This window comes from Phyllostomus hastatus, unplaced genomic scaffold (assembly GCF_019186645.2).
Source record: "Phyllostomus hastatus isolate PE091 unplaced genomic scaffold, TTU_PhHast_1.1 phas_contig_402, whole genome shotgun sequence".
NCBI lineage: Eukaryota > Metazoa > Chordata > Mammalia > Chiroptera > Phyllostomidae > Phyllostomus > Phyllostomus hastatus.
Window position 1 is genome coordinate 10,617,954 of NW_025333873.1, and position 143,803 is coordinate 10,761,756.

The window sequence follows — 143,803 nt, forward strand, 5'->3', positions numbered from 1 at the left end:
TGGAAGCCATGCTAGGCAGCTCATGGAAGCTTTTCGGACCCACAGATTGTCAGTCTCCAGGAGGCCAGGGTGGTGTTAAGTCGTGCATGGGGGACACGGGGGGCTCAGAGACAGGAGGGACTCCACCAAGGTCTCCTGAGGCTGCCTGCACTCCCAGACCTGCCTGCCCTATGCTGCCAACCCCACACACTGCCACAGCGCCACGGCTCCAGGCACCTGGCTAGGCGCATCTTTGTCTGGGGTTAGTAAGTGCTTCACGGTGCTCCCGCGGATCCACTGGAAAAGGAAGCGGGAGAAGCCCAGCCCGCAGGAGGGCCCCCCTACCAGGAGCGCTGACTCACAACCTGTTTGGCACTGCTGCGGCCCTCTCTGGTTTCCTGAATCTCTCTCTTTAATGCAAAAAGCCTCCCTGGCAGATGTTTTGAAACAATGATCATGGCCATGACACTGTAGTCCCCTGCGTTTCCCTTGCAACACAGAATTTTTAAAAAGTGTTTTTGTAGACTTGACTCTTCAGGGTGATTGTATTTGGATGAAGCATTTGTGAAGACTTTTCTAGTGGTCTCATGAGACAACCGCGACGGGGCCCCCGGCCCTCCCCCGCCCCTTGCCAGGGCTGGGAACCTGTTCCGAGTGAGAGCCCAGAGGCTGGGTTCAGAATCCAAAGTAATTGGAGAATGGGGGTATGGGTTCCCACGGTCTGCCTGGGCACATGGGCGCTTATTTGAGGGTGGGTGTGAGTCTAGGAATTGATAGCAGGGTCTTTTCTGTGTTTTTCTTTCTTTCTTTCTTTTTTTTTTTTTTTTTTTTTTGGAGGGGAATAATGGGTGTGGAAGAATCTGAGGTGTAGAAACAGCTAGAGCAGATCCCGACTTCCTCTGGGAGGGCGAAGCCCAGTGACCAAGGCCGAGAGAAGGGCAGGGGTTACGGCGCGTGGACGTGGTCAGCACTCGCTGCTGGGCACCGAGGGGAGCGGCGGAGTGACCACGGGGGTGGAGATCCCCAGAGGCCAGGGCGGGGCGGCCGCTGCGGGCCGGGCTGGGGGCGGGCCGGGGCGGGGCGGGGCGGGGCTCCGGCACCGTCTCGCAGGCTGCAGCGGCCGCGGGAGAGGCGTACACAGCGCGGCGCGGCGGCTGGGGCAGCGGCGGACCGGCGGCCGAGCAGGGCGGCGGCGGCGGCTCCGGTGAGCGCGGGGCGGGCGCGGAGGGGGCGCGGCGGGACGCGGCTGGGGTCTCCAGGGAAGAGGGCTCGAGAGGCGCCCGGTGAATCTTGCCATCCTTCCCCAGCTCCCGGCGCCCCTGCAGCCTTGGGAAAGGGAAGGAGGGAGAGTCCAGCACCCAGTCCTTTAGCCCTTCTCCCGCGATCTCCGTCCAGACGGCCGTCTCTGTGCCCCATTGCCCCTTCTCCCCAAGACGGCCTCCTGATACGTTCCAGATCACCCCCTTTGCCCGTACTCACCGCCCTCCCGCTCCTCACCCCCCAGGTATCATCAGCTCCAAAGCCATTCTTTTAGCAGCCCCCAGCCCTCTGCTTCCCCTTTCCGACCAGGGCAGACCCGGAGTCCCACCAATCCCCGCTGCTCAGAGGCAGCGGTGAGCCCTCCCCGGCGCCTGCACACCTGGGCCCTTCTGCTGCCACCTGCCTGGGAGGCTCGTCGCCAGGCAGCAGGCTGCTGTGCCTAGGACCCAGGCTTCCTTGCCACCCCCTCCCTTCTCCCCTCCCGGTCTGCAGAAAGGGACTGACTTGGTGGATCCTGAGCTCTGGGAACGATTCTACCCACTTCCCAAAAGGCTGGTCCTAGGCCAGCCGTGCTGTTTGGTGGAGACACCTGTCCTGCCTTCCAGCTGGCTGAAGGACCTAGAGGCCTCTGTCAAAAGGGGCCAGCTGGTCCCTGGGTCCCCCTCCAAGCTGCCCTGACTTACTTGCCAGTAGCCCCAGACACCAGGACCAAGAGCTTCGGCATTGAAGACCTCCGAAGCTATTTGCCGGCCCCACCCCAGACCCCCAGCATTTCCTCAGCCGCTGTGCTGGGAGCACAGGGTTCAGCAGACACGAGGCCACAGTTCTGGGCCTGGTCTCCCCTCCCACAGCCTTGTTTTCCCCACCTGCTCCCTGGGGAGCCCTGGGCAGAGTTCCAGGGCTGGTATTTGGGGCCTCAGTCTCCCCTGCAGATCTGGGGCCCTCCTTCCTTTCCCTGTTCGAAACTTCCCCCTTTCGCCGGTCACTGTCACTCCGGTTGGGCCTGGGCCGTCTGCACAGCACTGAGTCCCCAGGGCACAGAGAGCGAGCGGGGCTGGCACCGCGCTGGGTTGGGACCCGAGCTGGACCGGCACGAGGAGGGTGGCTGCCTTGCCAGCCAGGTCAGGCTGGGCATCTGGGCTGGGGTGGGGTGGGCGGAGCTTTCCCTGAGCTCCTAGTGGGGTCCCGGCTGGCTCTGCTGCGAGGAGAGGAGGTAGAGAGCACGGGCTGCTTTTCCTGCATGCTTCCGACTGTCTTGTGTTGCTATGGTGACAGTTTTGCCTCCCTTCCTCCTTCTGACTCTTCTGGGAGCTGGTTTTTATTGGTCTGTTGTCCTGTCTTTTATGGCTTTAATTTCTCCTTTCTACTTGCTCTGAAATAAACAGTCATAAACATGGGCACTGGGCCCAGGCTGGGGGCTGGCAGAACCTCACCTCGCCTTGGCCCTGCGTGTGCTCCTATGAGTGAGGGAAAAATAGGGCAAAGAGGTGGGGACGGAACTGCCCGCACTCCCTCCTGCCCCCAGCTCTGCAGAGGGGGCATCAGCATGGCACCACAGTCCCAGGCACACAGTGGGTCGCACCCTGCCTTGGGGCTGATCATAGATTTCAAGGGTGGTGGAGGAGCTCATGGGTGTTATTTCCTTTCATCTTTGTGACAGCCCTGTGGGGTAGGGGCTCCCCCCACTTTGCAGAGTGAGCTGTTTCCCCCTGAGGTCACACTGATTTCAGCACACAGTGCTCAGTTTCTGCTACATGAGCGGATCCGTGATGGAGCTGGCATCTCTCTGGCTTTCCACCCTGTGGGCAGGCTTCCCGGTCCTGTTCCCAGAGGGACAGCAAAGCCCCCGAAACCCCTGTTGTGGGAGGCTCGTGGAGCAGGGACTCCCAGTTTCTTTGCCCCTCACTGTTGCTGGACTGCCACGGAGACCAGCTGCCAGGGAGCTAGCTGCCTGTCGGATCCCTTGACCCCAAGTTGGGACCCAAGTTGAGAGGAGAGTGAAGCCACTTGTGACTTCCTGTTTTTACTCAGCACTGAGAAGCATTCGGTTTGCTTTCACTAGATGCAACCGGATGAGTCAGGGACACTGAGAGCCGATGGGTCCCTCCCAAGCCAGCCCGCGTCCAGAGTGCACCGGGCCTCAGGGTCACCCCCTGTCCGCTGTCAGTGACACTCTCCAGAAAAGCCGCCCGTTTTCTTCTCTTTTCTGTTTCACTCTCCCCTTTCCCACTGCCTCCCCTTTCTCCCTCACATTGCCTGTGCTCCAGGCTTGTGAATAATAAGCTGAAAAGGCATTAGGGTAACACGAAAAGACCAGAGAAACAGAAGCCCCAAGGTCCAATGTTGGCTGTGAGGAAGTTCCTTCACTCGTCTGGGCCTCGGTGTCAGCCTTTAAAATGGGGTTCACAGCGTCTGTCCTAACGGCCATGTTAGCATGTTCTTGGGGGACGGGCGGAATGGAGCAGCTGACCGCCTGAAGAACCCACAACGTTCTCCCTCTGTCGGGAAGCCTCGCTGTTACAGGGAGGTCCGAGCCACTGCTGAGAGTTTGAGAACTGATGTAGGAATTAATTATTAGCTGTGAAATCTCCGGGTTGGAGGCATTCTTGAGTCGTCTTGTCCAGCCTTGATACGGAATGTGTTTCTTTATGCATGCGCCTTAGATTAATTGAGCACCTACTCTGTACCAAATGTAGTTCGGGGAACTGAGGATTAAAAAAAAATGAATACGGCTCCTGTTCAAAGCAGGCAGTCTGGTGGGGGAGAAGGGCGTGGACAGAGAGCCTTGCAGCTGGTGCATTCAGAGAGGTGGCGTGATGAGGCAAGAGGCAGGGTGACGGGGGCCCCAGAGATGGTGCCTTGACGGAGTCTCCCTTTAAGGTTGGATCGGGCAGCCTGTGCTTTGTGGCGGAAATACAGCAGTCCGGCCCCTGCCCACTTGGCAAGCCCTGGCCTGGCCCTCTCAGCGATGGGCTGATGGCCGCAGAACGCCTCATTCAGCTCTGTGAGCCGGGACCGGAGAGACGGGCAGGGAGCCAGCCCTGCCTTCCTCCCTGAGTTTTGACTCATCCACTCACAGTAGAGCCTCGGGTTCCTATTTCATCGTGGTCAAAAGCCTTCCTTAGGGGCTGCATGGTACTGGAAAGGGTGGATTTTGAGTTCTGACTCTACTACTGTCAGGCCCTAGCTGTGAGATTCTGAAAGAATAACCTCTCTGAGCCTCAGTGCTTGTATCTGTGAAATGGCAATAATGATGCTTGCCTTCTGAGAAGTCAATGCTCTTATGTATTTATAGGGTCTGGCGTGGTGCCCACCTCACAGTAGACGTGCTGTTGTTTAGTTCTATCGATTAGAAAAGAGTTCTCAGTTACGGGGCCTCTGGGTCCTCTTAGAAATGTGGTGGGAAGCTCTTTGGACGAGTTCTGGCATTCGGAGATCCATTTATTATCTGGGAAGGTTAAAAATCCCCCGTGCTCAGGTTCCTCGCACTGCTGGTTAATCTTTGCATTATTTATCTCTTACCAGATAAGCTATGTTCCGCAACACCAGGACACTGTGCAAATCACCAACGCCTTTGTTTTCTCCAAGCGGAACAAATTGGAAATGGCAACAAATGCCCTGAATTTCAGAAACATGTTACTCTCTGTGAGAATGAAATAACTCGATGTAATTTCATGTGTTTATTTTTGCTTTTGTTGCCTTTGCTTTGGTGTCAGATCGAAAAATGCACCACCAAGACGCATGTCAGAGAGCTTATGGCCTGTTTTGTTCTGGAAATTTCGTGGCTTGGGGTGTTCCCAATCAAGTTTTTATTGCAGTTTGAGTTCATTCTTGTGTGTGATATGAGATGGTGGTCCAGTGCCATTCTTTTACATGTGGCTGTCCAGTTTTCCAACACCATTTATTGAAGAGACTGTCCTTACCCCTTTGTATATTTTTGGTTTCTCTATCAAAAAAATGCTTTCGAGTCAGTGCTCCATATTTTTTATTCTGGGCATGTTTAGCTTCCCTTTTTAAAAAAGTGCCCATATATGTGTATTTAAATTGTTTTTAAACCATCAGTTCTGCTTCTCGGCTGGATACGTGTTATTCCCACTTAGGAAGCTGGAGAGGTGAGGTCGCTTGCACCGAGTCCAGCAGTCAGTCAGCAGCAGGGCCAGAATTTAAAACGGGGTCCTGCTCGCTCTTTGTGCCCTTGCCCACAGCCTTGTCATTTCCTTGGCTGGCGTGTCAGCGACCTAAAATAATCGTGTTTGAAGAAAGCGGGCCGATTTTAATGGGGGTGGAACTGGTCAGTGTTGTAGCTCAGGCTCGTCGTAGATATTTAGAGACTTTGCTAAGGTTCTGCTCGCAGCCCAGCCTTCGGGAGGCCTTCTGCAGCTGGCTGAGACTTCTTTTCTAGAAGTGACGGGTCGAAGGCTGGCCTGCCCGAGTTAGGAGGACACATTGGATGATGCTGGAAGTAGCTTTCTTTGCACAAGCGTGGCTCGCTGGCTTGTGGCTGAAATAACGCGAACTGACTGCATGGCTGCACGTGTGAAGGGAAAGCATGACAGGGAGGTCCCAGGGACGCAGGGAGGGAAGCCTTGAGGAAGGCCGGAGAGTGGGGGTGGGTGGCTCCTCAAGTACAAGGGCGATGTGGATGCAGGCAGTTTGACTCCAGTCTGGGAAGGTGGAGGTATTGAAAAGCAATTACAGAATCGCTTATTAACCTTTCTCCGGGAACTTGGAAGCCTGATTGGCCCGGTCTAAGCAGCCCGTGTTGTCCCGGTGACTCCAGGTGCTGGGAGATGGGTGCTGTGTTTGCCAGCAGTGAGCTTACCAGGCCCACCTTGGCAGCGCACACAGATAGATGCGCTTCTCTCTGCAATTATCTCAGGCCTGCATCTGGTGTCTGCTTATTTAATGACTTCCCTTTATAATAAAAGTCCTCGATGGCATGGGTAATTAGATCTTTAAAATGAAACTGGGGAATGCAGTGTCCCCCGAGAGTTCGACTGCAGTTGTACGATGGATCAAGCATAAAAATGAGATCAGTCATTCATTCATCTGACTGATGTGTGCAGGGTGGCTTCTAAACCCTGTGTGGCATGAGACGGGACACCGCAATCAATATGGCGCTGTCCTGCCCGCAGGCAGCTCTCGCTGCACAGGGAGGCAGAGGAGGAAACGGGGATCCAGGTGGAGCTTGGCCGGTGTCATGCAGAGTGCAGCGTGCCAGGGGAAGAGGGGGGATCCTCTCTTACATGGGGGGACATGTAATCGCCCCCACTCTGCGCGGCCCAGCCCATTGTCTTCCCCGTGGGTGTTATCTGTGGAGTGCCTGAACTGCACCTGGCAGGTTGCAGGGAGGGGTGGCCTGGGACAGGAAAGCATGCGGCCTGAATAACGAATGACCCAGGATGGGCTCTGCTCCTTACCGCCCAGGGCGGGGGACGGGGAGAGGAGAAGGGCTCTGTACTTCGGTTTCACTGTGGAGGGTTGGACTTCATAACTTCCAAGGGCCCCTCCACACTGGGCCTATGGTTCTGATCAGCCCTTGGCCTCCTTTCCCCGAGTGACAGGTGAGGAAGCAGAAGCTGGCAGCCTCTGACTGTCAGCCGGGTTGCCGAGACAGGGGTGAGGACGGGGACCGCCAAGTGTGCTTGCAAAGCCTTCTCTCAAAGGGCAGAGAAATCTTGCTTTCCCTCCCAGAAAGGGAACTGCGTTCTTGTCGAGCATCTGATAAATGACTGGAAGTCAAGTTGATGACAAAAGGTGGGGGGGGCAAAAAGGATGCAGGAGCTCAGCAGAGGTGGGGGAGCGAGCCGCTAGCTTCCTGCCACGGTCCAGGCCCTCCGCTGTCACAGTCACTGAGGGCTTGACCTCGCGGATGCCTTGGTTACTGTCATGGGCTCTTGCCGTAAGTTAATGTCCTTAAAAACAATCATCGGGTTTGATGATTTCCAGGTTTTAGAAGAAATTAAAGTGTAGAATCGTTTCAGGATCGGGAGGAAGAATGATAAACACACAACTGTTTCAGCACACTGGTCAAGCGCTCCCTTTCCCGCCGGCAACCAAATGCATCTTCTTCTTGTAGCGACGCATGACATCCTGGGTGCCTGGAGTGAAGAGGCAGCGTGCTGGGTCGGGGGACAGCAGACAGAGAGGCGGAGGCGACTGGGGTCTTACACCCACACTGCCCACAACCAAGCAGCCTGGGCTTTGGCCAGTCATCCTTCTCTGGGTCTTGTGTCCCCCGGGTCATTGCGGGTAGCACTACCTCTGAGCCACGTAGGCATTAGCAGTAGGCATGTGAGACATTTCATAGCTACTTCTAGCAACCTTCTGAAGAGCGTTGGAAATAGACATCATCCCCATTCTGTGGATGAGGAAACTGAAGTCCACAGGTGTTAAGGAACTCTCATACTGTCACCTCATTAGGAAGGGTGCATGGTGGTCGGCATCTGAAACCATGTCTGTGCAGCCCTCAAAACCTGGTCTTTCTCTGCCACCCACACCAGCAATGGAGCTGTGCATGCGTGAGGGGCGTGGACGTAATGAGCATGCATCCTGGGTAAAATTCTCATCTCGAAGAGCTGGATGTTCCTGCACACCTTACAATGGAAAAGAATAATAATAAAACACAGCTGTGTGTTAAGCTCCCCTGTGACTGGTATCTCTGGCTTTGTACAGATGTCCTTCGAGGGCATCCCCCGCTCAGCTCGCGTCACCGGCAGAACTGAGCGGAGCCCCTGGTGTGCGCGGCGTGTGGGCTGGCTGAGCTGAGGAGCCCGCCAATTGGGGTGGGTTGTGTAGAACTTATTTTTCATACCCCTCCCTGGGACAGCTCGGGGTCATAGGACGCATAGGGACGGCGGGTCTCAGCTTACAGAATGGCAGACTCCTATGTCGTCAAAGCTGGATAGACAACTTTAGTCTAATTTCTCTATTTTATAGAAACTGAGGTCAAGAAAAAGATAGATAGATAGATAGATAGATAGATAGATAGATAGATAGATAGATAGATAGATGGACAGGCTGAGAGAAACCAAAATCAAAGGCTTTCCCAAGTCCAGGACAAGAATCCAGCCTTATAAAAGCTGCAGCTGGACTCTAACCCTTTGAAATCCGGAGAGGTGAACTGCGCTGCAGACGTTATGTGAAAATACCCCAGGGCTGCAGGGTGCTCTGAAAGCAAACAGAAAACTGAGCTGACTTGGAATCCTGTCTCCCCCGGGGCAAATTCTTCAGGCTTGTGACCTGAAGTTCATAGTGTTTGGAGCTTGGGAGGATATTGCAAAGAATAAGTTAAACATAGCTCAGCCTTTCTTTTTGCCTAACCTTTGAAGAAAACGTGTTTGAAAAGTGTTTGCCAGCTCCTTTAGCCTCCTCCTTGTTTGTTGTTCCAGGTAGAAAATGGCAGGGAACCTGCCCTTTCTCTGACAAAGAGAATGATGGCAAAGCCCACCGTCCCCACTGTGCTGGACTCACAGCCAGTGTGTGAGCCTTCATTTCAGACTTTGGATGTGCTTGGGTGTGATGGTTATTGGAGTGTAGCAAACATAATGATTCCGGTCCCCGTGCGGCACTGCACTGACTGTATGAATGATCGATCTTTTTCTTACTGTGTGTGTGCGCGCGCGTGCGTGTGTGTGTGTGTGTGTGTGTGTGTGTGTGTGTGTGTTCTGGAGTGTTGAGGTTTCAATTCTGGGCCCGTGAGTCCTTCAGAGTTAAACGGGATCATAAACTATTTTCTGACTTTCCCTCTTTAATAAGTCCAAAATCCAAAATGCTCTGAACATTTAAAGTGTTTTTCATAGCTCATTTGGAGGCAAAAGCTGGCCCGATCCTACACAAAACCATTTACAGGCAAACCTTGGAGACATTGTGGGTTCATTTCCAGAGCATCTTAATAAAACACGTATCGCAATAAAGGGAGTCACACAAAATTTTCAGTTACTGCAGTCTATTAAGTGTGCAATAACCTTATATCTAAAAGAAGTTGTATATATTTCAAAAAACACTTTATTTCTAAAAAAGAGTAACCATCGTCTGGCCTTCAAGTGAATTGTCATCTTCTCCCTGGCGGAGGATCTTGTCATCTCAGTGTTGATTGCTGCCCACTGATGGGGTGGTGGTGGCCGAAAATTGGGGTGGCTGTGGCAATTTCTTTCCTCTTTTTTTATTTTTGGCAATTTTTAAAAATAAGACAATCATGAAATTTGCCTCTTTGATTGCTTCTTTCTTTTACAAACAATTTTTCTGCAGCACGTGATGCTGTAGGATAACATTTTACCATCAGTAGAACTTCCTTCAAAACTGGAACCAATCCTTTCAAGCCACTGCTTTATCAATTAATTTTTTGTGATAGTCTAAACTCTTTGTGATCATTTCAGTAGCCTTCGCAGGATCTTCACCAGGAGTAGATGGCATCCCAAGAAACCACTTTCTTTGTTCATCCATAAGAAGCAATCGCTCGTCCTTTAAAGTTTTATCATGAGATTGCAACTCAGTCACATATCCAGGCTCCATTTCTAACTCCAGTTCTCTTGCTCTTTCTACCACATCTGCAGTTACTGCCTTCACTAAAGCCTGGAATTTCCCAAAGTCATCCAAAGGGTTAGAATCTACTTCCAAACCCCTGTGAATGTTGACATTTTATCTCTCCCCATGAATCATACATACTCTTAATGGCACTAGAATGGTGAATTCTTTATGGAAGGTTTTCAATTTATGTTGCCCAGATCCATCAGAGGAATCACAGTCTATGGAAGCTATAGCCTTACAAAACATATGTCTTAGATAACAAGACTTGAAACCAAAATTACTCTTTGACCCGTGGGCTGCAGAATGGACGTTGTGTTAGCTGGCATAGAAACAACATTAATCTCATTGTACACCTCCATCACAGCTTTGGGGTGACCAGGTGCATTGTTAATGAGCAGTAATGTTTTAAAAGGAAACTGTTTTTCTGAGCAGTAGTTCTCAACAGTGGCTTCAAGTATTTAGTAAACCACGTGGTCAATAGATGTCCTGCACCCCGGGCTTTGATGTTCCACTTATCAAGCACAGGCAGAGTGGGTTTAGTATAACTCTTAAGGGCCCTAACATCAGAAGAGTAAGTGAGCATCGGCTTGCGCATAAAGTCACTAGTTGCACTAGCCTTCAACAAGAGAGTCAGCCTGTTCTTTAAGCTGTGAAGCAGGCATTGATGTCTCCTACCTAGCTAGGAGAGTCTGAGATGACATCTTCTTCCAACATAAGGCCAATTTTTCATCTATATTGAAAATATATTGTTTTGTGCGGCTACCTTCGTTACTTGTCTTAGCTACATCTTCTGAATAACGTGCTGCAGCTTCCACAGCAAGCACGCACTTGCTGCTTCACCTTGCACTCTTCGTGTTATGGACATGGGTTCTTACCTTAAACCTCATGAACCAGCCTCTGCTACTTCCATTTTTTAAAAATTTAAAATATATTTTATTGATTATTCTATTACAGTTGTCCCAATCTTCCCTTTTTGCCCTCCCTCTGCCCAGTACCCCCTTCCCTCCAGCAGCCCCCCCTTAGTTCATGTCCATGGGTCATGCATATAAGTTCTTTGGCTTCTCCATGTCTTATACTATTCTTGACATCTTCCTCTCTATGCTGTACCTACCATATATGCTTCTTAATTCCTGCACCTTTTCCTCCATTCTCCTCATTCCACCTCCCAGCTGATAACCCTCCAAATGATCTCGATATCTATGATTCTGTTCCTGTTCTAGTTGTTTGCTTAGTTTTTGGGGGGTTTTTTAGATGCGGTTGTTGATAGTTGTGAAATTCTTGATCTTTTAATGTTAATAGATTTGCTCTTCACCTTATTCTTAGATAAGTCCTTTTAATGTTTCATATAATAAGGTCTTGGTGACTATGAATTCCTTTTGCTTTACTTTATCTGGGAAGCACTTTATTTGCTCTTCCATTCTAAATGATATCTTTGATGGATAGAGTAATCTAGGTTGTATGTCCTTGGTTTTCATCACTCTGAATATTTCCTGCCAGTCCTTTCTTGCCTGCAAAGTTTCTTTTGAGAAAACAGCTGATAGTTTCATGGGAACTCCTTTATAGGTTAACTCTCCACTATTCTCTTGCTGCTTTTAAGATTTTTTCTTTATCTTTAACCTTTGGTATTTTGATGTGTCTTGGTGTGGTCCTCTTTGGACCCAACTTGTTTAGGACTGTTTGTGCTTCCTTGATTTGTTGTCTTGGGAAGTCTTCTTTCATTACTTTTTCAAGTAAGTTTTCAATTTCTTGCTCTTCCTCTTCTCCTTCTGGCACCCCTGTGATTTGGGTGTTCATATGTTTAAAGTTGTCCCAGAGGTCCCTAAGCCTCTCCTCATTTTCTAAAATTCTTTTTCTTCCTGCTGTTCTGATTGCATGCTTTTTCCTTCCTTGTGTTCCAAATCATTGATTTGATTCTCAGCTTCATCCCCTCCACTGTTGGTTCCCTGTAGATTTTTCTTTATTTCACTTAGTGTAATCTTCATTTCTTCCCTTATGGGTTTGCCGTACTCAGTGAGCTCTTTGAGCATCCTGATCACCAGTGTTTTGAACCCTGTGTCTGATAGGTTGGTTATTTCTGTTTTGTTTAGTTCTTTTTCTGAGGTTCTGTTCTGCTCTTTAATTTGGGCTGCATTTCTTTGTTTCCTCAATTCAGCAGCCTCCCTGCGTTTGTTTCTGTGTATTAGGTAGAGCTGCTTTGGCTCCCTGTAGAAGGCACCAGTAAATTGTGTGCGGTGAAGCCTTAGGTAATTGTGAGGGTGGGGCAACCCACTTCACCACTCTGTGGCTCTGTGTGGTGAGGCGGCTCGGAGAGGGGACGGTGCTGCTCCCTGGCTTCTGGAGGTTTGCCCAGCGCTTGCCCCATTTCTAGTCACTTCACCCACATGCAGCTGATGCCCTTCCAGCTGTTGCCCTGGCGGTGAATCCTAGAGTGGGTGGGTTTGCATTCATCCTAAGTCCATGCGGGCCCTTTAAATGAACTGTCCTGAAAATCCAGCAGTTTCTTCTGCCACCCCAACCCCCACTGGTTTTTACAGCCAGGAGTTATGGGGGTTTATCTTCCAGGTGCTGGAACCCTGGGCTGTGCGATATGGCTTGGGGCTGGGTTCGCTCGCTCCCATGGTATTCCTCTCGATTTTTATCCTCCACACATGGATATGGGACCCCCTGTTCCACCACTGTGGCCTTTCTGCGCCACACTGCATCTCTGTGAGTCTGTCCCTCCTATCCATCTGGATGAATGTGCCTACTTTAAAACCGTGGTTGTCAGACTTCCATACAGCTCGATTTTCTGACAGTTCTGGTTAATACTTGTTTTGAGCAATAGTTGTAATTTTCTCTGTGGTTGTGTGAAGAGGTGGAGCATTTGTACCTACGCCTCCATCTTGACCAGAAGTCTTTATTTTTTTACCCTACAGCACCCTCACCTCTCTGAGCCTTCATAGTATTGAAGAGAGTTAGAATCTTGCTCTGGATTAATCTTAAGAGAGTGTTGTGGCTGGTTTGATCTTCTTTCCAGACCACTAAAACTTTTTCCTTATCAGCAATAAGGCTTTACTTTCTTATCATCCCTGGTATTCACTGAAGTAGCTTTTAATTTCCTTCAAGAATTTTTCGTTTGCATTCTCAACTTGGCTAATTGGTGCACGAGGCCTACCTTTCATCCTATCTTGGCTTTCAACATGCCTCCCTCACTAAGTTTAATCATTTCTAGCTTTTGATTTAAAGTGAGAAATATGCAATTCTTCCTTTTACTTGAATCCTCTGAGGCTATTGTGGGGTTGGTTGTTCATTGGCCTACTTTCAAAATTATTGTGTCTCTGGAAATAGGGAGGCCCAAGTGGAAGGAGAGAGATGGGGGAACAGCTGGTCGGTGGAGCAGTCAGAACACATAAAACATTTATCCATTAAGTTTGCCATCTTATATGGGTGCAGTTTGTTGCACCCCAAAAACAATGACAAAGGCAGCATCAAAGATCACGGGTCGCCATAACAAATACAGCAATAATGAAAAAGTTTAAAATATTACAAGAATTGCCAAAACATGAAAGAGAGACACAAAGTGAGTGAATGCTGTGGGGTCACCACGCACCTTCAAATTTGTAAAGCACGTGACATCTGGGAAGCGCCATGAAGGGAAGTGCAGTAGAAACGGGTAGGTCTCCATGCTTTTTATTCATCCTTCTTGGGATGAAAAGTTTTCATGAGATGAGTGCCCCAGACCGCCGGGGGTGTATGTAACATGCTGTATGTATTACATTCCCTTTCTAAACTGAACATTTCTGACACACATCTGAGCGAACAGTTTTTAAAAAAAGGGTTTGTGGACCTCTTTTTTTAATAAAAATAATAAGGCCACGGGCATGGGGAAGGCATGGGTGGGGCCCCTGACTCTCCTACCTCTGGATACTAGATGGTGTGGTGACCTGCTTTCCCTTAGTGCTGTTCAAACACCGGTTGTCCATCTCATCAGTTTACATGATGGGAAGTGAATTAAATGACCTTGCTTGGCTGCAAAACAACAACAACAACAACAACAAAAGACTTAAAATCCTGGGTTCCTAAATTTCACTGGGACAATGTACTTGTCCTGAAGGAATTTTTAAAAAAATTCCTTAGAACTAAAAATGAGCTGGGAATTTTTGACCTAGTGTGGCTTATGGTCAGGTTTCATCAGTGGCCTGTGGGGGGAAGGTATTCTAGAGGGGAGTTTTTAAGTCTTACTCATCACTTTGGCCCCGTGAGGAGGAAGCAGGCCTGGTAGCATGAGCATGGGGAAGTGAAACGCCCAGTGCGGATCGTGAGAAGGTCCTGCTTCTTATCTCGGGCCTGTTCTTGGCTTGCTGAGTGAGCTTGGGCATGTTGTTTCCCTTCTCTGGGCCCCCAGGAGCGCCAGTTCTAAGTAAATGAATTCTTTCTCTCTCTCTCTCTCTGTCTCTGAGGGTCTAGGAGCCTGTGGCTGGGGGCCCCACAGGACGGAGAAACGTGCTGAGCAGCCAGCCTGCCCGGCCGCATTCTTTAGCTTCTGTCCGGCCTCTCGGCAGACTGGAGGGATGTACCAAGGCTTCCATGCGTTCTGCCTTCTGGACGTTCCTTTCCTTCTCTCGCAACACGGGTCTTCTGATGCCTTAGACTGGTTTGTGCCGGGTTCATTCTGGCCCCAGCACCTCCATGAATGCCCAGCAAGGACTCACTGTGTAACCAAGACTTTCAGTGTGCCCGGCTGGTGATGACCATTGCCAGGGCTCTGCACGATCAGGGCTGTAGGTAAGGTGTGCTGGCATGGTTGAGGGATGTCAGGACGGACAGTGAACGTTCCCTGGGTAGAGCATAGGACCACAGCAAGGTGTCCCGAAGGAAATGGAAAAGGCCCTTCATTCCCTGTGTCTTCATGGGTTAGGTATTGAAATGTAGAACAGCCCTTACCGGTGTGGCTCGGTTGGTTGGAGCATGTTGTTGGAGCGTCATCCTACACACCAAAAGGCTGAGGGTTCGATTCCTGGTCAGAATGCACACCTAGGCTGTGAGTTTGATCCCCAGTTGGAGTGTGTATGGGAGGCAACCAGTCAGTGTTTCTCTCTCATATTAATGTTTCTCTCTTTCTCCCTTCTTCTTTGTCTTAAATCAATAAGCTTATTTAGAAAAGAAAAAGAAATGCAGAACATTTAGGTAAAGGGAAGTAGAGACGCACAGCCTTCTCTCTCTATCTCATTCTCTCTTTCATTCTTTTGTCTTTTGACTTTATGCTTAATGCGTCATCACCTTGACTGCCACCTAGAAAGTGGACCATTTTCTCCAGCATCTAAGGAGGCTTAGAAAGCCAGTGAGCCTGCCTGTCTAAGCACCTACCCTGCCCCTCTAGGAGGCTCTCACGCAGCAGTGACCATGATGGGAACCAGGGGCCTGACCACAGAGAGGGGGTTTCCACAATGGAGAAGTGACCTTGAATTTCAGGATCTTGAAGGCCTTCGGTTCACACAGACCATTGGAGCCTCTCAGGAGTTGCAAATGTGCTCGACACCGGGACACAGTGACGTGAGGACAGCTCTGAGGATGGCTGGTCCTGGGTGTGAGCATGTGTGACTACCTACATGTGCGTGTGTGTCTTGGGGTCCTTCAGATCCCAGCAGGTGCTGCCATGGCCAAGGTCCTGCCAGCCGCCCTGCAGACAGGGCTGTGCCTCAGCCTTGTGCTCGGGAATGGAGCTGATCACTGCGGCGCAGGGCTGAGGGGCCTCTTGTCGTTCAGTGACCACCCAGAAAGGCAATTAATTCCCCAGCAAGGCCATTCTACCCTGTGACTCTTCCCTATTTTCTCCCTCCCACTGAACCACGCGCGTGTCAAAGGCCCCCTCCTTGTGTTCCTTCGCTCTCTTCACACGGGGACCTGCTAGTGAGGTTGTGGGTTGTATAAATTTATCTGCTCAGCCTCAAATTCAGGAAATAATTTGAGTAGCTCATATAAACTAAAATAACTACAGTGCACTTGCTGTTTTGCGGTATGTGCACATGAGTTATTTTTTTCGACCCAGTGACTCATGGGTTACCTACCACTGACACGGTCTCTCATTTTTCAGAGCATGCCCCAATTTTTAATCATCTTAATAGTAGTGAATTATGCTCATTAGCATTGATTTATTCTCTGTTGCTCGTCAGTTTGTACACATTTTTCAACGTACAGACAACCTTGCAAGGTAGATGTATTTATTTTTCTTTTGAAGATAAAGACACTGATGCTGAGTAAGTTTTTTTTAAGATTTTATTTATTTATTTTTAGAGGGGGAAGGGAGGGAGAACGAGAGAGAGAGAGAAACATCAATGTGTGGTTGCTGGGGGCCGTGGCCTGCAACCCAGGCATGTGCCCTGACTGGGAATCGAACCTGCGAAGCTTTGGTTCGCAGCCTGCTCTCAACCCACTGAGCTACGCCAGCCAGGGCTAGGCTGAGTAAGTTTTAATACTTGCTTTAAGACAGAGGAGTGTGAATGGGACCAGATTTCGGTCCAGGCCAGCCTGGCTCACACAGGCCTGCACTTCGCCACACCCCAACCGTTCACACGGCTTCCAGGCCACGGCGGTTTTCTTCTTTGCTTGATTCCTGTTCTGAAAATAAACTATTTTTTCCAGCTCTAAGTCCACTTAAGCCCCAGACAATATAATCATAGCTGGATTTCTCTGCATTATTCCAGGATGGAGTCCCATGGCTCTCCCTCCTACTTGAATGTAAACTTCATGCAAATAGTAGATTTCCATATAACCAACTTTTACCACACAATTCTAAAGTGCCAGACGTTGTTCTAGAAACTTGCAACGTGTCATTTAACGGGAGAAGGTGTTATGGACTTCACTGTACAGGGAGCCAAACTTAGACTGAGTCTCTCAGTCTAAGATGCAATTATTTACCCAAAGGCAGATAGCATGTGAAAGGTTGTGGCTTGCTTTGGGAATTAACAATTCAGAATACAGTTCTGTATGTTGCTGGGCCTTTTGCCTTTGGCCTAGGGCCAGAGCACCCCTTCTCGAACGGCAAGGTCAAGTCCCGCTGACACACACAGCTCTCAGCCTCCTGGTGCCTGGCTTCCTCTGTCTGTCTGCTGCAGCCGTAACTCGGTCTGGCGGTTGTGGAGAGAAGCACAGTTCCTCTTGTCTTTTTCTGTCTTGCATCAGCCTATACCATCCTTGGCTCATTTTAGTTGGCCCAAACTCCTGTTTCAGTTTTATGGCTCATCAGAGACTTACCAATGTTTGTGCATGAGCTTCATGTTACAGAAAAGAAAACATTCATGAGTTTTACCCAAAATGAGACATGAGGTACACATTCTCTTTCCAAAACAGACTTTTTTACCCAGACATATCCTTGAGATTGACTTCTGGTGTTACATTCTCCTGGAAACCTCCCCCAACTCCCCACCACATTTATCCATCCATCCATCTATTCATCCATTATCCATCCATCCGCCATCTAGCCATCCATATATCATCCATCCATTATTTATGCATCTATCCATTCATCATCCATCCATCCATTCATCGTCCATCCATCTACCATCCATCCATCCACCTATCCAAACATCCAACCGTCCATTATTTATTCATCTATCCGTTCATCATTCATCCATACATTCATCATCCATCCAGCCACCATCCACCCATCCATCTATCCAATCATCCATCCATCCATTTGTCATCCATCCATCCATCCATCCATCCATTATTTATCCATCTATCCATCCATCCATTTGTCATCCATCCATCCATCCATCCATCCCTTATCCATTCATCATCTATCCATCCACTTAGTCAACAAATATTTACTGAGCACCCACAGTGAGGCAGGCGCTTTGCCTTTGGGTCACTCACTGCATATTCATCAGTGAACCCAAGAGACTAAACTCCTTGCCCCCATGGGGCTTATTTTCTGTTGGGGAAATATGGATCATAAATGTATATTATGTTAGATGGTGATATGTTTCGTGAAGAAAAATACAGCAGAGTTGAGTTTACACAAAGAGGGGGGAGAGGGGAGTTAGGGAGAAATTTGGTCAGGGAAGGCCGAACTACGAGGTGACAGGCAGTGAGGATCTGGGGGAATGGAGAGGAGGAGCCACGTGCTAGCTCCATGCTCCCAGCAGGGTGTCAGCAGGCACCAGACCCAGCGTGGGGTGTGCTTGGCTGCAGCCGAGTGGATGGTGGACCGTGGCAGGCGGTGAAGTCAGGGACGTAGACACGGGCCAGTCTGTGATTTCAGTGCCCCCTTGCTGTTCCCTCTGACAGAGAACTATCACCGTGTTTTCACAGTCTCCCTTTTCACTGGTGTGCCCCACCCTAGTCTGGGTGCCCCACCCTAGTCTGGGTGCCCCGAAGGGAAGGCGCACTTATCATTAGCTCTCACATCCCTAGCAGTGAGCTCCAGGACAGGAGGAGGAGAGTTCAGCTTTTAGGATAACTTTGCTCCTTTTTTCTTCTTTCTTTTTACGGCCACGAGTTCTAATGAAAGATTATTTGTTATTCTTGTGATAAAAAATGGGAACTTTGAGGGAATATCTCCTCTAAGCTCCCATTAGCCAGTCCCTTCCTGGACAGCCAGCGCAGGAGGGCGCTGCCGGGTGCCGGGAAAGAGCTGGGCGTGCTGGCGGCGGGGAGGACGGTGTTAAGTGGGGTCGGGAGGAGGGGCTCCAGGGGAAACCCTCAGGGTCCACGGGACTGCCGCATCCCAGCTGAGGACTGGTGTTGACCCAAGTGACCTCCGGCTGGAACCAGGAGGCTCTTGAAAAACCCTCTGAAGGTGTCAGGACCCCAGTCAGGGTTTTCCACACCCCACTGTGCTGACTCAGAGGGCTGCTGGGAGGAGCCGGGGACCTGGAAGGCTGTGCCTTTAGAGACTTTTCTGGAGAAAAAAAACAACAAGCATTCTCCCAGGCAGGAAGTCTCTCCTCACAGAGCGAACGCCAGTCTCTGAGATGCTTGGGTTCCTTCTGAGGCAAGGGAAGGACATAGGGAGTGCAGGTGGGCTCGAGGGGCAGACGAGGGGTCCGAGTGGAAGCACTGGGTCACCTGTGACATGCCAGACCAGGTCCGGGGCCTCCCCGGCCTCTCGGTGCCCACCTGCATGTTTGTTCCCAATCCGAATCTTCACGTCCAGGACCGAAAGACCCTTAGAGCAGCTTATCCCCACTTGTAGCATTTGGGCCAAGTATCTCAATAGGATAGGAGCATGGGGCCGGGGTAGTAAGGAGCGGATGCCGAATGAAGGCGTCAGAGAATTTTAACAAGGCCAGGCCGTGGTGGCGTGTGATTTTCGGTCAGAGGGGGGTGCGTGTCCGGGGTGCATGACATGGTTATAACATTCTGGAGTGTTGAGTTGAGGTGAGAAGTAATCATTTTTAGCTGGTACACTGGGTGGTGCGTTTGTTTAAAAAAATAAAAAAAGGAGAAAGAAAAGAGGCTTTGCAATTACTTAGTGCCTGTTTTTGTGAAACTACGTGCGTGCAAACACCGTGCTAGGTGCTTATGAAGACGTCACAGATGAACTTGGCCGTCACTGAGCCTTGCTAGAAGAACAATACTTCAAAGTCCTTTGGGTAAGGACACTTGAATGTCCTGACTTCAAGTGAGTGTGGCGGGTGATTCGAGGTGGGCGGATAAAAATTCACAGTCCCTGATAGTGAGAGCATGGAGCGACACTCTGTACCTGCCAGGGCTCTGTGGAAAGCAGGTCAGGCCGCCTTCCTGGGCCTGCTCTGCTCGCCAGCCCCTTCCCAGGAGATGCGACCTTCTGTCCGGCTGCCCTGCCTCTCAGGGAGATGATGCTGATAACAAGCTTTGAAAACAAGTGAGCCGCTCTATCTGAACTGCAAGGTGTTACTAGCCTGCCAACGAGGGACCTCGGTTAGCAAGGCGGCGCCCCGGGAGAGGTTTGGGTGACGTCTAACGCTTGCCCACAGCTCAGTTGTCACCAGCCTCCCTGCTCCTGATGTGTCTCGGGCTGCCTGCTGGGACTTTCTTCCAGCTTCCAGAAGCACGTTTCCTGATTTCGTATTGGTGTCTGGTTTCTGCAGTTCAGAGCAAGGCTTTCCAATCGTACGCAATGTATGTGTTCCCTAAACACGGTGGGGCCGATTGTTCTTTGTTGATGATCCCATGCGAATGGAAGAAAAAGGCCAGAACTGCTGCTCAGCGTGTGAATACTTCGGGTGTGATGTGAAAAGGGCACCCACGGGTGGGAGGGGGAGGGAGGTGTCAGAAGTCAGCCAGCTTTGGGCAGGGTAAGGCGCCTGCAGTGTGAATGGCCGTGAAAGCGGCAAAGCGAGGTGACAACTCTCCCAGAGCCCCCCAAAACCAGTTGTTGAAAATTGAGCTTTCTGGTGAAGAGATCAGAGGCTCCGAACGCCTTTCATACATGTCAGCAAGCCGGGACAGAGAGCCTGAAATGTGCCTAACTCCATGATTAAGGTGACTCCTTTGCTCCTGGCGAGAGGGGCTTTTCAAAAATAGAAGTGAAAGTGAGAGGGAAAGAAGAGGATAAAGGGAAAAAAGAAAACAGCAATAGAGTTGGCATTTAAAACAATAGGAACAAGACCATTGAATTAGTCACTCGTGTCCCATCCTGTCAGCTGCCGTCCTGAATAACTCCCTCCCGGACTGGGTTTTAAGGTCAGGGCCACTTGATGTTTGAATTTCCTGGTGAAATAACACACCATTCCTGGTGCTGGTTCCAGGCATGTGACAGGCACTCCGGGGCAGTGTGTCCTGGAGATGCCGCGGGGCTCCTCTGCTCGGCTCAGGAAGCCTGGCGACAGCCGGAGAGCAGCCACTGTCCCCGCAACGTCTCAGCCCGGCGGGCGCAGCCTCGCAGCTGCGGGGCGCAGGCAGGCGCGCACGGCCCCATCTGGGCAGCGGAGCTGCAGGTTCTCTCGGTCACTCAGTTCCACCTTCTGATTCTTGATCTCTTGGTTTTTTGGCTCCATCCTCCCTGGTGCCAGGAACTGGCCCAGAGACCAATGAAACCCTTATTATTTGCTAGTGTTTTCATCAGCCTGCAGTTTGCAAGAGCTTTTTTACACTGAAGTTGAGTCAGTCTTGTTTTTAATCACACTTGGCTGTGATAAAGTGTAAGGTTTTCTTCCCATTGCTCTCATCTCTTTGCTGTTTGATTCTGGGCCATCCCTTAACCGCTCTTGGGCCTTGGGGACCTCATCGTAAAATGGATATAATTCCTTCTTTGCTGACCTCAACAAAATACCTGTAAATGAAGTAATTTGTCTGGGAAAATGTTGTGTATTCGCCAGCTTCGCTGCATAAGTAATAATCTCACCCTGACCGGTACAGCTCAGTTCTTTGGGTGTCAGCCTACAAAACAAAAGGTTGCTGTTTTTTTTTTAAAGATTTTATTTATTTATTTTTAGAGAGGGAAGGGAGGGAGAGAAAGAGAGAAACATCAATGTGCAGTTGCTGGGGGCTGTGGCCTGCAACCCAAGCATGTTCCCTGACTGGGAATCGAACCTGTGATGCTTTGGTTCGCAGCCCGTGCTCAATCCACTGAGCTACACCAGCCGAGGCAAGGTTGCTGGTTTTATGTCCCGTCAGGGTACATTCCTTAGTTGCAGGGTCTGTCCCTGGTCGGGGCACATACAAGAGGCCACTGATCAGTGTTTCTCTCCTTCTCTTCCCCCTCTGTCTAATAAGCTCTTTAATTTTAACGAAAGGGAAGGAAAAAATCTCCAGATGTCAGTGGTTGGGAGCACCGAGCACCTTGCTATTGTCCCACATCAGGGGTTGCAGGTGGGCTGCTGTGGCCCCGCCCCACATTTCTTCCTGTTCGGGGACCTGAGCGGGAGGGACAGCTGCCTCTGAGGCTGTGCCGTGCTCGTGACAGAGGAAAGACAGTGAGCAAGGTCGCAGAAACTTGCGATGCTTCTCGAAGCTTCTTCTTTACTCTCCTTGCATTCCATTTGCTGAACAGGGCAGATGGCCAAGTCCTTATCAACTGGGTCCCCTCCTGTGGGCGGGGGTGGCACAGACAAGTCCCATGGCAACCAGAAAAGCTGTATAATCTTTTTACGGTTGAGCAAATTATGCAGCCCAACCCATGGACTGTAAAGCTGTTAACCAAAATGTATTATGTTCTTAATAAAATAATACTGAATGGCGTTGCAGGCATGGAGCTTATATATGGTGTTGATGTTTAAGTCAACTAGCCAATATTCAATTATCCTAGAACATAGCTGCTCCATGCTGGAAGAAATCTTATTTCATTTACCTCCATGTGGTATGGGTTAAAACCAGAGCTGTGGGAAATAGCAGGTTTTCGATGCAATACTAGTTATTCTGAATAACGGCATGAGGTCACAGCTGCTCCAATACCCAATAGTCAAATGTAATGAAAGTTTCTACAGTCTATTGAAAATGGAAAACAATGGCAAAGCATGTATTTAAACTTTGTGCTAAATAAACAGGTCTATCAATTTATTTCTTAAATTTGAACATGATCACATCCCTGAAGCCATTTCCCCGCCTATGTTGGAACCCATTACATCGAAGAACTTCTGTGCAGCCTCACATGACTCAAGGTCTCCAGCACTGCTGGCCATCAGCATCCTTGCAGGGACAGTGACAACAGGGCTCTTTACCATTGTCGTATCTTCCTTTGGGGCTGTCCAGAATGCTCACTCTTTTCCAGATCTTTTGTTCTTGCTTTTGTTCCTACCCTGCCTTGCTGGAAGCAGTGGTAGCCCCTTACATTTAGAGAAACGAAAACTAAGGCATTAAAATGCAAGGGGGCCCCTGGGGAAGGCCATGCAGCGGGTGTGGGCTCCGGCTCCACTCACCAGCTGTGTGACCTCGGGTTAATTACCCCACCTCTCTGTGCCTCATTGTTCACTTCTGCAAAATACAGATAATAAGCATTGCACCTCCCCTCCTCGGGTGCTGTGAGGACTTGCTGGGTGATGCATGTGAAGCGTTTGGAGGCACGTTTGGCGCACAGCGAGTGCTCAGTGCACTCATGATCTGTTTTAGCTATTAGCTCTGACCAGCCTTGGCAGAGAGCAGTGGGCAGAGAGTAGAGCAGCTGCTGGCCCCTCAGGGACCCCACTGCCTGTTGCTGGTCTTTTGAGAAGGGGGAGGGTGGTGGGAGAGGACATGCCCCCGCAGTAGAGGTGGTGGCCACACCCGTCTTGAACAGTCTCAGCACTCCATGCAGAGGCCCGGAAACTCTTCGGGTTCAGCGTCCTGGGCACGGCTGTACCTGAGCCTGGCCAGTCAGGGGACCCAGTGGGCTTCCAGGTTGGGCGTGGCTTCAGGCGTGGTCCAGCCCTGGGCCTGAAACGGCTGTGGTGGTGACCTGGACTGCAGCTTCCCAAAGCCATCCTCACTGGAGCCATGAGGGACACTCACAGTAACGTCGGGGCCTCTGATGATGTCTCACATGATGGCCAGGGCCAGGCAGTGCCAGGCCAGAGCGTCCAAGGTGCGGGGCCTCTGTGTGAAGTGCAGCTCCGGAACCAAGCTCGGAGCCATGGCTGGGGAAGAGGCTCAGGATTCCAGGGGGGCAGTCACAGTGCAAAGGGCCCCCCTCAGTCGGAGGCTCCTTCCTCGGGGGTCCTGGCAGACCGCGGTCATCTCTCTCTCCCCAGACTCTGAGTAGACAGCGTTCCCCAGGACTGATGTGAACTGCAGTATCAACGTGAAATAATACAACGCCACTCTGCCTTTTATTCTGTAATTGCAGTTTTCCTTTTCACTAACACGTTTGAGTAATTTCATCCTGAGCATCCAGACATTTCAAAAGCCATCTCAGCATCTAAGGCTTTTGTCACCAGGATGAACAGGTTTTAGCAAGACAAAACGGCTCATCTAAAATGCTGTGTTTGGGTAATAACAAGGACAACATAGGCCTTATTTACATGTTAATCATTTTCCCCTCTGCCAGCTTAGTAGGGTAAAGCATTTTCTGTACGGCTCCAGAGATGTGTTCAAGGACGCCAGGACACTGGTTTTCAGGTGGGCCCCCACGTACCCCATCTCTCTTACTCGTCCCAGCAGTCCTGGAGACTGCACGTTATTAACACCCATTTGATGGAAGAGGGGATGAAGAGGCCCAGGGACACCGGCCCTGGGCCCCGGTTACAAACAAGAGCCGGTGAAAGGAGGGCCCGGGAACTGAACCGCAGGCATGCCTGACCCAGAGCATGTGTCCCTGGCATTGCATAGGACAGTGGTCAGTGGGCTGATGGTCAGATCGAGCTCTCTGAGGACCGGAGAGGGTGATGATTTGTGTTCGTGGAAACCTTCACAGTGCGGCTCAAAGTGTTTACGGGAGGGGGCACCTAGGGGTCAGGAGAAATGGTCCCCTGCACAGTCCACCTCCCTCCCAACCATGCAGTGGGGTGGAGAGTGGGGAGAGTTTAGGGTGGATCCTGCCTGAGGTGCCTGGTAGGTGAACTCTTCTCTACACCCTGTTGTGAGCTTCTCCCCAGACTGAGCGTCTGCGCTGACCCTTTGTAGCTCTGAGCATGTGCAGTGGCAACAGGGATGTGACGACTGGGCCTGGTTCGTTCGTTCGCTCCTTCCCTTACTCTGTTCACAAATATTTATCGAGCATCTACTATGTTCCTGGTACCGAACAAAACAAAACGCTAGCTTTTGTCTTTTGCACGTGTGCACACGCACAATGCGAGGCAGTGGTGAGTTCTATGAGAAGAAGTAAAGCCGGGTCACGGGGCAGCAAGTGAAGGAGGTTCGCTTCTGTGTGAGTGGCTCAGAGAAAGCAGCCTGCTGAGCAGACACTCAGAGGAGGAGGGGGTGGGCCCTGCCCATGTCTGCAGGAACAGTGTGCATTGCACAGGCAGAAGGAAAAGAAAGCGGGGGACCCGGGGGGAGAGGACTGTGCTGATGCAAACACAGGCAAAGAAGGCCAGGCAGTAGAATGTCTCAGGAGTAAACGAAGCCAGGGCGGGGCAAGGGGCCAGGTGGAGGCCGGACAGACCTGCAAGGCCTTGGGGACTGGGTTTCTAACAGTAGGAAGGGAACATTCACCAAGCACCAAGTATGCTCCAAGCTCTGGGCAGGCTGTACTCTTTTTAATAACTCTGCAGGAGTAGCTGCTACAGGTGTGAAAGCCGAGGTGCAGTCAGGCAGCTCACAGATGACACACCCAGCATTTAGACAAGGTCTTCGATTTTAGAGCATCCCCCAGACCTGCAGCAATTTTAAATATTTGTTAACTTTTCAGTATTTGAATATACTTTTTCATGTTTATTTTTTTGCTTCATATCAACTCTGATGATACAGGAAAGCTCAATTTCCACTCACTGATTTGCATTAATACAGCAATTGGCTATAACACATCTTTTTGGATGGGAGATAGTACCAGGTGTGGTTTCATTGCTTGAGCAAATTGGTACATCCCCAGTTACCTGAGATGTATTAGTGTGGGTTTGCTAGAGAAACAGAACCAATAGGAGAGACATATACATCAAAGAAGTCCAAGATCTGAAAGTCTGCAAGCTAGAGACCCAAGATAGCCAATGGTATAGTTTTAGCCCAAGTTCAAAGGCCTGGGAACCAGGAGAGCCAATGGTTCCAGTTCAAAGACCAATGTGATAGCTCGAAGGCTGTGGGACAAAGGGGGTGCATTTGTTCTATTCGAGCTTCCAGCTGCTCAGATGAAACCCAGTCACACGGGCGAGCTTTACTCAAATGTTAAATCTCACCCAGAAACATCCTCAAAGACACAAACAGAATAATGTTTCACCAAATATTTGGACACCCCATGGCCCAGTGTACGTTGACATGTAAGACTAACCATCACAGAGACCGTCTTTTTAAATATGAATATGATTAAAGGAAGCAGAGAGTTACAGGGAGGAGGCTGGAACAGCAGACGGCGTGCCTTTTTGGTCTTGCAGGGAGACCTGAGCTCACCTGTCAGGACAGTGCCCGGGCCCCTGCCACCCCTTGCATGGGCTGGCTTCTCGAGGTTCCCAAGCCTCTGCTGTTTGCCCGTTCAGACCCTCTTCATTTCAGGCCACGCTCTAGCTCCACTTGGTAGGTTCGCCCAACAGGCAGATGCTCTAAAGAGATCATGTAGACTAGAGGTTTAAAAACTGTTCTGTGTCATGGCCACATGGGAAATACTATTTTTGTTCAGCACACACATAAGAAATGGGTGGAGCTGCTTGTGGCCATGGGTTGTGGCCAGCGGGGCTCTGGCCAACCTGACACCAACAGCTGTCCCCCTAGACTGAGGCATAAAGTAGCACATCTCTGCCACGTAGTTGGAAACATCTGATCTAGACCAAGCCATCTATTTTACAGATGGGAATACCGAGGCTCAGTGAGGGAGAAACTAGAGCTGTCTGGTCCCTATTTGAGACTTTCCTGCACACTCTTTGTTGAACTACATGACCTACCCTCCGTACCATTTGAGCCACTCTGGTGTTCATCAGCCATTTGTCACACATTGTCAGGGGCAGCTGACTCGTGTGTGTGTGTGTGTGTGTGTGTCCGTGTGTTTACACACACATTACTTCTTCCCAACTAGGTTATACATGATCTATGCAGAGTCTTTGCCATGTTCTCTTTCTTTTCTTAAACCTTCCACATTAGCAAGCACAATAGCTTGGACTTTTCTATGTATATAAATGAATAATCATCCATCCCTGTCCTTAAAAAAATAAACTGACATTTTCCTACATCATGCGCCTTCTTCCAGAAGGCCTTCCCTGATGTCCCTGGCTGTAGGTAACCTCTGCTTTGTTTGATCCTCCAGAGCATTTTCTTTATGATCTCTTAGAGCGTTTACTGCTTTCTGCCTTATTACGTTAGAGTCACAGGGGAATGTAGCCCACCTCCCTTCCAGTAATATGACCGCTTGGAAAGCAGAACTGGGTGTTGTTTGCCTCCCAGAGTGGCATTGACTCAACAGGCATTCCATTCAGACCAGGAGGTCCCAGTGCATATCAGATGCTGCACTAGGCCTGCCGTTAAAAAGCTCACTGCACCTTCAGCAGCCACGGGAGGTGGGCATGGCATACACATATGAGCTTCATTTTCTTCTGTGAGGACACTGAGGCTCAAAAAGGGGTGGTGTCTATTCTGGACTCTCTTCGTCGAAGCCAAGACCTCTGACTGCAAATCCCATACCCTTTGTTACCAGCCCAGGATACACCCTTGCTCCCCTGAGCTGATGCTTGTTGGAGAAACATGCAAGCCACGAAGAGAGGAGTTGATTCATTTAGAGGCTAACACATGCTGGACATAACTCAAGTGTGATTTTTGTCAGTGGTTGTGGAAGTGCCCTCGTGTTGGAAAAAATGAGAAGCATGTTGGTTCTCATGGACGTGTCCTGTCCTCTGCCAGCTGTCCCCTGGCGTGTCTGCGAGTTCGTCTGGAATACGACTTGTGGATGGAAGTATGCTTTCACTGTCCCAAGTCCTGCTCCCCTGATTTTGACCACGATAAGGACTGGAATTTATCCTTTTTCATGTTGAAGTCCATCCGTGTCCTTGATAAGTCTTGCATGCATCAGGTAAAGCCAATCAGCTGCTCTCCGATGGGAGGCTTAGTGGTCGTGGCTCTGTGTGCGTGTGTGTATGTGAGCATGTGTGGCAGTGCTGTGAACGCCCTGCTTTATTTTTCTGCTCCACTTTCTTCTTAGTTCCCATCGCAATAATTGACCCCCTTCCACGTGAAAGAGCCCCCAAAGGTGGGGGCAACATGCACAGCGATGCCGAGCGCATCTGCTGTGTGGTTATCTACGTGCGGCCTCTGAGGAAGCGAGTTCTCAAGCCCGGCTCATTCCTGACTCTAATCAGAGCTCACAAGCCCCTAATCATGCTTCTGAGTTGGGTAATGGCCAGTCTCTCCACACGCATCTGCCAAGAAAACACGCCTAGAGGAAGCTTGAGATAGACAGCAGTAGTTAAGACGCAGCACCCGCCTGACACATGCCTCTCGAATAGCTTGGCGAGCTGCAGCTCACTGGGGGACATGGCAGAGAGCGCCTGCAGAGGAAACAGTTATCCAGGGCCAGCTCTCAGTGAGGTCAGTCTTCAAAGGGGCCTGCAGATCCCTTTTCGTGGATGCAGACACTGAGGGTTTCATGACTCCGTCCGTCCACTAACGGGACTTATCTTAGAGGAGAGCCCTTCTATTTTTTTTAAGATTTTATTTATTTATCTCTAGAGAGGGAAGGGAGGGAGAAAGAGAGAGATAGAAACATCGATGTATGGTTGGTGGGGGCCATGGCCTGCAACCCAGGCATGTGCCCTGGCTGGGAATCGAACCTGTGATGCTTTGGTTCGCAGCCCACGCTCAAAGGAGAGCCTTTCTGATTCCAGGCATAGCCTCTGTGTGCCCAGGTGGACCATGCAACTAAGTGGGGTGTTCCCCGGGGCCCCATGCCAGCTTGGGCTCGGATCAGATCCCAGCAACAGAGTATAGAATGCTGAGACCCTGACACAGGGAGTCGAGAGAGGGGTGTGCATTAGCGCCCTTTATCAACCCCAGGCCTGCAGGGGGAACCTGACTTGTCAGCACTAAACCTTATTGAATGTCTGCTGGAATCCAGGCACCACGCTAGCTGGACACTGGGAGCGAAGGGAGGGAATGCATTTTCTGCCTCAAAAACAAGTTTAGTGCTGGGTTGTTTCTCAGATTCTTTTCTTACATCCTGGAACTGGCCTTGGCAGGAGACAGTCAGGAGGTGTTTATTCACTTCTTCACTCACTGAACAAATAATTTTAAAACACTCTGTCTGGGCAGGCACTGAGGGTAGCCAGGGAGCAGGACTGACCTGGCCTGGTCCTGTGCGGGAATCTAGATAGAACTGAGGCTATTATCTTTGTCATATTTTAGGAAAAACGTGTGAAAATGTGAAATACAAATGCCATTGCAGAAGAATGTTTATACACAATTATTTACCAACTTGGATGTGTTTCATTTCCATGTTGATTGTATGTCTTTCTTACAAAAAGATCATCTATTGTAAAGTCCCTCGAAGCTTTCCTAGGCTGATCTGAACAAGTTGAAGCTGCTTCAACTCTCCTTCTTTAGTGGTTTGGTAAAACTCAGGTAGACTTCGGGGATGCTGCTGCACCTTAAGATGTTGGAGAGAGCTGTATCTCCAGACCCTTGCTTCTTGAATTCCTCCTGCCTACACGTGCCTCTCAGCTGCCTTTCCTTGTGGCTAAACACTGTTTAGCTTTTAAACTACAATTCAGAGATCATCAGATAAAGTCATTCATCGAGCATTCAACACATATTTGTTAAATGCCAAATTTGTGCCATGCATAGTTCTAGGCACAAGGGACATGTCAGTGGAAGTAAGTTAGATAATGAATAAATTAATAATAATAATGACTGAGCATAATTCAGGTAAGTGTAACAAAGTGGTATTTGTTGCCTTTTACTATATGAAAAGGTCAAAAGAAAAATGGGGAAAAAAAAATGAAGCAAAGAAAAGGGGATATCTTTTGATCTGTGCTGGATATATTTTAAAGATACAGCCAGAAGAATTCCCTGAAGGGTTGGATGTGGGACGCAAAGTAAAGAGGAGGCTAGGATGACTCAGAGTTTTGTCTTAAGAAACTGGAAAGATGGAATTGCCATTAGCTGAGATGAGAAACACTGTGGATGAAGCAGGGTTGGGAGGGGAGACAAGTTCAATCTGAGGCCACGTCGAGCTTGCGTTAGGCGTCCCAGCGTGGATCTTGAGTACGGCTGTTGGTTATTGCGAGCACAGGCGAGGTCAAAGCTGGACATGTGCATTTGAGATTTATCAACATGTGGATGGTATTTAGAGGCACGGGACTGGGGGAGATCACCCCAGGAGCACGCCCTGACAGAGAGGGGAGAGACTGAAGGCCTGGGTCCTAGGGAGGGCCAATGTTTAGTGTTTGGGGGGAGCCCTGGCTGGCGTAGCTCAGTGGATTGAGCGTGGGCTTCGAATCAGTGTCGCAGGTTCGATTCCCAGTCAGGGCACATGCCTGGGTTGCAGGCCATGACCCCCAGCAACCGCACATTGATGTTTCTCTCTCTCTCTCTTTCTCCCTCCCTTCCCTCTCTAAAAATAAATAAATAAAATCTTTAAAAAAAGTGTTTGGGGGGAAAGAAGGAACCAATCAAGGAGACTAAGCAGGAACAGACAACAACCGGGGTGGAAAATCAGACACTGCGTTTTCCTAGAAGTCAAGCGCGTCAGGAAGATTTTCTAGAAGGGGTGATGACTCAGTGGTGTCAGAAGGGCTGATGGCCTTGTGGAGGTGAAGAGTGAGAACCGACTGTTGGCTGTAGCATCCCGTTCCCTACCCGCAGTGATGTGATCTGTGTGGGTCGCTCCGCCTCCCTTAAAACAGCCGTGTGTTTGTGACCCTGGAGCCATCCTCACGAACTTTGTGTAAGAGACCCTATTTGTATCAGGACCTGTCTCAGATGGATGTGCCAAGGTCCATTACGAACTCCTCTGCCTTTGGGTACTTTGCAATGCAAGGAGTAAAACAAGGTCTATAGAATCCATTATAACCAAAGAAATCAACTGAGATATAATAAAATGCTAAGAGTTCAAAGGACAGGGACATTTTCCCAGGGGGTCAAGTTTGAGTCCACGGCTGAAGTGGCCTTTGAATTTGGTCTTGAAGGATGAAGAGGATATGAAATTAAGGAGATGGAATGGAGCGAAGACTTTTTTTAGATAGAGGGGAACAGAAGAGCAAGGCCAGGCAGGTGGGCCAGTGGGAGAGGCGGCCTTGAGCTGGAGTGGGCTGTGGGACGGAGCCAGAGGATGAGGCTAGCGTTTTGGCGAGGGCCTGATGATGCGGGCCTCTAGGGCTGGGCTTTATTTCTCAGCCAGTGGAAAAATCATGCCTTTTGGGCTGTGGAGTGGCGCAGCGATAGCTGTGCCCCTTCAGGAGGAGCCGTCTGGCTGCGTGTGCAGAACCGTCCTGGACAAAGATAATAAGGCCTAAGCTAGGCCAGCAGCCATGGGAGGAAAGAGGAGGGGCCCTGAGACACCACAGAAGCCGAATCTGCAGGACAGAGCAGTCCAGCGTACAGGCTGCGGGGGCTGAAGCTTCGACCCTGGCGCTGGCCCTGAGCCCTCCCTGAAAACCACATTAGCCTTTCGAAGTGCAGTGGCTTAGGTGGGCGGTCACTGGTCTCCTCCACCCCCATCCTCTCCCACACCAGGAATGTTTAAGCTTCACCTCAGTAATGAACTGAAGCTGCTTATTTTTAGAACTCTCTGATTCACGTGGCTGCTGCGTGTAAGAAACCCAGGAACCCTGAGCGTTTCAGGACTGCCCACCTGCACCGCGCCCACTTTAAAGAGGTAGTGGTGGGGAGGCGGGCAAGGCGAATGCTGGCCAGGGTCCGTTCAGGTCACCTCCGACCTCCAGTCTCTGATCATGGGTTGCATCTGAGCCTGTCAGTTGGCAACGGAGCTGATCAATTGCATACACGCATTTTCAGGCATTGCTGAGAAAAAGCAGTTCTCAAAGCCCAGAGGGGGCACTGCATGGTGCCACCCCGACCAGCAGTGCCATAGGAAAGGCCAAGGAACTCAGATGGTGCCCAGGTGGCCTGGCTGCTCATCCGTGCCCTTTCCCCGAAATGCACCCCCAGGAGCATGGCCTCTGCACCAGAGGATGGAAGCTCCCCCTCTAGCTACCCTCTGATTCTCTCAGCATCAGCTCCGGTAAGCTGAGACGTGGCAGGTAATGGCACAGAGGGGGATCACCAATGATTTTGGTGAGGTTGGAACCCCAGGCTGTGGGGGAAGGGCCTGGCCTGTGGCCAGTCCCAGCATCCAGATTCATGTGGCAGCGCTGGGGGAACAGCCTTTGTGGCAAGGCTGGCTTCCTCCCGAATTTGCCCATAAAAGGATGAAAGTGCTGCTATCTGGTCGGCATTGGGTAGGGTTGCTGATGACAAATTTTTTTAAAAGTGTGGATATTCTTTTCCCCTTTCTGCACGGAGTGTGTGCGCGTGCGTCCCCGTTTTCACACAGTTTGCAGCCTGTATGTGCGAACAGATGGATTCAACCTCATCTTTTATCGAGTGTTACCGCAGATAAAAGTGAAACTGCAGGATCTGCTGCCTCTTCCATTTAAGAGAGAGAAAAAAATAAAATGAAAAGGCTCTTGAAGGGAAGACCTTATGGTAGAAAAGCATGGTCCAAAATGTTGTCTGGCTTCACTCAAAAGGCAAAGACAGAAGACCCATTTAAAAGTGATTTTCGCCCTCCCCCTCCCCAACGTCTCCAAAAATATATGATCTCCGTGTCAAAGTAGGCCAAGCTTTAAGGCTATCATGAATTATATATCAAGAGGCATCATTACCCAGGAGTCTTGAACAAATGCCCCATGGTTTAAATTTTCTAGACATTTCCGCGTCCACCCCCACCCTCGCCCCAGTGGCAGCAACTTCTGTCTTTGCATTCTTCCTGAGATGGAAAAGGAGCATTTTACAAAGCGCAGGAGGAGGCATTATGCTAATAAAGGCAATTGTGCAATGGTTGGACCAGGTCCCTCGGAAAGGAGCTTTCATCCCCCACGCTGGCCTGCACTCCAGGTACTTGGGCAGGCCGACTGCCGGGGAAGCTCTGTCTCGTTCCCATTCTGCAGGAGCCAGACAGCCACAGAGCCAGACTGATGGAGGGAGGAGTCGAGGCCAACCCGGCACTTCTGTGCTCACCGCCATGGCCCAGATCTCGTCACTGCCTCTACACCAGGTGTGCTTTCCCCGCCAATGCATTTGCTAGGATGCAGGGAGGACTGTGTGGAAAGAATTCTTGTAACTGAAAATAGAAACACTACCTCGGTAAATCAGAAAGGTGGGCTTTTGGGGTTTGGTGTTTTGCTGCCTTATAGCTGTTGCATGGGTCAGAAAGTTAGCTCAGAGCACAGGCTCCCAGGGCAAGGCAGGCCCTAGGCGCAGCCCTGGCTGGGGCCCTCTGGGCAGGACACCTGCAGGGGCAGGAAGGGGTCTGAGCTCCGTGCACCCTAATCTCCCTCCCAGTTTATTCTCCTGGGGTGGCTATTTCACAGTGCGGACCTCTCCGTCAGGTGGTCTTGAGAAATCAGGAATAATGCCCCATGTAGGTCTCTCATCTATTGCCCTTGTGGCATGTGGTCCCTGACTAGGGATGGCTCCAGACCAGAGTTCAAGTTTACTGTGGTGCGAAGGCAACACACTTAATAAAGTCCATGAGGTGTTCAACCCTTGATTATAAAACGAGCTTTGTGTTAGATGGCTTTGCCCAACTGTAGGCTAATGTAAGCGTCCCGACCACATTTAAGACAGGCTAGGGTAAGCTACGATACTTAGTAGGTGAGGTATACTAAATGCATTTTCGACTTACTGTATTTTCACGTTACAATGAGTTTATCAGGATGTAACCCCATCGTAAGTCACGGAGAGTCTGTATTTCAGTTGCTGTTGGATGTGTGATTTTTCTGGTAGCGCATGAGCCGTGAGCAAACACTCAGTATCTTCATCTGCGAAGTAGAAGAAACAGGAAGCTGGTGACATGCTGCAGGGTGGTCCTTGGTGGGACTCTTCCTCCTTATTTTTGTCCCTCCGGGTGTACCCCAAACAAGGACTCGACCCACCAGGTAGATTTTGGTGATAGCCCTGCCTGCTGTTCAGGTGTGTGGTGCATTCAGACTCTGAGACGAAGTCGCAGCCCATCCCGTCCACAGACCCAGCCCGGGGCACCGTGCCCAGCGGACACAGTTAAGAAGGGGGTTGGTCTCCCGAGTCTGTGGTGTTTGATCTAGCACTGCAACAGCACACCATGGGGGGGGGGGGGCAGGCGAGTCATGAGGGTTGAAGGAACACAAAATTCAAGAGACTCTGCCATTGGTGGGCTGTGTGATCTCAGGAAATCCACCTAAACACTCTGAGTCTTTGTGTCTGAATCAGTCACATGAGCGGGGGAGGGGGAGTGGGGGGAGAGATGCAGGTTTCATAAGGCTTTTTAACTTTTTATTTATTTATTTTTTAAATGAAAAGCTTTCTTTTTTTTAAAGATTCTATTTATTCATTTTTAGAGAGGGAAGGGAGGGGGGGGAGAGAGAGAGAGAGAGAGAAACATCAATGTGCGGTTGCTGGGGGCCATGGCCTGCAACCCAGGCATGTGCCCTGACTGGGAATCGAATCTGCGATGCTTTGCGTAAAGCTTTTTTAAATAATAAGACATTCTTTTGTAAAACATCTGGTTCATGAAGGATATTCGGAAATATTGGCCATTGTAGACATGAAAAAAGTAAAGCTTGCAATCTAATAAATCGGGAAATCATTAATAAATAACACAGTTATGTTGCCATGACTGCAGGAGTTATCATGTTGTTCCTGTGGATTGTATAACTTTACACAAAAAAGGGAAGAATTTGTTTAAGGCACAAGCATCAGAAACAAAGAGATTCGTTAGCCGTTTCTGATCCCAGGCTCTCCCCGCTGCACTGTGGGCGGATTAAGGCCCCTGTCGCAGGGTCGTGGGGGCTGGAGTGCACGAGAGGCCCAGCCCAGCCAAGGATGGCGCTGGTTCTGACAAAGTGGTTGTTCTGAATCATGTCTCTCTGAACGTCTCTTGCTTCCACCCTGTGTCCCTGTACCCTACCAGGGTTGTAAACCAGCTTGTTCCTGAGCTCCAAGAGAGTCTCGGAGTTGAGCTGTTAAGACAGCTGAGCAAAAACGTTCTCTGGGTGCTCCATCTGCAGTGGCCCGGGAGTCCGCGAGGAGCTCAGAGCAGCCCTGCGGCAGCCGCCTCCTTCCCGGGGCCACGGCCCCTCGCTCAGAAGGCGCAGGGGCTGGCAGAGAGGTGCTCAGGTGGCGTCCAGCTCCGGCATCCTGTGCATCTCATTTATTAGAGCTGAGTGAGCTATCATTCATAGACCAGAAAGGGCAAATCATCTCATTATTCTGCTCCTAGTTCTGGTGCCTGGGAAGCCACTGGGGCCTGCCATGTCTAGAATTAGCTCCGAACCCTTGGGCTTTTAATTAAAGGGCTTTGTGAGTCAGATGGTTTATGGGGCGATTCAGATCTTCAGGGAGACACCGAGGGAGGTCCTCGGTCCCGTCATCGTTGTCTACTCCTTGAGAAATGGGCTGCCGCTCTCCTCGGGAGGCTGCGGGAGGGGGAGCCTTGCAGGAGACTTCTGGGGGAGGCTTGTGGTCCAGCTCCCCCCCTCAGCCCCCCGACTGCAACCTCCAGGGCCAGGCGGTGCATTCCATGTCACCACATGTTTCCTCGTGAGCGTCTGAGCCGTCAGCCCAGTCCGACTCGGATACGGCTCCCCGTGGTGGCCACAGTGCCTGGAGTGATTTCTACCCCGTGCTGTTTCCGTTCCGGGTGGCGTGTGCTCAATGCATTTTCAGTCCCGAGCGGTACGAGGGATGAAAGGGCTGTCTACAGAAGAGGAGGCTGTGTCAGGGGCAGAGCTGCCTGCTGTGTGTTTTTAGCAGCTGCCTCCCCAGAGGAGGGTTTGAAAGCCCCACCTTTCGAGACGTTTCTGCTCGTATTAGAAAGTGACTTAAATAAAATTGCTCTCTGGCCACTGCTGCTATGACTGCCAGGCTGGCGATTATTTGTCTAAGTGGAGGACCCAGGGCTGGAATGTCACACCGTTTTTGTCCCTGTTCCTCACAGAGGAGGTGACATTGCATTTGTCAGTTTCTTCTGCCTGCTGCCATTTGGGGGTGGGGGTGGGGGCACGTGTACCCCCTGGAGTGTGGGCCTGCCGGACAGAGCATGTTATGGTGTCAACTAAACCCATTTGGTTTTCCTACAGACCAGCACTGAGCACCTGGTGTGTGTCCGGCGCCACATTAGGGAAGTGCTCTGGCTTCTTCCTGTTCTGTCACCTGCAGCGAACCTCACAGTGTTCTGCCTTTGACCTCCAGGGTTCCTGAGGACTGACCAGTTTCCTTTCGTTTCCTCCTGGATGCTGATGTGTTCAAGGAACTTGGATCGGCCACTGGGTTTGAATCTCTTTAGGTCAAGGTCTCTCCACCTCATCACCCCTGACATCTTGGGCAGAATAAGGCTTTGCCGTGGGCACTGCCGCCTGCATTGTAGGGTGGTTGCGGTATCTCTGGGCGCCAGCAGCACCCCACGGTTCAGCTGGGACAACCAAAGATGTCTGCAGACTTTGCCAAATACGTCCTCGTGACTGCACATGGACCGTAATGTCCTCCTGTCCCCTGTCTTAGTTTATAAAGGTATGTGTATGGAAAGCAAGGATTTTTGTTCCCCTTTAATAAAGTCGTTGAGGACCAGAAAGAGAAGAAAGTTACCCATCAGACAGTGAGTTGAGGCAGAACTATAGCTGCAGTGTAAACGTCCTGTCTCGCCAACCCGGTGTCCTTCTCATGGACCCATTTAGTGGTGGGCCTGTAAATGTCTCGTAACTGATGCCCTGGGAAAAACAAAAATAAAGCACACTTGATTAGGAGTGTTTGCCAGCTGTGGTGTAAGTGCTCCCACCATTGCTGGTTTCTGCCGGTCGGACCTCACTGAACGTGGAGTTGGGTGGAGCTGCGCGTAATTGGCTCTGCTAAGCCGGTGTCGCTGGGCTCCAGGACACACTGAACCCACGGGTGGCTTTGCTCAGATGTTCATCTTGCTTCCTCTGGACCTTGTCCCTCCACCTGTCCCCCTTCTCTCCTAATCACACACACTTATTTCTGTGAGGTGTGATGGGGAAGCATGAGCCCCATAAGGGTTTTTTGGTTGTCTGGTTGGATAAATACAGAGCTGTTAGAATGGAATATTCTTCCTCCCTTTTTTGTCGCATGAACATTTCTTTGCATAATCTTTCTATCTAAGGGTCGCAGAAGCAGGAGGAGAGTCCTACTGCTGGTCTCAGAGCGGACTCCCTAGGGAGCTCATCCGTAGGATCTCCTGGACCGAATGAACCCCTGGGCAGGAGCTGAGGGTGGTTGCTCAGCACCAGATGTTGAGTGTGCAGCCCCTGGAGGTACCAGGTCGTGAGGGCCAGCGGGCTGTTGGATGCACTAAGCTAGCCGGAGTATGGGAGAAGGGTATTTGGCTGGAGTTTCAGTCCAGATAGGAGCTGTGAATTCCCTAAGCCTCAGTGTCCACACAAGTGAAAAGAGAGATGACAGCCTTCTCCTCACTGTTGATGTAAAGAGCAAATGCACTATCTCATGTCTGAGCTTCAGGGGTCTACTCTTACAGTTGGCTGTTTGGTGGATTGGCTGGTTGTCATAATACTGAAAACTCATCAACCTAAGGACTTAGCTGGTCCTGTGTTTTTGACCATGGCCGTGGTTCTGTACCGTATGCTCCTAGGCGTCTTCTCCATGGTCTAGCACTAGACCTGGGGAGCCTGGGACTGAGGGAAGAACCCTCCTCCAGTTAGCAGGAGGCCTGGTTTCTCATCCTGCCATTGGGGCCACCTCATCACATAACCTCAGGGAGCACTTTGCTGTGCTTGGATGTGGGTAGCCCCAGAGGAGGGCTGGGAGCGTGCTATGGCGTTTGGGTGTGATCCTGGAAGCAGTGGAAAGTACTGGAAGGGTTTCAAGCAGAGGAGACACATCATCAGAGGTGCGCTTTAGAAAGTTCTTTCTGTAGGGCCCAGCGCCAGAGTCCGGGCAGGAGGGAAACAATAAGGAGGTTGGGGCAACAGTCCGGTCAGAAAGTGATGCGGCGACCCATGGGCGCTCAAGGCTGAGCGGTGCGGATGGAAGGTGCTGGGAGTCCAGAGAAGGAGAGGACGTGGTGAGGTGGGGGCCAGCAGTGCCAGAGGACACGGGGAGGAAGCGAGGCTGCCGCTGGCCCCGAGGGGTGACAGAGAGCACGGAGGCGAACGGAGGTGTAAGTGTGTTTGCACATCAGGGCAACTACATCATCCGGGGCTTCAGTGAGAGGTCATAGAAAGGGTGGTTCTTACTTTGTACGGCCTTGAACACCAGGCTTAGGGATACGGGCTTTGTGAGACGGTGGGGCCCTCATGGGGGAAGGGCCTTTTCTGTAGTTGATTTCTGTGGGGAGTTCCTCCCCAGCATTTTCCAGCCCTCAGCTCCCACCTCTGTTTGTCCAATGGTCAAGGGCAGGGTTCTTGGGCCCCCGGGGAGGATGTGGGATGCCTCCCCCCACCCCCCCGACAGCCCTGTGCTGTTGGGGAAGGCAGAATTGCCTTGAGTCTTGAGGACGAATGAGGCCTGAATGCTGATCATGTGACTCCTGATTTGCCTCGCCGCAGGGCCCAGGGCCGGGAGCAGCTGTGCTATTATCTCAGTCAATCTCCAGTGTTTGCCTGCCTGGGCCGGGGTGGCTGTCGTCTGCAGGCCCTGTAGATAAGCCGGCTCCCAGCTGTCGCAGGTACCTTCTCAGTCATTCTCCCCCATGGCAGCTCCGACCCTCTCCCTGCACGGAGAATAATGGAAATGGCCCATGGGCTCCCATGCCTGCTCTGTGAGCATGTGTGTGGTTCTGCCCACAGAGGTGAGGGACGGCTGGCCTCGTTGGCTTTGAGGAAAATGAGATTGGTTCTGTCTGTGAAGTAAAGCAGTTTGCAGGGAAGTGGGACAAGCCAGACATCATTACCTCTGAGTTCCCCATGAGGAAGCTGAGGCTCAGAGCCGTCAAGTGACTCACCCGAGGTTGCACAGCCAAGGACTGGTGGGGTGAAAACTAGAAACCAGCTACCTGTGGACCTCAGTGCGTTCCTGTGGGATCTGGAGGGGGCCCTCTACAGGACGGGCTCCTTTCCGTGGGGTTTCTAGCAGAAGGCCGCCTTGTAGAAAGGCACTCTCTCAGAGGGCAGTGCATACCATCGGTTAAGCTCCTACAGAAACACCCGCTTGCAGGGCCGTTCTAGGCTGTGAGGGCCCCAGGTTCCAAAGCCCACTTCATTGGATGGCAGGGAGTGGCTTGCCCAGTGTTGTGGAGAACTTCAGGGTCTGTGCAGAAACGGGAGCCCAGATCGCCTGCTTCTCAACCCACGGTGTTTTGCCACCTACCAGCATCAGCCACCCAGGAGGTGGCTTTTGTTAGTGGCACTCTAGGCCGGGGGGGGGGGGCGGCCCAGGGAGCTCACAGGTGGTTTGTGGCACTTGGTGATGTTTGCCCTGCAGGACCCGTGTGGTTTTGGGTGCATGCGTGCTGCTAGTGTTTGCAGGTCTCCGCAGCAGCCTCGAGTCCTCAGGAACGTGGGAAGCAAGTGGCTCCAGCCGCACTGGCTCTCGGGTCACCCCAGTGCACTCTGGCCGGGCCACCGGTTCTCAGTTTCTGCCTCCTGGGCGGCACTGGCCTTGACCTTCCATACAGTCATGTACCCTGAGAGTGTGGGTCAGCTTGCCCCACTTGTTTAGGGGTAGTCTGTGTCTGCCGAAGTTCAGAAAGGTTCCACGTACTGCACTGACCGCTTTTAACATTGGGTAACCGTAACAACCCTGAAAAGGAGCTATTGTTTTCATCATAGAGCTGGGGCGGCCAAGGCTCAGAGACGTTCCAGCCTGCCAGCGCTGGGCGCGAGACCCCAGGCTCTTTCCACAGCCCGGTCCTCCCTCTGGTACTTGCAAAAGCACTTCACACACCAGCTCCCTGTAGGGCGTCTCGGGCAGCGCTGGGGCGCACGAAGTCCTGCCCAGCCTGACACCAGCCTCTTTCTCAGCTGTACCCCTGCCGCCTGTCTCCTCCCTCCCTGGCCACACCGAGCTTCTCCCTGTCCTCCGGGAAGCCGAAGTTTACAGAGTCAGTCCTCCACAGTTGTCATTTGTGCAGGGCCCTGGATAAGTAAGACATTCCCCTCCTGTCAAGAAACTTTCCATGGGCGGCAGCGATCAAACATGCACATGAATAGCTATGGTGCTTTAGAAGAGAAAGCTCATTGGGTGTTCAAAGGAGCCGGGGCAGAGCATGCGTTGTTAAGATCTGCATTTGACAGACTTTGCATCTGAAGATCAGAGAGAAGCAACGAGGGACTAGAGGTCACATGGCTCACCCAAGGCCAAGGTTGGGGGAGAGCCCGGTCGCCTGGCCTCATCATGAAGCGTTCGTGCTACATCGAGACATCATCCTGTCTTGTGGTCAGGCGCAGCCTCTGCAGCCCGAGCTGCTTGTTTCTGTCTGTGAAAAAATTTTCAAGTTTATTTTTCAACTACAGTTAACACGTAATATTGTATGAGTTTCAGGTGTACACCGTGGTGATTAGACATTCATGTACATCCCAGAGTGATCCCCCGATGAGCCTACTTACCCAGCTGACGCCTCCCATGGTTATTACAATGTTACTGATGATTCCTTGAGCTGCCCTTTACATCCCCGTGGCTATTATTGTAACTGGCAGTTTGTACGTCTTCATCTCTGTCTTACTGCTGCCGGCCTGGTGGAGACGGGGCAGAGTCAGCTGCTGACGCCCCTGCCTGTTAAGTCATGAAGCCACACTCCTTCGGTTGCAGCCCCGGGAAGAGAGGGGGGACCGTGAAATGCCGCAGGCCATCTGAGAGTTGGTCGTACTGATGTTTGCAGTTGTCCATTGTCAGGAGAGGGGAGGGCCCTGATCTCGTGTGACTTCTAACCAGCCTCCCACTCCCCACCCCGGAGGAGGACCCGATGGGAAATCCTGTCCAAGAGAAGGCCTCGGTCTGGGCAGTTTTGTTCCGTTGAAAAACCAGGTGGCATTTTCTGAATTCATTGGCAGTTTGACCAGTGTCCTCCCACCATTCACATGGGGGCTCTGACCCCAATGGCTGTGCAGGTGGGGCAGAGGTCAGACGAGAGGGTGAACCGCAACCCTGGGAAAGGGAGCAAACGGAGCTTAGGAGTAGAGACCTCCCTCCCACCCTGTGCCAGATACCCCATCTGCAGTGACAGACAGGCCCCTCCTTGGCTGTGCTGCACAGTGGTTGGCGTGAAGGCCGTGAGATGGAACTTGGTTCAGGTGCGCACTTCACTACCAGCTCTGTTATGGATGTGTGTGCTGTTAACGGTGGGCTGGTCGCTCAGCCTCTCTGAGTCACTCTCCAGCGCCTCGTCTGCAAGGTGTGGCTATGGGGCGCCCATGATCGAAAGGAGAGCCGAGAGAGAGGGCTGTGGGCCGAGCCTGCAGCACAGGGCCCTGGGGGACAGTCAGCGCGCAGGGAGGCAGAGGGCTCGTCTTCCGTCCCGCCGCCGTCATGCGCTCCTCGGCACTCCTTGGTCCAGGACTGCCTGAGTGCCTGAGCCAGGCCACTCTGGTCGGTCACCATCAGGTCTCCGGGCTGCTCCCGTGACAGGCTCTCCACCGTGGGTTCCCAGCGGGCTGGAGGGAAGTGTGTCGGTGGGGAGAACTGGGTCCCAGTCCTGGCTTCTCCACCTGCTCGCGGAGTGGCATTAGACAAGTCTCTTCCTTTCTCTAGGACAGCGATATCTCCTGAGAATAACATGAGTAATAGTAACAGCAATAGAAATAGTCATTGTAGTTGTCATTAATGGTAATAGTAGCTGTGGGTTGAATGGTGCCCCCCTAGCCCCACACAAGATGCGTCCGTGCCCTAAACCACAACCACCTGTGTCGTGGCCCAGTTTGGAAAAAGGGTCTAATCTATTTACCAAATGCAATTGCTTGCGGGAGGTCCTACACAAAACGAGAACAGGTCTGGCTGTTTGTGCTCCCGCAGGAGGAGGGCCCAGAGCCTGCCACCAAGCCCTCGGGGCGTCTTGGGTCGCCTCAGTCCTGTGAGCTTCCGTGGAGCCGTTAGACAGACTCTGCACTCACGTCCTGTGATGCCCCGCGATTCGGTGAGCGTGGGGGTGCCCTCTCCAGAGAGGACTAAAGCTGCCGCTTTCTCATTTGCATTTACTTTGCCTGTATTGCTGGATGAGTATGAGTCAGGACTATGTCCTGGTTTCAAAAGAACAGCCGGTTTTTTCTCCTCTTGGGCAGAGATTCTTAAGAAGGCAGATTTTTAGGGAAAAACCGAAGCTGGCTTGAGCTGCTGCCTCTGTCCTCCCCAAGCCGGTGGGGCAAAGGGGGAGATCCCCGGCCAGAGGGCCCAGCTCCACACCCTGCAGGCAGGCTCAGTTCCTGCTGGCAGAGGGAAAAGGCCCGGCCTGCCTCAGCCACGTGCCGTCCCTTGAGGAAATGGAGTCCTGTCGCTGGCCTGCCGAATCTCCAGGGTGTCGGAGCAGCAGCAGCTGCTTCCCGCACAGGTTGTCCCTCCAGCTGCCTTAGGTGGCGCGAGACCAGAGAGCCACCTCGCCCTCATGTCGGGGGGCCTGGCTGGTTATGGAACAGCTACACATTCAGCTTTTGGGTGTCAGGGCACAGGGACCCCAACGGTCCTTTTTAAAATGCATTGCTAAAACAAGTCACCCCCTGCTTCTAACGTCATGGCATGACTGCTTTATACCCAAGCTGCATCAGCCTAGACACCCAGCAGCTTTGCAAGACTTTCCAGTGAGCCCAGTGAGCAAAGAGCGAAGCATTGCAAAGGAATATTTGTGTGGGTTGGAAAGCAGGGGATTGTGCAGGACGGCTCTCGACCAACAAAGAGGCACAAAAATAATGGGCCCATGGGACTGGGGATTATATGAGAATGACCACATGTCCTGTGTTCCTGGGACAGTCCCAATTCATGCCTGTTGTCCCAGTGGCATTAATAGTTCCCTTTTCACTCCCACAAGTATCCAAGTTTAGATGATAAATTACATGGTTACCCTGATTGCACATGACTGTGGACGTGCACTGAGTGTAGCTGCGATGTGGATAATACATTTTAGTAAAACCCTGTACTGTGTGTGGGTTTTTTTTCATTTTATTGAATTTATTGATCAATACGTTACATTGAGGTCTACAATTCTGTCATTCAGGATCTGTATGTTGTATGGTGTGCTCACCACCCCCAGTCAGAACTCCTTCCGCCACCACGTGTTTTGACAGCTCACATGCTGGCTGTGGGTTTGCACCTTTGCAGAGTCCAGGGCAAGGCACGTCACCGTTTCACAGCACGTGTGGTTTACAGGTGGTGATGTCATGGGACAAAATGTCACGGAGACCACGCTTCAGATCGTTTCTCCTAGCTGACTGGCTCTTAGACCTTTGGGAAATTGCTTCGTGTAGCTCAGCTATAAATTAGGAATAACCTAACTGCACAGCCATCACAGAGTTGGTGTAATTGCTAACTAACCTATGTAATGCATCTAGCTTATTTCCTGACATGTAATAGGTTGCCAAAAATGGCATTATCATTATTATTATTATTATTATTATTATTATTACTACTATTACTACTACTACTACTACTATGGCTTTAATCTCTCCATGTCTGAAGTGGGGAGAGATGACCCCTGTCCTGCCCTGCTCCCCAGGTCTGTGTGAGGCTGAAACCAGACCCGAGGGTCCCTGTGGGTATCGCAGTGTTTGAAGTGGGGACTTTGGACAGCATCTTGCTTGCCTGCCAGCGGGTCCTTTCCCTTCTGGGTTCCCAAGACACCCTGAGGACTCTGCCATCTTGGACCCTCTCTCTGTCCCCTCCCCAGCCTAGCCTACCTCCTCCTCCCTCCCACCAAGCCATGCCGTGTAAACGCCAAGACCAGATGTCATTTACTGCTGCTGGCTGCCTTGGAGGGCGGGCAGGCTGCCGACAAAGGGAGGCCGGGGGCCAAACTCCTGGTCCTGCCTGCTCGGCACTTCTCAGTGTTCCCACCTGGAGACTGGCCGCCTCCCTCTGCCTCTTGAGTGAAGGTGTCGTCTGTCCACAGTGTCATCACCGTATTCCTTATTTCTTTCCACTCATTTCCCTTTCTTAAGGCCCAACCATTTTTTCCTTATTCTTTCTAATATAACTGCTTGGAGTATTGCACAGTGGCCCCTTGGGCCTGTGCATCCGCTGCCCTCTCCTGGTACCCATCAGGAGCCCCTAACTCTTATTAGTATTAGTGTTGCAGGATGATTAGGTTATTATTATTAGGCGTGTCTATTTGGGTGGTTGTTCAACTTGCCAGGTGGTTGTCAGCCTTAATGATGCCCTTTGGGAGTTCAGAGACTTTTATAAGAGTCCATAAGCAAGGAAAGTGGACAAAAGACGCTGGGAGTACCTTAGAATCATGGTCTGGAGGAGGCTCACCCTTCTACGGGCCTGGCCCTCTTAGTTTTGAGGCAGGAGAAAGTGGGGTTTTTGCTGGGCCCAGTGGACAGACCAGGTCCCAATCATAGACCCTGAAAGCAGGTTGTCATCTAAAGAACATTTGAGAAGGAGAGCAGTGGGGTGGGATAAGGATAACACCTCCTGAGACGCTGTCGCTGCAACACCTTCCCTGTCTTGTCTCCAGGTCCTTGCGGGGCACACCTGGCCCCCCGGCCACAGCCAAGAGGTGAGAGCCACGGCCCTGGCACAGGATTCTTCTTTGGAGATTTGTTCTCTTCTTTGCCCGCCCCCAAGTGCCTGTGGGAAATGGCCCCTGTGTCGGGCCCCTTTGCTGGGACTGTGCTCAGGGGTGGCGGCGTATGGGCGTGCACCCCGCATCTCCCCCTGCCACCGCTGAGACCAGCTTTCCCAAAATGCAGGGCCAGCCCCACAAACATCAGCTCAGAAATCACTTTCTCATCAGGCCAAGGGCTTCTCAGAGTTGCTGTGTTTTCTCTATCATTTCCTTCCCTCCGCCCTTCGCTTCCTGTTTTTTCTTCCTCTTTCTCCACCCGGAGCCCATCTCGCGGCCCTGTCCCTGTCGTCTGAGAACAGGAACAAGTGTGGCGCGTTGAACATCAGGGCTTCCTGGCTGGCCGGCCCTCTCTGAGCTGCTGGGGGCTGCAGCCAGAGCCGCGGGCTTCTCTGGGGCCCTGAGCCCTGGCCAGGAGCAGGGCAGGAAGCCGTGGCCTTTACAGCCCCGGTCGGAGAGAGAATCTCAGCAGAATAACCCTTCGTGCCCTTGCAACAATTTACAGCTTCCACAGAACGTTCTGTGGCATTTGAACTAAGACACCGCGAAACTCCTAGTGCTTTGGCTGAGTGTATATATAGTCTGGTTTAAGTGGACAAGACCTAGATTCGGCAGTGAGATACGAGTTTATGAACGGTTCTGCACCATATTCTCTTGACGACTCTGCAGGTCACTCTAGCTCTCTGAAGTCTGGTTCCCTAACCCTTTGGAAAAAATGAAGTTAGTGGTATTTAGAGGACAAATTAGGGAAATATCTCTACGAAAGTCACATGGTGTGCTTGGCAGATTTTATTTGCTTAACAAATGCAAGATCCCTCTTTTGGTTTTGGTTTTCTGCACAAAGGACTGGCTCTTCCAATGTACAGGAGCCAGAAAAATCACCTAATTAATGATCCCCACGGGAGGAGAGTCCATGTCTGTTTCTGTGTTTTCCTGAAACACGGGAGGGGAGACAGAGGCGGTGAGAGACAGAGCCGGGGGAGGCTGGCTAAGAGACCTGTCCGCGGGGCACAACCGTGCCTATCTCTGGAAAGCAGAGCCCACCCCCCGCCGTGCTCACAGGGCACGCTGTTCCATAACAATGTTTTTCTCAGGGGAAACAGGGGTAACTGTCCCAACCACATGCCCGGGGTGGACTGTTTTACTAATTCAGCTCCCGGGGGGTAAAACTATAAAAATGACAAAAACAGCAATCTGGAAAAAGTGCCACCTCCCTTTTTTTTGAAAATCTGTTAAAAAAAAAAAACAAAGAAAAGAAAGAGAAAGATTTCCCATTCAGGGTCAGTGACCAGTTGTTTGAGAATTCAGCCAGACCATGTGGCTGCTTTTAAAAAAATTCCAAAGGCCAGAGACACGTTCTCATCTGGATTCCTCTTGCAAGTGTCCAGACCTTAGCAGAGGCTGTTTTCTTCTCTGAGCCTCGATTTCCTCAACGGCCAGACGCAAGCATCAGATAAGGTTATCGCATCGATGTCTTTCAGCCCTGGGAATCTATGCTTCTGGGACTCTCTGCTCTCCTTAAAAAAAAAAAAAAGTATTGTTATTAGAGGAGAACAGGAAATGGCTTCTCGCAGTAACATGACTTGAATTCCCTTTTCACAGATTATCACCCCATTCAGGACCAAAAAAAAAGCCACAGGACTCAAGGGGGCCACAGCCCTGATTTGGGGAGCCAGGCTTGTCTTGGCCGGAAGGCGGCTCAGCTGGTTCACTCCATCGGCCTGGACTGGTGCATCTGAGTCACGAGAGCCATCTCCAGGTAAGAAACAAGGGGCATGGGTGGTGGCAGACCGCACAGTCCGCACCCGCCCTGTTAGGGTCGGGGGCGCATGACAGGCACGCTCAGCGAGTACGTGGAAGTGTTGGGGAGGGCCGTTTCACCAGATTTGTCATCCGACTGGAAACCATGCCTCCTAACGCCACAAACATGTAAAATGGGGAAGAAAAGGACCTAATTCATAACTGGTGTGCACTTCAAGGTAGCTGTAGCTGTCGTTTGGGAGTGATTAAAGGTCCCTGGGTTCCATAATAAGTGCATTCTGAGTGGGAGCTGCCCGAGACTGTCGCGTGTCTGGGCACGAGACAGAGGAGTCGGGAACTACCTGCGGGAGGAGAGCGTGTCAGAGCCGTTTTGGGTTGGGCTTCTTTGTTGTTGTCATGGTCGTTGTTTTCGCAGAATCTGTTTGGGATGAAACACTTGGGGTTTCTTTCTGCCCGTCCGGATTTAGCCAAGCAGCGGGGAGAAGTCTTGCTGGAATCTCTCCCACTGTAACATTTTTAGAGACAAATTGAGTTCCTGGACTTGTCATCCAAGAGCGCTTGCGGGGCACGAACTGCCGGTCAGCATTCCCCTTGCCCTCTTCCCTGGCCGCCGGTGCGCCGGCTCTCTCGTGACCTCCCTCCCGACCTCCCTCCTCTGTCACCTTCCCCCAGTCGGTTCCCGACACTTTCCTTGTTATCAACAAGGCAAGGGTCACATCTACTTGAAATTCTTTTTTTTAAAAAAGATCTTTTTTTAAAGATGTATTTATTTATATTTAGAGGGGGAAGGGAGGGAGAAAGAGAGAGAGAGAAACATCAATGTGCAGTTGCTGGGGGCCGTGGCATGTACCCTGGCTGGGAATCGAACTTGCGATACTTTGGTTTGCAGCCCACGCTCAATCCACTGAGCTACGCCAGCCAGGGCCTGAAATTCTTTATTAACTTGGACCTGATGTAAGCTGACATTCCTTCTTGAAGACTAGAGGTCTACAGAGAGTTTCACTCCTAGACTATGTGGTATTCACACGACTCCTCTCAGCTGGCTTGGGAGCGGGAGTCAGGAGGGACATGCCTATACACCGAGCTGGCCACACACCTCTTACCCTTCCGCAGTTGCTGGTGTCACCTTCTGCCGTCCTCCTTTCTAAAGCCCTTCTTTCTCATTGAGTTTCCTTGAAAACTACAGCCAGAGCTTTTTATGAAGCTGAGCCCAGTATAGAACGTGAGATCAGGTGGTTTCTAAGGTATTTTCCAGTCCTGTGTTCCAAGATCTTTTTATCCCAGATTTGTTCCTCATACCAGGTCCTCATTCACCGGAGAATGGGGTGTACCTCGGGGTCCCCTTCTTTCTCTTCCCAGGGTGGTTCCCTGAGCTGTCACCTCATTCAGAAGGAAGAGATGAGTTTCGGAATTAGACAGACCTGACTTCAAATCTCAGTTCTGCTCTTGATTAGCTGAGTGAGTTTACCTCGATTAGTTTGGATTCCTGATCTTCGGACTCCCCATCTGTAGGATGGGGATGGGACATTCTCATCTGTAGGCTTGTGGCGAGATAATTCGTTAGCGTAGTTTCTTCCTTATATCAGACTTCAATGAATGTTAACTTTTCTCCCTGTCCAGCCTTATGTGGAGCTATTCAAATATAGCTTTTATCCTCTGTTGGGATCCGTTTGAGCCTGGAGCCTAAAATCCAGGGACCAGCCTTGTGTACACGCAACCTAAGTCCCAGCCAGTTACAGGAGAGAGGGGCTGTTAACAGGCTCCTGATTTCAGGGCTTGTCTTCCCCAGCGGCCTACCCTCGCCTCAGCCCTGGCCAGGGTCCCCTTTGCAGCCCAGCCCTCTGGACTGCTTGCTGCATTAGAGCTGGCTTCAGGGCCCACCCTTCCATCCATCCTTGGTTACAGGAGGTGCTCCGTGAAAACTAACTCCATCCCAGGAGCTCTGTTTCCTCCAGATGAGCGGAGTCTCAAGACCCGGGGGAATACTCTGACAGCTGGGATCAATTAATCTGGGGCAAGCGTCCTGGCCTGGCCCTCAGCAAGAGTTAGCTTCAAGTACATGTCCATCCAGGACCATGGCCTTGGTCTTCTTTCTTCCTTGTCTGCTACTCTGTGGGGCATTCATTCATGCAGGCAGCCGTTCATTGCACAGACGTGTATGCGTGGGCCACGCGGCAGGTGTCCTTCTTGGTGTTAGGGGTACAGCACAGCGCAACCCAGTGTCCTGTTCTCATGGAGCTTGCGTCCTAGTCGGATGGAGGGTTGTCGACAGGTAAATGGACATACATACCTTGTATCAGGCAGCACTAAGTGTTGATTAAATATTATGTAAAAAAATAACATATCCAACATAGAGAGCTAGGAAGTTGGGAAAAGAGACATTACTGTCCTATAGGGTATAAGGGAAGGCCTCCCCAGTCTGGCATTATTGGAGCAGGACCCGAACGAAATGAGGGAAGGAGGCATCACAAGGCCCCCTGATAAAGCATCCTAAGTAGAAGTAGGGATGGATGCCCTTGTCTGGGAGGGTTTTAGGTATTCACTCAAAGACCCGTCCTGGGCAGTAGGTACTGAGACTCTGGAAGCGAGTGACACGAGGGCCCGTGGACTGGCGCTCATTCAAGGCTGCCTGGGGACGCTGCATCAATAAATTAGATGGAAGTGAGCAGTTGTCCTAATTTGGTCATTGTGGAACCAATTTGCTAGAGTGGGAATTTTCCACGGGAACCACCCACGGGTCATTTCTACCAATTCTCTTGAAATGTGTTCGCCCAGGCTATTGCCAAGTCTTGGCTTCAGAAGAAAGGAAAGATCCGTTCATTCAGCAAACATCTGAGTGCCCGTTATGTCAGCGCCAGTGCTGGACACCAGGGGTAAATCGTGATTAGATTCGGCCCCTGTCCTCAAGTTGTCTGTGGTGTCCCTGGCAGACGTGCTAGGAACTAGGCAACACACACCTGTCAGTGCTGTGTAAGAGTGGGTGTGGGGGGGCCCAGAACAGGGGCCCCCAACCCACACTAAAGTAAGCTGCCTGGAGACACGCTGTCTCCACCAGGTCCTAGAGATGAAGGGTCATGAACAGCACGGAATGTGGGACAATCTTGGGAGAGGGTGTCGGAGTTTTGAGGCAGAGAAAAGGCATAAACAAAGGGCTGCCCCTTGGAGGAGTGCGTGCTGTGCCATTCACCGTGGCTGTGGACTGCAACGTGAGATGACTCAGAGGCCAAGGGACTCCTTCACAGTGAGAGGCTGGAGCCTTGAATGTCAGCCCAAGAGGGCTGGGTCCGTTCTGAGGACAGCACAGAGCTGGGGTCAGGTCTTTAAGCAGAGATCGATGGCCTGATAAGATTGGAGTTTTATGAAGCAAAGGGTCTAGTTTTATTTGCTCCCCCCACCCGCCCAGTGCTTGAGAACGCTTATGTTACACCCATTTCCTATAACGCTCTAAGACCACAGTTCGCTCGGCCGTAAAGGAGGTGGCTGCAGATGGACTGAACGAGACACCCATCGGGAGTGGAAAAGCTTGTGGGGGAATAAAGGAGCCCACAGTCCCAGGAGCAGACAGTGAGGGAGAGTCTGGGCCTGATCCCAGCGCTCTGGATGCAGAGAAGGAGCATCTCTCCGCCCAGGGAAGGCAGGGAAGGCTTCCAAGAGGGGCCATATGAGCTGGGCATTGAAGGATGAGTACGAGCTGGGGTCTGGGAGAGAGGCGCTCCTGGTACCGAACTGCACTCAGTCAATAAGGGCGAACGCTTGGCTCTCTGTGCTGGTGGAGGGGAGGAAATAGCAGAGCGATCGTCGGGCACAGACAAGGCCTCAGCTCCGCCTTTTCAAAACCCATTAGGAGCCACCCCCTCACCCTCCCACCTTGTTCCCAATGGTGACTGAAAAGAATTAAACGCACTAATCTGAGTTGATCTCTTCCCTGACCCGATGGAGGTGTGAACGAGCAGAACAGGATAAAGGGGAACAGGACAGGAAGTGGAGGGGAGAGGAGGAGGGGTCCGTCCCCATCACCCCAAACTCCGAGTCGGCAGCATGCATTGCGCCAGAGCTCTCTGGTGGCACAAGTCAGCCTCTCCGAGAACCGGGTCTGCTTCTTCCCAGTGAAAACCGAGAGATTTTTAAAAACTGTCTGTCCTTCCACCTTCCTCTTGGAAAAAAATGTATCTTTTATGGGCATGTACATATGTGTGTGCTACGTGTGTGTATATGTACATATATGCACATATGCATGTGTTATATAGAATTTATTTTAACCCAGAGGAGAACCTGGGGCTGACGTCCTCCAGGACGTCACACTTTTTAGCTGCGAGATGAGTGGACGGGTTGGAACTGACCTCACCGACCCACGCACATTCCTAGATGTGCCCAGGTCAGTGCCCTTCGTGGTACTGGTCATTCACGAGCGCACCGGGAGGGACTTCTGGAGCCAGTTACAGGAGAGAGGAGGGAGCTGGTCCAAGGCTCACAGCTACAGGTGGTCAGGAGCCACACCCTTTTCTAATGGTCTCCCCTTGCACAGTACGTGCCACGTTGCCCTCAGATACATATGTGAGGCTTCTGGTAAACCAATGAGAAGCAACTAAGAATCTCCCTTGAACACTGTCCTCGCCTAGAGCTCTAAATTCAGACCTGGGCAGAGCAGTGACATCCTGTTGTGGAATCAGAGACGCATGTGCCCTAAAGTCCTCTCCAGATTCTTCTGGTGCTGGCAAACTCTCAACATGCTTCCAGAGATGGGGAGCTCACTACCTACCAGGGCAGCTACTTCCCATTCCAGGCACTGGTCAGCACCCTTCCCTCTTCACGGATCCATTTTCAAATCTGACCATGTCTCGTCTCTGCTTGGCTTAGACATCTCAACATTCATGGCCTTGAGAGCAGGTGCTTTGCTTTGACTGGAGGCTCTCCACTTCTCCTTTCAGAGACCAGCTGCCCTCCCCAGAGCTGGGGCTTCTGCTCTCTTGTTCTTGGAGGACCTGCTAGCTCTTCCTGGTTTCTTCTCTTCTCCATCTAAGGAAAGGCCTCAACATGAACTTCCTCTCGTCTCCGTCTGTCTAGAACCCTGGCTGTACCCCTAAAGTAAGCATTTCTTTTGAATGCCTTTAGCAGACATAAAGTAAAATTTAAGAAAGAAGAAGAAGAAGAAAAATCAATGAAAGGGAAGAAAGAGAAGAGAAAGAAAGACAAGACAGTGAGTGATGAAGGAAAGAGAAATGCCTGTAGCCTTAGCATTAGGTTGGCTTCTGGTCCACGCTCTGACGCTGGCCCACCATGTGACCTGGGACACCCTCTTCCCTTCTCCATCATCACTGTAAGAGACTTAGACTTAATCGTCCAGGTGCTTCCATTTCCAGACTTGTCCCCAAGGACGGTCTTTGAATCCCACCGAATCCCTAGGTGGTCCAGCAGGACCCTAGTGGGGGACTCGGTGTTGCATCACCACTGCTAGGAAGCACCTTTGGAAGGGGAGAAAAGAGACCCTTCATCTCTTCATGGAAGGGGGGCCTCCATCAGTCCCGAACACAGAACAGCTGATCTGGTTCACAGAGTAAAAGGGGGCTCGGTCTATAACCCACCCCATCCAACCTGTGCCATGAGCCCTGGTGTAGCTGATGGCCTTGGTTCATTCTCTTGAAGCTTTAGTCTCTGGCTTCCTTGCAGCTCTGTCTTTGCCTCTTCTCTAGGTTGGGAAATAGGACAGTCAGTGCGGGGTGTTCGGCCCTGACGTCAGGCCTGCCTTTCTCTGGTTGGGGCTCGTAAGTGACCAGCCTAGGGGTCCCATGGTGGATCCTTCATATGACCTGGAAAGCAGGAAGGACCCCAGGGTCAGGGCCAGGCTGCCAACCAGCGGGGAATTCTGCAGAGTTCTTAATGCGGAGAGCAGACCCAGAAAGTACTTTTTCTGAGGACTTCGGCTCGGCCATCAGTGGCCCCCACAGGACCCCCTTCTTTCTCTTCTCCTGACTCTGCTGCTGGTCAAGGAAAGCCTGGATTGGCAATCTTTTTTCTAAGATTTTATTTATTTATTTTTAGAGAGGGAAGGGAGGGAGAAAGAGAGAGAGAGAGAAACATCAATGTGCGGTTGCTGGGGGCCCTGGCCTGCAACCCAGGCATGTGCCCTGACTGGGAATCGAACCTGCGACACTTTGGTTCGCAGCCCACGCTCAATCCACTGTGCTACAGCAGCCAGGGCTTGGCATGGCAGTCTTGATCATCTTCAGTTGCCATAGCATGGGATACAAGGAGCCTGGAAATGTGATGACAATTGCAGAGGCACGTGTCCCCAGTTTGAAGGAATGCCATACACCAGATACTGTAGCCTAGAGTGGACCTTCGGTAAGATTGATTTAAGTGTTGTCATTGTGACATGCTGTGTTACATAGTCAGGAACACACTTCCTGGGCAGAATCCTCCTCTGCCACCTGCTGTGGGGAGCTCAGTGGCCACCCCACCTCCCGTTCCCCAGTGTCCTTGTCTGAAGTGGGACGGTCACCTGAGCCTGCTGCACAGGCTGCTCTGATCATTCAGTGGGTTAATAATATGTGTGAGCACGCACGTGCTGCCTGGCACGTAGAACGGACGCAGTGCGTCGGAGCCATTCTTACTTTGCCCTAAAGCCTCAGTTGGATTTTCGATTACGAATAAGTTTCTGGGATGTGGTGTGAGTTCAGTCATTTCATGGTTGTTTATTAAACATCGTCTCTGTGTAGAAGGAGTCTTAGACAAAGGTTCAAAGCCAAAGTCAGCAACTCTGATTGACACAGACATGACCAGTGCCCTGCTGCACCACGTGCACAGCCGGAGCATTCCGGGAGCCCAGGGACTTCTCAGTAGAGCAGGGGTGCAGTAAGGAGGGGGTGGGGGCAGAAGATGGGGGTGCGTTGATAGATGATGGTGGAGTGGACTATGGATGACCTAGGGATTGGGGGGCCATTCTGAAATGGGGAGCGGGAGAATGGCCAAGGAGAGAGGACTTGCTTGATAGTGATTTTTTGGTTTGAGTGCAGAGGGTAAGCTCTATTTTAAGCCTTTTGATGTCAAATGCCCGAGGGCACCAGGTGGAGATCCTGCCACTTGGCCCAGCTCTAGAGTCGGGAAGAAGAAGGCTCAGGGCATGGGCGTGGGGCCCCCCACCATCAGGACAGAGCTGCGCCCCTTGGAGTGAGCACAGGCCTGTCTGTGTGCTGCTGAGGGCTTGGCCCGGCCCCGGCCCCCTGAAGGCCCCACAAAGGCTTGCTTGTTCTCCCCTGACATCAGACCTTGCCCTCCGGATTTCTCTGTCCTTCTGGGGAAAGATCTCACACAGGGATAATGCAGTGAAAGGGAAGGAGGCCTGCGTGAAGGCGGGCGCAGGCGTCGCCATGCCAACCAGAGTGGAGGGTAGGAAGGTGGCGCCTGCCATGGGTGCGTGCACACCTGCCAGGCCACACCCGGGACGCCCCCACACCGCTGCTCAGCTTCTGGTGGGAGGGAAATAGACGCCTCCGGTACCGGTTCCGAGAGGTGCTAGCTCTCTGGTCAGTAATGGACAGTGTATTCCCAGGTCAGATTAAGTAGTTGCTGCAGACAGTGGGTTGACTGTGTAAGTAAGCAAGTGTTGTATTTAAACACCTGGATTTTCGGTTTTAGCAAAGACTTAGAGAGAGAGTTTTGCTTTGGAAGTTCTGTAACAGCTTCCTGTTTAGAGTGATCTGTGAGATCGTCTAGTCCAGCTTCTGTCTGATCCTTCCTTCAGGTGAGTAAACGGAGCTAGGGGGGTAGATGGCAGTGCTGAAAATGGAGCGTGAAGAATTTACGGCCATATAATCTCAACCCCGGGACTGGGGCGTGTATGGAAAGCACTTAGCACAGACCTGCCCCTCAGTGGGGGCTCAAATGCTGTTCCTGGTTCCTCGATGAACTTGACTTTGCGCTAATCAATAAATGAGCTCAGTCATAAAACAAAAATGCCTACAAAGCCAGCACAAGGGGGAACTTCTGATTTTCTTCACCCTAAACCAACGAGTTCTCAAACAGTCACCTAGTTGTAGATACAGGATGAACAGGGAACTTGACATTGAAACGTCAAATGTGTAGTCTGGTGTAGTGGTTCTCACACTGACGGCCAAGGTCCTAGGGTAGGAAGTGAAACATGAGCTGGCATCTCTACGGTCTCGTCGGTGTCCTTCCCACACTCCACTGGACACCAAACGAGCTGAGGTCATTTTGTTTAGCTGGGTTCTCCGATGGTATGAACTGAGGGAGTGGCCCCGGACCTCAAGTTTGTGTAACAACTCGCTCTCTTTCAGTGGCATCAAGAAGTAGCCTAAACAGGATTTGATCTGCCTGTGGGGCCTGTGGACCCTACAGTGAGTGCAGGGCCCAAGCTTTCCAATGTGGTCATTTGTGGCCGCAGACGCCAGCCTGGGAACCCAGGCTGCAGGGTCAAGTTGAAATCAGGACAACACATGGTTTAGTCATCAAGAACAGGGCTGGGCTCAAGCATAAATTTGGAGATACACTTGGTGAGTTTGTTTGTTTGGTTCAGTTGTGGTCTGGGTCGATCCATCCAAACAGGGAAGTCCCACCGCGGCTCTGCTGCCTGCTCTGTGTATCATGAGTTTCCTGCAGGAGCGCCCCTGACCGAAGTGTCCCTCTGCCCCCTGTCATCAGCCCCGGGGGCAGCGGTGCAGGTCACCAACAGAGGATCTCCCGCTCTCTTCATTTGCATGTCAGATTAGCTTCCAGGTCCACGATATAATTGTAAGTGCGTGTTTCTTCCAAGTGAGTGATAGAAACTCATCTTGACAAGGTTGGCATAGGATCTTAACGTTAAAAAAAAATCTTTACTCTTTGCAAGCCAAGTCAAATAGATTCAGCCACAAGACAGATGTGTCCCTGGGTAGAAAACGTGATTTAAGAAATGAGCGGAAGGGGCCGGGGAGGACATTGGCTAAGCCACATGACTGGCTCTATTAACTTTTGATTCCCAAATGTCACGGCTCCTTTTCCGGCAAACCGGTAACAGCAATCCTCTTGAAATGACCTTGAGCAGGAGTTGAGTTACCGCATTGGGTGCCGCAGCTGTGGGATTTTTACAAGGTTTACAACTAAGAGGAATAACATTTAGAAAATATTCAGGATGCTGAAATGGATCCCTCTGCTTTGTCCTTTTTACGAACTTCTGTTCTTGTCCTAAGTGCCTGCCCAGACTGGGTCTGGAGTTTTTAATATGAGATGATATCGCCTCTTAGTGGAGAAAGTACTTAACTGCATGCTCTTGAATTGGTGCAAAGGAAAGCTGTTTTAACAGAGTATATATTGCTTTAGTAACTCTCAAAACTAAACTACTTGTCTACTTTTGAGTTATGAGAATTAATTGAGATAGTTTGTGGGAACCACTTAAAAATTACAGGGTTATCTGGTAATGAGGATTTATGGAAAGCAGGGCACTGAGTGAAGTAATCTCTCTTATGTAAAGATTTTCTTTCTTTTTAAGGGAGTGGGAAGGGAGAGAGAAAGAGAAGGACAGAAAAGTCGATGTGCAAGAGAAACATGGATCGGTTGCCTTTCATATACCCCTACCTGGGGACCTGGCCCATAACCCAGGTCTGTGCCCTGACCGGGAATCGAACCGGCAAATGTTTAAGTTCACACACTGACACTCAACCCACTGAGCCACACAAGCCAGGGCACAAAGTAATCTTCTGAGTTTTCAGGATTTCAGGTTCTGGGCTCTCCGGGCCAGCTCTGAAAGGTGTTAGGAGAGGTGGCTGGAGGCTAGCGACAGCATACTCAGGAGTGAGCAGGAGTAAGTTTGCAGCTGTACGTGTGGAAGAAGACATGCAGGTTAGGATGACTACAGCAGCTCTATTAGCTCAGAGGACTGTCACTCACAGCTGCGAACCTGCCTTGGCCCACTTCCGTCACTCCTGTCCATCAGAGCCGTAGGAGGGCAGAGGTCAGCTCTAACTCAGGAGCAAATGCAAGGGTAAGGAGGGGCGAGTAGATGGATAACCTGACGGAGCCGGTGGAAATTTTCCAATTAAACAGAATTGTTGTTAGACTGGCAATTTCTAGAAATTTTGAAAAAGCGTATTACTTTATTCCATTGAAATGCAGCCATTCCCTGGGCCATGTAAACAGACGTCTGAATCCTTAGGGTCTGTGTTAACAACATTGTTCCATCATCTCACGGAATTTTGTACAAGCCAATGGGCATCCCCAACCTGGCACCTTAATGTTACAATTTTGCTATTATTATAATTGCAACAAGACCTGATTTGGGCTTCCAGGGCTGGGACTCTGGCGGGTCCTCTATTGCTTCTCAAATTCCAGAGGAAAAGAGTCTGAGTTAGAGACATCAAATTAGACCTTTGAATACACATGCTAGATTAACCTAAGCTGTCCAAACATTGCCTAATGTAGGGCCCCCTTTATTAAATATGTGAAAATTATCGGTAGTTAGCGTATCTGCGCGTTTCAGGCCGTCTGATGCTTCCAGTAACAGAGGCTTGAGAGCAATTTCTGTTCAGTGGTTTAAACATTCTGCCCGACTTCGGCATCACTGCTGACGCACGCACAGAGATAAACTCTGCAGCGCTCCCTGACCATAGCGGTGGTCAGTTTTTACAGAGCGCAGTACATTTGAAAGTGCTGGGACCCTGTCATCACCATCCTTCCCAGCGACCTTGACATCCGAGGCTTCAAGGGGCAACACCAGGGATGCTCTGCAGGCACAGGCAGTTCTGTTTCTTTTCTTTTTTTTTAAGATTTTATTTTTATTTACTTTTTAGAGAGGGAAGGGAGGGAGATAGAGAGAGAGAGAGAGAGAGAGAGAGAGAGAAACATCAATGTGCAGTTGCTGGGGGTCATGGCCTGCAACCCAGGCATGCACCCTGACTGGGGTTCGAACCTGTGACACTTTGGTTTGCAGCCCGTGCTCAATCCACGGAGCTATGCCAGCCAGGGCTCGGCAGTTCTGCTCCTTAAGTGGAAGTTGCATCCCATTTCTATTAACTCAGCTCATGGTTTGGCGTTAGATCACCTGAATATGTATTTGGTCATGTTGAACTTTCTCATTGCATCAAACTTGAGTCTCTCAGAACAAAGAGGCATTTTTCAGATTATTTAACCAGGAGGTTAGCGGTGACAAGGATGAGACTCAGAGAAAGAGAAAAACGACCTTCCCCAAGGTTCTGTAGCAAATAGGCAACTGAAATGAGATCAGGACACAGAGCCTGTGACTCCCTATGTGGTCGGTGGCATCACAGACACGCCAGTCATTGGCACCTCCCTTGTCCTTCAGGCCCAGGGTTACGTGTGAACTGTCTGGCCCACCTCAGGGGCCAGGCTGCAGCCTGCCCAGGAAGGTACTGCTTCTGCTTTCTAGCTTCCGAATTCCTATCTAATCTATCAGTCCTCAGCTGATTCTCCTGGCCAACCCTCCTTCCACTGCCCCCCAAAATGCACTTTGTCTTTTATAGTCCCATAATGCCCCTCAGGAAGACCATGCTCACCAACCATGCATTTCCCCACCCCCTGGAAGGACGGCATCTCTCCCGTTCTTATCCAGGTGAGAGTGCGTGGCCAAAATGTCAGGTGTCCTGAGAGCCCCTCCTCCCAGGGGATAAGGAGGAAGAAGCATACGCTCATTGGAAGAGAAACTCTAAGGGATCATGGGAGTTGTGTTCATAAATGAATAACTTCATTCGTTCCACATACAGGCGTGGAGTTCCTGCTACGTGCCAGGCCCTAGCCTGAGAGTCAGGGATGCATAAGTCGATGGAGACAGAGGTTTACAAAAATAGAGACAGGACTGGGGCGTGGGGTGAAGTGCTGTTTTGGACAGAGTGGTTAAGTCGGGCTCCAGTGAAAAATAAACCCTGAACAGAGGCCTAAAGGAAAACCGTGCAGATACATGGGGCGGTGGGGGCGGGGGGGGGGGCGGTGTCAGGCCGAAGGACTAGCGAGGGCAGAGGCCCTGCGGCGGAAACGTGTGTGATAAGGCGGAGAAAGGAGGAGTGGGGAGGCCAGGAGCAGTGAGGAGCACAGTGAAGGCAGGAGAGGTGCCCGGGGCGGGCTGCCCTGGGACAGCATCGCCGTGGGCCTTGCTGGCTGCGAGAAGGGTCGTCTGTTTCACTCCAAGTGAAACAGGAAGTCCTTGTTGAAGGGAGCGAAGCAGAGGGGTGACAAGATGCAGTTTTTAAAGCATCGTAGTCGCTGCCGCATCACAGTTGACCAAGGGTTGGGAGCGGTTATGAGCTGGGAGATCTGCCTAGGAGGCAAGTAGAATATTCTGGGCAAAAGATGGTGATGGCTTATGGCTTGATCTAGGGCACCGATGATGAGGGAGGGTGTGAAAATGATCGAATGTAAGATACATCCTAAAGGTAGAGCTGGTGGAATCTGTTACGTGGATATGGCGTTTGAAAGGAGGAGAGGAGGCATGGATAACGCCAATACTTTTGGACTGAGTGTCTGGAAACATGGATCGGCCGTAATTGCCATGGACTCAGACAGGAAAGACCTGGGAAGGGGCAAATTCTGAGGAGAGAAACCAAAACTTGAATTTTCAATGTGCTATGGTTGAAGTATCTATTAGAAGTCAAGTAGTCAATAGATTACATGAGTCAGGTGACAGTCATAAATTTGGAAGCCATCAGCATACGTACTCCAGGAGGGTATATAAAGCCCTCACAGGTGTTAGTATTCCATAGAAAGAGGGATTCTTCTTCATGGCCAGGGGAACAGAACTAAGGCCAGTGGGTAGAACAATAAAAATTACAATAGCAATCATGACTGTAGCAACTACCACTTATGTGTCTGGCTGTTGACATATATTGTCTCATTGTTCCTAAGAACCACTGTTGAAGAGTTTGAATTAATCCCTGGATTACTCCTATTGAAGCTCAGACTCCAGGGAGGTGAGGTAAATATGGCTAAAAACATCGATTAAGATTATCCAGCTGATAAATGGCTGAGCTGGGATTCAAACCCAAGTTCGTGTTCTTGGTGCTACACTGACCCTCAGGAACCAGACCACAGCTCAGTTCAGGAAGTTCAGTGAACACACACTGTAAAGCAAGGAAGGGCAGTTTGAAAAAAGGTGAGAGAGATGAGACCTTAGGAAGATCAAGTCACATTTCTGCTTTATACACTGGCTGCCGTTTCAGCAAAAATGTTTCACCATGAGGCGCTTATTGATTTCCTTTGCCAATTTCACGGGTCAGGTGACCGTGCCTGCCCTGTGGAGGCAGGTGGAGGAGGGGGAGTGTAGGTGTTCGTTCCACTCTGGCCAGGTGGCAGGCCTTGGACTGGGTGATTTCCATTACTCCTGCCTCAGCCAAATGAGTGCACTGAACTCCATCTAGAAAAATAAGATCGGAGGCATCCGAGACAAGTCCAAGGTCCCGTAGCTAACCCATGTTACAGTTCAGATTTGAGCTAGGTTTTCCAGGCCCCGAAGCTCACGTCTGTTGCACTGTACTCCTCAGATAGGGGAGGATGAGGCTGGGATCCTGAGAGCAAGCACCTCAACTGCTTTCTCATCGAAGTATCCCAGCATGCAGTTCTATGGACAGCCAGCAGAGGGCATCGCACACCCGGGTTTCTCCAGCCCGCGGCCTGAAGCCATATTGAATGAGCAAATGTCTGCAGCAGACTCCGTGAGATCTAAATGTCTCCTTGGCAGGAAATCCGCGAGGAGCACTGCGGGGTTGTGCAAACAGCCTTACAATGTCCGCTTGTGTGTATGCACTCGGCTTCGCCTGCGTCGCCCACAATGCTCTGTTTTCTTGGATAATGGGGCTCTGTGGACCCATATGCCTTGTCATGCAAAGGGAGTGACCTGCGTTTGTCATAAATGGGCTCTTGTATGATTAATAGCCATGCCAATGAGCCCGCAGCAGCCATTCAGCCCTCAGCTTCACCGAGGTGGTGGTCTGAGCGAGGCCTTTCTTCCCCCGCCCCAAAGCAGCAGTGCAGAATTTATTGTAAAAGGGAAACGACTTGTTTACATTGTGGTTGCAATTTTTTATATGCAGGACAGGAGGTGCAATAAATTAGCTGAATGGATGCCAGGTAGGACACTACATGCTTTGCCTGCATTACCTTCTTTACTCAATAAAAATACTGCAAAGGAAGTATTATGATTTACATTTTACACATGAGGGAAACTCACAGGAGTGGAACGACTGGCCCAAGGTCTCCCCAGCTCTTGCTATTTCTAATAAGTGACTCTCTGACCCTTTCGTTGTGGTCTGCACACTTGGAAACACCTTTCTCATCCTGCCCAGTGTTGGTGATCTGAACATTGATGAGGAATTTTTATTCCTGGGCTTCTGGGTGCTTGTCGTACCTCTTGGAATTATATGCAAAAATATGTGAGTCTGTGCATGTGTGCATTTTTCTAAGAAGGCTGGTTTTCATCAGGTTCTCAAAGTCACCCAGGATTATAAAACAACAGAAGCATGTACCCCCAAATAGAAATATTTGGGGAAATAGTAATTTTCCCTGACCTATTCCTCTCACCAACGACTGCTTTCTCTGCTCTGTTTGGTTGCAGTTGGCATCTTGTCGTAGTTGCTCTGCAGCGACTACTGATCTAACGCTTCCAAGCCATTTCGGGGGACATAAATGATGAGGGTTGTATTATGCTGGGCCTGTGCTTGGTGTTTGGGGCGGGGGGTGTGTGGTGGAAATGGGTGGGCATTCCGAAAATGAGGAAGACCTAGCCCTTGAGAGAATTCACAGCAAGAAAGGTCGTTAATTCAAGCTGGGGAATGGGTAGGAGGTTTCTGAGAGGAAATGCTATTGGATACGGACCTTGAAAGATAGACAAGACACCCAAAAGCAGAGGAGAAGGGAAGGGCATTCCATCCAAAGGGAAAAGCATGAGCAAAAAAAAAAAGCAGAAGCAGAACAAAGGAGGCTAGAACCCTTGGCACCGTCTCTGGTGTGACCAAAGTACAGAACGTTCGGAGGAGCTGAAGCTCCGGTGAAAGAGCAGGGCAGGTTTTATGGCCCTGAACGCCTCGTAAAAAATGTGCCTTCTTCATCTGATAGCCAGCTTGGAACGCATTTGCCCTGAAACACGGTCCCTTCCACCCAACTAACTCCACGTCCCACTCGGCCACGGAGTCTGCCTGGGGAGCAGCTCTCTCAGCCCTGAGCAGACTCACCCCACCCGGCGTTCCTGATCCACCCACGTCTGTTTCGATGGTCTTCGTAACGTGCATGGAGGTCAAGCCAGGGATTTTATTTTAAAACGTGAAGTTTGGTTTGCAGCGAAGAGTGCTTTGAAATCAAGCCAATTGCTCCTTTCAGAAACTGGAAACAAACCCAGAAACACTCCCGCTTCTGGGGGAGTTCAAGGGCGGTTTGGGTGGTCTGGATACCCCTGATGCTGAGGGTGTCATGGAGCTGCTAGTCTCGTTGGAACTCAAATTCTTCAGCATTCGCATGTGCAAACTGGTGTCTGTTGGGGTTTCTGTGCTTATATAATTTTTCACAAGCCACACTTCCCGACATAAATTTGACCTGGGAAGTAATACCCCTATGCTTCGTTCCTTCAGTTCCCAAACCTCTTTTGTACCTGGTGGGCAGTGGGGGAGCCTTACAGATCAAGTCAAACCACAGCACTGGGGCAGGTGGGGTTCCTCAGGGGGCTTTCCCTCCCTAGAAGGACTCCCTCCAATAGCATATGCCTCCCTGGGCCTTGATCTACCGAGTCTTATTTCACCACCTGATGGCGAACTATGGACACAGAAGAACTTCCAGCACAAATGTGTGACACACCTGCCCAGGGCCTGGAGGGCAAGCAGAGACCAGGGGAGGGCCATTCTTCCTTTTGTAAGGTTGTACTGTAAGATAACAGCAGTGCAAGAGGTCTCGCTCACCGGCATTCATGTCACACGTGACACGACACGCTCTGGGGCACTTAGTTGTCTGGGGTCGGGTTGGTGGGAGGCGAGCGAGAGTGAGGACAGTGGCCAGGACACCAGGGGCAGCCTGCGGCAAGGGGGGGTGGCTAGAGAAGAGGCGCGTCCAAGGGCAACGTGGGAAATTACGTGGATGGAGTTCGGTGAGAGGGTGCATCTGAGGGCTGAGGCAGATGCAGAAATCTCCGAGGACACTCAGGCTTCTGGCTCATACACCAGGCAGGTGAGGATGCTTTGTGCTGAAGGAGTGGGGAGGAGGACCAGGGGGGGCAGAACTGAAGGGCATTATCTGTCCTCCCCCGCACATACACACAGGATTGCTAAACTTGCAGGAAATGCACTTAATGTATGGACCTGGAGTTGGGAGGGGGCGTTCTGATTTGAGGCCAGTGGCTGAGAAGTCCTCAGCGTGTGGATGAAAATTGGAGGCCGGAGGGTCTCACCTGGGAAGAAAGACCACTGGAGCCCGACATTTAAAGGTCAGACGAGGGAAGTGGGGACTTAAGAGGGAGCAGTCTGCAATAAGAGAGGACCGAGAAGACAGAGGCTGCCCGGTGTCTTGGGGAGGGGGGTTTGGCCAATGGTGCTCGCAGCAACCTCCCCTGCACCTCCACGTGCTGCAGGGAGGGGCCAGGCTCTTGCTCACTGAAACACGTCAGCAGGTGTTCTGGAAAAAGGAGGCTTATAATCCAGGAGACCTGGCGGTCTGTTTAATCAAAATCACTGATGGAGAGAGTAACCCAAAGTAGATAACTTTTCAGTGTTTCCTTCCATTTTCTAGACCGAAGTGAGGCCGTACAAGAAAGGTGAGATAAATAGCTTGCCCACCAGCACTTAGGAGGCATAGGACATTTCCAAGACCAGCACTTGGGTGCCTGCGGCTGCTGGCTCTGCACAGGGTCCCCTTCCCTTTGAAATGAGGCAGGACTGGCCTGGGTGGACTGACACTGTCCATCCTCCTCAGTAAGGGACAGGCTTATCAAACAGTGTCCTCCCAACTATGTGCTTAATTCCACCAGGGAAAGGGAGCAAATTCACTAATGACTGCCCAGCGGTGGGCTGGTCCAGGGCTCAGCCCTCGGTTGATTGCTTTCATGTTCACCAGCGTTTGAAATTGGGGGGCCACTGACTTGCATTCCCTAAAAATGAATCTAATATTGCCCTCCTTTCTTGGAGACTTTTTGCTGCTACAATATGAACGTTTATGGGGGGAAATTAGCTACGATGAGGTAACAGTCTATTTTAGAAACTGAACTCAGGTATCGATAGGGCTATTTTCAACCTGCACTTAATTGCTTAGCTCCATAATGGTCTCTCAGTGATCCTGTTGTCTTTTTTGAGAATTCCCACGGACCGTCTTCCCACTGGAATCTGACAACTTGCGTTCCACGGGGAACGCCAGGTCCTTTTGAGGGACACCACGGTACTAATGATCGATGAGAATATTCAAAGCGTTTTCCCATTTGAGTGCCATTACGTGTAGTGTTAAAACGTTTTGAAAACACATTTTAGCCATTAACTCATTTTTATTGTCAGATGAAAGTGCTTAATAGACTCACTCTACTTCAGTTTTCCTCCTTCATCTTGGAATGAAATCGTCTGTTGGATTCTTGGCAACCCGTTCAGCAACAGGACAGAAAACCTTATGACTTCATTGCAGAGGAGGCAGATGGGAAGGGACTCCCGGCCTGGCCCAGCCACCTCACAGCCCTGACCTCGTTTGGCAAATGCAACCTCCCAGAATTTATAAGCCGAGCTACTTCATTACAGGGGTGCATTCCCCACCCCCCCAGAAAAGCAGGTGCTTAATGTCTTGTAAGAAATATGCCTTTAAGAAGTGACATGTTTTGTACCTGACGTATTATCGACCGACGGCTAACTGGTTTTGCTTATAACTCAAAACAAGCGAGTAGTGTAGACGTCGTATAAGGGGGTTCATCGGCTGTCGGGAGAGAATCTCTGCACTGCACGCATGCTGGCGAACCGGGGCTGTGCTGTGGACGCTGCCGGTGGCCGTGGGAGGCAAGCTAGAGGCGCTGTTTGCTTTGCAGCGCAGTGTGGGAACCCCGCAAGCCTCGGGGCCATCGGCACGATTTCTCCCACTCCGACCCTTGTTGATCCTGTTGAAAGGTAGATTGTCCTCATAGCCCTCCCGAAATCACAGCCAGCCCCGAGAAACGCCCCCACACCGGAACTGGACTGCTCTGCCCCACGGTGCTGGGCACTGTCGCAGTGAGGAGGGCGGACTTGTGGTAAGATGAAGAACAGCATGTAGTGGGACACAGCCGGAGGCACTGGCCTGAGACGGGGCCAGGTATCTCTTTAGCTCCGCTCCCAGGCCCGGGCAAGTCCCTGACTGTGTTAGCAGCTCCAGGACTTTTGCATTGCATAAAGCAGTAAATTTTCAAAGTGAACTTTCAGGATCCAGGAGGTAACGATCACCATCACTTTGTAGAATAAAATCACTGTGCCGTAAAACCACTGGAACGGCTTTCTGCAAGGCGTGCCATGACCTGGCCCCCGTTTTTCTCGCTTTGCCGCGGAGCCGCGGGACAGAGACATCTCGGGGACTGTTTCTCCGGTGCCGTGTGCCGGCCCTGGGCTAAGAGCCGGGGACACAACGAGGTGTAGGAACAGCCCTGCCCAGGAAGCCCCGCCATCCACAGAGAGATGAAAGCATGTAACTGTGGGCCACACCGATGGGCGCTGAAACATGGTCAGCACGGCGTGTCAGCTGGCAGAGGGTCGCAGAGCTCACGCCAGGGAGTGGGTGTGGTTCCGTCTGAGGTGGGGGTCAAAGACTAGGGAGGACTCAGGGGTTCCTTCCGCAGGACCTGAGCTTCACACTCGCACTCGCAGGGGAATTCGGGGGAGGCCATTGCCAAGTGCCCAGGCGTAGAGGTCAGGAGCAGCTGGATTCCAGACCTGCTCAGTCACTCTGGAGCTTGAGCACGTTTCCAAATCTCCAAGATTATGTCTTTTTCTCCCAAATTGGGATATGAAGAATTCCTAGTTCATATGGTCGTTGAGAAAATTAAAATCATACATACATGAAAAGCTCTCATTGTTATGTCCTGTGGGTCATTAAAAACAAAAAAGCTCGCTGTCAATACGTTGTGAAGAAGAGGAGCAACCCATGCAAAGGCCCTGCGTCAGTGAGGAGCAGGGCTCCCGTGGCCCGTGCAGGGCGCGGCGCGGGGGTGGGGCACAGGGAATGGCGGAGGAGAGGGAACGGAGGAGACAAGCAAAGGTCAGAGGCCAGGTTTCCTGTGCCCAGCACATGCACTTGAACCCACTCTATCCTGCAGGCACCTGGGAGCCACAGAGGCATATTACGCAAGAAAGTAACATCCTCAGACTTGAGTTTCAAGTATGGAAACAAGTGGGAGAGAGACAGGACGGGGGGGGCAGGAGGGTGGGTGTGGAGGCTGTTTCCAGGACACAAGCACAGTCTGCGGAGGGTCTGAATGGGGACAGTCCAGGTGGGGATGGAGAGACTGCACAGGACTTGGTGGATGACCAGTGGGCTGTCCTTGTTCGGCAGCCGTTTAGCCCCTCCTGGTGAGACTCTACCAGCATGAAGCAGAAGCTCTAATGGCAGCAACGCACGGTGTGTGATGCTTTTATGTCTTAAAAAATGAAATTGATGTTATGTTTATTTTCTATGTTAGTGGACAGACCACGAGCCTGACATCCCCTTTCTAGTCCTTTCCTTTGGCTTTCACGAATTGTGGGTCCTTGGGCAAGTGCATGTTTATAAAATAAGAATTTTAAAAAGTTAATCCCAGTTCTGTGTACCATGAATTCTGATGACGTGTGGCCATACACTGGGACTACAAATCAGGATGTTCAGAATCCATCCTAAGACTTTGGGAAGGACGCTCGCAATACCTGACCCACCAGTTCTGATCTCTAAAATGGGCTCAATAATACCTTCCCCACCTTTGACACTTACTCAGGTTGAGGACAAATGTGGCCAGACTGACCTTTATCAGAAATGAGATGTTCTGTAAACATAGGTCGTTGTTGTGGTCGTGATTGGACTGTGCTTTATATGGTGACTAAGTTGACAAAATAATGTTTGGACCAACCAGGATTTCTTAATCCCCAAAATACTTGAGTTACGGGTGGAGAATCTAAGGCTTTGATTTGTTCGAGTCTTTTCACCAGGGATGGTAAATACTGTGGGTTCTGGGAGGCGTGGCTCACTCAAACTGCTAACCAACGCCACGCCTTCTGGCACTGCTCATTTATTACCTTAGACCTTAAGGAAAACATCAGAAAATTAAGCCCAGTAGGACTGCTGTTTCATTTATCAACTTATTTATTTTCTCATCTTCTGCTTTCTCTTAGCAGAGGCGGTATTGGCTTAGGGATTCTCCGTTCGGATAGTCAGAGCTGCGGAAAAGGTCTTTTTAGTGCTTGGTCCCTGTGCATAAAAGTCAAGGACTGGCGTTCCGGTGTCTGCGGGCAAAGGCCCGCATGCACGGTGCCCGCACTCTGGGCCCAGGTCCTTTGTTCCCTCACAGTTTACATAAAACAAACAAACTCCCTGGTGAACTACGGCCTCCTCTTTTTAACCCAAGCCCTGGTTCATTCTGTTTGGTTTTACACTCTGGGAATGCAACGAATGCTGTTACTTCATGTCTTTCTCCCAAATGAAAACAGACTTCGGCATGGGGGCAGGGGTGGGGTGGGGGCGGGGAAGAGTGTGTGTTTGTGTGCGTACGTATTGTACACATGTGCTTTAACTCTCTCCTTTTTTGGGGAACTGGAAATATTCGCAGCAAACTATTTCTTTGAGAGAGTAGTTGTTTTCCACCAAGGAGTCTTGGAGGAAAACAACTACTTAGAAGTGGTTTTGGAATCAGAGCCAAGAAAGTCGTCATAGAAAATACCATGTGTACATCCCAAATTGTCACCCCTGGGGGACAAGTGCCTCCCTTCGTGGGGACATGTGGGCAGTCTATATTGGCTCTGTAAGCCTTCCTGCAGGGAGTAGAGAAACACCCTCTTTCTAGATGACTTGGAGAACAGTAGGAAAGGGCCCATTTCAAAATTATCTTGCAGTGAATGAACCTTGAAGAATACGTATTCTGTGTTCGCAAGACGTGTCGAGTCCCCCAAGTTGTGTCTTCTGTTCTCCTCTCCGCACCCCCCAACCCCAGCCGGAGGCCTTCTCTGGGCCAATCCAGATTCCCAGCGCCCTTCCCTGGTGGCACCCCACTTCTCCTATAAGCCAGCTTTTCTGAAAGACCCCATTCCACACAGTTCCCTCTCTTCTCTGGATTCCTAAAGAAGTGTGTCTCACCCTGGCTGGTGTGGCTTGGTGGACGGAGTGCCGGCCTGCAAACCAAAGGATCGCTGGACTGATTCCTAGTCAGGGCACATGACTGACTAGGCATGTTGCGGGCCGTGCAGGAGGCAGTTACCCATTAATGTTTCTCTCCCTCTCTTCCTCCCTCCCTTCCCTCTCACTAAAAATAAATACATGAAATCTTAAAATAAAAAAGGTGTGTCCCTCCCTGTACAAGCCACGAAGAGTACGAGTGTGGAGCAGGCCACTGGGAGTCTGGGGGAAACGGCAGACTTTCTCCCCGGAAAGATGAGCATCTGTATGTGATATCCCGGTGCACTCCCCACAGACTGCAGACTCTCCAAACCCCCAGACAGACACCGTCTAGGGGTCCGGACCCCAGGGTTTTCTGCACGGAAAAGAATGTAGACTTCGGGTTCCCAGATGCAACACCAAAAGTGACTCTGTCTTTTAGTTTCTCGTAGTCTTCAGAACTATGCTTAACCATCGGAACCTCTTTTTCTTCCAATAAACGTGAAGATAATTATAGCTACCTGAAGGGTAGTATTTGCAGTCCCTTCCTGAGTACGTATCCAACCGTTAAATCCTTTCCTGCCTCTTCATCTGGTAGCCAAGACCTTGGACTCCCCCTTGCTGGGCCCAGACCAGACCCTCCTCACAGGATTAAACTGAGACGTCGCAACACTCAGTTGCAGCCCAGGTACTAGATCCCGGCCCCAGGGAGACAGCACTTGACGGTGACTCCCAGAGATGCCTGGGGAGGTGTGTGTGCATGCGTGTGTTTAAAGTAAATCTCAGCTTCACCACGTCTGCAACACACTGGTTTTAAATAATACACATGCTCTACGTGTCATTGACCGACTTCTTCTGTATACGGCTGCTCTCACCTGGAGATTTCTCTTGTCCGCAGCTGTCTCTGAGCCCTATCATATTTTCCCTTTTCTTTTTAATCATAACAGGCTGTGCTTCTGTAGCGCGATCCACTTGTTTTATTCTCTGGACACCAAATCTTGGAAGAGACCCATTTTGCTCCTTTGCTTGGGCTGGCAGGAGCTCAGGTCCGAGGCGAAGCCCTTGCCAGCGAATGTGAGGACCTCGCTACTTGCCTCCCTGCCTCTCTCCCTATCCTACTTTCATTTTTCTCTTTCCCCCACTGTGCTTAGCTAAGTATGTGCCCTCTGAATGGTGTAAAACTTCTCTTAAACCCTTTTCTTGAACAAGAAAAAACATTTAAAAAGCAGTCTTCCTTTGAATTAACTAAGCTGTGTCACAAGGAGTACGGTGCATGGCAATGCAGTTTGCCCGCACTGAGGGGCTGTTTGAAAAGCTTGGAGAGTGCCTGTCATAGGAGAGTGCCTGGGGCTGCAGTGGGAGTCCCACGGACGAGGGGTCTTTCCAAGTGCGGCCCTGGGTACAATTAAAAAACAAAAAATAAAAACAAGTGTTCTACTCAGGTGACCATTGGTGTGATATTAACTTGCTTTGTCCACCTGAAGCCAACGTATACTTGCCTGAATTCTTGTCGACCTCAGAGGGAGGCGGGATGCATCAGACCTTTGCCAGGAAGGAGATGAAATGTTTCTGTACTGATATAAAGAGCTCGTGTTGCATAAAACTGGACTTGACCCTGATACTACGTAATGTCCCACGATCGCTGATATCAAACATCTGGAATAGTGAGAATTCCTTAGCTGACCTGAGCTGATGTGAGATACAAGATACACGTTCTAAAATATTTGACCCCACCAGCCAACCAGATTAAATGACCTTTGAATGGACGGGATTCTACAGCCAGCTACTATTTTGGTGCATGTCCATGTGTGTTCCTTCCAGTCTGTGACTAATTTTAAAGCCTTGACATGTTCCCCACCTAGGCCCTCTGACAGTGAAATCACGCACAGGACAGAATCGTAGGAGAAAGTGAAATCCACTCAGGTCTCCTGTGACACGTTAATAGCACAAAACGAGGGAAATTAAGAACATTTAACTTCCATTAAGGCATTTTATCTGAATGCCGGCTGCTACTAACCAGTAGGATCATCTTCCTACAAGAAGTGCCTCCAGGTCCGGATTGGAATTGTTCCTTAAGTGGGAAATGGATTCCTTCCCCGAGACCCTGAGGGGTTGGGACAGCTGCCCGGCCGCAGGAAAGGACGGGAACGGCCCCGAATGTTATTTTGGTGGAACCTGCCCCACACAGGGCTCCACTCAAAAGTATCTTAAAAGAAGATGTGCACAAAGGCAAGGGAGGAAAAGAAGAATGACAGCAAGAATAGGGAAGATCTTTTTGTAAAACAGAAGCATGGTGCTTGCCTGTCACTGTGTGGGCGCATGCCCCCTTGCTCGAATGCCCAGATGTTTATGTACTTCAAGACGAGAGAGTTCCGAGAAGTATCCGGTCCAGCCCTCTGCCCAGCACACCTCATTTTTACAATATTTTAAAGGGTTGATATAGCACGTTTCTACTTGAACACCACCAGTGACAAGAAGCTCACTGTTTCGCAAGGCAAATGATTTAAAATTCAGACAACTCCAATAGTTAGAAATTGTTATAACCTTTATGACCTTGAGTAAGGTCTTCCTCATGATTTCCTCTTCCCTAAAGCCACATACAACCTGTCTAACTTACCTTTCATAGGACAATCCGTAATGATTATTTGAAGGTGTTTGTGATAATGAGCATGATGATGATGGTATTTATATCATCATCATCATCATCAATAGTAATAACACATTACATTTCTTGACACTTCCTATAAGTGCTGCGCTAAGAATTTTATATTTTGTCTCATTAGTCCTCATGATTGGATAAAATGGCTACATTTAACAATTCGTTTTGCAGACGAGACAACTGAGGTTTAGAGTGTGATGCCGTTTGCCCTGGAAAACAGAACTAGCAGGAAACAGCTAGGATTGAAAGCAGGCCTCCCTGAATGGTCTAGCTCTTTTCTAGCTTCACACTAGTGACTTACTCCACAGACGGTGGCTGCAAGGATAGGGGTGTTTTCTCGGGGGGAGCAGGGGGGACCCCAGATTCCACACCACCTCCCGCAGCCATGGGAACGGCTTGGTCCGAGTCCAGTGGTTTTTCGGGTTGATGTCTCACAAGCCGAGGTGTGCGCATCATGACTTAGAGAAATGCCTTGCAAGGAGCCCAGCGCCCGGCATCGAACTGCACCTGTGTCACTACGTTCCGCATGAAGAAACCAGTGGCCTCCCAGAGAACGTGGTTTAACGTCTAGAGCCTAGAGCTGCAGAGATTTCCCTGTTTTCTTAACTAATAACTGCATTTGGCCTATTTTTTTCTTTAGGTTGAGATTGCAGCTAGGTAACAAATTTGTATTTCTCTGTAGATTGATTTATTGTTGCAAATGCCTGAGGCTGCAATTGCATTGAGAATATATATATATATAATATATATATTATATATATATAGGATATTATGCCTTTTCACTTTTTACGTTTCATGAATACCCCATCTTGTTAACACTGAAATGTCAAACTAGGACAGCCTCTGCGTTGCCTGGAAGTTGTGCCTCTGGGAAACGTGGCCGCCTGTAGAGGCTGGAGAGGGTCCCTGGGGTGGCACATCTGTATTCTGTAAACTCTTCCTCAGGAACTTTAAGAAGCGCCCCCTTCTGGACCGATATTTTTTTAAAAGATTTTATTTATTTATTGTTTAGAGAGGGAAGGGAGGGAGAAAGAGAGAGAGACAGAGACATCAATGTGCGGTTGCTGGGGGTCATGGCCTGCAACCCAGGCATGTGCCCTGACTGGGAATCGAACCTGCGACACTTTGGTTCTCAGCCCGAGCTCAATCCACTGAGCTACGCCAGCCAGGGCTGGACCGATATTTTAATAAAGCTCTGTCTGTTGTGCTTGTCCATTGCCATGGTGGGTCTTCATGCCAATGGAACAGAAAGGGAGCAGAGCTGAAATATTCACCTTGAGGATTCAAGGAGTTAGTGGAAGGGGAAAAGGAAACACTCTGTAGAATGTACTTAAACTCTGCCGCCTGCAACTAAAATACCCGATTCTTTTCTCGGAAGCAGTGGCTATGTTATTACTCATCTCCCAGTGGGAAGAGTTTTTCATAGGGTGTGAAGGTACGGTTATGGGGATCCAGGGGTATTCGCTCAAGGTTGTTAAACAGGGTTGACCCCTTAGCGGTTTATTTTCACGTGGCTAACGGTGCGTGGTTCTTTCTGCTGCCTCCCCAGGTTCGCTGGCATGGGAAACCTGCTCAAAGTCCTCACCAGAGAGATCGAAAACTACCCGCATTTCTTCCTGGATTTCGAAAGTAAGTTTAAAAAATTAAAAGATAATGATGAAATGTGTTCACCTTACAGCTTGCTGATAAGGAAGTGATAACATGAAACTGCCACATGACACTTAAGCACTCAGATGTTACCATGAATTTCTCTGTCTTCAAACATCATTTTCCTTCCTTTTTTTTCCTATTAACAAAACACAAAACTAAATGGAACATCTTTTTTGTGGGCTGGGTTCCAAGTCAGGTGTGTATGAGAGACAACTGACCGATGTTTCTCTCCCTCTCTTTCTCCCTTCCCCTCTCTCTAAAAATAAATACAATATTTTTAAAAAGTTAAATGAAACATCTTTTTAAAATATGTCCATTGTTTTCTTTGATTTTAGAAGTGATTAGCTTCTGTAGGCTTCACATAAATCATCTTCATGTATTTTTCCTAAAAATATTCATGAATTTCAGCCCTGGCTGGCATAGCTCAGTGGATTGAGCGCGGGCTGGGAACCAAAGTGTCCCAGGTTTGATTCCCAGCCAGGGTACATGCCTGGGTTGCAGGCCATAAACCCCAGCAACTGCACATTGATGTTTCTGTCTCTCTCTCTCTATCTCCCTCCCTTCCCTCTCTAAAAATAAATAAATAATAAATAAATAATAAATAATAAATAAATAATAAATAATAATAAATAAATAAAAAAAGTATCTTTAAAAAAAATATTCATGAATTTCTATGTTGTGTACCAAAGAAAAATAGTGCGCACAGTAGTTCATTCGCACAGATTAATGCACAGCAAATCATCACCAGACGTGAAAGAAAAAGTGATCAAATCAGGAATAAGGCTCACAGATGATGTATTTTTAATCATCTGTCTTTTCTTTATATATTATCTCATAACACACCACTATTTCAGGATTTTGAGATATAGTCCTTTTATCTGAAAGGTTATGTTCCTTTTATCAAAAACTTTAAATATTTTTCTAAGATAAAGTGGCTGGTGAATCATGACTAAATAAACACCGAGGTTCTTTCTTCATCTTGTTTATTTTCTTGATTGAATATATTTACAAGTCAGTGACACATTCATGTTTAATTAACTAAGCTCACGTTTCCACCTTTCCTCCTGGGTTGCCCATTTTCTGAGTTACAGTTCTATCATAGCAAGCATTTTTGCCGGTATTCACTGTCTATTGCAGCCTTCAATTTGTTTTAAACTTTAATTGTTCAAGAGTTTTACCTACATTAAAAATAAGTTAAAACTTCCTCACCTGTAGCTTAAACTTCCTAACAGACATTTTCTAGGTAAACGCTGGAAGACTCTATCAGGCTGCAATAACCCAAGAGGTGAAAGCTCTCTGGATATATTCCTTTCAGAACCTCTGCTGGGCCTAAAGTAACTAGTTGAAAATCAGGAAAAGTTATCCTGAAGCTCAAGTATTCGGAAAAGAGAAAGTATTTCACCTAGATTACATTCAATGACAGAGATGCCACTTCTCATGTAACTCCTTTGGCTGCTGCCATTGTTTTTGTTCTTGTTTGGTTGGATGTCCTTCTCCCTCCACAGTGGAGCCTCCCTCCTGGGTCCACGAACTGATCAACCCCGTTCCAGCAAAAATGCACCTTAAGGTGCCTTCTGCTCGGATCTTGTCTGCTCTCTAGTCCCCGCCCCCCCCCACCCCGTGATGCCAGCGTTTTCTTTGGAGAGGACCCCTGGTTGTGCACCTCCAGCCCTCGGCTGCTGTGCTTTTCACGGGCTCACCCAAGCCAGCCTTCCGTCCACTGCCCGTTTCCTTTCAAGACCCATCGGGTCCTCTCAACCGGGCCTCCTGCTAGTCTTCAAACACGTCCTTCCTCCTTCTGTCCTCACTTCCACGTGTTGGAAACCACCTCTCCTGGTTTATGAGAAAAAACACTTCGTTCTTCAAGCCCATCCCAAATGCCACCTCTTGCGAGAAGACCGCGCCAGTTCCTTCTGCGGTCTTCAATTTCCTGAAGCCGGAGGTATGCTCTTTCTCCTTCTCTATTCTCAGGCCGCGCAGGGCTTCTCTCAAGCCCTTTATTCCATCTCTTGTGTTGGCCTGCTTGCACATCTTGTCTCCCACGTCAGCCTAAGACCCCATTAGGCAATGACCGTTCTTAGTTACCACGTCTCCGTAACGTTGCCCGGCTTACCTGGATGCTCCACATGCTCTACGTACTGCTGCTGTCGAGCTGAAATCTGTAGACTCAGGGAGAATCATAACGCAGCCTTCCTTCCCTGCCCTTCTAGTCCATCCTGGTTCTTTCTTGAAAACCGACTTTAGGAAACAGGATTTGCAGAATCCAAAAACAAAATGACTTTTTTTTCCTCACAAAATGTGTTACTTTGTAGGTGACTAAGTTGTCCCACTCTGATCAGGGACGGAATGATGGCTGTAGACGTAACTTCCAAACTCTGGTGCTCCACAGAACACTAGTTGGAAACCGCCACCCCTTTAAATCCCTGTAGACTTTATTTTTACCACTTTAATGGCTTTTAAAATTAGACTTGAAAAAGGCTAACCAGTTAAACCAGGTCAAACCCAACTAAACCCAGCCAAATCCAACCAAACCCAACCAAACCCCACCAGATCCAACTCAACTCAACCAAACCCAACCAAGCCTAATCAAATCCCATGAAACCCAACCAAACCCAGTCAACTCCAGCCTGCCTGCAGAGCTGCTGATTAGTTAGAAGAGCCAGGAAAGAGGCTACATAGTAGAGGAAGAAAGATATCTTACTACATTGAAACTCTCGGTGGCCAAACCTGGGCCCTACTCATTTTTGTGACCCAGAACTTCGCTAAAGCTGAGCATGGAGCACTGATCACTGGGTGTGACTTAGTAACAGATGCTGGCCACGTGAAGCACCAGGACCGAGCAGGCTAGATCCAAGAGAGCACAGGCATTCGAGAGCAGGGACGTACACATAGATTCAAACGCAGCCTGGTCAAGAAGGACGGACTTGAAAAGGGGATGATGAGTTGGGAGGTGAGCTGCCCCACGTCTGGTAGCCGCTGGCAGAACGGACGTAAGATTGATTGCTTCGAGTACAGAGGCTGGATGGCAAAGAGTTAAGGAGTAAGCGGCGGAGGGAGGAAGCGAGGCTGAACAGCATGCAGCAATAGCTTAAATGAATTTGGCACCTCAGCTTTGGGTGCTGAGTGTTCTTTTTGAAGTCGGTGATGGCATATAATTGAACCAGGTCAAATAGATATAATTAAGCTGGGTCACAATGTAATACAAAATTAGACACATCTGTCCCTAGGTTTCCCGTTGTGTAGATCTGATTTAAATTCTTGTTTGACCTTTGCGGTGAGGCCTATACTTTATGCTCACGTTTTCTGTACAACCACTTAACGTCTTTTTCATTGTTGTTTTTTCATCTCACTGTTTTTTTTTTCTTTTTTTCCTCTCCCTACTTGTCATGCCTGCATTTCCTCTTTGAAGGCTGAGAGACTGAGGGGGAGTAAAATGCAGCCCAGTCTTTCATGAGGGATGGTTTTGGGGGACAGTGGACGGAAAGCCGTGTGGCGGCAGACCTGCTGAGAGCCGTTCAGCTGTGTGCGCCCGCCGGGGTGTGCCGAGTGGGCAGCAGCCGTCAGCCCTCCAGGGAGATCCAGCCAGCGATTCCCAGACTGAAACGATCATTAGAAACACGTGGCAAAACATTGTCATGTAGTTGAGCCTCACCTCCGGGTTCTGATGCAGGGGTCTAGTCCTCAGAGTCTGCTTTTGCAGATTCCTTAAATTTCCAGTACTTTTCACTTCTTCAGTGTTTTTCATGGACGTCCACATCTTCATGACGACCCCACAGGACCATCCAGGGAGGAGACAGGGCCTCTTTACTAGGGAGCCCTTGTTCGCTTCTCTCTACACCAAGGATTAATCTGAGGCCCAGAGAGATTCATTGGTTTGCCCTGGGGTCTAATAGTGAATGGCAAAGCTGGCAATAGGACTTGGGTCTCAAAACACTCTGATCTTGGAGTTCCCCCTGCCCCTGTGACATCACAGGGATCCCGTGGCACGTGAGCGAAGTGGACCCGCCTTCAGGCGCCTCTCACGTCACCGCCCTTTGCAGTGCCTCGTGGGTCGTTCCACGGGAGAGGGCTCTGGGCTCTGGTGTGGGACGACAGACGTTCCTGTACAAATACATGTGTCACTCCAGCCACACTGATATTTTCCCATGGACCCGTGCGATTTTATGTTGTTTCTGTAAGCGCTTGCAGCATTGTGCTGTAAATCATTGCCATTTTAACATCCCCAAATGTTAATGATAGATAGTTATTTATGCCTCTTCATTTCCCCTGAAAGAGAGAGGGGTGGAGGAGTGAGGAAGTGGGTTGGGAAGAAGTGCTATAGGTTTAATTTATGGCTCCGGCAAATCCTTTTTGCTCTCCCTTCCCTGGTGTTTATACAACAGCTGGTGGCGCAAAGAGATAGTGCTGTATCCTGTTGATGAAATGCCAGGGATTCCTTCCAAGCCAAAGACATCTCCAAATAAATCGTGTTGTCCCCTCGTGTTATCTTGGGTGAATGTGTTTGATTCTCTGTCAGATCTTCTATACAGCCCCACGGAGGCTGTTAGGCGAAGGTATGTGCGTTCCTGCTGCTCGTGAAGACAGATGGCATCCTTGGCCGATTCTCAAAGATAAGGACCTTTTGATGTGGCAGGCCTGCTCTGGGCTGAGCCCTGCTGTCCCGCCCTGGGGGATGCTCACCTAAGACGTTCATTCCTGACAAACAAAACACATAGCCGCTCTCCTCTCCCTCCCCGCGGTGGAATGCCAAGCATTCTGCTTCCAGTAAATATCCCCGTCTCCCACCTGACCCCGGTGACACCGAAATGCTGACGGTTACTATCCACCGTCACCAGCAAACGGAGCCAAAGAGGGCTAAACAGCTCCCCTGCAAACCAAATGAATGCCGGTTTCACTCTCTTAATTGATGGGGGAATTCTTTCCCGTTAAAAATTCAAGGTGCTCGGCATCCAGCGAGTTCTTGAGAGTGAATGCATGCATTCAAGGTCACAGAGCACATGATACATGTTCACACCTTCCACAATAGCAAGTCCAGGACAGGGGTTTAAATCATTGCTCGGGGAATGGCCTGGATGGGCTGGTTCCAAGGCTCCTGGAAGTATTGGTTTCTGAAATTGCCCGTGTAAATCACGGCGATTTGTAACAGCTTCATTGTTAGACAGCAGCAGCCCCGGCTTTCTGTAACCGTTCCCCTCAATTTCAGTGAAATCAGGGGGGATGATCACACGTGTAGAATGTGGTTCTTAGATGAAGCATCACAAAGAGAGTTCACTGGCTGCAAAGGGAAATGAACACCCATTTCCATCAGTAATATTATTGGTGGACATTGCGTGTGTGTGAGTACTTTTGACTAAATGCCAGTCCTTGTGTTAAAATAAAAAAACAATACCTGTAATTCAGAGTTCCTGTTCACTCAGCAAATGCTTTGTGAGGTTGCTGATAGGTTAAGTATAATAGCCTTCTTTTTAATTACTAATTCATCAAGGTCTTTTTCAAGATGTCTCTCCTTGTCAACTGCAGACACAATACATTTTTTAAAAATATGGTTACCAATATGGAGAATTCAAAAAGTATAAACCCCAAAGTGTCTCAAAGGAATATTCCAGAGAAAGCATAAAGGATAAGAACCTTAAGATTGGGAGAATAAACATAATTGCAGTGTTTCACCCAACAGATATCCTGTTAGTGGGATAACTAAACCAAGGAGACACTGAGGCTGTAGACAAATGGTGGGTGATTTAAAAACACACGTCACGAGGAAAATGTGAGTAGGCGATTTGATCGTCAGCAAATACATCTATCTTCATGGTAACAGTGAGCGGTACGACAGCCACTGGAGGAGAAGAGAGAGAGGGCAGCCCCTAGAAATACTAGGATTTTTTTCGCTGTTCCCCAACACCCACATGCTCTGCCTCACTGTTCACTGATTCACAACATGTTTATTGAGAGTCTCTGATCGGTAGCACATGTCAGGGCTCTGAGGACAAGAAGACCAACTTTGTCTCCAAAGATCGCAGAATTCAAAGACAAGCAGGAAAATCACCATGAAAACATAATGTGAGAAACACATTTCAATAACTCATTCAACTATTCATGCAGCAAATCTCCCTTGAGCAGCTACTGTGTGCCAGGCACTTGCTAGACCTGGGAGACACGATGTGCAGTGAAGCAAGGCCAGCGTCCTACGTTCTAACGGATCACATTCTCATTAGTTAGTGCCGACTGGTCATTTCGCTGGAGGATAAAAGTAGGATGAATTATGGACTTCCACAGGGACATGGGCCGACACCAAATGTCACTTAAGGTTACCCAGTCCTTCTCCTATTTGGAAGGAGAAACAGAGAAACAGATTACAGCTTCTCCCAGCCAGCATTTTTTTACCTTGAAAACTGATGCCACTCGGGACTCGGGTCCCCTGAAACTCTTGCAAACCCTGCCCCTGGCCCAGAAGGCAGGGACCGTGTTTATGGCATTGGGGCCTAATTCTTAACTGGAAGAAGAGGTGGCCTCAGGTCCATAACAGGGGGAGGAGGAAAACCAGGGTGTGCAATGACCCCCACGAAGTATGGAAGAAAACGAGCCAGCTCATTTCTGACTCAGGAAGGAGGAAAGAAAGGTGGATGGGTTTCTCCCACCCCACCCCACCCCTGCGACATGGGCTGTATGAGAAACATTTCAAACAGGACACCAGGGCGTCTGCCAAGAGAAACGTTTTCCCAGAGACGCTGGCTGGGGACGGGGGGCCTGTTTCTCAGGTCGTTCCCTTTGCCAGGAGAGAGTGCGCGTGGCGGCAAGTGCCCCCACAGCCCTCGGCGCTGCCCTCTCTGGGGGAGAAGGGCCACCACCGCCACCACACCTTGCGGTCTCCTAAATGTCGGCACCAGAAAGTGTCCCTTCACCTGGGACAGAGAGAAAAGCCCACTTATCTACAGTGCTGCTCCTTCTACGCCTGTCTATCAGAAGCTGTCTTATTTGGGAAGCACTTAAGAATGCTATTTTTAAAAAGCAACTTTAACACGGGCTGTGAACCAAAGCATCGCAGGTTCGATTCCCAGCCAGGGCACCTGCCCGGGTTGCAGGCCACGGCCCCCAGCAACCGCACATTGATGTTTCTCTCTCTCTCTCTCTTTCTCCCTCCCTTCCCTCTCTAAAAAACAAATAAAATCTTAAAAAAAAACTAACTTTGAAATCTTTCTCCTTTTGTGTTCCAGTAATCATCAACAGGATGGGTTTTGGGGTTCCGTTTCCCAGCACCCCTCTTCCAGTCCACTCAGCTTTAGTTCTGTTTTGTTTGAAATGTCATACCAAGTGGTGGCTTGCTAAGCTAGAGCTGTGTGACAGCCAAGATGAGAAGGCTCCATCTTCTGGTTCCCTGGAGTCTTCTCCTTTTATACCTACTTTATAATTATAGTCAAGTAGACTTACCCCTCAGAATCTTGGTCACTGACTCAATGTTTCTTTTCACTTCTTCAAAGATACATCTCTTTAAGAACGTTGTCTTTGTTTAGCTTGTGATTTTTTTTCAATACATTCATCAGAGGGAAAGGATTTGATTTTTATTTGTTTACCAGAGTATTTGCTTTGCATTTTTGTCTCTGTTATTTTCCCTGACTTTCTTCTTACTTGAAAATTGCCAGCATCACCCTGGAATTCTGTTCCACAGACACGCTTTCTTCAGTTGGGGGGCTTCCTGTAGTTGGTGGGTTTTAGATTTCTATTTTAAGACACCCCAAGCTCGTAGAGAAAAGTTTGGAAAGGCAGGGAAAGCTCAAATATAAAGTGGTTAATATGGTAGATAACAGTGTAGCCAGAAAATGTAGCAAGTGCTTGTGGGAAAGCATGGACAGTCACAAAAGATAAAGGGGCAACGCGTCCCTTCTCCCGCCTGTTTCCGGGCTGCAGCCAGGTCTCTAGCCTGGTGGGGCTTTTCCTTGCGCCAGGCCCAGCCTCGCCCTCCCAGCGGCCAGCCTGCCCGTGCTGTCCGTGAACACACTCCCCTCACCTTCCTTCTGCCCTGCCCAGGGCCCGCCCCGTCCATGAAGTGGAGTCCCCTCCTCCCAGCCCACCCCTGCCTTCTTGTTCTCGGAACCCTGGTGTGCAGGTTCCCTGGTTGAAATCCATCTTATTCCTGGAAGGTACAGTTTGCAAAGTTTCTGAAGAATCTACAGGGTCTGTTTGTTGTTGTTGTTTTTCTAAGAGAACTACACCCTTCATTTCCCAGGTGTCCTTACCCATAGCAGGACCTGGTCAGTAAATGGTCTAAAATATTTCCCCATGGACACTGCTGCTCAGGGGTCTGGCCTTGGGTGAGTGCAGGATGGGCAGATGGTCGCTGAGCCGGAGTGGCCACGGCTGGCCTGAACCCTATTCTGCTGCTCAGCCTTTCCAAAGGCCCGGTCAGCCTGGTCACGCCTGGCTTAGGTATCACCTGCCTTGTGAATCCTGTTTTATACACCTGGAGCAACACCATGAATTATTACATTTCGCGGGATCCACCCTTTGTGCTTCCAGCAAGATGAGTCCAAACTGGGATTTGATATGGGGGAGCGCTGGACCAGGCGGGACTCTGTCTAGCGCTTCCGTCGATGAGGTCTTCTGAAAGGATTTAGTGCCTTGGGACTTTGGTTTTTGGAAAGAGAGTTTTGGGAAATTACATCTCTGTTCTTCATTAGCAGTGCCTTTGCTTTAGATGGAGATTAATGTTCTTACTAGCCTAGGCAAGTAACCATTTTCTAGGTATTGCGAGATGAGAAAAGCCCAGTCTTGAACTCCACTCGGCCTTCAGCCACCAGCCTGCGTAAACCACTCCTGGGACGCGAGCGTGTATTGGCTGCTGGGGCGTAACCGAGTGAAAACTCACTGAGGGGCTAAGGGGATGCTTCCGTGCCTCTTACAGTACGTTCTTCATTTAGACAAACTTGCACATGCCACTTATTCTTTGTGGGTAACGTTCACGGTCAAAACGGTACAGGTAGGTGTCTCTAAAGCGAACTCCCACACTTCTTGAGTTCCTGTTCAGTGAGAAATCTCAGTGCTTTGTTGTACTGTGCTCTGCAAAGATACAGCTCTGGTGTGGTTCTGGAGGGTGATTATCTAATCTTTTAAGCTGACTTTTATATGGAAATATGAAGGGGATGGTTTTTCTCACCTATACTCGGATTCACGGATTTTTAATCATAATGGAAAACATTCAGTAGCTTCTCCTGTTAAAAGTGGACTCAGCCCTGGCCAGCGTTGTCCCATACACCATAACGTGGTGGGTTCAACTCCCGGTCAAGGCACATACCTAGGTTGTGGGTTCGATCCCTGTTTGGGAAGCATACAGGAGGCCACCGATTGATATTTCTCTCTCATATCAATGTCTCTCTCTGTTCAGAAACAAAATCAGTAAACATATCCTCAGATTTTGTTTAAAAAGTGGACTCAAAAATATAATGATCATACCTTCTACCATCCAGTGCACCACTCAACACAATGTAGGTGTGTGAAAAGTGTGTTCAGCGAGTAAAGGAGTACCCGCACGGATTCCACCATGCTTGGTTTCACGCACACAGAACCACTGATGACTGCTCTGCACCGAGCAGCGGGCAGAAGTTGGGTTCATGTTCCCTTCCTGGTACTTGTTATGCTACAGAGGAAACACCAGCCCTGCAGGGATAAAACAAGATGGTCTCACAGGTAGAGCTGCGTGCCCACCCTCTCCCCCAGATGTTTGTAACCACCAGCACTCTGTGTCTTTTGGTTTCCCTTCCGCGTAGATGCCCAGCCCACCGAAGGAGAGAGGGAAGTGTGGAACCAGATCAGCGCCGTCCTCCAGGACTCCGAGAGCATCCTCGCAGACCTGCAGGCTTACAAGGGCGCGGGGCCGGAGATCCGAGATGTACGCCAGTGATGCTACCGAACTGACAGCGCCCCTGGAGGGGGAGGGACACACACACACACACACACACACACACACACACAATAGCAACAACATTAAGTAACAGACCTAGTGTTTCCTAGTGTGGGAGGAAGAACAAGGATGATGATGTGTCCTTAAAAAGAATGTATGAATGGCCCCCTTGATCCCAGTACATTAATCTGAGCACACGCCACCGTGGACCATGTCAAACATCAGCCTTTCTCTTCTCAGACGTACATATGATATTGCAGGACTCCCGTTTAAACAATAAGTTGCCAGCATATTACTTCATTCACGGGAAGCGTACATACAGAGTCTATGGGCAGCAGTTGAAATACGAGTCACGAGGCTGGGTTTACATGAATGTTCCAACGTTTTGTAATAACTTGGGCAGGTGCCACCGGCACCACAGACAACAGTCATAAATGATCTCAGTTTTAGTAGCCTGCAAGCCTGTCGTTTTGAACTGACTTATGTGATTAAAAATAAATAAATACATGAAAAACAAAACAACGACCAAAACAAAAAAAAAAAGGAAATTGTCAGTGTGGCCTTTGAAACGTCCAAATACCTTAAAGGCAAGAAACTTATCACTCTTCTTATTTGAAATAATTAGTTTTGTGAAAGTATCAACACATACATACATGCATGCATGCAAGTACACACTCACATCCGTGGTCCCTGCCAAATTCATTCGGGGAAAAAAAAAACACGGCTAAGATCACAATTCCCCAGCTGCTGAAACCCAGACAAAACAGCATTTCTAAGAAAGGAACGGCCTGTTAAAAGGTCGTTTTTCTACTTAGGGAGTCACCATTCACTTTGGTAATTTAGGCAACATCACAGACTTGCCGAAATGTAATACGTATTACAGAGAAAGGAGAGATGTACAGAATTTTCAATTCATAATGAGCACCAGCTCTGCTTTAAAAGAATAAATGGTGATGGAGGAGCGTTGCATTGCTTCCAATTAGATGTGCATTTCATTACATTTAAGATAAGAGAAACAAGGAAGTGGACACTGGAGCTAATTGTAGAGTCATTTGCAATATATTCAAGTTCTGAAATCTCCATGCTAACTGACATCTGGGAGGACAGTCCGATGCACTGATGCCACGTTTAGGGAGGACATATCAGCAACTTGCGTCAGACGTTGTGCTTCTTAAAATTTAAATCCTCTCTCAGTCTTAAGTCATTTAGATGTGGAGCTTACCGCTCCTTTCTAAACAGTGCCGTGGTTTCTTTCCCTAGGCAATTCAAAACCCCAACGACATCCAGCTTCAGGAAAAAGCGTGGAATGCAGTGTGTCCTCTGGTCGTGAGGCTAAAGAGGTTCTATGAGTTCTCCATAAGGCTAGGTGAGTCCGTGTGTGCGGTTCTCAAGTCCCACGTGTGAGGTTCTACTGGGTGTTGGTGACAACCAGGGGAAGCCCTTGCTGCCTTAGGAAATGTCCCGCATCCATCCTCTGTGTCACCAGAGGCCATTGGTGGACAATTGTCCATGCTGTTTTCATTTCCTTCAATTCCCCTCAACGCCTCTTCCTCTGAATTTCTTGGCACATACGGAGTGTCTCTATTAGTGGTCCCTATGATCTTGTTTGCAGCTACGCCTGACTCTTAACGGTTGCACTGTGGTCTGATCCCATTTTTGGATAACAGAGAAGTTTGGGAGATACAGGTTACCACTCACCCAGGGAAGAATAGGTTGTCTGGAGTCATGTGATAAATTTAATACAAACAAAATGTTCTGCACTTAAGCTTTAGACCAGACCAAACCAAACCAAACCAAACCAAACAATAAAACAACCCTGTACAGGTACAGGATGGTTTTGCAAAAGTAAGAGTGTAGTTAAGGTCTGCTTGAAAATAGGCAGATGCTGTGATGCTCAGCTTGGCCACCAGTATGATGTAACCGCTCCCCTCACCAGTGAAGCTATCTGAGGTTTCATTAGGTAGTGTACCTGAGGTTTCATTAGCTACCTAGAGTGAGGAAGGGGTAGTCTTATTCTTCCCTACTTTTGCCATTAATGAATGGAAGATTTTAGATAGAGGAAAACAGAGAAATCGAGAATACCAGCTGTGATATTGAGGGCACTGGACGCTAAGACCCAGAGGGAGTAGTTGAATGAACTGAACCAGTTTTTGAAGACTCTCAGGTTGATGGAGGATCCATTTCTCTGTTTCCTCAAAGTCTATCTCTAGACCCAATGAACTGAAACCCTAAGGAGCCACGTTTCAGCTCAACAGCAGAAAACAGATCCGCCTGCCAGAGCAGGACAAAGTAGAACTAGCTGCCTCAGTAGACAGGGCACTCCCAGAGATGGAAAAGGCTGGAAATGCCCTCGTACAGATGCTGTGAAGGACACTTAAGGACTATAGAGCAGGTGCTGGCAAACATTTCCATAAAGAGCAAGATAATGCACATCTGAGGCCTGTGGGGCATTCTGTCTTTGTTGCAGCTAGCCAACTCTGCCATTGCCACACAAAACTCACCATAGCCAATGTATACAGGAAGAAGTGTGGCTACTTTTAAATAAAACTTTATTAATTTTATTTACAACTTTTAAATAAGAGCAGGCCAGATTTGGCCTGGGAACCGTAGTTGACCGACCCTTTCCTTATGTAGAGGACTGATGAAATGACTCTGTGTTGTTAGAAAGATATCTAAGTGAAAAGTGGAAGGAATGTATAGAAACAGACAAGTGGAAGTCATGAGACTGTGTCAGGGGCAATAATGGACGTTATTGCATAGATGCAGCCATGGGTTTACAGAAAAAGTATTGCTGGGATTAGGGGAGGCTAGATGCAGAGAAGAGCTGGAAGGGGCCCCAAGGTCTCTCCCTGCAGAGCAGCTTACCTAACCCACGTGCTCAGGGCACCTTGTCTCATCCTGGATCATGAACGGCTGTCTCATGCCCTTGATCCAAAACATGTGTTCATGGTTCTCTGACACTATTAGCACTTCAACAGGTGAAGGTACAGCTGAGCTTTGAGAGGCATTTGCATAACTGTGTGGTTGGGGGTGGTCTGCAGTGGACACCGCCTGCTCAGCCCGAGCAACTCCTCTTCCTCATCTACACACCTGCCATTGCACACTGCTACAGGGAGGGGCGGGGAGAGGAAGGACCCCAGCAGGTTCTCCCTGCGAGTGTCCATTGGGGCTGCAAAGGGTGCTTTTGGAAGGGTCTCTGTGGGCCACCTCAAATATGTGCTTACCCCTCTGACTTCCAGAAAAAGCTCTCCAGAGTTTACTAGAATCTCTGACCTGTCCACCCTACACGCCAACCCAACACCTGGAGCGGGAGCAGGCCCTGGCCAAGGAGTTTGCGGAAATTCTGCATTTTACCCTGCGGTTCGATGAGCTGAAGGTCAGGCCACATGTCTCTGACAACTGGACAGACGGCACCGAGGGCCTACTGTGTGCAGGCTCTCTGCCGAGCTGTGGGGTAGGGGGATGGGGAGAGATGAGGGAGGTGTAGCTCCTTCCTTCGAGAGACATAGCCTGTGGTGAAAATTTGCACTCATTGTCACAAAAGTGACTTAAGATGGTGGTTTTTTATGTGAAAATTCAGTATCTGCGTAATGCAATAAGGGAAAACCTTTCCGAGTGTCTGCTCCTCATTGAGAACAAATATCCTGACGTCCAGTCTGCAGGGAAAAGAGGGCATATTTTTAAATCACGAAGCTCTGAGCACTTCGTTTTAACCGCCAGTTGCTTTGACTCTTGTGTGACAAAGACAAGTCCTGGCGTGTTTACAGAGCTAGTGTTGGGCTCCCCGTGCACATTCCCCATCTGACGCCGCGATATGGCCTTCTCCCCTCTCTTCTGAATTTCAGATGAGGAACCCGGCTATTCAGAATGACTTCAGCTACTACAGAAGGACAATAAGTCGCAATCGCATTAACAACATGCACGTGAGTCCGCGGGTCTCCTGCATCTAGGTACCCGGTCGCCACCTCCCTCTTGATGTCTGTATCAGGCAGGGCACAGGGAAGAGACAGAGTCTTGTCTGTAATTCAGTTTCCAGAGGACATCGTTGGGGAATTTTGACCACCTCTTTATCAAGTGCATCTTCTCTCCTTCTTTTCATCAGCTAGACATTGAGAATGAAGTCAATAATGAGATGGCCAATCGAATGTCCCTCTTCTACGCGGAAGCCACGCCCATGCTGAAAACCCTTAGCAATGCCACCATGCACTTTGTCTCCGAAGTAAGTGGAGTTGAGCAACGAGGTGCCTTTCTCTTAATTGCACGTGAAAGCTGCTGGGAGGGCTGACGTCCGTTTGTGTCCCCCATGTAGAACAAAACCCTGCCGATAGAGAACACCACGGACTGCCTCAGCACGATGACGAGCGTCTGCAAGGTCATGCTGGAAACACCGTAAGTCCCACCGGAGGGGCCTGTGTGGTGGGGGCCTCACCCAGGCGGAGCCTGTTGACACAGTGATGATGACACCTAACCTCCGGGTCAGCACGTTATCCTTTTTACACAGCTATTATCTGAATTGATTTCATAAAGAACTCTGGGCGGTGGGGGTCATTGTCCTATTTTAGAGCTGAAGAAGCCAAGACTGGCTTTCCAAAGACTGCATAGCTTGTTAGATGGCAGGACCAAGATGCGCATCAAAGATGCTACAGAGGTTGTGTAAGAAGCAAGCGGAGGATTGGGCGAAATATTTGGGTATTATTATACACATATTGGAGAAAAGATTTGAGGGAAGATTTAGCACCAAGAAGTTACAAGGGTGATAATGAAGATCTCTTTTGTCGCTCTCAGCAGTTTCTTTGTATTTGGACTAGTTACTGGATTTAAAAAGAGGTTGAGGTTGTTGAGGATGAGGCAGCACAGTAATGAGGAAATCCACACCCAAATGTCAGGATTCCCCTGACATCCGTGGCCCCTGCTGGGCCGGTAGACACGTGGTCTGAACTGCCTGGGCATGATGGCATTCCCATACAGCCATCCAAACTGCAGAGTGCTGGGGAGGCCTCAAGGACGCCTTATAAAACGTGATGTTCTGTTCAAGTGTAAGATGGCATTCAGTTCAAATATTTTGCTTATAGCAAAGTTAAGCTTTAGTCTAGGACAAAAACAGTAATCATCTTCATCATGGGGCCAATTCATACATAATAGAGTAGCTATTAAGGAAGCCTCTAGCGTTGGCCTGCATTATTTGAATCATCAGAGGCCCCGACGGGGGAGGCGAACAAAATTCGAACCTCACGAGGGCTCTCAGCCCGGTGAACAGTATGTCGTTTCGTCCAGGTATCTCCCACAGTTTAATTCAATCTGCAGCCCGCATCTTAACAAAGGAAGTTAGCCTGACTGGAGACACAAAAGCTGCCCTGTGGAAATGAGCTTGATTCTTTTTCTCTATAATGAAGCCATTATTCTCCATAATCTCGGACAGCCAGAGGGAACTGCCATAAAATATTCGAGATTGATGGGTGGGGAGTGATGTGCCGGTGAGCTGGCTCGCTGAAGGGCAGAAGAGAAGAGGATTGACTGCCCTCTAATTTACCTTATTTTCACGCCGAATTGCTGGTCGGCTGGATTCAAGGAGGATCGTCATCATGGGTTTCTAGAAGAGCATGTTAACCTGGTGGGTGCAGGTCTGGGATTGTTCTCAGGAGAGGACTGGGAGGGCCCAAAGGAGCCCATGTGGGGCCGGAAATGAGCGTGCTCGGGCCCGGACGTGACCCTGCTGCTGTTTCTTCTCTCTCCCAGGGAGTACAGGAGCAGGTTTACCAGCGAGGAAACGCTGATGTTCTGCATGCGGGTGATGGTGGGGGTCATCATCCTCTACGACCACGTCCACCCTGTGGGCGCCTTCTGCAAGACGTCCAAGATCGATGTAAGCGTAGTCATGAAATGTGCTTTCCCATGAGAGAGCGTGAATGTTGCCCAAGAGACCTTGCTTCTCGCTCCCCTCCATCCCCCACTGAGAATGGTCTTTCCAAGATACGGGCCCCATTCTGGCAGCTTTCTTCACCTTTTCTGTGTGCTCACAACAGAACACCCGACCTCAGAGGTGTAGCGGGAATGTTCAGGTGCTGATCCCCTCAGCCTGGAGGGGGGCTGAGCAGACGAACAGTCACTCAGCTGCAAGCCGCCCCTCCAGGTTACCTGTGGTGCTATATAAACGCAGGGTCCGGCCGAAGGAATGCCTGCCTCAGTGTGGTCAACAGGGTAATAATATGGGTGCACTTATTTACAGTTTTAATGTGAACATTTCACCTGAAATGTCCTATGGTGTGCTTGAGTGTGACATTGTGATGTTACAGAAGTACGTGCTTTATGGTTTTGTAATGACAGTGGGGTGTGATTTGTGCTAGGCCCTGTATATTTTTAATATGTTTTATGAGTCTCTATGGGAAAAGCATTGGAAGATACTGGATTATAAGACACCACGCTCAGATGTCAAGCAACATTCCGCCTTCCTCTCCTACCATGCTTTCCCGAGACTCCACCAGGTTCCCGTGCCCAAGCCCTTTTCCCTGCCCAGAATACCCTTCCCCTTCTCTGATGAGTGGGTTCCTTTAAGACGCATCTCAAACATGCCCTCACCCTGTCCCTGCATGGCTCAGGGCCTGCCTTCTCCACCGACTCCCAGAGCGCTCACCATTTTGGACTTTCTGACTCCCTTGCAGATGCAGTCCATTGACAAGAGCAGGGACTTCTATTGATCTGTACACTAAAGTCTCCTTTACGGCCCAGCAGCATCCGTGGCACATAGAGCAAGGGACTCAATAGGTGCCCCATAGGGTTTCTGCTCGATGCATAAATATAACTGGAAAACAAGTGATTTTGGTCTGTGGGGAATTTCCTATTGATAGTGAGATAAAGCCCAACCCTTGCTTCAAGCATCACCCAGTAGCATGTCCCATGCATGGAATAGGACCTCTTGGTGCTAACCTTCTGGCATGCTGAGTTTGGGCAGCACCTTCTATACGTCTTCCTTTCACAGAGCAGAATCTTTGGTGCTGTAGTCCTGGACACACAGAAAGTCTGCAGGTCCAGAGTGGCCATGAGTCCGTGAGAAAGTTTATCAATTAAAAATGAGACCTAAGTTACTCCTTTTGCGGTTCCACCTTCCTAGCATGGCTAGGACATGGCTCTTCACAGAGTCTTCATTATTTTCAGTGTAATTATTTTTGTCTACCCCCCAAAATAAATATTTAGTATGAAGACTTTTGGGAAATAGAGGAAATAAAAATACAGAAAATTCAACTTATCTGTAGTAACCTCCTAACCAAGAAATGACCACCGTCACCATACATAGGTCCTTTCTGTTTGTGTAGATGTTTGTGTGTCTATGTGTCCATACTTCACAAATTGACACCCCCAGGATAATTGCTATTTTTAAAACATTTAACATACATGACAGCATATTATTCAAATGTTCATAGTAATGAATATTTTACTGTGTTCTTTGTGAAGCTTAACATTTTTATACTATAGACTGAGTATAAATCATTCTATTAACAACTCCATGAGTATTATTTGAGTATGGATTGAGTTTATTACCTGGTACCCACAGGACATTCTCATTTACCACAGCCATTTGCTAACTTGTCACAGAGTCAATAATTAAAAATATACAAGGTGCAATTATGTCTTGTATCCCTAACCTTTAAAAAAGTCTTGTCCTTGCTTGTCATTTACTGAGTCTTTCTGTTGAGGTTGAAAGCATTATATAATGTTAACTCTAACCACACATCATCTTGATGAAGCCTATTTGTTCACATAGGTCTCACTAAGAAGTGTTTTCGTATTGGAGTTTGCATGTATCTCTTAAGAAAGTTTCGGCCTACCCAAACACAACATGGATTTGGTGGGCCATTTTGCTTGATGACATAGAAGATGTCTTCCAATCTGCTTCTAAGCCAGCAGTCACATGCCCTGGGTTTATGAATCCTCCTGAGTGAGCTTCAGCTGTGAAAGAACAACTATTTACCTATAGGGCCATGACATAGGAACTCTTACATGCACTTCCAGACAGCATGTCCCAGAATGCAAAATATATGTTCAGGGAGTGCTAGAAACCCAGGTGAGGAAGACACTTATTCTGCTTAAAGGCAGAGGCAGAGGGCCATGATGGACCATCAGCTTTTGAGGTAGAGCTTGAAGAAGGGGTAGGATTTTATCAGATGGACACAGAGAAGGGAAGTTCCCAGGCAAAAGGAGTCATCAGAGCAAAGTCACCGGGACCCATAGTGAGGGGGAGGGGTATGTATCATTTACAGAATAGGTGATGCTCTTGGCTGCGAGGAAAGCCAGGCTAAATGAGACAGCATTTTCAACTGATTTCCTAGAATTGTATGGAATGATCCATCACCCCACCCCTAGCTCAAATGACACCCAGAATTCCACACTTTACTTCCTCTGGATACCTGAAATATGGCCATCCTCGAATCAAAGGTAATCCTTTACCCACAATGCTGTTCCTCCTCCTGGGTTATTGTCTCAGGTACTTCACCTTCCAACCCAGTCTGTACACCAGAAGCTGTCTCTCAGAACCCAGGAGAAGAATTGTCTTCTTCCCTCATTTTCACCCCCATATCTTAGCCAGTCACTGAGCCCTGTGGACTGGACCTCAGATGACTCCTCCCCTCTGTCCCTGGTTCTCCATGCCCCCGGCTCCTCTCACACTGCCCCCTCACACTCTCACCCCCTTAGGACCCTCCTCCAGTCTCCAGTCTTGCTTCTTCTGATCCATTTCCACCGGAGTCACGGTGCTAGATGGTTTAATACCTATCAGGGGTGTTTTCTGTAGGTAAACGCCCCTGACTTCCAAACATGCTGTGAAACCCACACGGAAACTGGCCCGGACTACATCCCTGCCTGCATCTTGTTATTCATGCCCGCAACTTCGATCAGCCTGAAATAGAACTAGACATTCCCAGAGGGTACCCGCTGCTCTTCCAGCCCGGTTCTAATCTATGTTTCCAATGCTCCTTTGGCATTTTTTACAACAACACATATCTCACTAGGATAATGAGCTATTTGTCTCTTTCCTCCCACTAGACTATGAGCTCTGTTGAGAGAGGGACTGACTCTCTACATCCCCCAGCTTGATCCCATCCTGTACTCATGATTGACATCTCTGATTGCCCATGACATTCTTTCTCCATGAGCCTCTACATGGCCCCCCAAAGGATTCTCAACCCTGTGCTTGGGCTGCCTCCATCAATCTATCAGGGTTTATCAGGCTTTTAAGGAAAACTTTCAGCATGGTAGAGATAACCCACAGAAAGTGTTTATAAGTGACCATGATACAAGAGGCCTGTGGTGTACTGAAATGTAATGTAGTGAATGAACAGTTGACTTTAAAATGAGTGATTTTATTCTTTGCAGAAAGATTTTTCCCTTGTCAAAAAAAGTCCAGGATATGCATACTATGTACAAGCACACACCGATTAAACCCAGTCGTTCTGCCTCCACGTGGCTCACATGCCCAACCACTGTCCTCCTCCAGCCCTGTCCTGGTCTAGGGAGGGGGGTGCATTAATCTGGGCACTAGAATCTCCAAGGTTCCCTAAATACCAGCATCCTATTGCAAATGCAGGAAGGTGGCGGCTATTTCTACCTGGTGAGCATAACACCGTCAGAAGAGGCTTCCTGGCGTGGGCAATCTTCAGCTGTTTGGAAGTTCAGCTGTTCAGCTGTTGGGAAGAAAACTTGTTTGGAGTTTACCAAACAGCTGAATAAGGAGAAGCATTCTAGGAAGAGGGATGGGATGGAGTGACTGGGTTGGTAATCCATGCCGTCTCCGCTGAGCACCGACTGGTGGAAAAACCTTGCACTTGGCTTTGGAGTGTAAGACAAGAAAGTCAAAAGTGCAGGTCTTTGCCCCCAAATGCCAGATATGTGAAATGTGCAGTTGCAGTCGAGTATAACAACTGATGTGGAACCTTCTAGAACCCCAGAGGAACAACTCACTGGCCCTGGGGGCAGGGGTGTAGAGGAGGAGGAAAAAAGTCTGTTGCTCATTATTACTGTGTTTCATGTCTGCAAGCAGGAATGATGTGATGTTATTGTGGACAAACATTATCACGGACAGATCTTATCATGGGCAGGATTACTGGGGTGTTAATGAAATGCTGTGCTCTCTCCTTCCAGATGAAAGGCTGCATAAAGGTTTTGAAGGAGCAAGCCCCGGACAGTGTGGAGGGGCTGCTGAATGCCCTCAGGTGAGCCTCTGCCCCGGGGGAGACTTGCCAGGGGCAGCCAACCCCTCCGGCCCTTGGCCAGTTTCGATGCTCTTAGGCACTGAGGGCTGGGCCACCAGGCTTAACCCCTTGTTCTTCCCAACAGCCTGTCTAGCGTACGAAATCATTTTATCGGTACCATTTCATCATCTCCTTTAACAGGTGGGGAAAAAATGAGATTTAGAGAAATCAAATAACTTGCCAAAAGCCACACAGCAGCTGGCCAAGCTAGGACCTCAGCCTGGGTCTGGGTGACCCCACGGGCCTTGGGCCTAACTCCGGGCCACACTGCTTTGTGGCTGTGGTTAGCAGGGACGCATCAGGTGGAGCAGCTTCCCAGGCCTCACTTCCTCCTTCACCAGTGGCTCCCCAAACTGGCTGCATGTAGGATCTATGTGGGCAGCTTTAGAAAACACTGATGCTCAGCATCCAGCCCAGACCAAGTGAATGGGGATCTCGGGGGTGGGGCTCAGGCATCCATTTGTGTGTGTGTGTGTGTGTGTGTGTGCGTGTTTATTCCGAGGCTCCCTGGGTGTCCCATTTGCAGCTGCCAGAATTGGAGACCCCATTCCACAGTCTCTGTATGCTCGAGTATACTAGCAGCTGTAGTTCATGACAGTTCCTCACTGTGAATGAGAAATGCCCGAGTACCTTCAGGAAACAGATTCTTTTTTTTTTTTTTAAGCTGTGACACAGCTATAGGAATGTGGCAAGTCACACATTGTACTAGGTCATTCCCAAACTGGATCACAGTCTGGGAGGTTTGCAGTCTCTGCCGGCTTCTCCATCTTTGATTCCCCTCGGTTCCACCCAACACTGTGTATGCAGTAAGCGTTCAATGGGTGTAAGAGGGATGGATCAGTAATGTTCCACCCACACAGAAGACTTAAGCTTTCGGCTCCGCTCCCCATCACATTGTCTCATTGAGTAAATGAAGAAACTGAGTCAGTGAGTGAAGAAACTGAGACGCACATGACATGAGTGAACGAGACACTGGGATTGATCCTGTTTTGCGGGGCTCCTAAGTCATCCTTGTTCGAGCATTTGGAGAAGGAGTACACGAGCCTTCCCGATTCTGCGGGTCACCCAAGGTTTTCGCCACAGGTGCCCATTTCACAGAAAGGCGTTCTGCCTCAGAAAGGAGACTGCAGCTACTGAAGTTTTTGAACTCTTCAGCTTCATCCAGTCAAGCAAGACTTCTAGACAGGGCACCACATGGGGCTGTGGTCCCCGAGGAGGGCTGGCATGTGCGTGTCCTGTAGGCACTGTGAGACAGTGGCATGGCACAGGCTTCTGCGGCAGCCAGACCGGGATCCCGATCGTTCACAAACCCTTCATCGCCACCTTCGTGACCTGGGATGGGTCACCTAACCTCTCTAAACCTCTGTTTTAACATCTGGGAAATGGAGGCAAACCAGCTCTCCTGCGAAGGGTGTGAATGAAATAGAAACTTGCGTGGGGAGCCTGCAGGTGGTCAAGATTTTATTACACATCCGTTCTCCTCTCCTTCCTCTCGCTAAACTGTTTCTACACCAGGGTCACGTGAGGTTGCAGATTGCGTCTCGTTTATTAACAGTTGTTCTCCTGCATGTGTGCCCCCTGGTGGTGGCAATGGGAATGGGTGTTGCCTGGAAAGGGAAAACACTCTGTGTTGTTAGTGCCTCTGTGTCTGTACACAAATCATGAAATCCATGACTCAGCAGGGCTAGCCTAAATGGCCAAGGTTCTGCATTCGGGCATGTGAAGTCTAGCTCTCTGGAAAAATGAGATTGCTTAATATCTCCTCTGAAATTATTTGATTATTGGATCGACTTGTTTAATAACCATAAGACAACGTTCCTTGGGAAGGAAGAAGCAAACACTCGACCCATATGAGACTACTCTGGGTTTTGGAATGTGGCTCTCTGTCAAGAGAACCAAGCCTAAGTTTGATTTATACATATTATTTGGGTCTCCCAAGGTAAAGATGGGCTGGTGGGTCATTATTGAGGCTTTCACAGAGCACTATTTGCACAGTGAACTCCATCATTTTCTCTCCATCCAGGTTCACTACAAAGCACTTGAATGATGAATCGACTTCCAAACAGATTCGAGCAATGCTCCAGTAAAGCTCTGCTCCAAGAAGAGGATCTATGTACTGACCTCAGAAGATGTATATGTTTACATAATTTAATACAGATTGATGTTAATACTTGTGTATTTACATAACCGTTTCCTTCTTGTCACTGAAATATATGGACCTTAATTTGTATCCTGACTGACTCGACCCAGCAGAGCATAAATTGACTTGAGAGCCTTACCTTTGATGTCTAAAACAGAACCCGCCCCCCCCCAAGGCAAAACGTGGAGACTTTGAACTTTGCCACTGGAGTCCTGTAACTAGACCTGTAACAATCAGCAGTTGCTAATAGTTCGTGGTAGTGTTTAAATTCTAAATGCGTACGCTCTCTGGGAAGCATAGTTGTAGAAACGCAAAGTGTGTGGTTTCCTGTGTCGGCTCAGCTGCAAGAAACACGACTGGTGTCCTTCCGGAGGGAGAGAGGAATTCAGAAAAAGGCATGCAGTGATTCCAGCCCGAGCACGTGGAACTCGGCGCGCCCCCTGTCTTCCCTGAGACTGCAAAGCACACGTGCAGCCTTTCTGCTTGCAGGTGTTTTGTCCGTCAGCGTGTTCCCTTTCCGTCTGGGTTTAGGTCCCCCTGAAGTTCCCTTTCAGTGTTGCAAGAGGAATGTCGCCTCTGCTTAAATCAGTTGGCGGGAGAGATGCGAGGGTAAGCGTGCTGTCGTAGGTGGGCTGAGCAAGGTGGTTGTCTTGGAAGTGGGGGACAAGTGGGGAGGGAGCAAGGGTACCCCAGCAGCAGGACAGTCATCTCTCCGCTTCCACCCTCTGTCCACAGGGACAAGGAGATGGGGCTCTGGTTTTGAAACTGTGGGTGAGTTTGCAGACACCCCAGCAGTTCGCGTAGCGCGGGTCACCCAGCCCCTCCTAACAGGAGCTTTGTTCTCTGGGGACCATTCAGGCGACAACAGAGGTCTGGGGTGCTTCACTAATCATCAGAAAACCAGGGGAATTTGTGGGGGGAAAATATCGTTTTCTGGTTACCTGGTCTTTAAAATGCAGCTCCTCCCTGAGCCCACTGCTAGCTTGTTGCAATGTATAAAGCCTGGTCAGACGCTCTGGGTTTCATTCTAGCCCTGTTGATTCCCAGTGTGATCTTGGGAAATTCACGTAAGCTCTGTGTCTCACCTTTCTCTTCTATAAAATGGACATTGGAAACGGACGATTTCTGAGAGCCCTCTAAGGCTATGTATGAGTCATTAAAAGGACCAGCTCCTGCATCCTTCCTTAGCAAGTGGAATCCCACCTTGTCCTGATGATTTATGATATGACCAGGCCCAGAGTCACTCTGTCTGAAGATCAGAGCTTAGAATGACATCGTGGAAATCAGATCTCCAGTGGAACAAGTGAAATGGTGGGCAAAGTCAATTAGAGACCCCTGCTCCAGTGTAGGGCCGGAACCCAGGATGCCTCGCTCCTGACTCCATGCTTTCTGTTTCACAACATGGCCCACACTTGCCTACGATGGGAACAGACCGGATGCTTTAAAATAAGTCCTCAGTCTGACCGGTGTGATGACTTACCCATTTCTGATAGACAGGAAGGCTTACCCAGTGAACGATCATTCCAGAAGCCGGGTTTGGGTACATTCGAGCGCAGCATCATTCACAAATGTCCCAAGAAATGAGTGAGCTGTCACACCATTGCTTTCTAAATTTAGTGGCCAGCTGGCATTCCCCTGAGTCCTCCAAGAAAGGGGGAGACATGCATTTGTTTTGTTTTATTTACAACAAAGAAATCCAGCCAAGTGGAAGAACAGATTCTGTGGTCTGCATCAAAATGTCAGTCAACAGAGGAAGGGGGAGACCCTGGTCCCTCAAACTTTTCAAACTGAACCAGAGCAGCTGCTGGGATGCGATGTTCTCCAGAACAGAAATGTGCTGGGTGGCCTTCAGGACCTTTTTCAAGCCTAGGGATTCTAAAATCCCTAGGCAACGGTGGGTGAACCACTTTATTGTTGAAATAAACATTCAGCTTAAGAAAAGTTCTTGCTTCTGGCAGCCACATGTTATCCTTGGGCGACAACTGTCCAGACTCGAAATACAGAGGCCCTGAATGTTTATCGTCAGTGGGTCCGTGTTCCTCTTTTATCAGGAAAGAAGATTAAGTCTTGGAAAGAGGAATGGACTTGTGGAGTAAATCACTGAGCACGCTTATAATTTTTAAGTAGACTTTCTATCTGATGGGACCAAATATATGGGAGGGGCTGCTGGCCTGCCCCAACTGAGCCAGGTCATCTGATCTCAGAGCCAAGACACAGTCACCAGTGTATGGATTCTCAAAAGCCCAGGGTCTGAACTGGTGCCTCTGAATACCAGGACAGGTTAACTGAGTGTCTGTGATCACTGACAGGTGGTGGGCCTTGGGTCCGCTCCAGGCTATTGTGGGAGACAAATTCTTTTAACAGACTGTCCTGCCGGCGTCAGGGGCCCTTGACCAGTCATGCTTCTGTGCTGCGTGCACATGCGTCCGAGACCCATGGGTGGTTTAGGGGAAAAGCGCTGGTGACGGTATCCATGTCAATGTCAGTGATATTTCACATTTGATGTCTCGCCGTTTTCAAATAAGCAGCATTTTCCATTACTCAGCTATTTATTTGGGGGGGCAAGCAGCAAAATGAAAATTACATCTCTTAGAACCACTGCTATTTTCACACTATCACTTTGTTCTCGGAAATCTTTCATGTGCCACAAGGAATTGGTAGTAAAAGAGAAAAAAAAAAACAAGTGGCAATAAATGTTTGAATTGTGGTGACCCATTCAGGCTGACAGATTCATTATCGACCAGAAAGAAAGTCTTGGATACTATCTTTTAACTACTAGTTAATATCATGCTTAAACAAGGTTTGTTCCTAGACATTACCGTTATGTCGAGATATTAATGGTAAACTGAAGTTTTTGATACATCATCACATTTAAGTAAAAGATAATTTCGTGCTTCCTCAAAAGGAAAATAAAAGCTACTCAATTCTGGAATCCAATTGTCTAGTAGAATTTAGAGACCTCTCATTTGATCTTGTGTTCTAGAGAGCTGTGAGTTTTTACAGATGTTAATAATCAATGTTGGAACTTTATCTTCAAGAAACAAACACGTTGAAGCTCAGTTTCCCCACTTCATCTGTAAAGGCCGTTGCATACACAAAGCTCTTTTAAAGTTGTCATGTATCATTTGCTAAAGTCACTGTAATTTTTTTTTTGGCCTGCTTTGCCACTTTTTGTACAGAAGTTTTGGGTGTGAAATGAAAATTAAAGTTTGGTACATATATTTAAAAACATATCTTTATTTTACATGATGTTCAAGATTGAGTGGGCTAAAGCACATGATCAGAGGTGCATGCCAAACAGATGTTTGCTGAATGTCTGTTCTGGACACCAGGAAACCACGCCATCTGCCCTTGACTTCTCTGTACCTCAGTTTCTTCATATACAACACGAAACACCCAAAAGGTTACTGCTCTTGGTATCAGCCCTATCTTACTCATTTCAGCAAAGACTCCTCACTAGGAAAAAAAAACATAAAATGGAGACTTGATTGATGTCTAGAAATGCATGAGACATACTTGTCCAAGGAGGCTAAGAAACCCTAATAAATGCTCTTTCAGTCATTCTTTGAAGCACTGTAGCACTTGATGAATTTGGCAATGTTGTCTAGTAACCTATTGCTTGTAAGTACAGTTTTTTCAGGTAACTTTAGCTCTAAAGCGATCCTCTTGAATATTGAACATTGAAACTGTCCTAGAGCATTACCTTTAATGCCTGTACCTTTTAAGCTGATCACCTGAGACCTAATTATGTGTCATCATCATAGGCCAGGGTTTCCAAGAGAAGCCTATGATGTCCTGTACAAAAGACAAAGAGAAATGAATAGAAATGGGACATTTTCTGTAAACTGACATGGACAAAGTGTAAGTGGGCAAAACCTGGAAGAGACAGAGAGAGAGAGATCCTAGTTAAATGAGTGTCAAGAAAAAAATGAGTAGGAAAAAATGAATAGAGTAAATGTGTAATTATCAAAAAGAATACCAGTAGTGAGGAATTGAACACCCTTCATAGCAACCAGAAAATTGATTGTTAACCAGGGTTCTCTTGGAAGGATGGGATGAGGAGTTCAGCTGGCTGCACGCATGAAACCTGGTGAATATTTCAGTTTGTATTTACACATGATTTTGTGCGTTAGGTTAACAGTAAGTAGATAGAATTTCTAAATGTTCGCTGTTTGCGAGGTCTGTATTGCAGTTTCTCATCCCAAACTAAGTGATTGATTAAATAATACTAATTGATTAATTTATTTAAACTATTTACATTAATCAAGTACATTAATCTATCCAATGCCAAAATCCTGATGTCTGTTAGTAGAATGCCCCCCCCCCGCCCCCGATCACGTGTACGTGGTGTCTAAATAATGAGAGGTCTTGGCTGTTCTGCCCGTTTCAGCTCACAAGTCAAACTCCAAAGAAGGGAGGTTTTGGGCCCTGGTTCAATCAAGTTTCTGGGACTGTATTGCTAGTTCTGTAGCTCTTCTCTTGCCTACATTCTCTTAAACAAAGTGCAGACATCCGGGGAATGTTGGAGCCGGATGTGCTGAAACTATGTGCCTTCTGCAAAATGCCTCCATCAAAATACCCCTTGGAATGGTGGTAAGATTTTGGACATCCTAGCATTTAGTTTAGGAAGAGTCTTTTAGACTGAAAGTTCCTGTAAACTCACTTAAGAAAGTCTTTTCTCAATGAAACCTTCCAGTTTTCCCCATTAAATAGCACATTCCCTGATCCCTCCTCTTTGTCTGTGCTTCCTGTTCACTTTAAAATTGTGCTTTTTGCATCACGACACACTTTGTCTCAAGCAGGAGCTATGTTTTGTTTTACTAACCATTCCTAAGCCACCGAAGAGCTAAAGTCTTCAATGTTGGGGCTTGAGGACCAGTGGTTTTAAAAGGCCCCTTACACCTCAAAGAAGCATGTCTCTAGAACATATCAGAAGTCCTTGGGGGCAGCTATGAAATTTTTTTTTCATTCCAAGTGTCAATATATTTGAAGGAATTTTCTTCCTTTTGTATAAAAATAGAATGCAATCATGGTGGGGGGGGAGGAAAGGTGATGGTGTTACATGTGAATACAGGTGGAGGGGTGAAAGGATAGGGAGCTCTAGGTTGAATCAGGTGAGTATTTACTGTCTCCAAAATGCACCCTGGGGATTTCCATTGGATCATGCTGTCATTCATGCACACCCTCTTCCCCGAGGTCTACCGGAAGTCAGCCATTACATCAAGGCTCAACTCATACTCCACCTCCTCCAAGAAGCTTTTCCCAACTGCCCCAATCCATGCTACTCCTCTCTCTTCTTGGTCCCTCATGCATTGAATGTATTTGATGCTAAAGATAGGTCACTGCACAGTACTTTAAACTCATGTGTTGGCTTTTTCCACTGGATTCTAAGTTCCTGAGGACAGAAGAATGTCCCCTAGAGGGTCAAGTTTAACATATGCTAGTGGCCAATAGAAGCTGCCTGCAAACTGGAAACTTCAGGGTCCTGAAACCTGAGTGTGCTGCAATGAATCCTCGAGAATTAATTTTTACAGCTCACAACCATCCACAGTAACAAGTCATCTACTCTGATGGCTGGTTGACTTTGTTCCTAAAGTCAATATTTCCCTACCTGTCAGGATAGTTTTAACTTCCACGGACGTAGAGAGCTTGCAGCTAGCTGTTGATCTGCTAGGAGTCCAGCTGGGAAATCAGGCTGACACCTTGATCCAAAAATCCGAGCCAGCTAGTTCTAGCAAGGGCAGGCATGTTAGTCAGGTAAGTCTTGCTCGGTCTGGGACAAGGCAGCTGTTCCATCAGAGGCAGGGGCAGAAAGGCAACAGAAGCCGTGTCCAAAAACCAGACAAGTTGATTCAGCACCTTGGATAGCAATCCAGAAGTGTCTTAACAGTCCACAGCCATTTATCCTAGAATCTCTAAGCACAGTTAGTTGGTTCAACTTTGTCTCTGGAGCTCTGGATAGCAAAGGTCATACATTCATTCTAAAAATGAACTTGTTAGGTAGCTGCAAAAAGCGTTTTCCGTTGTCCCGGGGCTTCTGAATATCACATAAGATGAACAGAAAGTAGTTCAGAAAGGACCTCTGTGTATTGTCTTGACTTTTCATTGTCACAATGTCTTCAGATTCAAGCCAAATTCACAAGTATGCATGTTTTTTTTCTTTACCCGCTACTCTTCTAGCTGATTATTGAGACCTAACAAACATCCTCTCCGAAGAGTTCTCAGAAACTATCAAATTCTCCCTGGTTCCTTTTGCTTTCTACACTCCAAGCTTCATCATCTGCCCCTTAGATCTCTCAGACTTCACTCTCTCCCCCTTCTAGTGCATTCTCTGCAGTCAACGGGCATCTTTTGTGACATACATTGACAATGGCTGTGCCAAACAGTTGCTCTTAGGAAGTTTCCTGAAATATGTGCTCAGAGATTTTACCTGCTGTGCCATTAAAAAAAAATGTGTTCTTTATCAAATTAGCCTTGGCAACTTTGGTCTTTTCATTTCCATATTGAACAATTTCTTTATCAATCAGAATCCCTTTTATTTTTTTTCTTGCCCTATAACACTTACAGCCTCTAGCACAATGTTAAGGGGGAGTGATGAGAGTGGACTTAATTTAAAAACTGATGAATTATATGTTGTTTAAAGATCTAAAGCAATTGTTTAAGAAAGCATTTCAATCCACATTTTTTGAGAGCCATTCAAAAATATGCTCAATCAATATGCTCAATTTCTTCAATATTTGTGAGCCTTGTTTGTGTGCCCTATACATTGTTTTGATTTTTAGTAGTTTGTGTTTTCATACATGTTATCCACACTTAGAAATTTTCAGCAAAAACTTTTATATTTTATTGCATTTTAATTCTCAATATTTTTTAAATGTATGGATGTATCCATTTCTTTGGAAGGCATTCTTTTTGAATGTAAGGTTTTTTTTCTTTTTGTACCTTTATTAGACAAATACATGATCTATCTGTTTGTGTGCAAACATGCATGCCAGGGACAGGAAAGTGGACGGAGCTGACCCCTGGGTTGACCACTGATACTGCCATGATAACTGCCCATCATGAGTAACTGATGCCAGTGACATCCTGGGTAGGCCAAGGGGATCTGTGTGAGGACCCAAAGTATGTGCTACGCATGAAACTCTCTCCATTTCTAAAGTGGCCAGCAGTAAGATTTTATTCATTAAGTCTCTGGTATATGGCATTTAGTCTTTGCTTCTAAATTCGTATCAAGGAGAGCTCACTACCTCACAAGGTACACAGTTCTGTATAGAGGTAAATGATAATATTACCATTTGAAAAGAAACAGGGATGCAGTTCTATACCTTCCTGTTTCACAAATGACAAATAATTGCTCATATTTGTTTGGCTCACAGTGTCTGTATTCCAACTGGAACTTAGAGAGTAAATAGGTCTTTTGAATAAATCAGCACCATAGTACTGATTAAGAATTGATAGCGTAGATGCATTCTGACATAATTAGCATTAGTAATTTCCTGAACATACATTGTTTTCTTTTCTGTTATTACAAATAATGCCACAGACTTATAGAGTTACTTCTTATCTAGGCAGAAATCATAATTATGTAAGAAAGTATGTAATATTAGATGATGGGAGATGAAAGCTTGATTGCCTCTCCTTAATTAAGAGACTTGTGATTTTTTCTTTAGTTTCAATATACCTTGTTATTGTACCCTATACTACTTCTGAAAAATTACTCCCAAAGGATTTTGGATGGTTCCCTGATATGATAAAGTCAGAATGAAATTAACTGTGGCAAGTAAAGAACATACATTCATAGAAACAAAAGAGGAGCTAAAGAAAGTATATAGAGAACATCTAAAAATATCTAGGACAGATGATGGATTAACACCGCTACTGGTAATTGGGGATCTTATGTAACCTAAGATGTTACAGATGGTAGGAATTATGGATATGAAAGGTCTCACTTTGACAGTCTTTGCCAGTGTTTTCAATAAATGTCCCACTCTGGCCTTAGAGTTGGGTTGTTTGAGAAGCAGAAATGCTTGGCATGTTGACTTAAACTACCTATTATTAACGCATTTTGTCGCCTCGAGATAATGAGATTGTACCTGTGGCTTTATAGCTCCTCTTGCACATTTTCCCCAAAGGATTGTCAAATTAACATCTCTGCATTCCTGTGGTGATAAATGAGGATCGTTGACTCAGGGATAAAAGGAGGAAGTTCTCAGTGAGAACACCGTGCATTTCTTCTCTGAAACTCAGTCACCGCTTTTTTTGTTTCTCAGTTACTGAGTCATTTATATTGAGTATAAATAAGACCATGCACTGATGATCAAGAATGTAGCTATGAAAGTCAGAGAATTCACATTCTAGTGGTGGGGGGGGGCATCAAATTTGATTCAACTTGACAATTTTTATGATGGAGATAAGCACAATGTCATGTGATAAAGGGCATGGGAAACCTAACCTAGCCTGGTTGGGTCGAGGATAGCAAGGAGGTCATCCAGGTGACAGCAGCTGAGCTTTGAAGACTGGAGGGGTGCATCCAGAGGAGCAAGGTCGAAAAGGTGATTCTTTCAGTTAGAAGCAGCAGCATGCACAAAGGTGAGAAGGCATGACACCATCTGGGAGTTAGATGGCTGGAGCACAGGGGAGTTTGGGGGGAGTGGGGAGGGAGAAAATAGCAGATGGGACTGCAAAGAGAGAAGGTGAAAAGATAGGATGGTGATAGCAAATTATGGAAACACCTTAAACTGAGAAAGGACGTGGCCGTGTATAGGAGGGGGGACCCCCCAAAACTGGAATTATCTTCTGGAGGGCAGACCCCTTTCTAGCACAGACTCCCCCCACAAGGTGAGTGTCCTAGGAACCCATCTGTATCAGTGTACCAACTGGCGTTGTTGTGAGAGGCTGCATGCATTTGGCTTCAGTGAATTTTTTTGAAGACTCTTTCAATGTGTTTGTTCATTTCATGGTGAGTGATTTACAAGCACACCTACCCACACTGTGCTGAATGTTCATCAATTTTTGAGCAAAAATGGCCTCAACCCTGTGCCCCACCTTCCTTATTCACCTAAGCTTGCCCCAAACAACTTTTTTTTTGTTTCCCAGGATGAATAAAGTTCTCAAAGGGAAACATTTTGCTGATATGGAAGAGGTGAAACAAAAAACAGCAGGGGCACTAAAAGGCATCAAAATTGATGAATTCAAAATTGTTGAGCAGTGGGGGGAAAAGTCTCAACAGGTGTATTGCATCAAATAGAGAGTGCTTTGAAGGTAACTAAAGTTTAACCATGTAAGAATAAATAGACAATTTTTTATAAATAAATTCAAGATTTTTTGGTCCCCCTTGTATGTCTTCCAGAGATTATTCTGACCACTGGGAGAAAGGATGACTTAGAAAAGTAGACTAAAGAGAGGAAACCAGCGATTAAGTAGTGAGGGTACCAATAAGTATAAATGCTTATATGGCACTTACCAAGAGCTAGACTAAATGAATTATACATATTAACCTGTCTATGTGGTACCTACTATTTAAAAGAATCCCATTTTTGCAGAGGGGATAACTGAGGCACAAAGATGTTAATAAATGCTCTTAAGTTTTTAGAGCTGTGAGTGACAGGTCTAGGATTCTAAGCCAGGCCACTGAACCTCAGCTCATTTTCAATCACTGTTCTATGGAAACTTGAAAACCTTGGATATGGGCACTCCCTTCATTTAGGCATGGTGTTAGGCACTTAGCTGACATTATCCCAATTTCTCTGCACAACAATGGCTGTAGGTAGTTAAAAGTATTATCCCCATTTTATGGGTGAAGAAACTGAGGTTGAATAAGTTCACCAAGGGCACAGAGCTACTAACAGCCAGACCAGGGATTAGGAGCCACGCTGTTTCATTCCAGAGCTTATGCTTTAATCACTGTGGTTTTCCCCATCAGGAAGAGATTCTTCTAATTCACAGTTGCTCTAACTATTACCAAAGCAGAAACTTGCCTAATAGAAAGGCATCATGGGAGTTAGGAGCTGAAGGATGCAGAATGAATTAAAATAAATCTGCCAAGATCACAACCTCTTTACATCCTTTGATATGACTGGGCTTGTCCATTTTTGAAATATTTCTTACTCATTTCCAACCTTTTTGAAGAAAGGGACCCTAATTTGTATAGTCCCAGACAGACAAATTAATTAACGCTACTCAACCCAGGACTATTCCAGCATAGGCAGACAAGCCTTTGAACAAAGGACATGTGTTTGCCTGTTAAGGTGTTACAGGGCAGACTGTCACAAGGAGAGCATTGCTGTTGCACCTTCCAGACAGCAGCCTCTAATCAGATGTGGCTACTTAAATTTAAATTTGGTGAAAATAAGTAAAATTTGGAATGCAGTTTCTAAGTCTTACCAGTCACATTTCAAATCCTCAGTAGCCTCATGTAGTGGCTGCTGGAGTGGACAACACAGATAGGGAACACTCTTGTCATGGCAAAATGCTCTGTTGAAGGGACTGCAAGTTTCCTGGGCTCTGAAATGTCTGTGTCGACACCCCCTGCGCAGCTTTTTGCAAAGCAGTTTCCTGAACCCTACTCAAGACCTACTGAATCAGAATTTCTTTGCAGGGATCCAAGGAATCTTCATTTTTTATATGCACCTACAAGATTTCTTTTAAGGAACACTGGTTTGGACCTTCAGTTTGCAACACGTTAGCCTAAAAATCCATTTGGTCGAACCAAAGCGTACCTGGAATCCCAGCAGGTGAAACACGCACAAGCCGGGCTGGTGGAGGGATGGAGGTGACGGTCTGCATACCCAGCTGCGCACTGCCCGATCTCCATGCAACGCCAAACAACAAAATTACTGAACTTCACACATTGGAAACCGCTGGTCTGGAGCTTATGGGAGCCTCCCAGCAGCTCTGAGGTCCCACTGCCTAAAGAATGGGAAGGTAGATGACGTGAGGATACGGTTCCTAGTGCCATGATTCACAAACTGGGCCTGGAAACATGGGTGATATTTTGAACACAGGTATCTGCACAACTCATATGCATGAAGGTTTAAAGACTGAAGTGCCCATCAGTTAGCCAGGCTCAGTGGCAGATCACCGTGGTGTCCATGGGAAGTGAGGGATTGCTTCTCTCTTCACCTGCATGGTTCCCATCACACATCTCCTGGGATTCTTCTCTACATGACTGTTTGGGGCCAGCTGTAACACCCCTTAAAAAAAAACCTCAGAGTTGGATCTTGGGGACCCCACAACCTACAGATTAATCTGACACAGCTCCTTGAGGTAGTGAGGAGATACCAGTGGAGACCTGGGAAATTGTGACTTCAATCTCTAATCATTGGACAGTGAGATTCAGGATAGATTTCAGCTCAAGTGGTGTGTACGTACAACTATCACTCCAAGCACAGCTGTGTGTGGGAGGAGGAATGGAATCCTTCGCCAAGTGAATCTGGACATGCTAGCTAGTTAATGCAGCACACATGCCAAGGTCAGAATAATGCCCCCTGCTGGGTTCTTGGGGTTGGCCCATTTTCCTACAAGAGCCAGTGTGACTGCATTCACTGGCAACAAGCCCTGTTCTGGGACTTCTACCGGTTGATGAAGCTTCTGAACTCACTTTGCCATCTATGAAGGATGGCTGTCATGCAGTAGTGGGAGCGGCAGGCATCCCATTGGCCTCATTCTTTCATCCCAGCCTCAGCCCAGCGCAGTCACTGGCACCTCCACTGAACAATTCATCCGCAGATGTCAGATAACGTCTACAACGTCCGCATTACGGCAATCACCTTTGAGATGACGCCTTTTGTCCTCGGTAAAATGCAAGTGCTTTTGGCACCAAGTGCTTCTTCCTCTGGGTGAGTGATGGTTGGGTGCCGAGGTAGAGGATGGTATGTGCGTGCAGAAATGGTCACTGAGTTCCATCCATTGTCCTGGATCCTGCCAGCTCCGACATTCAAGTTGCTGTAGTGAACTATATTGAGGGAATCAAATGAATGAACACAAAAGCTCAAAAGCACAATGTTATTCTTTTGAACCATGTTTATTTTCAGGGCTTCATTTGTAAACTACGGTGCATGTCATTTATTATACTTAATCGTCAGAATGACACTTCATTAAATTAAGAAATTTTAATTAACTAATGAAGATTTCATTGTCTAGTCTTTTAATGTTCACATTAAGCTGGGTCATTCTGATGACAACTTTTATAGCTGTAATTAAATGTTTCTAATAGATTTAGTTAAAATTTGCCAATAATAAGGCATATTTTATCTTTCTTTTATTATTATCCAATTTAGTCTAGTGGCAGCCACTGAGATTTCTGTGTTTTCTCTTATTTCTTCTTACAAGACTGTGCTTTACTTAAGAAAAAAGCTGGAAGGGCCGATATATCAGAGTTATAATATCCATGAAATCCACAGATAGACCGATGAACAAAGGGAGTCCTTCTTTCCCTGCTGTGATAGGTGGAGAAAGGCAGCCCCCAGTGACCAGCACACACATATGTCTCATGGCTTAATCAGCATAAATCCACATGGTGACAGTCTGGCTGCGTTTGCTGGGTTCTGTGACATTCAGAAATGCCCCTCCATGACACTCCTAGGAGAGGGTCATACTGCTGATGTCTGCACGCTCCAGTGGCAGGCAGGATCTGGAAAAGGGGTGCTGTAGCCCCAGGCACAGGCTGAAGACGCTGAGGTCACAAGTCACACTCTACACATTGGCTCTCTGTGCCCTGTTGGGACCTTGGCTTATCCAGAGCATCTGTGGGACATTTGTCAAGCTCCATTGACCCTTGATCTGTAGCTATGTTTTCGCTCTTGTTCTAAAGCCTGCCTTGCCTTCTCAGCTCCCCCCACTGCAGCACCTTGGCCTTGTAAGCCCAGGTATCGCCCCAGCTCAGATGTAAGACCTTCCATTCTTTTCTGAGGAGCAGTTTCAGACCCCCCTAGCCAGTCAGAGTTTCTCTCGCCTGAGCACCGCAGCTCTGGCTGCTCACTTTTCTGCTGTTTCATGGGGGCTGCCTTCCTGGCTCTCTTTTCACATGGATCTCTCTGTTTCTCTCCAGCACAGCTATGGTCTTTAGGAGCATGGAGATGAAGCCTGAAATTCTATGTATGTCTTCACTGTACAACCCGCCCCACTCCTGCAAGAGTGTAGTTCCAACGTCAGCTATCAGAGCACCTCTAGATGCATGAGCTAGCACATTATCTGGGCTATCTAGCAACGCAAATGGATTTGGCCCAGTCTATTGCTAAACTCTTACTTACTCTAACACCCAAGTCCATCCTGGCTCATGTTCCCCAAGTTTCTGCTAATATACTCATATATTGGCACAATTTCTATCCTTCCTATTGTAGGTAATTTCTACCTGGCCTTAGTGTGCACATATATTTCTAGAGCATGAAATGATGTGACTCTAGCTCTGGGTTTACTGGCAACAGTGTGGTGGATTTTGAAGAGTTTGTTCATCTACTACAGTGATTTTTAGCCAGTGTGCCAGAAGGATTTTTAAAACATGCAACCCCTGACTGTTTAGTCAGGGGCACTGACCTCTTCTCCCTTAGAATGTCAAATAAAAAAAATGACAACAGCCAACACAATAGCTGTCCAGTGTGAATGAATCAAAATTATGCCTATTTTTGTCAGATCAGCAAAAAATATATTTCTGGTGTGTTGCAGAATTTTAGTAATCCGTTTATGTGCGCCGTGAGATGAAAAAGGTTGAAAATTGCTGATCTAGTAAGGCATCTACCACCCCAAATAAAGTTGCAATAAGGTTTTCAGGTATAAGAAGGAGAGTCTCACTTCAGCATGGAGGAAGAACAAGGTCAGTTCCGCGGCAAGGGGACTGCAGAGAGACTGGGAGGCCCACGACGGTCAGTTCCATCTGGGTCCGACCCGATGTTCTCACTCCCCGTTTTAGTCCCTTCATCTTTCCCAGCAAGTGCCCTAACTTTCAAAGGAGAAACTCGGCAAGACTCTGAATTCAACTGTTACTGTAATTCAGCAACTTGCACAATGAATTATTTTGTTGACTTTTGCAACATTAGCCCTGCGGCTATAGGAAATGAGAGCATATTTTAGGGCCATCTTGGGAGCTCTCTGCGCCTCCCTGCCTGTGTCTTGAGCTGATAAAGGACTAGAGTTTGTCATGTTCCTTCTATCATTTCTCAAGTGCCCTCGGAAGAATCTTCCCAGACCACAGTCCCCAACGTCATCATTACCTCCGTAAAGGTCGTGTGCAGCAGCCACCTGGGCTTCTGAGGCACGTCTACAGTGGGCACCTCGTCACGTTTAGTCCCGATGGTAGCTTGGCCAGCCCTAATCCCACTGCATGCTGTGGGTTACCAGGACCTTGTGTTTTATTGGCAAAAAAAAAAACCCTAAAACTCTACATTCAAGTTCAAAGACACAACCAAACCAATCCCTAAATTCCGTCTTTGTGTGTCCATCTCCTGAAGCAACTTTCAGTAACAATTCTGTATCAGTCAGGGTCTAACGAGGAGACAGCCAAATACAGTTATTTGAACGGAGAAGATTTAACGTAAGGAATTATTAACTCTAACAGTCATAGTTAATCTACAAAGAGTAAAGAGTACTCTAAAGAAACCTCTAAGGTTAATGGAGAGCAACTAAGGAAAACATAAATAGGGAAGGCAGAGGGTCCTCTCCAAGGGTGGAGTTCACCTCACTGAGAAGGCGTGATCTGTGCTCTGTTGAGTGGCAGGAAAACTCCCTTGCTCCAGGTCAGAGCTGCTCCACAGACACCAGGCTGAGGTCGGTGGGCAGGGAACTGCAGCTAAAACCAGCAGACAGGAAATACTCTCTGGGTACGGGAGACTGTGGCAGCTGTGCAGGGACCTGCAGCCACGATTTCAGGCTGGAAACCTACCATGGAGCAGGTAAGGCTGAGAAGCTAGCTGGCCACGGGAGTGCTTGTGAGACGCAGTGAGAATTTGCCCACAGAAGTACCACTGAAAATCAAAGGAACATTGTCCACAGGGGTGCCACCATAACTTGATGGGGTTGAATACCAGTGGATGTCTCCAAATGCGCCATTGGTAGCAGAATGATAAGAGCACAAAACAGCATGACAGAACCAAGAGGAGAAGCGCTTTCCTCCTGAACTGTCCCCGCCAGCGCCCTCTATAGACAGAGCTAAACATTGCATGAGCTGACAAAATCATTTACAGGGCCCTAAATTATCACAGAGCAAGCAATGAAAGGTGGGTTGGGAACTGAGAGACAATAAACTGATATTTGGCACAATATCATCTATTTATTTTGATAATAGTATTTTACATAATCTTTACATGCTTTCAAATCACCTTATTTCATCCTTTTAATTATTCACTTAAAGGATAAGGAATTTGAGACTTTAATCTAGAGTCTCACAGCTAGTAAAGAGCAGAGTTGGAGTTCAAACGAGATTTCTGGATGCAACCCGAATTCTTCCTACTGAACTTGCCGCCTTCCCCTGGCAGGACCAGAGGAAAGGGGGAGTCCGCTGACCCTGGCAGCAGACAGATGCTTGTTGAAGGCACGCCCATGCCCAGTGCTGAGTGGGGTCCCGGGTTTGCAGAGCAGGGAAAGAAACACACTCTCTGCTTCCACAGAGCTGACGATCTGGAACAGGGTTGGCAAACCTCATCTTCAAAGAGAAATATAAAAATAATATTTCAGATTTTTCAAGATGAAGAAACAAAATCAAGGAGATTGCAAAGGTGCTTATAGAGCCACTTACAATGTAAAAATCATTTAAACTCAGGCCGTGTGGGTTGTAGTAAACAGTTGATAACATTAATAGGAAGTCTGGTGATCTCTGGTCTAGATAAAGAGAGATTAAGGATAAATACACATGTGAATGAATACAAAGTGTAAGAAGGGCCAAAGGAAAAGAAATGGTTCCCGGGGAGAAGTAAGGAGATGTCTGTCGGGGAGATTGATGAGGACGGAGGGAGGTCGTGTCTGAGGAAGGGTGTTTGGACCGGGACCTGAAGGACGAGCTGTTGGCTGGGCAAAGAGTGGAGGACAGAGCATTCTGAGCCAAGGCCACACTCACACACACACTCACATTCACAGATACACGCTCACACCCACTCACACAGAATGTACACTTGTGCACATAACACACACATTCACACAACCACATACACACGCATGCACACACAAGGCACTCCCGCACACACACACACACACACACACACATGCAGTCACACTCACACCAGTGGAGCTGGAGCAGGGGCACAAAAGGGGGGCAAACGTGGAGATTAAAGAGGAAGCTGGGACCAGCTCATCAGATAACCCGGGGGCTTGAGAAGGGACTCCAGAGGGAGCCCCGTCTCTGACCCCTCGAAGGGGAAGGGAAGGAGTTGGGGAGGGGAGCAAATGCAGGGACAGAGCTCAGCGACCACGGGGACCTCCTGGCCTCCCAACTCTGCCCTGGAAACACTGTCATGTGTGTGAACCCTCAGGAAAGGCCCGCCACGCAAATCCCCAACCCTCGCCCGCATGCATTCCTTCCAGGGCTCACTTGGATGCACCTAAAGAGAATTCAAACCATCTTCCCATTTCATAATTCAGCCTGTCGCTCCAGGCTGGACAGAAAGGGCAGGAAGGCAGCCTGACCGCCTCCCCCGTCCAAGAGCTGGGGCAGTCCGGGGGTCCTGGAACAGGACAGGAGAGCAGAAGCAGGAGACCTGGGTCTCTCTCTCTTCCAGCTCAGCCCGCATTTCACATTGTCCCTTCGCATCTGGGTTCTGATTTAATTGGTCACAGAGACCCAATCATGTCGTAGTTGGGAACACGGACCCTGGCCTCAGACACAGGCCTCTACCCTAATCTGCTCCTGTGCAGAGGTCCCTGGGCCTCACTCAGCTTCCCCATCTTCAGGGGTGGGGTCGTTTGGGAGTCTAACCGGTGGGGCTGCAGTGAGCAGCAGATGGGCCGTGTGAAGGCTCGGAACAGTGCACGGCACATAGAGAGCGCCGAGCGAACACCTGCTCTTCATGGGGCCCTTTCGCCACTGTGTGTGTAGGCGAGACACAGCTGACTATCCCACTGTGTAGTGACGGACACAAGATACAACGAAGTCAAGTCTGTTGCCTGAGATCACGCGGCAGAGAGCTGTTCTCATACTCGCTCCAGTCTGAGGCCCACTCCCTCTAGCACCATATTTCAGTGTGGTTACCTTGGGCCAGTCACTGCATCCTCACGGGCCTCAGCGAGTAGTGCAATGATGGGGATGGAGGGGAATGTATGATCTCGAAGTTCTTTTCCTGGTTCAACCATCCACACGCTCTCACTCTAACCTGCGGACTTGGCCATTTTGGAACTGACTCTGGTTCCGTTGCTTCAGGGTTCATCTGGCAGGGGGCAGGGGTCTGGGGTGTGGTGCTGGGCAAGGGTGCGCCCAGCCTTCGAGGTACCGCTCTTTCCCACGCGGGTCTGGGGAAGCCGCCAGCCCCTGCTCTGCGCTCCCAAAGGGCCCTTCTCACATAAAATTCTCCTTCTGACACCGTTTCCCTTTAGAGAGAAAGTAAATCATAACTTCTCACTTAGGCATTTCTGCTTCTAGTCAGACCTGCTTTAGCCTGAAGTTGGAAAAGAGTCTATTTGGTTGGATCACATTTCAACTCGGTCTAATAGATATTTGCTTAAGGGGGGAAAAAAGGTTGAAGAAAAAAGGGAAATGTCAAAACAGAATAATAAAACGGTCTATAAACAGAAGCAGGTTTTCTGCGATACGTTACCCCGATAAACCCGATAATGGCTCCCAAATGCACTGTCCTGGGTGGGTGCCAGGCTGGGCGGTGGGGGGTTCTGGGTTATTTTTAATTTTACTGCAGCCAAACTGTGACCTCATCCTGAAGGAATTCTCTCCCACCAAAGAGCTGTATCGAGTTATTTGTCAGCCGAAATTCATTTGAATGTGGATTCATCGGAAACATGTGTGGCCGCAGAAGCAGCCAAGAGGGAAATCTGGGGGAGACGTGGGATGTTCAAGGGAACCCTTGCCTTTGTTTTGATGCAACAAGTTAGTTGTCGTGGGGCCTCAGGCCTGTGACGGTGTGGGCCCTTGGCCTGCTGCTCTCTGTGGCCACTCTGAGCCCACAGCCGCCCCAGAGCAGGGCCCCACCTCTGGCTCTGTATTAAATTCGATCATTCCTCCTCACCCTCCAGGGCCAGGCCCCAGGACAGCCACCCTCTGAAATGGACTTTGGCGTCTGGGGCAGGCCTTGGACAACACCCACATATCTTACAGATGGTGCAGAATAATGGCCATCAGTAATAACAATGACTCTCCCTTAGCAATCACCTACCATTGGCATCACGCTAAGGGCTTGGGGTATATTCTCTGTCACCCTCAGGACAGATATGTGAGGTAGGATAATGTCCCATTTCATGGATGCAACAACTGAGGCTTACCGAGGCCTACTCCCTAAGAGCACCCGGCTATTCAGTGGCTTCATTAGCTTTCAAGCCCAAGCCCCTTTTAGCTCAGATTTCCACTCCAGCCACAATATTCCTGCAAATGGAAAACTTCAAGGGATTTGGAGAAAAGAAAGATGCCCTTTTACTGGAAAATCAGAGAAGGCTTTACGTCAGAGTTGGCATTTGAGCTAAGTATGAAGGACAGGCAGCATGCGGGCAGAGGGAGTTACGTTCCAGACAGAACAGAAGTCAGGAGGGAAGGGGGCATATCAGGGCAATGTCTGGCCCCTGGAAGGAGTAAAGAGACCAGTTTGACTCCCAAAGGAGAAGAATAAGAAATAAGGGAAGTGTCCCATGAGACTGTTTTACGGACAGCATCTGATTTTCAGACGACTGGGCAGGACATTGAGAGTCATTGTCAAGTTTAAAAAAGTAAAGCATCATGAGTTTTCACCTGAGAAAGGGTAGCATCGGAAACTCAGGGAAGGAGAGTAGGAGAGGTGGCCAGATGGGGGTGGAGCTCAGGGGGTGGTAAAGCCGGAGAAGAAGGAGAATCCAGAGGACCTGATGACTGGTCGTGACGTGGGCTTAGGGAGTTAGAGGCGGACTGTAGGGGACGACAGTCCACAGTGAATCCCATGTCTCTGTGCAAGTGGCTGGAGACACGGGGCGGGGGGGCGGGTGGATCCTTCACAGAAATAAGAGTGAGTTTGTGAGCAATATCAGTGAGTGCAGTTTTTGAACATGTTCAGCTTGAGTTAAGGTACTTCTGTCTCCTGGCTTCCCACAGGGATGGGCACCATCATGGTTCTCCGTTTCCCTAGGTTTCTGGCACAAGCTTCAGAGTGTAGACTGTGCTCAGGGAAAAGGCCCCAGAATGACAGGTTACTACAGTCACACCACCCACTCCCTGTGGCCTAACGGACCTGACCCACTGACAGAGCTGGGCTGGACCACACTCAGCAACCGGATTCTGCAGGCAGGAGAAGCACCATCTCAGCAGCTGAAACCAGTTTCCAAATCCAGACAGAACCGGGGGGGGTGGCTCTTGGAGACAGCTACATGCAGCATTCTGGGTGGGGAGAGACGTGGAACTGGCCAAGGACCCTGCCTCTGGTTGTACCCAGTGCAGAGATGGACCCACGCTACATCACGGCCACAGGGTTCAAAGGGCCAGGGGGAAAGCTTGCTCAGAGCAGCTAGGAGGTAGACTTAGTGTTTGGGTTTTTAATAACACTCTTTCCTATGCAAAACAACCTTGTAGGAAATGGACAAAGCTATTGCCTTCTCAGAAATGGGTCCTCTGATATTGGGGGGAATGACTTCCTGCAAGGCCAAGTCTGTGTGTCTGGGTCTGTCACAGTTTTTTCCAGTGTCTTCCACAACAGTCATCATAGATAATGCAGACATCATGAAGACTGGGAAACAGAGGATAGAGTGCCTACAATGTCCTGGTTGGACAAGAGCCTTCTCAGCCCACGTGGTTCTCCTGTCTTTGACCACAGGGGTGGGTTGCTCGTGACTTTTGGTCTCCTTTCCCAGGGCCACACTTACCCATAGGACCCTATATGAACCACAGTGACAGAGCATGGCTTATGAAATCAAATCTATCGTGGGGGGTGGGGCTCATTTTCTAGAAGTATTCATTTCTGAGAAGGGATGTTCCATTTTGAACTTGGGAGTTTCTGATACTGAGAGCACTCAAGTATGCGCCACTGACATGGGCTTTTTTGAACATTAACTAGGTGTAGGAAGCAGTGTAATGAATATCCAGGCACCCATACTCAGCTTCAACAATGACTAATGTGTTCCCATTCTCACTTCACCTGTAACTCCCATACGTGTTTGTAACTCCCATACCTGTTACTCGCCACGTCCCTCCGCAGATGGTGAGTCACAGGGCTCTGCTGCCGCTGGTCTGTAGACCTGACCAGCAGGTGTCATATTTCGTCTTGTACTCCAGAGCTGGCACAGGACCAAGGATGCAACTGGCACTCAAAGAATGGCCCGATGATCTCTCACTGGGCATGTGGCTATGCTAACAGCCTCCGATCTCTCCAGCCTTATGTTTCTCATCTGCAAAGAGGAGACAAGAAAACCTGCCCTTGGCATTGTCAGGCAGTGTGTGCTGAGCCCACAGGAGGCTCAGCCAGGCTGCCCCCTCTTCCTCCTTGGCCCCCTCGGCCGTAGTAGCCCAGGCCTTCCTAACACACAGGAATACAATGGGTGGGCAGAAAGGAAAATAAAAGGAAAGGCAGGGTGAAGGTAAATGAGGAAGAAGCAGAAAGGAGGCAGGGGAAAGGAAAAAGAAAGCCAAAGGGCTTGGCACTATTTGCCCGCAGGCAATGCCACTTTTGGCCCCGCCCCCGGCCACGCCCCATCCTAGCCAGTCTGGGTCCTTATGTCCCTTCCCCACGGTCCGTCCATCCAGGGCTTGCTCCCTAGAGTGTCTGCAGAAGGCACTACGCCGGAGCATGAAGGATGCTGAGCTCTGAGTCTGGGAGGAGGATGTGCCTTCCATCCTGTGCGAGTCAGGCCCTGGACACAGACCGTGAGAACACGGTGGGATGGAAACCATGGCGGAGCTGAGCCTGGGGAGATGCAGCCGCAGCCACACAGAAGTGGCTACTAAACTCACAGTAGGGGAAGGCTTGCCAGGAGGGCGAGGCCACTAGCGCTGTGTCTTAAGTGGTGAGCAAGCGCCTGCCCAGTCAATAGAGCAGTAGGAGGACTCACTGTCAAAAGAGGCCAAATTCCTGTATTTGATTGGCACGCACATTAGACCGTATTTTCAATCACAAAGAGGATTTTTTAAATTACGTGCACCTGCCCCCATTTGTTGAAAAGGATGGCAGTGGCCCTGTACCATGGACTTGAAATTATTTCCCTCAGCATCCACCCTGACCTTGGACAACCCCACAATCTTCTTCCCATTCTGCAGGTGAAACAACTGAGCTCTAGGCTCCGTCTCATCGCCCTGATGGACTAAGGCTTCCAAAGCCCCAGGTCACTGATCGCCTGTGACTGGCTGTCCGGAGCGCCTCCGTGAAGCGGCCGTGAATTCTCATCTGGACCCATCACGTGGCTCTTTTGCCTTGGGTCGAAGTAACGGTGACCCTGTCTCCCACTCCACCAGCCTGTCAGTTCCTCCGTGGTGAGGCTCATTCACCTCTGCATCCCATGCCACCAGGGGGGTCTAGCAAAAAGTTGGTGTAAACAAATGTTTGTTGAATTGAAAGGAACTGAACCTTACCCGAGGATAAAGAGAGAAGCGGCAAGTCACCAGATGGTCTGCATTGTGCTAGCAAACACTCACATGTGAAGAACACCCAAATATGTGGTCTGGCTTTTGCATATTCCGTCCAGATGTTTGGCTTCAGGTAGAAGCAGACTAGGAAATCCTTAATGAACAGACTAGTGTTTCTTAACGTGTCCAACCTCCAGCCCGCCCGGCTGTCTCCTGTGCGAGGCTGCAGGGAATTCAGCATCCTTAAACGGGCTGCACAAGCTGGCGCCCTGGATGGCATTGCGAGAAGTGAGTGACAGGGAGGGAGGGCAGAGGCAGGGCACCTCCTCGGCCCCGTCCCTGCCCTCCCCGCCCCCCCCCCGCAGGAGGGTGCTGTCTTCATGTTGGAGGGTGAGAAGAGCCAGGTGGTTGGAGTGTGACATGAGGACAAGTGATCAGAGAGCTAAGAGCCATACCCTGGGCAGGGGACAACCCCGTGGCCTTATTTGACATAGTCCCTGTAGAGTTTTCAGCAAAGGAGCAACACAGTATGTATCGCATTTTTCAAAGAACACTGGCGTCTCCCCTGAGGCTGGCCAGTGGGCAGGAGAGAAGAAGGGATGTGAACAGAGGGGTTAGGAGACTACCATGGCCATGCCGGGAAGGCGCTGGGGGCTTGGCCCCAAGTGGGCGTGGTGGGAGCGCTGAGAAACGGTGGGGTCCTGGATGCGTTTTGCCTGTGCCCCGGGTGTCTGTCCTCTGACTCCAGGCAAGTGCTCAACCAAGATGCTGCTATTCACCTGAAGCTGCACGGCAGGGGGATGACACTGTCTATCGCACATGAAAGAACAAACGAACACACGCACGGACAGATGCACCAGATCTGGAGGATCTCGACGCTGGCTCTTAGAAACATGCTCTGAAATACCCCACTCTGGCTTTAACCTGCCACTTAGAGGGACATACGGGCCAAAAGAAACTGAATTATGTCCCTAGGGGCCGTGTGAGACGAGCAGGGCTGTGTGTGTGAAGAAGAAAAAAAATGCTGGGTGATTTCATTTTTTGATGCTTTTTCCAAGTTGTACACAAGAACGCACCAGAGAAAATAAAGGCGGGAGTTTTGATCTCCCCGAGTGGGATTGAAGAGAGAGGCCGGCACCCGAAGGGGATGCGGATGGCAGCGAGGGCCCAGGGATGCGGCCGGTTGGCGCAGAAACCACGGGAGGGAGGCCACCATGTGGCCAGGCTCCGTCTGGAGGAAGTGGGCAGGCCTGGTGGAAGGGACTAAGGGCTGATGTCAGTAAAGCCCACCCAGGCTAGCTGGACATACCCTGGGCTGCTCACTCTGTCGTTTCTGCTTCCTGCCCTCTCTCCTGTCCCCCAGAGCCGACTGGCAGTGCCTGCAGGCACTTTATTCAGTTCGGAACGCAGATGGCTCCATCCGCACAGTCTGCTTCTACCTTTGCAGCACCTGGTGAGGCAGGGCTTATTATCTTCTTAATTATTCTTCATTACGGAACAAACGAAGGCCCACGGTTTGGGAGTGACATTTGCAGGATTGTGTTGCAAGATAAAGAGACTCAGCCTGCCTGTGCCACCAAGCCGCCTCTCTTCCAAAAGACCTGGACCTCCCAGCAGGGCCAGCCGACTCCTGTCTGTACGGCCTAATGAGGGGACTTGGGTGGGCATGTGATGCAATGTGAAGACCCCACAGCTGAAACCCTCAGCTCTGGGGGTACCGGTGTCGTGATTCCCTGCCGCACAACTCCGTAGAAAGCAGGTGACATGCATTTTTTGCTGCTTCCTTTTCTGAAGAACAGGTGTTAGAGCCATATTTTGTTGGGGGTGGGTTCTAAAAATAGGAGTTAGATGCAAGCTGTTTTGATGACTACAAACTTCTAGAAAAATGGCTCTTAACCTTGGCTACACAGTGAGAATCACCTGGGCAACTTGAAAAATATACCAATTCCTGGGCTTACTCCTAGTTTTTTGTTTAGTTGGTCTTGGGCATGCCAGTGAGTAGTTGCAGTGAGAAAACACTAGGAAGGCCCCCTCAGGAGCTACATACCACGTAGTCTGAGCAAGAGTTAAGAGAACTAAAGTCCTTAATTATGCTTATGTTCGTTGATTTGTGAGCTATTAGAGAAAATGTAATTTTAACATCTACAAACATAACAGTTTTTTTTTACTAGTTTGGATTCTTTTGGTAGCATTAATTTCCTGGAATAGAATTACCTGAATTAATTAGACTCGGCTGATTGAGAAGAAAGAATAATTTTAAAGGTCTTGCTATATATTAGTAAATTACCTTCCAGAAAATGTGTACCAATTTCTGTTCCCTTCATTTTTTTTATAGAAATGCCTATGTCTAACTTTAAAATCACCAGATAAGCTATCTTGGGAGGTAGGGAGCTTCTCTTTCGTAGAGGAATTCAAGCACATCTAAAGAGCACTGTGCCGAGTGGGAACTGACATGCAGCCACTCCCTGGGTCTGGAGAGGGAGCGTGGAACCTTGGCTGCTCAGGACTGCAGGGGAGCCCGGAGCCACTGGGCCCCTTCGGGCGGCTGGAGGACAGGTCTAGGCAGGAAGGCAGGTTTGTGATGTAAATGCCCACAAACAGCTGATAGGGGGACCACGCTCAGGAAACAAAGGTGGAGCGAACACTTTCAAGAATGGCAACAGTCTGCATGACAGTGAGGTGGTGAAAAGGGAAGAAAGATCTGGAACTTTCTAAGAAGAGACTTTTCTAGGCTCACTGCCTCTCAGACAGGAGGCTCATCCCGTGTATTTCAGATGGTTTGAAAGTTGGGTGTGAATGTCGTACATTTAGATGGGGTGGGGGAAACCATCTAAAATAATTCTAAAATACACGGTCAGTCTCCCAAAGCCGCGATGCAGGACGGTGGAAAGAGAAAGGTGTGTGAGTCCGAGAGCCCTGGCTTTGAACCAGGGGTCTCCCAAACAGCCCCCGTGGGCTGTCTGCTTCTCTGAGCCTCCGTAACAGCATGCCTCCAATGCTGTTCTCTTCCGGGTCTCCAGGTAACTAAAGTGTTAGTCTGCATCTGAAACACCGCGTGTGGCCTGATTTGTAGTTTATAATCTGTAAGAGGCATCCACTGTTACCTTATTAGTTAGAACATACTTATGTCCTTCACTTTACACAGAGGCAATTAAACAGTGAGAGTGATGTGATCATTAGAATAATATTATAAGAGCAACCACCTGTTAAGAACCGATGTTCTAGACAATGTAGATAGCCTCTTCTATTTACCTGGTACTTTATAATAGTCTAAACAGCTTTATCTTCATTAAAAAAGAAACTAAATGAAGTTTATACGGTAATTAGAAATATAAGCCATGTATTATAAATGAAGAATCAAAAGATCCTAATGATCTAAGGCCATAGAGAAAGTAAAATGTTGATTTAAGTGAGATTGAGTAAACTGAATCCCACTCTAGGTCCTGTAATTCAAAAGTGTTCTTGTAGCAAATGCTTCTGTGATGTATTTTCATTCCTTTCTATATCAGCATTTTCATTTAAGAGCATTGAAGTTACTTTTAGTAAGGCTCACCTACTCCTGCTTAAATTCAACCTTCCCCATAAGGTCTGATGCGGGAGACACTCCGGGAGACCTTGGTGCGTCTGGCTTCGGGTCTTCCCCCTCCGATCAGGAAGTTTCCTTATTGACTCCAGACCCCGGCAAATCCCCCGAGCCGGGCGTTTCACATGTGTGCGGTAGGGAGAGACAAAGAACCTGCTTCCCAGGCCAGGTTCTGTTTACACTTCCTTGATCAGGGATAATGATTTGTTTACAGGAGACATTCTGTCTTCATTAAACTCACTTCTGGACAGTCCAGAGCGGGACCAAGATGACAGGACACATGTCTATTTGAAGTTCACACATCCTGCCGTGCTCGAGCCGGAGCGCGGCCGGGCCCGGGCTTGCTGGCAGTGCCATCGAAGACCAGGACGTCGGCTCTCCTACCTGAACAGAGAAAGGACGGCCCTGCCCCAGAGGGACAGGAATCAAGTCTCCGTAAATGACTTCACGCATTACTCTTCTCTGATTCCCGACACCCCAGCATGGGCTGTGCCCTGCCTGCGTATCTCATATACAGTGTAGTCTGCCTTCTAGCCCCACTGAGAACTATATGTGAAGATGTTTAATAAACAAATTAGTGACATTTCTGTAATTAACTTTAGTGCTTACCTTGTCTGACTTCTTGTAAAAAGTGGAATTTTTAAATTTGCTAAATAGGACATTTAAAACCTCTTATTTATGGAGATGCTTTACAGTGCAAGGTTAAGAATAAACAACTATCGTGCACTTCGTCTGTCACTCATGGGCAGTTCTTATTACTTCTTTGCTTCACTCTGCCTTTCTTCGTGTCAAGCCAAGTATAGGTCTTCTGACCCTTTTGCCTTAGACCTCTTTATTGTCAGTCTGCATAGCCTCGACTCTTTTACTGATGCAGGTCTGATGCAGGTGTGGAAAATAACATTCAAATAAAAGGAGGTCTGTGAGTGGCAGATGACCTCTCGCTGAGTGAGCGTCCTGCGGCTGTTTCAAGCCAACCTGGGCATGGTCTCCAGGTAGATCACAGTCTAGAAGGCCCTCAGGACCAATGGCAGCAACTGCGGCCATCGGAAAATGCTGGTCCTTATGGCAGAGCAATCAGCTTAAGTTTGGACCAATTGGGTTGCCCTACGGGAAAGACTAATGTGCTTTCTAGATCTGCTAAATTAACAGAGGTTCACTGCTTGGCAGCCAGAATGAAGACACTCCTGTGTCCAGTGAAAAATCATACAAGAGCCACGCCAACCTGTGCTCTGTGTCTGCTGGGCCCGAAGCTTCACACCCAGAGGAAGCTTCACACCTTGGGACTCATACCGAACCGCAGGCCTAGCTACAGATCCTAGCAGTCATGGCCAGGACGCAGGCAGTGCACCTGGCATCGAGCAGCCGAGGTGAAGAAGCGAAGATGTTTATTAGCTTCTGGGAGCTGATACGACATTTTGGTTTTGAAGAATCATGAGTGGAGAGAAATAGAGTCAGGGTTTTAATTTAAGTCTTTATGCCATCAAACCTGAGTCATTTTCTCCTTGCCACCATAAACAGTCAAAAGGCAAGGGGGCCGAGGTGTGGAGCAAGGTGGGTTCTTGCTGAGCCATTGCCCGGAGGCCTCAGCTCCTTTGAAGTAGTCCCCAAATGTCACTCTTTTATCCCCAGAAAGAAAGACTCAGAAGGCAGCCTCGCCTGCAGGGTTGACAGACTGTCTAGCACTCTCCTCCTGGCCGGGAGAAGCAACAGGAATGAACACCTCCATGTTACCAAATATGGGTCATAATTTTGGATCCACTACCAAGCAAGGGACCCCGAGCAACACCTTCCAACTACCTGAACCCCAGGACCTTATTTACAAGCTACTGGTGTTGATTTGTACCCTGCATCCTTTTCAGTGATGATGGATTTAAAGGACCGTGTCTGGGGAAAGCAATGCTTGACGGACAAAGCTTTGTGACACAAGTAGGCTCTCTGTTCCAAGCCGAGCTCCATCATGGCTGGATGGCCACAGGAAGTCATCTCTCCTCCCTGGGCCCCAGACTTCTCAGCCGTGCAGTGGAAGGGCTGATCCAAATGCCTTTTTGCTACTCAGTAAGCTCTGACTGCTTCTGACCCTCAGCCTCTGCTTGGTGTTTGTTTCTCGGCAAGCCCTAGCATATTGTGTCCATTTACCCCAGAGAGGTGGACACTGCAGATAAGAGAGTGGGTACGGTTCCCCACTGGACCCGCCAGCGCCCAGAGAAGGAAGGCGCAGGGTTCCGTCGGGTTCACGGGCATACCCCACTGGGCCAGCTCGGGTCTGACGGGGTGCATCCTTCTGTGTACCTGATGGGAGAGTAAAAACAGACCCATTGACTTGGGAGGGATGGGGTGGGATAGGAATCTGCCTTTTAAACAGTGTTGGCAGTAAAAATACCGGATATCCAATTGGCCAGAAGTGTGCATCACCTCTGAGATGGCTAAATACCCCCCACCAGAAAGAAAGATGGAAAATACACAGGTTTTTGGAGATAGGTGGCCCTGGATCTGAATGCCTGCTCTCCCACACTCGAGCTGTGTGCCCTGGTGCAGAACTCGCAGCTGGGCTGCCTTGCAGCGTCTCTGTCTGCTGTGACAGGTGTCCGGGGGGGCAGGGCTCATTCTGTGTCGGTTTGTGTAGGTGAGAAGGACGGCAGGCCATCCTGTTTAGAGGGCTCAGCAGATCTCTGCTCCATCGGCCAAGTAGCTGCCTTTCATTAGGGAAAAAATCAGGTAAGTTGCCATCCTGTGCTCCGGGAGGAGGAGGGAATCACGGGACTTTTTCTGCCTTGTTAAGCAAAGCCAGTGCCTCCTCTCACTCTTGGTGAGCGTGTAGAATGGTGAGCTCTGGGGCCGGGCCAGGATGCAGGGCAAGTAAGGGCACCACGGAAGTGGTGGAGAGGGACTCTGCCGTGGGTCCACTGCAGTCCACTCTGCTATTGGTCACACTCCAGCTCTCGCCACCTAGAATTTGGGAAGCAGGACCCACCCCTCGTGCCTGACTAAGACCTGGAGGAGGGGGGGGGGGTGTCTTGAGAAGGAGTGATGAAGAACTCCCTGCTAAACTGAGCACATGGGGCTTGGAAGATTAACTGGCAAAATTAGAGATATTTGACTGTATCCATTCCCACACTGGTAACATAGTTCCTACGGTCACATGGGCAGTGGGGTTAACGCAATCTGTCTGTACAGGCGTGTGGGGAGAATTTGCCTGCGTGTCACCTGGGCCTGGCGCGGCGCCTGGTCTGCAGCCGATCCTCAGCCAACGTCGGTGGCAGAAATCCCCCGGAGTGACTGCAGATGGCAGAAAGGGGTTGGAGCCCAACATGAATGATGCTATCACTTCCACAGTGTTTGCAGAAAACTCTCTTGCTGCCAGCATTGTGCTGGGGTAGGAGAGGGGTATGCAGGGCTGAGAATGCAAAAACCATTCCTGGATGTCAGAGGTCCCAGTGCCTGGGACACGAGACTCTGCATCCCAGGCCATGGTTCTGAGAAAGGACGAAGGACTGTGGGGGCATCGGGTAGGCTCTCGGGCTGTGAGAAACGAACCTGCTGGGGAATAATCAGGGCAGCAGTAGACACCTGGCCCAGCAGTTCCCAGGGGGGCCTCGGCTACCCCGCCCATCGGAACAAACCTGCCTTCTCAGGGGGTGGGAGCAAGCATGGTTTCCAAGTCACGCCTTGCTCCTGGCAGTCACAGGTCTATTGTCAGGACACCTCTGTGAGCAAGGTCACCAGGGATGCCAGAGGAGCTTGGAGCCGCCGGGCCGTGGGCAGACGGGACGGGCTCAGGCAGCGCTGGGAGGAGGCTGCCGCACCTGCGCTGGGCGGCAGGGCTCCGTCTGTCTCAGGTCTGCTCCTCCTGCTGCTGAGAGCCGATCGCTCTGCCTTCCTCCCCCCTCCCCATAGCTGTCCTCTGCCTCATTCTTGTGCTTACTCATCCGTGTGTCAGCCCTTCAAATGCACCTGCCCTTGATTCTCTGTTCTGCCCTCAGCTCCCCTCCTGGCCTGCCCGTCTCTACCGTGATGATCAGACTCGATCAGGGGAGTGAAATATCCTCACAGGTTAGGTGAGCAGATAGGGGTGGGCATGATGCTTCCTCTATGCTAATTTAAGAAACCCAGGCCAGGGCTGGAGCAGGGACTTGCGCAAGGCCACGCAGTGACCCACGGACGCTGGTGGAGCGGTCTTGCCGGTTTCCGGAACCACCCCAGAGACGCGAACCGCCCCTAGATGGTGCTGGTGCACCGGGGAGCGCTAGGCGCTCCGCCTGCAATTTGCTAGGTGGCTGCCGCAGATGGTGGGCCGCTGGGACAAAGGAAGGACCCACGGGGCGCGGTGACGGGGCAGCCCTCAAGGGCGCTGAATTGCGGAGCGGAGCCTAGAGAGCCGCTGCCTGCGCGCGCCCGGCCGATTGGCAGTGGGCGCGCCTGGGGGCTGAGGAGTCGGGTCTGAGCTCGCCCTACCTCCCACCCTGGCAGGGAAGCAGGTGGGCTGAGCTCCCCGGGGCTTCTCAGAGGAGCTGGGGCGTAAGCTCCTTCTTCTGGCAAAACCCTGGTTGTGGTGGCATCTTAGAAAGCCCCTTCATGCCACTAGCCCACCCAGGTTGGCACTCCTTCGTTGATTATTAGTCCCCAGTAATCCTGGGCTGCAAGAGACGTGACCCGTGGCTCCCAGGAGAGGCCCTGGCCTGGGCAATCCCTTTACTGCTGTGGGTTGACGCTCCCCACCTGTGTAACGGGGGTGCCTGTGCCTGCCTGCCTGCCTGCCTGCCTGCCTGCCTGCCTGCCTTGTTCCTTCCACACTCAGCCAACTTTCCCCGGCCCCCTGGGCTGGGAACCTCCCTTCCGAGTGAGACACAGCCCTGCCCCAGGAGGCACGGTGCATGGGCCAAACAGGGACAGGGCTTCAGAGGTCGTGCTAGGAGAGAGGATGGTGACAGGAAGAACTTGGGGGAGGACCAAGCTCCTGGAAATGCCTGAAAACCTCCTGGCAGCCGTGAACACTGATACTGCTCTGCGTGAGGGCCAGTGAGCTGGTTTTTGAAGCCCCTCTCCCAGCACATTACTCTACTGCAGTTTCTGGGGTCTTCGTTCCCAGCTCTTCACAGCTCTTCTCTCAGGAAAAGCGGGGTTGGGTGCTAGTTGCAAGAACAGCCTGGACTCGGGCTTGATTCGAACCCCATCCCCTACCCCACTTTCTCGCTGGTTAATTCACCTCCCCAGGACTCCAGCCTCCCCTTTGTAAAAGTGGAGGTTGGACAAACCCCGTGCTGCTGGAGTGTGAGCAGCTCGGTAGTAACGCACATTTCACACCACGGTTACTGGCCGGGCTACACGGGGCACCAGAGAGACCTGAGAGTCAGGAAGCACGGATCTCAGTATGCAGGAAGCACGGGGGCCTTGGGGATGGAAGACTCTTCTCCTAACAATTCCATTTTCCCACCCATGCAAGCTCTAGAGAGGGCCACGAGACCACCTGGCGGCCAGTCCCCTCCACTCCACTCCTACACGCTGTTTCTCACAGGTCACTTCCCTCCAGAGTCTATAACCTAGATTTGCAACCTGGTGACCAAGGGCTGAACTCTGGAGCCAGACTGCCTGGGTTTACATTCCACTGTAGCCAGGTCTAGGTATGTGCCCTGGGCTGTGACCTTGGGCAAGTTACCTGTGTTTCGGTGTCTCCACCTATAAAATGCAGATGATGATTGTAATAACTGTAACTTTGATTTTCAAAGACCCCGTGGTGTGGAGGAACACGGGAGGGGGCCACTGCGGGAGCTGCATGGTCTGCACTGGAAGAGACACACGTCCCTTCCGCTCACACCCCGTCAGCCAGCCCTGAAGGGCAGGGCACGCTGGACCCAGAGGACGCCGTGGGAAGAAGTGGACAATGGGTCAGAGAAACCAGCCGGCGGTATCTGCCGCAATGGCCCATGTCAGAGGGTGTCTTGGCGATAAAATAAACTTCATATCTGAGAAGTACTTAGAACAGTGCCTGGCACCTGGCTGACACTAGCAAGTAGTTGCTGTCATAATTTTACTGTCATTCTTGTCCTTCAAAGAATTCCTTAAAGCCACAAACTGGCAATTGCAATGGGTTGTTCAGGAAGCCTCTGGTCACCCTCCCAGTAAAGTCCAGCGTGTCATGGCCAGGGTGCTTCTCTAACACTTTTGTTTCTGTACCGACAAGGAAGCTTCCTGGAGAGCAGTTCCTTCCAGAGGCTCTTTATGTTGATGTGAAGCTTTGAGAAGAGCCTCTAGCAGTGCGGAGTCTGTTCCTCATCTTCGTGTGCACGACAGACCACAGGTGTGGGTACGTACACACCTCCCCCGCCCCCCTGCACCAGCTCTTCCTTCTACCTTCCTCCATCTCCCATGATGGTGGCGTCCTGGGTCCGTACCATGAGAATACCGGCATTGGTATCCGAGAGGCTCATTTACTAAGGCCAGCTAACAATAGGACCTGCCAAATGTTAGTTGTTAAAGGTTATTTAACATCTTTACTCCTCGGTTGACTTATCTGTAAAAGGGAGTCAGATAATACTAATGGCTGCGGAGAGCTAGTTAAGGGTGAAAGGTAATGGATACGAAGCACCAAGCACTGAGTGGGATGTAGAATGTGCTCTTAATAAATAGCAGCTACTGTTGATTGGTAAGTCTTGGGTTGACTACTTGTGGACTCTGCATTTATGGAGTGCTCAGTGTGTACCCAGATGGAGGTAAAATAGGTTGACACAAGTAGGCTGCCAGGAGTCTAGCCTTTAAAAATATCCACTGGTCGTTCTGGCAAGGAATCTTACTCCCGGGACACCCAGGCTTTCAAAGGAGAAAGAAATCTCCCAGCTTGCTCCCTCTTCTCTGAGCTCCAACTGCTGGCCCCACTGCATGCCAGGTTTCTACCCTGCTAGGCATCCTCAGTGTCAGAGAATATGGTCAGAAATTTTTATTTGGAAATAAAGAATGAATGAGTGTGTTAGGAAGTTAATAGAAAGCGCTAGAGATAAAAATGATAGAGTACTTTAATATAATCTAATAACATCATGGAATCTTGTTATAGTCTCCAAATCACTTAACCAGCGTTTTTATTCTGGGCCCAATGCTGTTCTGGTCCAAAGTCACAAATACTGACATTGCATATAAAAGTGCCCGTTTTCTTATCAGTAAAATGATGACCTCAAGAGCTAGTTGTAGCCTGGTAAATATTTAGCAATCCAGGGAGAAAATATATATACAGCGTTTGGCAGAAAATATATATACAAATGCCTGTTTGAGTGTGGTTGGTAGGATAATAATATGGGTGTAATAATTTATAGTTTTAATTTGACCATTTCGCCTAACATGGTCATATGGTGTGCTTGAGTGTGATAGTGTTATGTTACGGAATTGCATGCTTATGACTTTGTAACAAAAGATTTTGTAATAAAAAAGGGGCAGTATTTGTGCCAGACCAAGTATGTATATATTTTTTATGTGTGTGTATATATTTATACATAGTTGATTATAAAATTTACTAATATAAAGTATGTATAGTACACAATTTACAAGTAATAATACATAAAATATAAGGCATTCTTTATTATAAATTCCATATAGCCAAATGAATTTCACAGAATGTTTTCACTGATTTTTGACAAACTCTTCCATCTGCTGCCAACCTAGGATAGCTATAGATGAATAATGCCTGTGGTTTAGAGATGCATGTTAGTTGATATTTTCATTGTAGTTAACGAGTAAGGTAAATGTGAAATAATGAAAGACATGTGTTAGAATTTCACTTGTTTGTCAACTATGCAAGCAACTTTTTGCTGACCCAGGTGACTACTTTTTTAAATTATATGTTATTGATTATGCTATTACAGTTGTCCCAGTTTTTCCCTTTCGCCCCCCTCCACCCAGCACCCCCACTCCCTCAGGCAGTCCCCCCACCATTGTCCATGTCCATGGGTTGTACATGTATGTTCTTTGGCTGCTCTATTCCCTGTGCTCTACTTTACATCCCTATGGCTATTCTGTAACTACCAATTTGTACTTCTTAATCCCCTCACTTTTTTCACTCATCAAAATGTTCTCTGTCTCGATGATTCCATTTCTGTTCTGCTTGTTTATTTTGTTTTTTAGATTCAGCTGTTGATAGATATATTTATTACTATCTTGTTGCTTATATTTTTTATCTTCTTTTTCTCCTCAAAGAAGACCTTTTAACATGTCATATAATACTACTTTGGTGATGATGGACTCCTTTAACTTTTCCTTGTCTGGGAAGCACATTATCTATCTTTTAATTCTAAATGATAGCTTTGCTGGGTAGAGTAATCTGGGTTGTGGGTCCTTGCTTTTCATTACTTAGAATGTTTGTTGTCAATCCCTTCTAGCCTGCAAAATGTCTTTTGAGAAATCAGCTGACAGTCTTATGAGACCTCCTTTGTGGGTAACTAACTGCTTTTTTCTTGCTACTTTTAAGTTTCTTTCTTTGAATTCAACCTTTGGCATTTTAATTCTGATGTGCCTTGTTGTGGGCCTCTTTGGGCTCAATTTTTTTTGTTGTTGTTTACAACATAATGATTATAGATGTGTCATACGTTTAAGTCTAATTTACATTATTAACATTTTATTCATCACTCTCTTATGTCTAGACAATCAACAAATCAATAAATCAAGGCTATCACAGCCTTGATTAGTGATATTTGCAGGTTTCTATGGCACAAACATTTCCAACTATGATCAACTTAGAGCTACCAAGAAAACTTCACTAAACAAGGAATTGAAAAATATGTACATACCATTATATAGTGTTTTCACCACATGGATATGATCAATATATGTAACCTTGAGAGCATAGACAATGATAAAATGTAGTAAAACAACTGGGAAGTAGTAATTTTGAGTATTTATTACCATTGTTTACCATAATCCATTTAATTAAGTTATATAATTTAATTTTTACTAATGGCTGAGTTTAACAACCAGCTCACAAAATTTCTAAAACTTTAACAATCAGTTTATAAGCTCTCTTGAGCACACACTGTCAGGGTCTAATGAATTTTCACCGGAACTTGAGTTTTAAAATGTACTATTTCTTGGCATTGTTCAGTAACGTATAAGGAGAGAGAGAGAGAAAGATGGGAAAAGTGGGTAGGAGGAAGCAGAGTTTATGGAGAGGTTCAGTTTCAACTGAACAGGCATCATTTGTGCCAACAGAAACTATCAGTGTGGGCACCAAACCCTTTGAAAGTCCTGCCTGAACAGAAGTCCGTTCACTGCCCTGATTTTACTGTTGCCCAGACGTGTATAATAGCTCAGCCTCTGGGTATGTCTGAGCATTCAGCTTTCTTGTTCACCCACATGGAGTGCTGGCTGAAAGGCTGTCAGCTGGGAGAAGTGTGTGCTCCCTCCCCATCCATTTCTACCCCATCCTCAGCTTCTGGCTCATCCATTTGCCCTTCTCAGTGCTGAGAGCAGGGTTCCAGGCTATGTTATGTATTAATGAGCATCCTGTCATCTAAAGCTGTGCCTCTCTCTATTCAGATGTAGTGAATGGGTATTTGGTACCCCAAACTCCAGGGAAATGTGAATGATGTCGACAGAGAAGAAAGACTGGTCTAGGTTCTCTACAGATTTTCCCTGAGGTTCCTCATAGACATCCTTTCAGGACCCCAACCTTTTGATTTGGTGTCTTACACTTTAGGGCCGAAGTGGAAAGCATGGAAGAAACATCTCATGGGGGAAAAAGATCCAAAAAGACCAACTGAGTCTCCCCCTATCCACTTGTCATTGTTAGTTCACCCTGCGGAAGGCAGTTTCCCCATGTGCTCCCACCAGTACAGAAGTGGAATGGACTTTGGGGAACACTTAGTCCAATACTCCTAGCAGGTGAGAAAACCTAGACCCACTGAGGGGAAGTCAACTGCCCCAGGTCATGGTGGGACCAGGATTCAACCCACATTTGGAGGCCCAGCCCAGAGCACTTCCCCCCACCATCTTTATTTAGCATTGCAAGTTTACACGAACAAAGCTCTACGGGTCTTAGTTCCTCTTGCTAGTCCCAGCCCAGGGCTTCTGCTTGAGTGGTCTCTATCAGTTGAAGAGCTTTCTCTTTCTCTTTACTAATGTCGATCCTCCCCAGTCTGTAAGGGTTGGTCCAAGTCGCATCTCCTGCAGGAAGCCTCCCTTTTCCACTCCTAGCAGCCCACCCTGACTTCTGACCTCTGCTCCCTCTGCTAAGGACCTATAATCCTTACGACGTGGGCTAATCAGCTGGGTGCCAACTTGCACGCTGACCATCTTAACTGTGCCAATCTTGTCTTTTTGTTTCTATGAGTCCATTCTTTGGCTCTTCATTGTCCCAGTGTACAATGCTGGGCACATGATGGCAATTCCTCAATCTTATCAGAGCACGGTTTGAAGAAATGTCTCATTCCTCTGCATCTTGGCCTTTTCCAGATAACTGAAGTTGCAACTGTCAAACACCAAACAGGAATAGTAAGCTCTTTTTAATAGACATCTTTCTGAAATATATTTGACATTTCCAGAAATTCTGAATTCCCATCTGCCATACAGAACTGTGCAATTTCAAAATCACTCAGAGATGTCATTCTAAAGATCCATTAGCATCCTGAGCAGTATTACAGTTCTATATCTGGTTTTAGGTCTCTGACTCCTCCCTCAGTGTCATGCAATGTCACCTATGATTTTTCTTAGGGCTCTGGCATCTGCCTCTCCTAAATATCTTCTCCATCTGTTCCCTTCCTGAGTGTTGTTTCTTTGGCTAAGGTTCTGGAAACCAAATTATTAGAGGTCACCAGAAAACATTCCCTGCATACCTACTTGATGCCAGGTTCCCTCCTAGGTAGGAATGGGGTAAATAAGGCATGACACTGATCTTCACAAGCCTGAACTCTCAGTGAGCATAACCATATAAAGAATGGCAAAGGCCACGATGAAGACACGCACGATGGAGGGTAAGGTCATAGAAGATGGAACCACAAACTCTTCGGGCAGCTGGAGGCTGAAGTGGCTGCTCAGGGCTGTGAAAATCTGAGATAAGTTTGAAAAACATAGAGGGGTTCACCAGCAAGAATAAACAGGAAAGACAATTTCCAGCAGAGGGAACAGCACACTTGAGTAATTGATGGAAAACAAGAACCTGGACTTTGTAAGATTTTGAAAGAGGGTATAAGGAGCAGTGCTTGTAACTTTTAATGCTGGGGTTTTCTGAGGGCTCCTGTGGGAACTGTCAGAAAGCTTCAGCATTCTGATAAGCTCAGGACTGAAAGGTCCTGAATGAGTCAGAGTGCTGGGAAATAGACCTGTGGATAAATGGAGTCTAATTGTGGGTTGGCATGTTGGCTACTTGAAAGGACCTTGGCCATGGCTGTGGTAAAGAACACATTTTCTAGAGGCCTGCCAATGCAGTGGTACTTCTAAAATCAATGCATACTAACCAGTTACAAGAAACTAACTCAAGAGAATAGTTGATGATATTCTAGGATGTCAGAGTTGGAATGTCTCTTAGAACTGATCTGTTTTACCTTTATTATTGATTATTTGGTGATTAATTGAAGATAGAGATCATGTAAGAGACTTGCTAATGTTGATCCAGTGGGTGGCAGAGCAGGGATTAGCATTCTGGGTCTCCTGATGCCCAGTCCTCTGTGCTTGTTCTACTACCGAAGTGTGCCTTTTAAATCTGCATCTCTTAGCTAATTGAATGAATATTTGTTGAGTGCATTGTACTCAGTGACTATCTGAGTTGAACTAAGAAGTGGAAACACAGACCAGAGATGAGGAAACCATATTGCCTTTGGTAGGATGAGATGCTGAGTTAAGCTCTCAGCAGTAGAGGAGTGTGGTGTGCCCTCTGAACTATCAATTGACGCCTTGCAAAGAGCAGCAAACACTTTCACAGGTGTTATTTAATAAGGCCTTCAGAAACATTTACTTGTTCCCACTGGATTCTAGGAACACAGAAATGTATAAACTCACAAAGTCCCCGCCTTCTTAGAATTTACATTTATTGGAAAAAGACATATCTACATACCTAGTAAACATATTTTAATATCTAACATGTCAGGATAGCAGTAAATGCTGTGAAGAAAAATAGATCAGGAAAAGAAGATAGAGAATAACAGAGAGTCCTGTTTTATTTTTATTTATTTATTTTTTAAGACAATGTTTATCACACTGGATTTTTAAAATTATTTTTTAAGATTTTATTTATTTATTTTTAGAGAGGAGAAGGGAGGGAAAAAGAAAGAGAGAGAAACATCAATGTGTGGTTGCCTCTCACGTGGCCCCCACTGGGGACGTGGCCCGTAACCCAGGCATGTGCCCTGACTGGGAATCGAACCTGCGATGCTTTGGTTCGCAGCCTACACTCTATCCACCAATCTACGCCAACCAAGGGAGAGTCCTATTTTAGACAAAACAATCAGAGAAGCCCTCCCTGAGGGGGTGATATACAGACTGAGACCTAAATGGAGGGAGAGGTCCACACAGCTATGAGGGGAAAGGGCATGCCTGGTGGACTGATAGAAAGTGCCAAGGCCCCAAGAAGGGAGTCTGTTGAGTGCTCGTCAAGAATAGCAAGATGTCATGTGGCCAGAGCAGACAGAGCAAGGGGAAGAGCCCCAGAAGAGGGGCTTAGATGGGGCTTGGGGCCAGGCCACAAAGAACCACAAGTCACAACAGAAGAGTAAAAGATGACAAAAAAAGTTTGGACCAGAGAAACAAAGCCTCAGATTCTAGTACTTACTCTGCCTGTACAGATTCAGTACTTTCTCTTCCAGTTATTTCCCCGAATAACTGGACTTCTAATTTCCCCTCTGGGGCCCGTCTTCCTATCCACTGGATGAGGGAACTGGAGGTGATGACTAAGGGCCTCCCCGCTCTGTGGTCTGTGGACCATGGCCGTGCATTTCAGATGTACCCCTGGGGAGTGTAGCACTCAGACAGACGCACAGCTTTTCTGGTGCATTTGCGCCCAGAGCCATGGCGCGGGCTCTCCATGCTCCTGAACTTTCTCCTCATCTCTGCACAGGCAGTGGTTGAAGTTCCAGGTCTTTCCAGACAACCAAATTCTTTGCGTCCATAGATTCCCTTTAACAGTTGGAAGGGGACTTGTAATGAATCTCTTCTCTAAACTGAAGCCCTAGCCAGGATGGGAGCCACCAGCAAATGCAGCTGATCTCGGTGGGGAGTTATTGCGCTTCTCCCTTTTTAAAGGTGAAGTCACATGCTTGGCAAGTTGTGCATCATCCATGCAGACTTTCTTCTTCTAATGATCGGCTGTCACTCTGTCTTTGTAAAGTGGGTAATGGAATTATTTTTAAAGCTTTCACTTAACAGTCTCGCTCTTTGTAAAGGCCCGCTTGAGGAATGCAAGCATCTTTAGATAGGGAAGTGACAACTGTGTCTGACATTAAATAGATCTTTTTCTTACCTGTCCTGTTAAACATATGAAATATCAAACTCCTCTTGCGTATGACAGGGGTTCAGATTTGTGCTGTACATCGCAGAGAGCGCAGCTGGCGAGCACACTGGGAGGTACACAGAGCCAGATCGGGGTTACATTTAAAGGCCTTTTAACAGCACCATCTAAAGATAAAAAAAAAAAATGCTGTCTCTGGAGGCTACGAGTTTCGCATTACTAGAGATGATCAAGAAAAGACCATTAGGCGGGATATTACAGACAGAAAGTATATGCCAGTCAGAGAATGGAGCAAGCTGCCTTCCCAAAGCTCTTCCCACTTTAAGATCTTCTTCCTCATTAGCATAAGCTTCCCTTAATCTGAATTTTCTATTACATGGTGGCAGATCAGAAGATTTTCGATGCCATTTTAATTGCCATGTAGGATAAGGCCAACCATGTCTGACTACAAACCTGTGCAGCCGAAGAATGGGTTTGAAATTACGTGCAGTGGCTTAGAGGGTCCTGTCAGCCACGAGGAGAGAGGGATGTGGGGGTGTGTGTCTACTATTTACCTGCTCCGGGTTCTTTGTCTTCTAGATCTTACGTTCTATTTTTTTACACCACAGGTTTAAATTTGTCTTAGTGGTTTATACTTAGAAATGGTCTTGATATTACATTTTAGGTCTTACCCAAGTCTAGTATTAATGTGAGGTTTAATAATAGAACCCATATTTAATTTTTCCCCTCATGATAAACCAATCAAAGAAAATGCCAAAGATGTAATATAATTCCTTCAAACATTTTTAGTATGTTTAAATGGTTGGGGATTTCTGGTTCATGATAAAGACGTGAACATACATATGTACCAATTTTTTCTTTCCAAATTCCACTGAAACGACAAAAATAAATAAATATTAAACAGATGAGCACAGAATCACAAAAATGTAAAGGACAGAAATAGGGACACCAGCATACCAGGAAACTTAACACATTTCAAAAAGATGACAACAAATACATTAAATCAAATGCCTTGGTAACCCAGAGTGGAGAATGTGCATGATCGGAATAGAAGAAGAAAAGTTTGCAGCAAGCAGATGGGAAGCTATGTATTAACAAAGTCCTACATCAGTTCCAGATCTGAAGTCTGAGGATACGGAAAGCCAAGAATTAAGGAGGAGTTTCTATGCTATGTGACATGAAGTCTCTTCCTGGTACAGCGGAACTACTCAATCCTCTCTCCCTATTCAGAGTAACCTGCAGTCACTTGCCTCTAGGGAGAGAACCCTCCATTCTAAGAAAGTGACAACTGCAGAGGGAAGTCTTAGGTGCCCAGTGTGAAAGCTGGCCTCAGAGAGAAACCCTTCTGATTTCACAGAATGATGGAGGGAGGTGGAAAGTGCAAGCAAGGCATTTTGCTCACAAAATCCAATCTAAACCTTGCCAATCGACACAAACACATACACGCACACATGATTTACCATTGGTCCTTCCATTTGGGAGCAAGGCTTGCTTGGCAAACAAGGCAGCAAAGGATTGGAGGAAACTCATGAGAGCTACCTGTACTAGTCAAGTAATTCTTCATTCATAAATATAAAAGGACACCTAAGATTTGCCCTGGATTTCAGGAGGGGAAAGGGAAGCAAGGGAAGAAAAAGGAATAACTCAGCTCCTCAAGGAGAAACAGAGTTAATCCAGGACAAAGAGAGGGTAAAAGTGCCATGATTATTCTTAGGGAGATGTTAGATAGTGGTAAAATTATTCTTTAAGAATAATTCCATTCTTAAGAATTATTCCATTCTTAAATGGAAATCACTAAAAAGAAAAATATTTGTTGAATAAGAAATACATGTAAAATTTATAAAAAATTACAGTTGGACACAAAAATTAATAGAAAGCATAAAAAATAAAATCAGGGTTACCTCTCAGAAAGGAGGATGAAAATTAAAGCAGGTAAATGAAGAAGATAATTTTTAAAAGTAAGGAAGACCAATTAAGGATACTCACAATTCAATGAATAGATGTTCCAGGGGGAAAAGAACAGAGAAATTTTTTTTTTAATTTTAAAAAGGATAATTATCAAAAAATAATAGAATAAAAATTTCCAGAGAAGAAGACCAGAAAACCTTACCTTTCATGGACCACTAAAGGTCAAAAAGTAGAATGAATGAAATAATCTACATTTCAATGTACATACCCTAAAGAAAGTCCAGCCTGTTGAGAATATGAGACGAGCCTAGATATTCAGAGAAAAGAGAGAAAACTGAAAGAAAACCCTGAAAAATATTATGCAACAACAACAACAACAACAAGATAATCAGATGATCAATGTACTCTAATCAGCAACATCAGGAGCAAATGGAGAAGTCCTTAAATATTAGGGAACAAAGGCATTTTTCTTAATGCAAGAACTCAGAAAGTTACTTTTCATTCACTGCTTCTGGAGATAAAGTGCTTGAGGAATTGCAGCAAAATAATAAACACATACACACTAAAAGGAGAGAGAGAGAAAGACGAGGTTCAAGAAACAGTGAAACTAGTCCAAGAGAATAACACCAGTTAAGATAAAAACACCAGTCAGACCACAAAGCAGCAGGTTGAAAAAGCAATTGATCCAGGTGAGATCATTAAGCAAACAATATGATTGATTAGAAGCATAAATATTGTTACAGACATTGTAAAGAAAGTATGTGTTTCTTTGATAACCAAGAAAAAAAGCAATTGGGAACATCAAGACAAATATAAAATTAGACTACAAAATTTAAGAATTAAACATAAAGTAAACTAAAATATGAGATGATTTGGGGTATTTAATGAAGCAAAAGAAAAGAATTGCTCTAAATATATATCATTTGGATCTCTTTAAACCATACTATATTGGGGAAAGGATTCTATTTTCTCTTTTTAACTGGTCTAGATACACCCCTTGGTCTAACAGTGAATAATATTGATATGATAAAGTATTTAAAATTATATTTATTGGTTTTCATGTATTGAATCAACCTGTAGATAAAACTAAAAGATGGATGAGGAAGGGGAGGGTGAAGGAGGGAGGAAAGTGGAGACAACTGTGCTTGAACAACAATTTAAAAAACTAAGACTTAATCATAGTAACAGAATGTAATTATTTTGTAAGCCTCAAGAATGTAAAAGTCACTGTAGAGTTGCCTTATCAAACCTTAGAAATTGTTAAGTGGATGAGGGATATAGGATGACAATTTTCTCATCATATGAGAAGAGAAACTCATCCAACAGTTGGTAAAATAAGAAAAAGAAGTCTATATAATTTAAAACAACCAGGACTTCTGGCCAAGATGGAGGGGCATAGGTAGGTACACTTTGCCTCCTCACATAACCAAAAGGGCAACAAGAAATTTTAAAACAAAAGTAACCAGAATTGCCATAAAATGGAACTGTATGGGAGTCTGACAACCAAAGAGTTAAAGAAGAAACATGCACCCAGACCGGCAGAAGAGGGGCAGCTGGGGTGCAGAGGATGTGTGTCACGGCAGCGGCTGGCAGTGCAGACTGACCCACCTTTGTGTGTAATGAACTGGGAGGAACAACTAGGGAGCAAGACAGACCCACAACTCAGGGTTCCAGTGCAGGGAAATAAAGCCTCAAACCTCTGACTGAAAAAACCTGTGAGGGTTGAGGCAGCAAGAGAAACTCCCAGCCTCACAGGAGAGTTCTTTGGAGAAACCCAAATGGTCCTACAGTATACACAAAACCCCCTCCATCCCAGGGAATCAGCACCAGAAGGGCCCAATTTGCTTGTGGGTAGCTGAAGAAGTGACTGAATGCTGGTTGACAGCTGAGCAAACATCATTGTTTCCCCTCCCACCCCTCCCCCACATACAGCACCACCTGGGTTGCCCCGCCCTGGCAAGTACCTAAGGCTCTTCCCCTTACTATGTGACAGATGCTGCAAGACAAAAATTATGGCCCAGATGAAAGAGCCGATCAAAGCTCCAGAAAAAATACAACTAAGTGATGAAGAAATAGCCAACCTATCAGATGCACAGTTCAAAACACTGGTAATCAGGATGCTCACAGAAATAGTTGAGTATGGTCGCAAAATAGATGTAAAGGTGAAGGCTATGAAAAGTGAAAAAAAGGAAAATGTACAGGGAACCAACATGATGGGAAGGAAACCAGGACTCAAACCAACAGTTTGTAGCAAAAAGAAGAAATAAACAGTCAACCAGAACAGAATGAAGAAAGAAGAATTCAAAAAAAATAAGGAGAGGCTTAAGAACATTTTGGACAACTTTAAATATTCCAACATCCAAATCATAGGGGTGCCAGAAGGAGAAGAAGAAGAGCAAGGAGTTGAAAATTTATTTGAAAACATAATGAAGGAGAACTTCTCTAATCTGGCAAAGGAAATAGACTTCCAGGTAGTCCAAGAAGCTCAGAGACTCCCAAAGAAGTTGGACCCAAGGAAGCACACACCAAGGCACATCATAATTACATTACCCAACATTAAAGATAAGGACAGAACCTTAAAAGCAGCAAGAGAAAAGGAGACAGTTACCTACAAAGGAGTGCCCATCAGACTGTCAGCTGATTTCTCAAAAGAAATCTTGCAGGCAAGAAGGGCCTGGAAAGAAGTATTCCAAGTCATGAAAGGCAAGGACCTACATCCAAGATGACTCTATCCAGCAAAGCTTTCATTTAGAATGGAAGGGCAGATAAATTGCTTCTCAGATAAGGTCAAGCTAAAGGAGTTCATCATCACCAAGCCCTTAATTATTATATGAAATGGTAAAGGGACTTATCTAAGAAAAAGAAGATCAAAAATATGAACAGTAAAATGACAACAAACTCACAACTATCAAAAAGCAAACCTAAAAAACTAACAAAAACAAAAAGGAACTAAGCAAACAACTAGAACAGGAACAGATTCACAGAAATAGAGGTCACATGGAGGGTTATCAGCAGGGATGGGGAGGGGAGATGGGGGGAAAAGGTACAAGGAATAAGAAGCACAAATGGTAGGTATAAAATTGACAGGGGGAGGTTAAGAATAGTATGGGAAGTGGAAAAGCCAAAGAACTTACACATATGACCCATGGACATGACCTAAGGTAGGGGAATGATGGTGGAGGTTGGGTACAGGGCAGGGGAGAACAAAGGGGAGAAAAAAATGGGACGACTGTAATAGCATAATCAATATAATATATTTTAAAAACAACCAAGTAGATAAATAAATGAATGGAACTATAATTATTATATTTAGAATTATGCCACTAATGAAGAATGACAAGTAAGAAAAGGTTAAAAATAATTAACACTAGGAAATGGACTTGGGGGGAAATTACCATTTCCTTCCATTAACTTTGTGCACCTTCTAAAAAATGTTACCATGTGCATAAATCAGTTTTTTTAAATGATTATACTATTTAAAAATTAAATAGCCTTGTTTTAAGGAGGAGGGACCTAACACTTATTGAGCCCCTATGTTATCATACAGGATAACATATATCATCTCAGCTTATTTGTCATGAAATAAATACAGAGTGGTCATTATCTGCTCTGAGCCTGATGTTCCTCATTGATAAAATATTGATAAATGGGTCAAGGAGTTGATAAGTGCCAAAGCCAGATATGAATGGCCGCGTTGCTGTGCACCCTCTGCCTGGCTGTACGCCAGGCTTCCTCCGGGGTGCTCTGTGCAGACCAGTGTGCTGAGGCCACACAGACGTAAGCCCTGAATCTGCCCCTCCTGCCGCCTTGGCTTAGGACTTCGAGCAACTCGTCTTTCACCTCAAGTTTCTTCTTTGAAATGAGTGATGTGGAACACAAAAATACCTAGGACTTTCTATTTTTAAATGTGGTCTCCGTTTCATTGGCCAACCCCAACACACACACACACACACACACACACACAGAGGAAAGCACAGACTTTAGAATTAGACTTATTAGCTTGGCAGCTTGGGGTTGACGACTTAATTTCTCTGAGCCTATTTCTTCATCTCTATAGAAGTCAATAAATACACTCTAATTTCTTTATCATCATTTCCATCTTGCTTCTCCTGTCTGGCCAGATGGGGGCGTTGCCTCCCTTGGCATTGATCAGCCAATGATTTGGAGTTGTGCGATGCCTGGCATCTGGAAGGGAGAGGGGAGACTAACCGTTACCACAGGCTCTAATTCAATAGCAGATCATCCCCTCCCGGATAATGGGATTGTAATGTGAACTGTACATTTAACTTCTCGGTCAAGCACAAAGAAAGCCTGTGCTTCCCAGAAATGGATGATTTCATAGTTTGATGAGGTTAAAATAAAAATAATGCAATACAGATCTGAAAATGAGGAAGGAACCAAAATGGTGATCTTCTCTCATAGACAGAAAATCTTCAGAGATGTTATTCCCATTGTGCCCAAGGTCCCTGGACTTACAGGATGGTGGGACTGTTCTAGGTATGATAACGCAGAGCAGTCTCCCTGGGAATGCAACCTCCTTTCCAAATGCATTCCTCATACAATGGTACCTTGGCCTTGTGTGTAAATATCTCACACCTACAGCTCTTAGGACGGATGTGTCTTCTCTGTTCTCCTAGGCTTGGGATCTCATAAGCGGGGGAGGACTTTAGTTGGAATTTACAGGTTAAAACTTCTTATGCCAACTCTTAAATGAGGGCAGCAAGAGAGGCATCTGGTCTTTCTAAACTTCTCAGTGAGAATGGTGAAGATGTGTTTATAACAGCATCAAAAGAGTCTATTTTATCCCCAGTCTCAGGTTGATGAGTTGGTATCAGAACTATGGTTGATGACGTTGATACCCCAAAGATGCATAAGGAGTTAATGGGACTTTTCTCCTATGCTGGACTCTATGCCATAGACAGAGGACTTTTATCGGCATCGGTCTTCTCAAGTGGAGATGAACACAAGTCCTTTATCTGAGATCTCTGGAGTTGAGGATGTTTAAAATGTTCAAAATAATTTAAAAAACGGTAAACAATAAAACAATAAAAAAGGTAGCCCTAAGGTCTTACAGAGAGATGGTAGCCAAGTGTCCTGGGATCACAGTAGAGAACTCAAAGTCTTCCAAGAGGCAGGGAAAGGCCTCACAAAAGGCATCCCACTTAAGCAGACTCTTTCAGGATGAGAAAAAGAGGGAAAAGAGACATTCCAGGTAGAAGAAATGGTATGTGCAGGATGTTGTAGGTCAAACTATTCAAATGTGTTATTAGCCAATGTGGGGACCTGTGGAGAGTTGATATCCCTGTAGGAGGACAGCGGTCCTAGAGTCCAAATTCTACAGAATAAAAGCACATTATGTAGAAATGGAAAACTTGGATATGGGCCCACATGGGTTCCTGGTCACTTCACCACGTTGCAAGAACACCAGAGCAGGTGTTGAATGTAGTGAGAAGAGGTCATTTCAGGGATCTAGAAAGACACTTTGCTCCGGAAAAAGTTTCTTTCTAGAGAAAGAAAAATTTTGCCTACTGCTCTCTGAATCTCTATGATGGGACCCAAGTACTTAAAACCACAATTCATTAAGGATGAAGATGAAAAAGTAAATATCCCTAGTGTAGAGATCCATAGACATACAACTTCTCATAGGCAAGCGCATCCATGAATATGCAGAGCATTTGAAGTCTCAGTATTTGAAACAGGAGACTTCTGAAGTCCCTCCTTGTTTCTTACCTTCAGTGGAAGTTATCCTGACTCACAAAGACAATGTCCTTCTCTATGGTATAGAGACCCCCATCTTTTGTTCCTTTAGGATATTGAAGGAGAAGATCATTGTTGTTGTAGGGTGTAATCACAGCTCGCAGCATATTTGGGGAGTAGCAGTGTACTGAGAGCAAGAGACAGGGTCCTGGAGCCAGATTGCTTTGAGTCACGGCTTGGCCACTTAATAGTTATGTGAATTTAAATGAGTTCTATAACCTCTCTGAGCTTCAGATATAATAATATTTATATTATAAAAGTTTTTAGAGTCTTGTGAGCTCATTTATATAAACCCTTATATAAAATGTTATTCAATATTCTTTATATTATTATTATTATTATTATTATTATTATTATTATTATTTGCAAAACCATGCAATGAGGACTGGTCTTTCTTCCCAGGTCTCAATTTTGATGAAAAGAATTGGTCAGTCAATGTCCAGAGATTTTGTTTCTCATCAAGCATTACAAGGTCTTGTGGAAGAATCAGATACAGCTTTTGCCTCAAGGAATTTATAATCAGATTAAGTGTATTTATTGCTAGTTCTTCATTCTTATAAAGTAATATAAACCTGGAAAATATGAGTTTAATGCCTTCATGCTGCCTTGAATACTCGTTCTCCTTCCTCTACGCTTACCTAAACTCTATCCGCTCCTCAGGGGCCCGTGCACTTGCTGGATATATGAGTCAGGGTCCAGTCAGTAAAGCGAAACCGCAGGGTAATCTGAACAGACGAAACATAATATAAGGAATTATTAATAGGGGATTATAGTAATGAGAGATTGGCTAGCAGGAAGCGAAGAGAACACCAAAGAATATGGAAATAGCAGGTACAAGGACCAGCCCCCATGTACAGAACTGAGGGCAGCTAAGACAGAGGTTGCCCAGGGCTGAGGTCTGGATATTACTGGAGTATGCCAGGGCTCACAGGATGGAAGCAACGTCATGGTGGTGCCATACCAGTGAAACTTGCTAGAAACCTGCCCTCGAGGATGCCAGGAAAAGCTGTTCATGGGCTGTTTCACTAGAGGGACCTTGCTATAAATCCACAGAGGCTAAGAGTGTCACTGGTTGCTGCTGGCCCCTCGGCACTACAGAAGTTGTGCATTCTGCAGAAGCCTGATGCTGTGGAGGTCCCCACACTGCAGGAGCTCAGAGCTGGGGAAACTGTGCATTGAAGGAACCTGCCCAGCAAACTCAGTGAAACCAAGAAGTCAACCCTTTCCTCCTCCCTGTCTCCCCACAGTTCTCTGAGGACAAAATTTACCCCCCATTTCCTTCATTAGCTGGCAAAGGAAAAACATTTAAAGGGTCCAGCTCCGTTTTTCAAAGGGCAGGGAACAAAGAGAATTTAGAACTAAGAGGCAGTTGGATAACTAACACAGTCCACCCCTTTGACTATCGAGCTTCCATATGCAAGTCTTTGTATTAAACTGGTGTCGGTCTGACAGTAACTTCCACTAACATGGTCTTAGATATTCCTCCTGGACCACTTCAGACATGCCTTCCACAGCATGTTAACCATGATACATAAGCTTCTTGATAAACATGTAGCTGAGCAGGACTGTTGAACACTTTCCTTAGCATGGACATCTCTTTGGTACTGAAGCCTAGTGCTCTGGTATGGACTTGGGCTGCCAGACCACCACATGACTTTCGTTAAGCATACTTCCAATTAAAACTTTAAGTAATGTTGTTTTCCAATCTATGCTTATGCTGCACTGTTTTGAGCCATTTGTTTAGTTTGGACATTCGTTTGCTTCATCAATTAATATGTATTAAGTGCTTCTTCTGTGGTAGGGCAGAAGGACTTCCCTCTCTCATTCTATGGAGTTGTGACACTGGCTGAATCCTTTGATCCCTGCCAAACCATACTGGGCCTCTTCTATGCCTTGGAGAGGCACCTCCTACCCTTTTATAAGAAATTGCATCTTTATCAGTAGGGGAAGTTAAAGATTTTCCCTACTCCACCATCTACTTAAGCCTTAAAACTCCTCTGAGTAATTACAAGCTACTGTTGTTTTCCAATTTTATTGGGTCTAAATCCAATGGGATTTACCCTCACATGAGAATAAATAGAAGAAAGCTTGGCACCAGTTATACATGCCTGTGCCAGTGCATGCTTTTTTCATTACTACAAAGTATTGTAGAGGTTCCTGGGTCTGAGCCAGAGATTTCACACCCCAAATTCACTCTCAACCAAAGGCCCCAAAATAGGCTCTCTAGTGTTGGAGCAAATGCCTTTTCACACCATCTTCATGTTGAAATGGGATTTCCAGAGAGCCGGGAAGTGTCCAGAGTTGAGGGAAAAGAAGAGGTGGTTCCAGGTAGTGGGACAGAGTGGGAGAGCTCAGAGGAAGGACAAACAGGTGATCACCGAGGGAGAGGGAGGAAGGAAGAGGTGCCGGCCAGCTGAGAAAAAGGGTCTGAATGCTCAGTGGAGGGAGGGAGAAAGTGTAGCATCCAGAGAGTATCTATCTGCAGGCAACATTACCCCCGTTATTTCTTTAATGCTAATGACATTGTGAAGGTGTCTGCCTGAACAGCAAAATGTCAATACTCTGAGCTTGTATTTATTTATTTATTTGTCTATGTATTTGTTTGTTTGAAATATAAACTGTTTATTTGGGGGAGACAGCTGTCTCTCCTTTTCCTCATAGCAGTGACAGCAGAAATAGTGGGGATATGTTCCCAGTTTCATCTGGTTGATTTTCGGAGGGTCCTCATTATCTTCTCGATGTTGAGCTCCCAGAGAAGGTTTCAGGGACCCTGGCCATGTGAGCATGAGGCCACATCCCAGGCTTGTCATTTCAGCCACAGCTACAAATGTTTGGTTTTTCCCAGTTTCCTGCCCAGCTCTCTGAGATAGAAGCGAACGTTTGTGGTAATTAAAACTGTGTGAAATTTGCACTGTCAGGAAACACAGCTATTTTTTTTCCCTCTGCCAGCCATCACGCTGTTTATAGCAATGCCCGTCACCATTTATTTGCTGGGCAATGGCCTCAAGAAACAGATACTAAGCAAGGGAGCCAATTTACTCCATGAAAACACCCATTATCTTTATCACCAACAGATCCTGAAAAATGATCAATTACAATGCTACACTTGGGAATATAATTGAATTGTTAAATATACAGTATTAGGACGTCACCGTGGGAGCCTAAATATTAATTCGTATAACAGGAAAAACCCATTCAAAAGAGTTGGTACCACTTTGTGCATCAGGAGTGCACTCCTCTACGGACTCAAGTCACAAACCACAATTCTCCATTCTGAATCTACTGTATCTAAATTTGATTCCATTTCATAGGAAATGTCACAATTCCACGGAAAGTGCACTTGTCGTGAAACATTCATTTCTATTTCCTAAACACTCTATCATAAAAATATCCCCCAGATGATAATGTCCATAATAAATTAGGAACAAGAGATAGTTACACAGGTGTATGTGCACACTCACAAACACACATTTATACACATACCTACACACACACTATTCTCAACTTCTGAATGTCTATCAAACAGGGAGATAATGTATTCTCCTACAGAGAGACTGAGGCCCAACTAGTGTAGTTTAGCCAATGGGTCAGCCTAGACCACAGAACTCTTCTCCACTGTTTATCGTATCCATTCTTTCATTCAACTTACTAAGTACATATTATGTGCCTAGGACCATTTAAAGTCCTTAGGATACACAGATGTGGAAGGGATAATTCCTGTCCTCAA

At 48.2% G+C, this 143,803-nt stretch overlaps 1 protein-coding gene across 1 annotated transcript; it reads left to right on the forward strand.

Moving 5' to 3' along the window:
* Window positions 1–1,137: 1,137 nt before the first annotated feature.
* On the forward strand, window positions 1,138–96,981 carry CYRIA (CYFIP related Rac1 interactor A). The gene is made up of 12 exons (XM_045844529.1): window positions 1,138–1,183; window positions 45,755–45,911; window positions 71,377–71,456; window positions 81,236–81,357; window positions 82,630–82,735; window positions 84,609–84,745; window positions 85,215–85,292; window positions 85,472–85,588; window positions 85,679–85,758; window positions 87,106–87,232; window positions 91,501–91,571; window positions 93,634–96,981. Exons 3-12 carry the CDS (start codon window positions 71,387–71,389, stop codon window positions 93,695–93,697), a joined length of 972 nt encoding a protein of 323 aa, XP_045700485.1. The 5' UTR covers window positions 1,138–1,183; window positions 45,755–45,911; window positions 71,377–71,386; the 3' UTR covers window positions 93,698–96,981.
* The last annotated feature ends 46,822 nt before the right edge of the window (window positions 96,982–143,803 follow it).

Coding starts and splice junctions, on each gene's coding strand:
- CYRIA (XM_045844529.1), top strand. CDS start 71,387: ATGGGAAACCTGCTCAAAGTCCTCACCAGAGAGATCGAAAACTACCCG. Junction 81,358..82,629: donor CGGGGCCGGAGATCCGAGAT/GTACGCCAGTGA, acceptor TTCTTTCCCTAG/GCAATTCAAAACCCCAACGA. Junction 85,293..85,471: donor ATCGCATTAACAACATGCAC/GTGAGTCCGCGG, acceptor TCTTTTCATCAG/CTAGACATTGAGAATGAAGT.